The 144,179-nt window shown below is 46.0% G+C and overlaps 1 protein-coding gene and 1 pseudogene across 1 annotated transcript; both read left to right on the top strand.

The window, feature by feature from the left end:
- The first annotated feature begins 58,092 nt into the window (after positions 1-58,092).
- On the top strand, positions 58,093-136,959 carry LOC144141238 (nose resistant to fluoxetine protein 6-like). The gene is made up of 15 exons (XM_077672796.1): positions 58,093-58,408; positions 61,638-61,843; positions 69,928-70,036; positions 76,815-76,911; positions 88,956-89,104; positions 97,522-97,713; positions 101,674-101,767; positions 104,479-104,571; positions 108,176-108,344; positions 110,831-110,910; positions 124,177-124,266; positions 125,776-125,911; positions 129,293-129,473; positions 130,522-130,664; positions 136,814-136,959. Exons 1-15 carry the CDS (start codon positions 58,207-58,209, stop codon positions 136,925-136,927), a joined length of 2,055 nt encoding a protein of 684 aa, XP_077528922.1. The 5' UTR covers positions 58,093-58,206; the 3' UTR covers positions 136,928-136,959.
- LOC144141691 (uncharacterized) lies at positions 121,327-123,585 on the top strand (annotated as a pseudogene).
- Positions 136,960-144,179: the final 7,220 nt, after the last annotated feature.

Genomic DNA, 144,179 nt, shown 5'->3' with positions numbered 1-144,179 from the left:
CAGAATTTCCAAACTTACTCGAACTGCTGGCTGAAAAACGACACCCTAAACGCTTCAATAGTATTTCTATGCACAATGGAAAGAGGGGAATTGCATATATACTCCAATATGCTAGGGCAGATGTGGACAACCTTGTCAGGTACAGGACCGACTTGCACAAAATCGGGTTGAAGTGAGCTGCATGGTAGATCGGGGGGGAAAGGGGGCATGGCAGGTAAAACATTCGGAAATTTGATAGTCGGTACAAAACTAGAATACACAAAATATAATTATTTCGAAGACGAATGTCACAATTTTTTCCACATTGGAAGTAATAACTACGAAGACAACATTCGCATGGGAAATTCCCCGCACGGGGCACCTTGAGCAATCTTGGTGACGGTACTGGCGATACCGCGGACCCCGAGCCCCCAAACATAAGCTGGATCCAACCGTGGCGATGTGTTTATAGGTGGAGGGTTAGAAACTACGAACGGTGGCCGTCGGAGCCCAGGTAGAGCTCCGGCGGATGGGCTCCCTGTCTGTTTACCAGGCAGGGAGCTCCGGGACCTCTCAGGCTATCAGGGTAAGGTTTGAGAAGAAAGAACCCCCGCCCCCTGCTTCTATACTATGATGTATGGCATTCTCTAAACCCCTCCCCAAACGTGATCGGTCCCTGAAAAGGGGCCGCACCGAAGTATCTTTTCCTTTATTGCCATCTTTGACATTTCCTGAACCAGATAATTTTTCTCGATTTGTTGTCATGGAATCCATCAATCCAACCCACTCTCTTGCATCTCAGTCAGTCTTCTTGATTGCCAAGTATCTTGAAGCCATAGTAGGAAAATCGTATAAGTGCAAAAAACAAAAGTCTGGTGAACTCCTAATTGAAATAAATGACAAGCAGCAGTCTGCAAACCTTCTTGCTCAGACTAGACTTGCTGATCTCGACATCCGGGTCACACCCCATCGGAGCCTCAACAGCTCGCAGGGTGTGATATCCGAGACAGACCTCCTGAACGAAACGGATGCGGATCTCCTTGCCGGCTTGAAGGATCAGGGCGTCACTGCCGTGAGACGCATCACTATCTGCAGAGACGACAGGGAGATTCCCGACCAAACACATTATCTTGACTTTCGACCGCGCAGTTCTTCCACAATACATAAACGCAGGTTTCATCCGTTGCTCCATCCGTCCCTACATCCCGAACCCGCGGCGCTGTTTTAAGTGCCAGAGGTTCGGGCACGGTACGAACTCTTGCCGTGGCCGAACGACGTGTGCAAAATGCGCGGCGCACGATCATCCGAGCGAGAACTGCCCATCCGAAACTCTCACTTGTGTAAACTGCGGGGGGCCGCATGCAGCGTACTCCCGCAAGTGTGAAAAATTCCAAATGGAAAAAAAGATAATTAACATCAAGGTCACGGAGAACATCACCTTCCCAGAGGCGCGAAAGAGGTTCGCCTCTTTCCCTCTGGGGAGGTACGCAGACGCGGCTCGCCGGGGGGCGGAGCGGCGTCTGGTTTCCACAGGGACCCAGTTCAGCGAGTCTGACCTGGTCCCGCCCCCGCCCCCCGCTGGGTTGCCTCACGCAGCCCAACCCGGCACCACGCCGCTTGCTGAGGCAGCAGCGGTTGTGGTGCAAACCACTTCTGTCGGGACCGGTGCCGCTCCCGCCTCTGTCTCCCCGACCTCCAGTCCGTTGGAGGGTACCGAGGTGATGGACACCACGGGCCCCGCACCGGCTCCCACCGTCACCGCACCGCCCGTGCCACCTCTGGTGCCCCGGACGCCCTCGGCGGTGGCGGCTCAAACGAAGGGCTCCCGAGGGGGGGCCAAGTCTGGGGGGCCCGGTCCGTCGGGCACCCCTCGGACATCCGACGACGAGATGGATGTGGGGCCGTTCCTGCCTGCAACGCAGCGCAAGGAGCGGCCACCGACTTCCAAGCCTACAGACAGGCCTAAAAAGCCTAACCCCAGAGTAACAGGGCCAAAAAAACGACACATGAACACATACACACACTCCATTTATTCTTAAACCTAAAAAATGGGAACAGAAAACATCATTCAATGGAACTGCAGAGGCCTCCTTAAAAATCCTGATGATGTGTATGATATCCTGCATGCCAATCAGCCAAGTCTCATGTGCCTCCAAGAGACTCACCTCAATTCCAAACAGACAAATTTCTTAAATAGGTACATGGTATTCAGAAAGGACAGGGTTGGCTGCACACACTCTTCAGGAGGTGTGGCAATTGTCGCCCGGAAATCCTTAGCCTGCCACCCTGTCACTCTGAACACTGTCCTCGAGGCTGTAGCAATTCGAACAATAATATTTAATAGGTTGGTAACGGTGTGCTCCATTTACATTCCTCCTGATCATGCACTTTCGAGCTCTGATTTCGAGGCGCTGGTTGACCAGCTGCCCGAACCATACATCCTAACAGGCGACCTTAATGCGCACAACTCTCTTTGGGGCTCCTCCAGAACGGATGCCCGAGGTCGCCTGATAGAGAAATTCCATACATCTTCTGGAGCATGCCTTTTCAACAAAAAGCAGCCTACATACCATAACTTAGGACATAATACGTACTCACATCTCGACTTGGCTATTGGTTCTGCAATTCTCTTTCCATGTCTTGAGTGGGGCGTGGGCACGGACCCATATGGTAGTGACCACTTCCCCACATCCCTAACATACAGAGGTAAAGGCCCATGCAGTCCATCTGCCCATAACAGGTTTAATGAATCAAAAGCAAACTGGAGTACATTCACAGAAACATCTAAACTACACCACACAACCATAAAACACCTACACGTGGAGGAAGCAGCCCAACTCGTCACGGCGCACATAGTCGACGCCGCCGAAAAGTCCATTCCCCAGGCCTCCAGTGGGTCCCGCACCCCAAGGAGGCCCTGGTGGAACGAGGACTGCAGGCGGGCGCGAGAGGCCCAGAACAAGGCGTGGGGTGTCCTTCGCCGGTTCCCCACGTCACATAACCTCATTTCTTTTAAACGGGCAAAGGCTTTTGGGAAGCGAGTGCGTCCTGAGGCGAAAAGGGAGAGTTGGCGCACCTTCCTCACTTCCATCAACTCATACACTGACACACACAAAGTCTGGACACGAATACGAAAACTAAAAGGACAACAGACACACAGCCTGCCCCTGGTTAGTACAACAGGGGACACACTGGAAGACCAGGCTAACACACTTGCGCAATACTTCGAACACGTGTCCAGTTCAGCACACTACACCAGCACTTTCATTAAACACAAAGCATCATGTGAGAAGAAGTCCTTGCGAGACACTAATAAGTCGAACTCATCCTATAACACCCCCTTTTCACTTCATGAGCTGAAGGTCGCACTCGGTACTTGTAAACCTTCAGCTCCAGGTGCAGACAGGATTTCATACACAATGATACAACACTTACATGCAGACACGCTTGAAACACTTCTTCGCCTCTACAATAAAATATTTCTTTCGGGGCACTTCCCACGCTCTTGGAGGGAGGCCATAGTAGTGGCTTTCCTAAAGGAAGGGAAGGACCCTTCCTCTCCCGCAAGTTATCGCCCCATTGCCCTGACAAGCTGCCTGTGTAAGCTCTTCGAGAAGATGATAAACAGGAGACTCGTGTACTTCTTCTCGTGTACAAAAGTCTTCTCGAGAGCTGCCAGGCAGGCTTTAGGGCGGGGCGATCTACGAACGATCAACTCGTTGCGTTAGAGTCGTATAATAAAGATGCCTACCTCCATAAGCAGTACTGTATGACAGTATTCTTTGATCTCGAAAAGGCGTACGACACTGCTTGGCGGTACGGCATCCTCAGCGATTTGAAGTCCTTTGGTATGTCGGGTAACATGTGGAACACGCTTGCCAGTTACCTCTCTAAAAGAACGTTTCGCGTGCGAGTTGGAACTGCACTCTCTAGAGTTCATGTGCAGGAAAACGTTGTTCCGCAAGGTGGAGTTTTGAGTTGCACTTTGTTTATTGTAAAAATGAACTCTCTTCGGAAGGCTCTGCCACCAACCATTTCCTGCTCAATCTATGTAGACGACGTGCAGTTATCCTTTAAGTCTTGTAACCTGTCTATCTGCGAGCGCCAAGTCCAGCTTGGTGTTAACAAGCTAGCTGGCTGGGCAATAGCAACGGGTTTAAATTTAATCCAGTGAAGTGTACTTGTGTTTTGTTTTCGAAAAGGCGCGGCATTCGGCCGGATCCAGACATCAAACTCAATGGTGTCTCAATTCCAGTCAGAAATGAACACAAGTTTTTAGGTGTAGTCCTTGACGAAAAGCTCTGGTTCATTGTACACATAAAACAACTTAAACATAAATGCTTAAAGGCCATTAATATACTCAAGGTTCTCTCCCACTCTTCATATGGGGCTGACAAACAACTTCTTTTACGTGTTTTTACCAGCCTGATAGGTTCACGATTAGACTATGGAAGCGTTGTTTATGGGTCAGCAAGTAAGACATCCCTCAAAATGCTAGACCCAGTGCTTCATCTGGGGCTGCGGTTGGCATGTGGCGCCTTCCGGACTAGCCCGGTCGAAAGCCTCTATGTGGAGTGTAATAAGTGGAACCTACAACGTCAGCGAGCATACACAGATCTCCTTTTTGCTTTTAAAATTTCATCTATGCCACACCATCCTTTTAAATCGGCTTTTTATGATACGTCTATGACTGCACTACTCCTAAACCGACCATCGTTCTCTGCGCCCTTCTCTTACAGAGTTAGAGAGGAAGCGTCAGAGCTTTCTGTCTCCTTTTTAGACACCATACAAAGTTCTCAAACAGATTTTATAGCACCATGGCATCTCTGCCCTGTATCATGCGACACATCCTTCACACATGTAGATAAAAACCGAGCTCCCACATGTGCAATTCTGCAGCACTTCTTGTATTTGCAGCAGAAGTATCAATTTTCTGAATTTTATACGGACGCCTCTAAAACTGCCACCTCTGTGTCCTGCGCGGCGCAATGGCCCGGCCTCAATGTCACTAAAACTCTTACACAGTAATACGAGTATCTTTACGGCAGAGGCTTATGGTGTACTTCTTGTTGTTAATCATATCCTTCAAAGTCACATCCCACAATCCATTATATATACAGACTCCCTCAGTGTCGTGCGGGCGTTGTCGTCAACAAAGTCTTCAAAAAATCAAGTTGTAAATCTAATAGTCAAGGGTATTATGTCTGTGTATGTCCACAAATTTGAACTAGTCCTTTGCTGGGTCCCTGGCCACTGGTATAGCCGGGAACGAAGCAGCGGATCGAATGGCCGCTGCTGCTACACTCTCGAATACAGTAGACATAACCACATTACCCTACACCGACGTGAAACCACACATCAGACAACAACTTCGCAAAACATGGCAGACACACTGGAGTGAACAAACCGACAACAAGTTACACGTAATAAAACCACACTTGGGACCATACACCACCGACACACGCAATAGATACACTGAAGTCGCCTTGGCTAGATTACGGATAGGGCACACTCACGCAACGCACTCACACCTGCTCACTGGATCTCCAAGACCTCTGTGCAGCAGGTGCGGAGAGGCCCTATCCGTGATCCACATCCTCATAAAATGTAAGGCACTCGACACTACACGACGCAAACACTTTCCTCAACTACACACACGACATATTCCACCACACCCATCATACTTCTTAGGAGATGATGCCATGTTTTCTGTTCAGCGCACGTTTAAGTTCCTATCAGAAGTAAACTTTTTACAACTCATCTCATACCACCCATAGCTTTACCCCTGGTCCTATACACCAGCCACCTTATTTATTTTTTAACCACTCTTGTCCTTCACCCTGGCCCTTTACACCAGCCGTACTCATAGTTTTTAACTGATTTTATTTCGTGTTGTTTCCTCATCAAATAACTTTCTGTTTGGCGCTCTTTGCCCGCGTCGGCCTTGCGCCAATAAAATCAAACTATCATCATCGCATGGGAAATTACTGGGGGAGGGGACGGTCGAACGTCGTTCTGGGTGCCGCATAAAAGTGTACCGCAGGTTTCTGAACCCTACCCTAGGGTGTAGAAGGCATCGAGACACCCGATAAACCAGGTGACAAACTCAAATGCCGAGTTTTGTACGTCTACACTTAGTAAAACCAATGTGTTTTAATTGTACGGCTAGAAGCGGGATTGTTCACCATCCAACACATGGATTTCAGAGCCAAAGATGCGACTTCTGTGGACAGGATACAAATTAACACACAGAACCACTAATCAAGAAGGGCCAAAGTGTTTGGTTAGAAATGTTTTATAGTGATATAAAACAATGTCAAAAGGGTATAAAAAATCTTCCACCTCTTCAAGGCAATCTACATATTGCAGCCCATGCTGAAAAAACAGCAACATAAGCGTTACGTATTGCACGTATATCAAGCTATGGTTAGTAGCCACGACCAGCTGGTCAATTCAAGATAAGCTTCGGCTTGGATTATAGTCATGATATCCTCGTGAGACCCGACGAACAACTTGCCGCGTGTAGTAGAAGAAAACGTGTACTTAAAGCCATTGGACACAGGAAATTACAATAAAAAAAGTTGTATTGATGTAAAATGTGACGTTGGCCTACCATGGTATGTGCAATATATTGCACACCGGGATTCAGTGCACGAAAAAAAAAAACAATATCACATATTGCGCTTAATAAACGAAAAGAGTTCTCCAGCTGGAAATTCTAGCTACGAAACTGCTTCAAGCAGTTCCTTGAGGAAGTTAAACAAAAAAATGCGTCGCAGCGAGTGCACCGAAACTTCGAGCGTTGTGATCGTCCGGGGTTACGGCACCGTGATGGCGCCTTTGGTTCAGAAAGCTCAGGCATGTGTCTGGCGCCCGCTGTCCTGAAAGAGACAGGAGGCAATACTGCTATCGTGGTCAAAGAGGAAGCATCAGGGAGGGGTGTTTGTTGTTATTGTTGTTCCTTAACATTATTGGCGCATACCCGATCAGGGGATCGGCCAAACAACAGTCGTGAAACCCAAAGGGATCCACCAAAGGGTCAGGTGGATGATTCCAGGAAAATTAGAAAAATTTGGAAGCTTTTTTCTTCTTGTGTTTAAGGAATCGAGTTTGGAAATTCGTCAATATTAAAATAAACAACGAAAGGAATGAAATAAATAAATGAATAAAGAAGAAGAAGAAGAAGAAGAAGGAGGAGGAGGAGGAGGAGGAGAAAGAGGAGAAGATAGAGGAGGAGGACGAGGATGAGGACGAGCAGGAGGAGGAGGAGGGAGAAGAATAATAAAAAATATTCAGTAGAACAGTCGTGTCCTCTTCGTCTTCTGACATGTCGAGATCCGATGTGTCCTGAGAAGCAATGGCTTCAAAAATCGGCACGGCAGTTTTCCGCCGCAGCCCTAGCACAGTCCAGAAAAACCGAAATTGATAACGTTGTAATATAAACCAAAAAAAAGCTCATTTGGTAGCGATAAATATCAATTTACTGTCCGGTCATCGTAACAGTACATACAGCGCACACACTAGAAAATACCTAATTCAATGTACCTCGATCCCAGTGTGCAATAAATTGTACACAAAACATTTCAGCTTGACAACAAACAAAATACACGTTTGCGCGAAATAAAATTGAGTTCTAGATGATCCCTACACATTCAAGAATCCATTCAACAAAAATTTCAAACCATTTCGTAAAGCGGTAAGAAAATACGAGCATCTTACTTGGCCGGGCCGAATAGAACGACTCCATGGGAACGAAGGCCATCTTCAAAATGGCGCGCAAACAAAACCGCGCAATCGACTTCTCCCACTCTGCGCTAGGTGGCAGCACATGTCTGTGCAATTCTTTGTACAGGCGGTCTCAGCTTCTACGGCTGTTGGAAAACCGCTACGGCGCTGAGAACGAGTGTGCAATATATTGTACACTGGGTCTCACGAGGATATGCCAACAATGTGTTTAGCCAACATTTTCCAAATTCTGCTGTTTCCCAAGCAACAAAGATTTTCAATATAGGTCCCTAGATCTATCTTCATTATTATGAAAAACAAAACAAACAAGTCTCGTAACATTGTCGCAAATGCATACTTTGAAGCACTGACATTTTCGTGTGCCCTCATAAACATTGCAGCCCCCCCACCCACTAAATTTCACGACCAAATGTTAGGCCACACCAGCGTAGGTTGACTTTGTTGTTCCTGTGTCATTGCAAATAAAAACGGTTCCGGCTAGTGTTTTTGTCTTGCTCACCTGCCGTGCTTCCTAAAGAAAAGTAACAAATGCAGCAACACTCTTTCGAAATGATTCAGTGTATGAACCCCATGATCAATTTTATGAAAGAAACCCCAAAGGACCTTGAAATACATTTTATATACCACTGGACTTTATTAAACATATAGGTGTAGTTTTAATAAAATTTTGGTCATCAACACTTTTGAGCTTGTAGACGCAAAGAATATTTTTACGAAAAATCAAGAACACAAGCATGCTGCCCAACCGCCTTTTTACTTGTCTCTGTCGGGCTGCCCAATTAGCTTATAACAACGCACCATTTTAGTCCTTCGGGGATGTGGATAATCGAACTGGTACTACCAGCACAATTCACCTCTTATAATAAAAACAAAGTGTAAATAACAGACAGTTTTTTGTGTTTTCTACAGGAACCCTTTCTCTTTGAGATTTTTTTTGCGTTCACACTGATATACCTTAGCAAACCCGATTTTCCAATTAGCGTCAAGCCACTTAGCGTCAAGTCAAGCCACTGTATTACAAACACTCATATACAAACACTCGGGGCAGCATAGAAAGGCTACTACATTGGCTTACTTTTCCGGACGGGCAGCACGTCATAAAAACAAAATTTCGTATGCAAAGGGCCGCATCTTTCGGCAAGGACTTCCCTCGACTTGGGTGCGTCCGTGAAGCCAGGCGCCACGCAGTTGCAGCGTATTCTGTGGGGCACCACGACGACTGCCATACGGCGTGTGAGAGCTTCGTTTCCACCTTTGGCCGTTACGTAACCATGTAGTCCGCGCGGTGGTCTCTGCACAGCCTGGCTTCAAATGTTCACTATCGCATTGTCAGTAACGCTGGCGTTGATCTTCGGTGTCGGGCGGCTGCTCTGCCCACAAGACACATGCCCTGCATAAAAGAAAGTAACTGGCAAATATGTAATGCATGAGTAGCATGTAGCTCATAAAAATACGCACAATTGAGCAGAAGTATTCTTCTGAATGCTGGATTTTCCGGTTTATTAGGTGAGCAGCACCGCACCTTATAGCGAAATTCGGTTCGCAAGAGAGCATTATTATTAGTCTATCCTACTGCGTAGACATGTGGCAGTCAATTTCCTACTCAATGCTTGGTGGCTAAGGTGTCTTACGCCTAGAAGAAACTCATTGGTCCTTAATTTAGTTTATGGTTCTCCAAAAAAACTTTCAAAAGTAAAATATTCAATCTTTTGAATATATTATCTCCGATTATCGTTGCCTAACTGCACCCTAATTGTTTTTATTAAGGTAAAACGCGAATTCTTCCCCAGCAAGTATATAAACACAAATATAGATGCGTGGAAAGGAAACTCTATAGGAAAATGTTGTTAAACCCATCATTATTTCCGCAATGGTTTAAAGAAATATGCGATATGGATTGCCAAATTTGCAAATATTGCCAATAATGATGTGCATTTTTGTTTCCAATACTTCTATACCTTTGTTTTTTAAGGAAATATAACAAGACGCTATCATAAATTTCTTCAAACACGAACACTTAAATAGTTTCTCTCACATTGTATTCTGAAAGACGAGGAAGGCAATAAATTCAATACACTTGAAAAAAGTTCTCCGCAGCGGGGCCAATTCACGACAATACTCTCTCTATCTCTCTCTGCATTTGTAGTTAGTGCCGCCTGCTTTTTCTTTTTAGTAGCCCTCCGCAGTGTGCAATGGCTTCAAGTAAAAAAACCAAAACATTTTTTTTCTCTCCGATGAATAGGAGATGCAAAGTCACATTCATTGGTTTAGGACCAACATGGTCCGGAAAAAACTACCATCTCATATGTCAGAAGGCTACTCTAGGTGTGTACAAAATTAGTAGAATCTTCCTTGAGACATTAAACTCCACTTTTCAACCAGAAAGAATGTCACCAGCTTGCTGGAGAATTTCCCCAAAACCGGCTAAGTTCTCTTTACCCCAATGCATGGCCTTCAGTTGGTAGCAGGTGTAAAACATTTGTACATGTTCGAGGAGACAGTAACGAAACAGTCGAGGTTGGTAAGAATGCCTGTACCGAGACAGGGTGCCAGTGACGCCGAAATCCGGCAACATTTGTTGAAGAAATCTTTTTAGGTTTGACGCGTCTATTTCCATATTGCCGTAGTGATGGGATTCTTCGAGAATATTGTAGCGGGTGGATAAAAGAAGGGAGCACTTTTATTTACTGGGCACACGGAGAGTGAAAATGGTGACCCAGCTGGCGCAAGAGCACTGGCAAGAGACCTTCGTCCTTCTCTTCGTTCAGTCCAGTCTCGCGCTACCATGAGCGGGATTGACCGCGTCGCCACTGTAATAGACACCGCTACACTACCCCCCTCTTCTGCGAGCATCGTCCCGATGCCGTGGTATATAACGAGGAGAGGATGGCTTCGGATCCGGATGGCGACGATGCGGCGGCTCACTGTCCAAGTACATAGAGTCGTCAGCGGAGAGTTCGGCTGTCACACTGTCCTTGGCTTGGGGCGTGGACGGGGTGCCGTTATGAGCGGGAAAATCTCTGTCGTAATACGGCTTCATTCGTACGACGTGCACGACCTCGGTAGTTGACTTGCGCCGTGAGGAGTGCGCCTTACTATCCGGTTTGACTTCATAGTTGACGTCACTAATCCGACGCACCACCTTGTAGGGCCCGAAGTACCGGCGAAGCAATTTTTCGGATCGGCCCCGCTGACGTACTGGCATCCACACCCACACCGCGTCTCCGGGGTTGTAGAAAACAGTACGTCGGAGCTGATTGTATTGGCTTGCGTCGACACGCTGCTGGTGTTCTATTCGTTGTCGTGCCAGCTGTCGAGGTTCCTCCGCCTTCTGTACGAAGTCGTCGGCATGACCATTGTACTCGTCCTCTTGAGCGGGTAGCATAGAATCTAGGGTCGTGGTGACCGTGCGACCGTAAACCAATTGGAAGAGGGTCAGTCCTGTAGTTTTTTGAACTGCCGTGTTGTAGGCGAATGTTACGTAAGCTAGAATGTCATCCAATGTTTTGTGTTCGACGTCGACATACATGGAAAGCATGTCGGCGAGGGTTCCGTTCAACATCTCGGTCAAGCCGTTGGTCTGTGGGTGGTATGCTGTCGTTCGCCTATGGGTGGTCTGAGTTAACCTCATGATAGACTGCATGAGATTGGCTGTATAGGCTGTCCCTCTGTCTCTTATTACGACCTGCGGGGCCCCGTGCCGTAACACGACGCTGTTCATTAAGAAATCCGCAACCTCACCCGATGTTGCCCGCACTACAGACGCTGTCTCCGCATAGCGCGTAAGGTAGACTGTCACTGCCACTATCCATCTGTTTCCCTTTGTTGACGCCGGAAACGGGCCAAGAAGGTCCATACCGACTTGCTGGAATGGTTCTGTAGGCGGTTTTATCGGCTGCAGAAGCCCTTCCGGTTTCAAAGGTGGAGTCTTCCTTCTTTGGCACTCACGGCAGCGTCTCACGTGCTGCTGGACCGTTTGCCAAAGTTTCCGCCAGAAGTACTTTTGCCGAATCCTGGACACTGTACGGCTGACACCCAAATAGCCGGCTGAAGGTTCGTCGTGACAGGCATACAAGATTTCCGCACGCATGGCCAACGGCACAACAAGAAGAAACGCCTCCTTTGTGTTTCCAAAATTGCGTTTGTAAAGCATGCTATTCCGGAGCCTGAAGGAGGCGATGTTGCGGATAAAAGGTGGCGGTATGCGAACTTCGCGACCTTCCAGATGCTGGATAACGAGTAGCAGCTCTGGGTCAGCTCGTTGCAGTTGGGCCATTTCGGACGTGCTGACGCTTCCAAGAAACGGTATATCCTCCTCTATTTCTTGGCCTGGTGAGTCGACAGGCGCTCGGGACAAGAAGTCGGTATCGTTATGGATGCGTCCGGACTTGTACACGACCTTCATGTCGTACTCCTGAAGCCGAAGGCTCAATCTACATGGCGCCCAGATGGGTTCTTTAAGTTTGCCAGCCTGCACAACGAGTGGTGGTCGCTGACGAGCTTAAACGGCCTACCGTAGAGGTATGGCCTGAACTTGCTGATGGCCCAGACTGTGGCGAGGCACTCTTTCTCGGTTGTGGAGTAATTTGCCTCCGCTCTGGAGAGTGTGCGACTTGCGTACGCTAGGACTGTTTCAGCACCGTCCTGCCACTGCACGAGAACCGCGCCTAGACCGACATTACTGGCGTCTGTGTGTACTTCGGTATCCGCATGTTCGTCAAAATGAGCAAGAACCGGAGCTGTTTGTAGCCGGTTTCTCAGGTCGTTGAAAGCGACTTCTTTCTCTTCTTGCCACACAAATGGTTCGTCTTTTGTCTGGAGTGTCAAGGGTTCGGCGATGTCCGAAAAATTCTCAACAAAGAGCCTGTAATACGCCGACAGTCCCAGGAAACGCAGAACAGCTTTTTTGTCAGCTGGTTTCCGGAAGCCTGCTACAGCCGCCGTCTTCTCAGGGTTTGGGGCCACTGCTTCCGCGCTGATAATGTGGCCAAGAAAACGCAGCTGTTTGTACCCAAAGTGGCACTTTTCTGGCTTTATAGTTAAACCACCCGAATGAATAGCCTCCAGAACCAGCCACAGTCTATGTAGGTGTTCTTCGAAGGATGCGGAGAAAACAGCGACATCGTCGAGGTTCACCAGACATGACTGCCATTTTAACTCGTCTAAGACAGTATCCATCATTCGCTGGAATGTCGCGGGTGCTGAGCAAAGGCCGAACGGGAGCACTTTAAATTCATACAGTCCGTCAGGTGTGACGAACGCCGTTTTCTCCCGGTCTCGCTCATCGACCTCAATCGGCCAGTAACCGCTTTTGAGGTCTAATGACGAGAAAAACCTTGCGTTGCGCAGCCGATCCAGGGCGTCGTCTATGCGCGGAAGAGGGTACACTTCTCGTTTTGTCACGCTGTTTAGCTTCCTGTAATCCACACAGAAGCGCAGGGTCTTGTCCTTCTTTTCTACCAGCACCACAGGGGACCCCCACGGACTTTTCGACGGCTCAATTACGTCGACTTGAAGCATTTCCTTTACTTGGATCCGGATGGCTTCTCTTTCTTTGTAGGACACGCGATATGGGTGCTGGTGCACGGCCTTTGTGGTTTCTTCCACGATGATGCGATCTTTCGCAACGGGTGTTTGTAGGACCTTTGACGACGTGGAAAAACAATCGCAGAAGTTCGCCAGGAGGTCTGTTAGCTGCTGTTTGTGGGTCGGTGGCAAATCTGGACAGATGTGCAGCAACTCCAAAACGGCATTGGGATCCGAAGCTTCAGGTTCTCCTGTCCCCACGGTGCACAGATCTGTCAACTGATCGAATTCATGCAGGGAAGCAATAGCAGTTCCTTCTGCAACGTGGTGGACCTCGTTCCCCAAGTTTGTAAGAAGGACGTGGCCGCAACCATTCTGCAGGTGTACAATGCCTCTTGCTACGCAATTTTTTTTTCTAACAGCAAATTGATGTTCCCTTCGGCTAGGCGTTCACAGTTTTCAGATGCGTCTCCCCTTACGAAGACCACGACACTGCTTCGCGGCGGTACAGTGACATCGTCGTCAAACACCCGGAGGGCACAGACTTCTGCAGGGTCATTCGTGGTGATGGCGCCTCTCGTCGAGAGCGTTACTGTGGATGCCTGCAGGTCGATGACAGCTTCGTTCGCTCGCAGGAAGTCCATAACCAGTATGACATCTCTTGAACATTGTGGAAGTACGAGGAATTCGCTGACTTAACAGTAGCCCCGGATGCCAACCCTAGCTGTGCAGCGGCCTGTTGTAGCAATCAGATGCCCTCCCGCTGTGCGAATGTGAGGCCCTGTCCACTGCGTCAGTACTTTCTTGAGCTCCTGCGCCAGGTTGCTGCTAATGACTGAGTAGTCCGCGCCTGTATCAATAAGCGCAGTAACGTCGCAGTCGTCGATCGTCACAGCCATGTCGGAGGTGGCTGCTTGTTCAGAACTGGTCGGCGGTGTCTGTTCAGCAGAATGTTGTCGAGAGCAGGTTGGAGGATATTCGCTGGAAGCCCACTCAGCGACCACACCTCCAGAGGTCGCTGATCTTAGTTTTCCCGTCGCGGGCTGGGCGAGCGACGCCCAGGTGAGCGCTGGATAGGCGATGAGGGCTTGGAGACCGGTAGCGGAACGACGACGCTGATCCGACGTCCTGACGGTTGGAGACAGGGGAATGTTGCCGTCTGGAGAGGTACTCTCTGATTTCGGTGGGGCGCTCGCCGTTCCTGGGGCATGGAGCATCAGGATGAAAACAGCGAAGGCCGGCACGGCGATACGGGCACACCCTGTAGAGATGGCCGGCCTCTCCACAGTGGTAACACAGTGGAGTGCGATCCGATGCACGCCATACATTCATCTTGCGAAGTGTGCCCTGGTACGCAAGTTGAGGGCGCCGGAATCCAGGCTGACGGGGACCAACGGCGCCATTTACGTGGGCATAAGGCGGGGTGCACACGGGCGGCGCGACACTCGCAGCAGCACACGCGCTGGGTTGTTGCAGAGCTTGAGCGTATGTAGTGGAGGAGAGCGGAGGCGGCTGCAGATTCAGTTCCACGGGTTCTCGTACAGCTTGCCTTACTTCATCTCTAACAACTTGAGCGAAAGAGGCACACGCTGGCGAAGCCGTTGGCACTTGGGACATACAGAGTTCTTCCCGCACTACAGAACGAATTAGCTCCCGTAGGGCATCCTGGCTAGTGGCCAAGGCAGCAGACAGCACATCCGCTGGTGTGCAGCTGAAATTGCGGTCATACTGTCTGGCGCGCTGGTCAGTGTCCTCTCCACTGCTGTGGCTTCTGCCATAAATTCTGCGACGGTGTGCGGAGGGTGGCGTACAAGCCCGGCAAAGAGCTCCTGTTTCACACTCCGCATTAGGTGTCGCAGCTTCTTATCTTCAGCCATAGTAGGGTCGGCGCGTGTGAAAAGGTGGTAAATGTCCTCGCAGTACATTGCCACGCTCTCATTGGGACTCTGATTTCTGGTGTGTAGCGCAGCTTCGGCCTTTTCCCTGCGGTCGCCTCTTGCATAGGCAGCCAGAAACCTACTGCGAAATTCGTCGCAGGTTGGGAACTCCCTTTCGTGGTTCTCAAACCACGTCCTCGCGTGGTGGTCGAGCGAGAAATACACTTGTCGCTGTTTCATCAGTGCATCCCAGCCATTTAGGCTCGCGAAGCACTCATAGAGGTCAAGCCAGTCCTCAGCGTCCTCTAAAGACATCGCCGTTAAATATTGGTGGCGTTCGCGGCTGATGGATCACGAACTCACCTGGGGCGGCATAGTCGGTCTGCGTCGTAGTTGAGGTCATGATGCGTGTTCTCGCTGCCCTGGATGTCACTGGCAGCAGTCCGAACTCGGGTGAAGCACCTTGGAGACGAAGACTGGTGCGTTGGTAAACAGGAGTCAGCTCCGTGCGAGGCGCTTCGTCTCCAGCAACGCTATCTTCTTGACGCATACGGGGTCACAACCCGCACTCCCCACCAAAAATGTAGCATGTGGATAAAACAAGGGGGCTCTTTTAATTACTGGGCACACGGAGAGTGAAAATGGCGACCCAGCTGGAGCAAGCGCACCAGCAAGAGACCTTCGTCCTTCTCTTCGTTCAGTCCAGTCTCGCGCTACTATCAGCGGGATTGACCGCGTCGCCACTGTAATAGACACCGCTACAATATTATGGCATGGAACATGACGATTCCCTTGCTAATTCTCCTACTGGTATGCCCCCCGGTTCCGATGAGCTGTAAATCCATGAAGACATTGTCGAGGATAGAGGCATGTTCTCCCATGCAGGTAAATTCTTTTGCATGAAGGCTTCCAGTGTTCCTTCCCAGCACAAGCATGCTATAGCACTCAAATATTTTTTTTGTGAAGATAATATAGAGCTAAGTGAAATAAACTATCATGAATGGTTTATAATGTGGTATATATCGGTCATATTGTACGGTAGCGACGGCACCTCGGTCGTTTCATGGTGCAAAGCAGCATAGCAAACCTGGTTACGTTTTACAGAAATGTACTGCTATAAAAATTATTGCTTTAGAGATAGCGCCGACCGATGTAGCAATCTCAAATAAAATTGTGAGGTTTTACCTATTTCTTACAATAACGCCAAGTTAGCAACAATGATGCAAAAGCAAAGCGCCAATTTTTTTTGTAAGACTGCCTCAAAAGAAAAAAATAGGTAACGCAAGGATAGCAACAAGACTAAACTAAAAGATACACTGAATAAAATATGATGTTTTCTACAAACGGAAAAAAGCAACTGAACATAAAGAAGCCTAATCGGGAAGGTATCGGGAAAAATGAGTGCGATCGAAGTGGCGACATTTCTATTGTGCCGTGGGCTGACAGGGTGGAAACTGCCGAACTATTGAGAAGGGAATCGTAGCGATCACAATAAAGCTGGTTACGTTTCCACAGGCAAAGACACTAGGAAAAAAAATCAAACTTGAATTGAGTAACGGGTAGAACCTACCTTTACAATAAGAAAGAGTAAAAACGCAATCGCAATCGCTTCGCAATTAGAAAGAGTAAAAACGCAATCTATGGGGTGGAGAGAGTGGTGACCCACTGATTGACTTCCTATATGGGATAGTAACACAGCCTAACAAACAAGTTGGGGGATGAGAATACAAAAATTACTCAACTAAATGCAAAAGAAATATGTTTTTGTAGCCTAATATTAAACTCAGTAAAATTGTAAAAGCGAACAACTCAAATGGCAGCAGACGTCTAAAGAACCTAAAAGTGCTTCTTCTAAAGCGTTCATGAAAGTACTGGGGAAGAATTGAAACGCAAAAAACAAGGAATCATGATGGTAAGTTCCACTTTGGTGACGGTCACTTGGCAGAGCAGACAAAATGGCATGCTCGGCTTCCGAGTGTATGTCAGCTGTTAGAACACTTGCGTCTTTGTCAGCGAGCGCGCGGCAAATGGCAGCACAAATTCCTACCCCACCGCCGCTAACCAGAGCCAGATGGCCACACAGTTTTCCCTTATTGGCGTTCATTTCGGCCCTATTTGCAAAAAAAAAAAATGTATCCAATTCCTAACACATCAGCACTTTGCCACAGCCAGTTATGCCAATTTAGCGGATTTTCCGCTAAATCTGGCGGACTTTATTTTGTTCTCACGAGGAAAAAATTATACTAGCAGCTAGTGGATTTTCACTTTCACACAAAGCGGATTTCTGGCGCATACCTCACGCAGTGCACCGATTCAAAATCGACCTGCCAGAAACCATTTCCGTGTCCTCTACAAATGTAAAAATTGTTCAACTTCAGATGGTAGGAGGGCTCCCCTTCACTTACTCCGCCTATCCTCAGACCAACAAATTTGTGAGGTTTCAAAGCGACGATCGCTTTTTAAGTAACACATAACAGACGAGCTACGATGCACCAATCCGTGGAGTGTGCGCGTCCCCTGCCGCTTGCTGTGCAAATAGTGAGTCCGATGGATGAAGGGACCAGCCCAGGGTTATCACCCGAAGTCCTTTATGGCTTCAACAAAGACTATTGCTCATCCTCCTCCTATCGTGCAGGGAGGGGGCTCACTGTTTGCACCGCAAGAGGCAGGGGGCGCTTGTAGTCCCGGCGGGAAGCGAGGCGATAATCAAAGCAGCCACCCACTTTTTGTTTTTTGCGCTCGAAGTTGCAAAGAACAAAGGAAGAATCTCCGACTGATTTGTGTCGAAAAACCGTTCTCTTTATTCTCCGTGTAACTTAATCCCTTCGTCGTGAGTAATGCTGGAAGTGGTATATTCGCAGAAGTTCAGGACGGAGTGGTTGAAGGATCCTTTGATCAGCAAATGGCTGCAATGAAAAGCGTCTGATGAAAAAAAAACAAGTTGCGGCGTGCAAGCACTGCGGCTGCCAACTAGGCAGCACATATTCAGACCTGAAAGCTCATGCGAATATCAAGAAGCACAGGGAACTGGCTGGCCGTTCTTCAATTCAGAAGATTTCGCTGCAAAAAGGCAAGTCCAACCAGGAAATGCCGCTGAGGGCAGAACTGCTATGTTTATCGCCGAACATTCTTCAATTATGACTGCCGATCACTTGTGCCAACTTTATAAGAAGTCGTTTCCTGACAGCGAAGCTGCAAGAGCGTATCAAATGTACCACTACTAGTGCGCTTCCGTGATTAAGAACGTTCTTGGCCCACTCTTCAAGCCGGATGTGGCACAGGAGATTGGAGACAGCTATTAGAGCTTGATCACTGATGAGTCGGCCGACATCAGTGTCACAAAATATCTTTCCATTTCTATTATCTATAACAGGGTCACCAACTCAAGGATCGTGGCCACATTCCTTAACTTGTGCACCTTGGAAGTGTGCCCGGCAGATAGAATTGGGGCGGCCGTGAAATCTACTCTGATGGAGTACTGTCTTAAGCTGGTAATGATGAGAGGCGTATGGACAGACAACGCGAGCGTTATGACGGGGATCAATAATGGCGTTCATCGGAAGTTGAAAGCTGAGGCTCCCCACCTCGCACTAATCCGCTGCGTCTGACACTCCTTGCAGCTAGCCACGTCGGCTGCTACAACAGAAGCATTGCTGAGGAACTTGGAATACCTAATAAGCGAAACGTACAACTGGTTCCCACGATCTCCCGTTAGGAAAATTGCGTACAAGAAGCTCTACGGTCTGATGAATGACGGTGATGAACAACTGGAGACTGTGCAAGCGTGCAGGAAGTGGTGGCTATCCCTCAAAATAGCCGTATCAAGGATCGTAGACCAGTGGACCGAATGAAAGGCGCACTTCGAGATGGCAAGGCGGATTGAAAAGTGCTATGTGACAGAGGTGCTGTATGGTAAGTACGACAACCAGATCAATCTGGGGTACTTGATTTTTTTTAGACCGATTTTGGCAGATGTTCAGAAGGTTAACAAGGCATTCGAGGCGAAAGATGCGGATCTAACAAAGCTGCTGAAAGACCTCATGACTTTACTTTCGAAGTCGTAATTCCGACAGAGCAGATTGACGTTCTGACGTGCAGACTTGAGGAGCACTTGAACCCAAAGCCATATCTGGGCTACCTGTTTTAGACGTATTTTGACAACTTGAAAGCTGAAAGGACCGACGGTTCCTCTCTCGCAGATGAAACTGTGATGCGAGAAAGCTGCATAAGGTTGATTACCACGCTAGTAGATCAAATCAGACAGCGACTTCCCGACAAAATCACAGTTCTCCAGGAAACATCACTCTTATCGGTCGAAAATGCTTTGTGCGTCGTTAGGGACCCATTGATTTTTCTGTTGGAAGCAATGGCAGTACCCCATGAGACAATCAAAAAAATTCAAAACCAGTGGAGCAAAATCACCCTCCTTGACTGAAAGCAAATATCGTCCACGCCGTAGTTCGGGTGTGAAGTTCACTCCTATAAGGACGCCTGCGGTAAAACCCCGTTCGCCGAACTGGCCGGATTTCTATGTCTATGCTTGTGCTGCAGTAGTCAAATGCCGAAGGAGAGAGGACGTTTAATCAGCTTAACATAGTGAAATCCAAGCTGATGAACAAGCTGAAGCCTGAAGCAACAAACGCCATCCTCGTAGTAAGACCGGGGCTGAAGCGACACTAGTAAAGGTGTTTTGATTACGAACTTCCCGTGGCAGTTAGTGCAATCAGGACATCTGCAACGTATGTGCAACCACGTCACCTTTCTGATCCCTCAACAAGTACCAGCGGTCATGTGGCGATGGTGTCAGACGACGAAAGCGGCAACAACGGCCTCGATGCGTTTTTAGTTGACCTGTGAATTCTTTTTTTTATCAGTGTGAACATATATAACTTTTAGCCTCATCTGTGCTGAGGTTGACCAATGACGACCACCGCAGCACTGAAGCCTCAAGTGTGCTAGTTAGCCTCTTTGGAAAAACTCTTTTATATGTTATTTGAGCTCTCGTATGTTTTGGGGAGCTTTTAGAATTATAAAGGTATTTATCAAACAAAATTGCAGTGTTTTTAAAATAACATAGGCCCTAGCGATAAATGTAGCGGATATGTTTTAGAATCTAGCGGGATCTGGCGGATTTCTCATTGCTTTTTAGCGGATGTCTGACGCCCAGCGATGGCAACACTGGCTACAGCGGGAAGTTGGGCCAGTTCGTAGTGGCGTTACTTTTGCTGAGTTCTTAGAGTTAAAAGAAGACAAGAAGATAAGAAAGTAATGCACACAGGACATGGGTTATCGTCCACTGGATATAAGATACCAAGAAATTCAACCTAGAAATTGCCGAAACCAAAAACCACATCACTCTGTGCCCACAGATTACCCTGACCAATTCTTCAGAACATTAGAACTTGCGGCTGCGTGAGTTGGTATGAACTTCGCTGGATGGTTGAAGCGATAAAATATGGACAGACCCAAGACATATGACTTGGCAAGCGCAAAAAATCTGAGAGGATAGCGCCTGTCTTTCACATTTTCTTGTGTGCGTCCAATTTTTAGGCATTCAACCTTGTCACGAAGTTGTTCAAGTTCAGCTATTTCAAATATTAAACTTAAATCACCCAAGTCTCTTCAAAATTCTGCTGCCGCCGAAAAAAAATAACTGCAGAAAATTTCGCCAAGTAACGGTGTACGGCACGAACAAAGCGCGCGTGTTTCGCGGTTACAAAATTTTTGCGGTTCTTATATTTGAAATATCTCATCCGCCATCTTCTACGTTCTTCTCCTCTCTTAATAGTTTTCTAGGAAACATAAATACGGATGGTTAGCATCCCCATCCCTGACAAAAAATTAATATTCTACATTTTCAGTTTCTGATTTACCGTGCAGTGTTCTAAAATTTTATGTTTGAATAATAAACAATGTGGAGAGTTTAATACGGTAAAATGTGTTTTGGCAGTGTGGGCCTGTAGGACTCCTAGCTGTAAATGTCGGTGCACGTCCGCGGTGTATAAGCACCTACTAGGTTCATAGCAGCGGAGTCGTTGTAGATCGAACCATTTTGTTGGTTTGCTGTAGGTGAGCCGTCACCTACGGCAACGCAGCAAGACTTTAAACGTTATCCTTCTTTTTCAAAAAACAATAAAGAAGCGCTAAAGCTTTCTCACCATAAAACGCTGTCTGAAGAACGTAAAAATATTAGTTATAAGCATGTCCCACCTTCGTTTGTTTGCGTCAATACCGGATCATACCTTCAATTGAAAAAATGGTGCACGAGGAACAAACTAAGGAAAATATTTTACCCGCGCTAAGTGAACGCCTCTACGACCGATGTAAATGTATACCGATAAGTGGTTTTTAAAACGAAGGTTTACAATTAAACTCCTTCTTCACGATCGATAAGTGTATGGTCTTATCTGTACATATATATTTAACATCGTGATTAGAACGAAACAAACGATTTGAAACACATGAAACACAGACGATCGCTGAATGTTGTTTTTTTAGTGTGCGTGCAAGTTATGTCAATAGCAACACAACCATTTTTTTAAGATATGAAGATACGGACGGAAAAAAAGATTATCTATTCAAGGAGGTTCATGAATGGGAACCTGTATAAGATTTTGACATCTGTAATAAAGAGTTAAGAGGATGACGTGCATATGCATATTTAAGTGGCTTTATTTGCATCACAAGCTTCTCTAGTCTCTTATTCAGTTTTAGCTGAAACCCACTTCAGGAATAGTGGCTTACACCAGAACATTTTAAAGTGGTCACTGATTTGACAACGTAAAAGATTGCGTACTCCAAGTCTCTTCTCTTGCCAACTAATTCAAGCATCTTCCCGTCTTTCGGGTATTGAAACGGCCGCAATTTTGTGTTCTCTAATAAACTCCGTTCTTTAACGTGGACGAAACGTGTTGCGGATTTCTTTGAGCACCTTACCCAGGTTTATTTCTTTTTCAACATAACGCAATGATGATGATGCTATGGATTTTTTTGGCGCAAGGCCAGCTGGGGCAAAGAGCGCCAAACAAAAAAGAAACAGTCGTCTTAAAGAAACAGTGGCTACTAAAATTGTAAGCGCGAAATACAGTAAAATTATTTAAAAGCAAAGGTGATGGCTGGTGTATAGGGCCAGGTTTTATTAGGCATGATAGGAAATGAGGTTTAAAAAGTTAACATCAGACAAATATTTAAAAACTCGCTGCACAGAAAACATGGCATTGTAACCCAAAAACAAGGAAAGGTATAGCGGATTGTGTTTTCTGTATAGTTCCTTGAAGTGTCTCCGTCTTGTTGTGTCGAGTGCCTTGAATGTGATTGAGATGTGGACTACGGATAGGCCCTCCCCACATTTGCTACACACGGTTATTGGAGAGACAGTGAGCAGGTGTGAATGTGTTACAAGAGCGTGGCCTATACCCCACCTATCTAGGAAAAACTTCAATGTGTCTGTTGTGTGATTCAGTGTATCGTCCCAAGTGTGGCTTTATTACGTGTAACTGGCTATCTGTCCGTTCATTCCATTCTGCTCGCTATTCGTTACGAAGGTGTTGAGGAATTTGTGGCTTAAGATTACTGTGTGGTAGTGTTTAGACATAGACAATATTTAGACATATTTTGCTGACGTTGTTCAGATGTTGCTGGAATGTCCGCTTTTTACTTCGTACATGTCTATCGCAGTTACATTTATTTTAGCTGTATCTGGTATACTTTGTTTTCAAACTCTCAGCAGGCGTACTGTTCCGTAGTTACCGTGGGTTTTCTTATGTGTGTTGTATGTGTGTTGTACCGAGGGATTTTGTGCAAGTTTTGTAATCCACCAATATTGCTTTAACGGAAATATAAATGTGGAGGACATAATAAATAAATTACGCTCAACACATGCCTGAACAAAATTTAATGCTCATAGGAGTTTTTATTCAGTGAAATCACTATTTCACTTGGTCGTTCTACCTACGTAGCGAAAATACAAATGCTGACCTGACAAATCGCTGGCGACACAGTTCAGCCACGTATGTTAACAAAAACATTTCTCCACCTTGTACCGATGGTGAAAGGCTGGGGGGACAGGAGAACTGGCGGGCTCTCCCCCGGTCACTTTAATCATCGTATGGACATCTTATCCCGCAATGGCGGAAGAGGCGGCAATAGCCCTAGCCCGCATCACAAGTCTGTCACAACACATTAAAATCACTTATTCAAAGACGGCCATTCCAAACTTCATTCAAACTTCACTCTCCAAAATCCCCATACTCAACCACACGATATCGTCTGGACCCCGGCCCCCACTGGGGTGGGAGGCAACGAGGCGGCCCTCAAAGCAGCACGAGAACAAAACAGCCGTGCTGAGCTCGCTCCTGCTCTCTAACACAGTGCTCTGTCGGCACGCGATCGTCTGCTCTCGTATCCAGAAGCCACGGAGCATTATCGCCTCTCCCGCAGCCGTTTTCCCACTGTCCACCTATCCCTCACCAACACTCAGAAGCGCCTATGGCGACTCCTTCAGACCAACTCCCTCGCCCGTCGATCCATCCGACACACGACCTACTACTCTGAGTTCCCTGCCCACAACTGTCCCCTAAATAGCAGCAGCCGTTGGTGTTTTACCAAAATCGGATAGCTTTTGTTCTTTTGCGCTATAATAGTCAGTAGAAAAAAAGTGCATTCTTAAGCATTACCCACGTGTGTTTCACAAACTCTAAGACTAACAGGAGCCGATAGTGAAGCTAGCGCACTTTCCTGAAAAAAAACAACCGTGTGGTGCAGTCGGGATAGTTCGCGAGGCTTATTAAGCTGCTGGGATAGGAAATGGACGTTCCTAGTATTCGTTTATGAAGTAAGACGTGAGCTATATGCGTTATAATTTCAAAAAACCAATACAAACGTAGTGTCTTGACATACAAAACATACAACTGCGCGCTTTTGATTCTGTTGTTTGTATTTCGCGCCATTTGCGTATGTTGGGCTACTCGAATTAGCAATGCAATATTTAGGCAGATAAATCATCTTCATTTTACTTTAGTCAGCAAAATGTTTTATAAAGAACGTATTTTACGAAAGTCTTGAGGTTCGCGGCCAACAATGTTCTTTTACTTGTATCCGAGCCATGAGCGCCGTCTTCTTCATTATGCCCGCAATGCCCAAAGTTGGGCATGAATTCTCCCCGTTAAGATAAAAACTACATAAAACACACAAAATATGTACTAACGCTACACTTTAAACCGTTGAAAAGTTCATTGTTTGATTTGTTGTCTTGAGACCGCAATATAACGACGGCTCTATAAAGCCAGATCACACGAGCAAATCCAATCCACTGGTCATGTACTTCGGCTAGCGTAGAGTGTACTAGAAAAATTTGAGTGGGACGAACGGAGCGCTCCACCTGAAGAGGCACTTGTAGATTGAATAGAGGGCACAGCGGGTGAAGTGGACTCTTGTGAGTTGCGCTCGCCCAAGCTCGCGGTATCACCCGGGTCGCGCTTTTTCCCGTTTCGCCCAATTTTCATGTTAGCAGGAATGCTAAAGCGACAGCGGGGAAGAAAACAACATGTCAGAATAAATAAAAGGCATTTTAGGGGCTTTTTGGCGAAAGCGTTCTCTCTTCTTTTTATTCTATAGTTTCAACGAAGTGCTTACCACGCGGGAAAAAGAAAAACGAATGAAAGGATGTGACAGGTACAAGCGTTGCAATGTCACCATCTACTATTTTTTTTTGTGTTCTTGCCTCTCTCCCGGCGTAATATGCAAGGAATAGAAGAAACATGGGCAGTGCTGCCTTAAATTTCGCTTCGTCTCTTTAATAGGTCCGGGGCACTTCACTGCAGCGTCAATGAAGCCAAACGAGTAATTTGGCTTTATTTTCATCTTACACTAACTTTCTAGAATGTTCTCTACGAAATAATGATTTTTAAAATGTTGCGATCGCAACCCTTCGATTGACGCCTATATTACTGAAGTGTGTGTGCCACTTAATCAGATGTAAATGCCGCATCAGTCAACTTTCTCCAAACATATTCCTAGCTGCGGCCTTCGATTTTACTGTACGCCTGTGAGCTATGCGCACCTTTTCGCTAACTCTCCGAAACTTGAGTAAGGTTTATGATTGATTCAATTAATTCATTATGGGGTTTCCGCGCCAAAACTGCATGATGCACGCCTTAGTGGAGTGCTCCCGATTTATTCTGGCAATAGAGATCTTTTACATGCGCCGAAATCTCGAATACACCCGAGTTTTGGCTTTTCGCCTGCAGAAAAACGGCCGCCGCAGCCAAGAATCGAACCCACGTCCTTGTGCTCAGCAGCAGAATATCTTAGCCCTAAGCCACCGCGGCGGGTTAGTCATATTTTTGCGTCTTATTTGCTCTTCGCAGAACACCGCAAAAAGACGCGCTACTTTGTAGATAGTATTCTGAGAATATGCCATGCAGACCAGTGCTGATATTTCTTTAGAGCAATTAGGAGTCTTATTCGGGCTTTGAACAAGCAAGCTTCTGTCTAGCGTATTTATAGTTGGGAGTGCAGACACAATAATGATTGAGAAGACGGCTTCGGTGGGAATAAAGGACCAAGGCACGAGATTGCTAGCAAATGTATCCGTCCAGACTCGAAAAACACAAGCACCTTTGCCCAAACATTTGCACTGGACCGAGCCTACAAACTTTTTGATCAGTAACAGGGGCATACCCCGTGATAAGGAAGAACCATCGCTCAGCAGGACAAGCGGCTGCTGGTCAACATTTTTGTTCATGGAAATAAAATGTTACGCCACTTAGAAAACAATGCGACTTGTAATGACTCCTGCGAGTGGTGCATCCTTGCTCAAATAATTCTATACGTTGGGCGTCACAGCGGGCACAATTCGTGCGGGCAATTCTCACTTCTTTACAACCAATAACGTGCGTGCAGTCACGCTGTATGTAGCAGTACTCGAAGTGCAGCTCGCACACCACGCAGTTTTGTTTCTTAGGTTAATTCTCGAGCTTCATCTCTCGGAACGCTAAGGTGTGATAAGACAGTTTTGTAGGCGAAGGCTATAGGCATACCGAGGACGGTGAAAATAACCACTAAAGGCTCATCGCATTTACAACACTTAGCAGAGAGGGATGAACAGCAGCGGTGGTTTCGCACTGTTCTAAAACAAATGCCTGAAAACGACTGCGGGACCTCCGATCTGCGGCCGTCCCATGCCGCCGCTTTCAGTTCGCACCGGCACAACCACTGCGACCGCAGCGCTCCCCGGCCAACTTTCCACAAATTGCGCTTCGCGACGAAGCAGGCGAGGAGCCGGCGGCTCGTCCCACTCAACTATTCCAGTACACTCTAGCGTGCAACAAGTGCAACCATCAGACGAGTGCTACGCCGAAACATATGATAGGATAAGAGCCTTGATTTTTACTCAAATGCCTGCTGTTACTGCTGTGAATGAATGAAGACGGTGTGCAGCCATGTGCGTTGTGCTGTGAACTCAATTCGTCTGCAAGAGCTAAGCGAGTCGAAATCGCGACGACAGTTGCCAGCGATGCAACGCTATTTAGACCGCTGTCGTTGCGACCTTGTTCATCGCCTTTCCCTCGTGAGTATTGTGCATCTAAAAGTCATTATTAATGAAATATCAAGCTTTATTAGTTTTTCCAGCATATCTGTTAAAAGGCATATAGGTTATACTTCATTGCTGGCGTCGTGTGAAACGTGCCTTCGAAATAAAGCGGTGGCGTTACATACGAGACGGAGTGATAAGTAGATAAACACTTGCGCTGTGTTTAATTATTTTTACCGCCGTCCGCTCCGTTGACTTCCACCTTCTCTCGAACCACCCAGCTAAAGTTCAAACTCTTGTGAAGCTCTGAAGCTCTCAACAAAAACGGTTGTTGGTGACGCTATCTTCAATGAATTAACAGCGCACGCAGACGAGGATATAACAAGAAGAGAAGATAGGACAAAGCGCTGAACTGTAACTGAGTTTTATTCAGGCATAAAAGACATAACCCAGGACACATCCGATAGGAATGGCAAGACGACCTGACGTAAACATTATCTCGCGCAGTGCCACCTACACCCGTTGCTCCTACTGGCTCCGCAATGCTGATTTGCCACAGTGGCCAAGCTGTGTCGATGTTTTCTACATATTCTTTAGCACAGCCTCGTTTCCCACTCGTGCGTAAAGGCACAACGTCTTAGAAGTGCCTGCGGGATGTGTTTGTGTTCGCAGCATAAAAGGCGCCTTTTGTACAGTCAGTAAAAAAAACAGGAGAGATTGTTCACCAGAACGGTGAAGCCCTGATGTGCGGAAGTGATTTAATGAACACGAGTGCCAGGTATTTTCATTTTTACATCCCGTGTGTATATTTTTCTGCGATTTGGGCGGAGAAACTGTAGAATGACAAAATTTGTGCGATGGTACTTAGCCCGCAATAGAACGGAAGCGCCGAACCCCTAAGCGCGCAATGAAACGGAAGACGATAGGTATAACATAGGTATAACATAGGACAAGAGAGCGGGGTGGATTTCTTAATTTATACTAAAATGTCCTGAACGCGTGTTCAGGACATATTAGTAGAAATAAAGAAGAAATCAACGTGGGCAGGGCATGTATTGTGAAGGCAAGATAACCGTGGGTCCGGTCGTCGGAGCGAGCGGACGTGCTTCGCATCGGCTCCGCCGGTGATGACTATTTTCGCAGAGCAAATTAATTTATCCGACGGATTATCATTACTATTCGACGCCGATTCACCAGGAGCATCGACTGATACCATTTTTGGCGAAGTGCGTCGATGTTTCGCCGATTTATCGAACTTCAACGGATTCCCGCGTGGCCGCATCGCTAAGCCTAGGCGAGGCCTGGCTCGAGTATGGCCCCGGGCGTGCCGGCGGTGCCTGCCGAGCGCGCAGTACGACCACTACCCCCGGCGAGATGTCAGCCATGGACATCAGCAGTGCCCCGACCAGCGGGGAAGATCTTCAGGCGACCGATATGCAGGTGAACTACGACGCCGGACGTGCGACCGTGGTAGTACAGGGCACCGATCTTCAACCAACGGGCACGGAGGGATGGCAGGAGGCCGGCAAGCGACTCGTCCCGCGGCAAAAGTGGTGAGTCGGTTCCCCCTCTTGCAACCTCCAGAGCTAGTAGTGCCCAGTACGCGAAGAGTATCAGCACGAATAAGCCGGGCAGCCCGCATGCCGCGGACGCTGCCGAGCGAGGAGGTTAAGGTTGTGCTTAGACCGCGTAGAGAACTTAACGTCACTCGCACCGTTGCGTCTAAGCTAATGGCCGCAATTTTCGCGGCGGCGGGGTCTACGCTTCAGGAGTCTATGTAGGATACCAAGTGTACAAACGCAGCAGATAACATTATTGTAGTCAGTACCCCGCACGAGAGCAGGACATGCAGGTATGCGGGGATCCGGCGCCTGTGCGTTGGAGACAGAGAGCATGAGGTCAATGCCTACCTATCGGCGCCCAATGGCACGGCTAAGGGCGTTATCCGGGTTATCGCGCTCAAGGAAACGTATCAGGACTTGCAGGACAACATAGTGAACGACGCCCATCCCCGGGCGCTAGATGCGCATAGAATCGGTAATACGACTACGGTCAGAGTGGCGTTTGAGGGGACCAAAGTGCCCAACTTTGTAAAGTATGGAGCGATGCTAGTGAATGTAGCATATACAGGCAAAAGTTTGAGGTATGCCGCTGCTGCGGCAAAGTAGGTCATCGAACTAAATTGTGCCCCTTTCCGGACAGGAGGGTGTGATTTGCATGCGGTGCGCTGAACCCCGGCCCCGAGCATGAGAAAGATTGTAAACCACGCTGCAAACTGTGTAACGGGCCGCACCCCACTGGGGCGGCGGGATGCGGAAATCGCTACAAGATCCCGTACGTGGTCACGCGCCGCCGGTGAGAGCGCGAATACTTTGTGGAGCAGGAGCATCGATTAGGCTTAGCGGACTTTCCGCAGTTGCAGCCGCGCAACTACGTGGTAGCGCAAGAGCAGACGCCAGCTGCGGGCGAGCGCGCGCGCTTACGTCAGCGCAGCAGCATCCGCAGGGGCTCCGCTAGCCAACGCCGCAGCGCCAGCTGCACTGCGAGCCGGAAAGGCAGGGAAGCCAGATCGAATGAACTTGTGGCGTGGGCCGACGTAGTTAAGCCACAGGCACCAGAACCAAAGGCCATACCGAAGCAAACGGCAAGTCAACCTCAACCCGATCCCGAGATGCTTAAGCTCGGAAACTAGAACGAGCGCCTAAAGAAGAGAATTGCCGAACAGGGCGCACGGATGTTGGAGATGAATAGGAAGCTCGACATGCTCCTCGCTAACCAGCGGCAGGCACAAGCAACGGTGGTGGCAACACAAAATGAGACGCCATCCGTGGAGATGGCCGAGAAGGAGACCCCGGTGGAGGAGCCCGAACCCCGAGCCAAGCGACGGGCGACGGACGTACGATCGCTAGAGAGAAGAATCTAGATGGTGGAGGAGCGCCTCGGCAGTCTCCAGTAGCGATTTGATAGATTCGAGGAGTCTACGAACCGATAGCTGGCGACGCTGGAAGCCACGACGGCCGACATCATCATCCGCCTCACGAAACCAGAGCAGATGTTCCAGGCAATGAAAGAGACGCTGGTGGAGATGGAGGCGGCCATTGCAAGACTAAGCGCGGCTGCACAACTTCAACAACCTAACCAACGACCAGTATGGCGAGAACAGCAATAGGCCCCAAGCAAGAGCTGGTGTTATGGCCGTGGAACGCGAACGGACTACAGGGCAAGATGGCATCGTTACAGCAGTACGTCGAGCAACTCGCTCGGCGGCCGGATGTGATATTACTGCAGGAAACTCACAGCGAAGCACCCCCGACGCTGGCGGGGTTCCGCTTGTATGCCAGCTCCCCCAGCGCGAGAGCAGTTTTGAAAGGTGCTGGGCAGGGAGTGTGTACCCTGGTGAAGAAGGGGATCACCTACATCGAGCACGGGCTGCTGGGCAACAGCGGCATCGAGCACCGGGCGGTCGAGATCGTCACGGGCAGAAGACGCAAAGAGAGCACGTTTGTGATTAACGTCTACAGGAACCCGAAGCACAATCAGCAATAGTTCAGGACACTCGTACACAAGGTGGATTAATTGGCAAGGGACAATGTCGTGTTGGTGTGTGGGGACTTTAACGCCCCGCATATGGCGTGGGGATACCCGAAGACGACGGCGAAGGGGCGAAACCTGTTCAAGGAGACCGCGAACGTGTGGTAGCAGTTGCTTAACGAGCCGACGGTGCCCACAAGGCAAGGCACGTCGGTGCAGCGGGACACCAACCCCGACCTGGCGTTTTGCAAGACGACCAATGGAGGAGCGATTGTACGGTGGCGAAATACGGTCGAAACGCTCGGAAGCGACCATCTATATTGGAGATTGTCGTGCCGCTGAGATCCAAGGCCACGACGCCTAGGGCGCAGTGTATCACGGACTTGAACACGTACCGCGAGGCAATCAGTGCCTTCCCGGCGCGTATCGACGACATCGACGAGAGGACCCGTTCCCTCACTGAGGCGGCGCGAACGGCAACCACGGCAGTCGAGCTGGAAGACACGACTCCCCAGGCCGATAGCCGCCTTGCACGATGGAAGAGGCAACGACACAACCGCAAGCTCCGAAAGTAGGTCGCCTTGCTCAACAGGGAGATTGAAACGCATTGCGCCGTACTCTGCAGACAGCAGTGGCACGCGGTTTTCCAGGAGGCCGACGGTCAGATACACAAGAGTCGCACCTAGCAGCTGCTACGCCAATTGCTCGACGAGTTCAAGACGAAGGGAACGCAACACCACGCTCTCGCCCGCACGCTACACAAGGCGAAGCAAGAGCTCGGCGAGCCGGAAGTCCGCCGGCGCCGAAACAACAAGTACCTTCCGTCCACACCGCCGGACCCCCTACCTGGATACGTGGGGGCGGACAACCCCCGACTTGATGAAGACTTCGAGGAGTGGGAAGTCCGCGCGGTGGTCCAGTCGATCAACTGTAGGTCGGCGGCCGGTCCCGACAAGGCGATGAACAAGGCCCTCCGGAACTTTAACGACGCGGGGGCCACAGCGTTTACGCGGTATTACAACGAGTGCTGCCGTGCCGGAAAGTTACCTAAGTGGAAAGACGCGAGGACGGTGCTCATACCGAAACCGGGCAAGCCTCCGCACATCGAAAACATGCGGCCGATCTCGCTCACGTCGTGCATGGGGAAGGTGCGGGAGCACGTACTGTTGAATCACTGGCAATCGTACCTCGAGGACGAAGGGCTGTATCCTGGCACGATGCCTGGCTTCCGGGCCAAGTTGAGTACGCAAGACGCCATGTTCCTTATCAAGCACGAGGTGATCGACCAACGGACGCGCTCCATGGACAACCGTGCGGTGCTAGGTCTGGACTTACAAAGTGCGTTTGACCGGGTCCGTCACTCGGCGATACTCGAGCAAGTGTCCCGCCTGAAGATGGGACGACGAACGTTCGCCTACACCAAGAACTTTCTCACGGACCGCAGGACGACGATCGTGGCCGCTGATATGGAGCTCCCTGGGAAGACGCTGGGTAGCGTCGGCACGCCGCAGGGGTCGGTGATCTCAACCATACTCTTCAACATGGTGATGATCGGTGTTGCCGTACGGCTAGCCGATCTCCCGCACGTCAAGTACACCATTTACGCGGACGACATAACGCTCCAGACAACGGGTGGCAACGACGGCCACATCCAGGCGGCGCTGCAGCAAGCGATTGACGAAATCGAGAGTCAGCTACGGAATACGGTGCTGGTGTGCTCGCCGGCGAAGTCGGAGCTCCTGATCATCCCGCCGCACGAGCGGAGCAGGAGCGACGCGACCGAACCGAACATCAACTTGAGGACGAGGGATGGGACCGCAATCCCGTACGTCAAGACGTTGCGAGTTCTGGGCTGGCACATCGATGCGCTCAGGCATAACAGATTTACCATCAAGGAACTGGACGCGAAGGTGGCGATGGCCATCCGGCTCATCAGGAAGGTGTCCACCAGACAGCCACGTGGCGTACGTTGCGGCGTTCCACGGGTGGAAGGCGGCGGAACGTCAAAACCTGGACGCCATCATACGCAAATCATACAAGGCGGCGCTAGGGCTCTATACGTACACCAGTACGGATAAGCTTTTGGAGCTAGGGGTGGACAACAAGCTCGATAAGATAGCCGAGGTGCAGCTTACGGCACAGATGGAGAGGCTAGTGCAGACGAGGACAGGGCGCGCGATTTTGCAGAGGTTAGGATACCGCGAAAGGGGGCTGCACGGCGACGGGGTCTGGGCGTCGCTGCCGCGTAGGCTGCTCTGCCAGTTGCAGGTGCCGGCGATCCCGAAGCACATGCATCCCGAAGTCAACCAGGAGCGGAAGATCGCTAGGGCGAAGGCTCTCGCGGCAACACACGCATCGGACAACGGTGCTTACTACTGTCGATGTGGCCAAGTACCCGTACAGGCCGGGCACGTATGCGGCGGCCGTGGTTGCGGCTACCTCCGGGGAGCTCTACACGGCCGCAGCGCCCGGGCGAGGAGTTGGGAAAACAGGCCGAGGAGCTAGCCATAGCGTTGGCGCTCACGAAAAAGAGGTGTTCAACGGTCATCAGCGACTCGCGGTCGGCTATCATGAAGTACGCTACGGACGGAGTGTCCCCGTTCGCAGTAAGGGTGTTCGGGGCCCTACAACCACGACAGACGCCGGCGACGCTGAAATGGTTCCCGGCACGCGTCGGCCCATTTAGCAAGGGCGAGAACCGCAACGAAGGGCCAGACCGAGCATCGCGCACGCTCACCAGTCGTGGCGCGAGCCCACACCCCACGCCGATGAAAACGGAAGACGACGAGGCGACGCCGCTCACCTCGTATAAGGACACTCTGGAATGGTACAGGGGCAACAGGCAGGTATTCCCGCCGCCCCACCACAAGCTTACGGGGAGGGAAGTGGTGACGCTGCGACAACTACAAACGTGCGCGAGGTGGACTCCGGGGATAGCCAAGCACGTGTGGCGGACGTGCATCCGAGCGATGCGTGCGCGGTGTGTAGGAAGGACAGGGCCATGATGGCTCATATCCTGTGGAACTGCAAAGTGAACGACGGTGCTACAAAGACGTTGCCGCGGCACCTAGCGGATGCGGTGGCAAGCAAGCACTAAAACGTGCAATACAGGGCCGTCCAGAAAGTGTTGGAGGTTCTCTATCGTCAGCGGCCGAAAGCACTGTCCCCTGGGGCTGGGTGCGTGTAGGTAGCCGATGCCAAGGCACCGACTGACACGACGTTAGGCAGCGTCAATTTTGCCGGACAATAAAGATCTTTTATCTCTCTCTCTGGTCATTAAGGGTAACAGAGTGAATTCATAGACATGGCAAGCGTGGCAGGAGGCTGCAGAAATTACGTTAGATGGGCAGATGGGATCAAGAAATTTGGGGGGGTAAATGTATCACAGTTACCGCAGGACCGGGGTAATTGTTGATCTATGGGAGAGGCTTTTTTCCTGCAGTGGGCGTAGATTGGATGGTGATGATGATGACTCACTTTCAGTCCTTCAGCGTTTTGAGCATAAGCAGCTTCAAAAAAAGGGGCCCTGAAAGGCGTTTTGAGCACAATAAATGAACTAGCGTAATCGTTAAACTGTGTCGTCAACGTCATCTGTGCCAGGTATTACTCTATTACGCGCAGCGGAAAGTTCACACTTTTGTTGCAAAGTTTGTCGATTTTTTCTCACCCTTGCCTTCATGTTTTCAGACGCCGCGATCTTCACATGTCTACGTCCTCGATTCCCAGATGTTCGTCATGAGCTAGACATCCTGCTATTGGGCGGCTTTTTCCCGCACTTCCGGCAAAGAGATGAGCCGTCTGCTCAACGTCGGCTCGCCGGCTGATCTGCCAGCGGAGTGCCGGAGTGCTTGGACATTTTACGACGAACGAAACAAGTGTAAACAAACGCTTATACGTTTGTATTGGATGCAAAATGGCCATAAGACGACATGGGTATTGTCTTATCTGAGTCCGTTCCAAAAAGAAAGCGTTGAAGCCCCGTGGCACTTCTTATTGTAATCGCAGAGAACGCCCTCAGCCCAATGCCCAGGTTTGACGCACACATTTTATTCAACTCCAAAACAATCCAGAGATGCGTTTCGAACGAACACAACGTCGCAAAATGCGTTGCAAGTCTGAACCGCGATTGACAGACAATGGGTTCCTCCTGCCCGTCGTAAACTCGGCACTCACCTCGCCCGTGGTTTGCGGAGACGAACAGCAAGTCATTTAACTCTGGCGCACAAGCCGAGATGGCTTTTAGCCACGGGCCCTGCACATACCGGATGCGAGGGTAGTCGTACGTCGCCCTAGAAAGATATTCCAGAGTATGGGAAGCACTATCCACCCGGAGAACCACAGCGTCACATATCATCACGAAACAAAGGCTTCCACAACACACACACCATCGCCTACTGTAATGCCAAACGCATCTCCCACTTCGCCATGGGAGTGAGTGCTACGCCTGCAGTGCCCACATGTCGCGATGCGGGGCCCCAAGCTGAACCGGGATCGCGCAACCGTAACTGACTTCTAGAGCAGTTTTTGCCTTGTTGCCAAGGCAACCGATATTTGAGATTGTCGTAGAAATGGCGCTCGCTCCAGGTTTAGAAAGCTCAGCGCCTCGGCGGAGAATGTTTTGCCAACGTTGCTGCTCTCCACCACGCGTCGCCCCAAGCTGAACTGGTCACTTGAAGCGTTTTCTGCACGGGTAGTGCATCGGTTTAAAATGTCTTTTTCACATGCCGCGGGCAGGAAATACCACCGCCGCAAAATAAGACCCGGCACCAGCGGGGCCACATCTGATACTGCTCTTTTTGGATAAACAGTACTCGGTGCATCAAAGGTGTTTCTAGCGAACGATCCTCCCCGTGCGGCTGCGAGTTCGCCACCGATTAAAAGTCACGTACCGCCGATAGCAACTGCAGCAACGTACACCCTAATAGGGCAAAGCCAGTCCGCGCACACATGCCGCAGGATTTTTCGTTCGCTTTTCCAGCCTTGAGCGGAGTGCAGGATTCATGGTGTCAACAAAGCTTGCCCGTAGCAGACGGCAGTCCGAGCAGCGCAATAGCGGAAGTACGTCACCGCTGAGGAGCGCAGCATCATGGTAGGCAAGGCTCACGCGTTGTCAACAGCTAAGACTAAGTTGAAAGGAGGAGGAAACGCGGCGCGACGATACTGCGCGGTTTTTGATTTACGATTTCTGAGCTAGTGCTCATCGCTTTACCAAAACTGTTGCGGGACGAGATTGCTTTTACATTGCTTTATTTGGTTGCATGTACATCCATGCATCGGCGGAAGGTATTTCAGGACCCCTTGTAAAGAATGCAATTGTGACATTTCTTTTTTTAGCATACCGTTCTGATGAATATAGCAACCTTGTTTTCGCACAAGTTGGTGTCTCTTTTATGTCTAGCGCTGAACTGCAAATGCAACAGCAAACTGGTTACAAGACTGACTGCCAACTTTTTACTTGGGGAAGACATACCCCGAATAGAGTGCTATACAGTTAAGTCATTCCACCTTAGCAACAAACAAACCTTCCTGTATGCCGTAAAGGTGAGCCAGTATCAAATGCAGATTGCGTGTATCATGTTTTACTTGAATCTTTTTTGCGTCCTGATTATTCTGTTTGCCAGTCATGTTTGTTGCCTAAATGTCACACGAGGTTTTTTAATTTTGCATGCGCTTCATTTCTGAGACAAAGATTTCTCAACTTGTTTTCCCCATGTATCTCCTGGTGCAAGCCAATGCCGTCTCATGCCCCACCATGCACTGCATTGTAGGAATTGTGCGGTAGGTGTTCATGTGGCCTCATTAGCTTTGCATTGATGCGAAGTTGAATTGCAAAAATATTCAGCTTGCTTGGGATCAGGGTATAGTAGGTGCAGTAGTAGCCAAAGTGAGTTGGGTATCTAATATTTTGGTTTCATTCCCACCCGGCTTTTCATGAGCCAAGTAGGTTAGCAGGGTGGCGTCAACCGGTTTGCCGAATTTTAATATGGTTTGCAATATGGTTTACATCGTTGTTGGGCAATATAGTGGTAAAATACACATTGGCATTGCGTGATCTGACATTCCTTCCATTTCTTCAACCTGCATTTGTTCTATTAGAAAGTTATTACTCAGAAAGAATAAATGGAGTGCACAGCAAAACTCCCCTTGCACGTTGTTGCGCATTCTCCAATTTGGCCGCAGGTTAAAACTTAACATCAAATTCAGAAGTCTTCCTGAAAACTTCGTTGTCTACTGCACGGTAGCCCAGTTAAAGTCGGCAATGTTAAAGTCACCCATAAGGATAACCCGGCACGTTCCAGCATGTTGCTGCAAATATTATTGTATGGCAGCTATGCATTCGTGCCCTCATCCGGGGCTTCGATAGAAGCAACCAACAACTATACTTGTCCTTTAGGTATTCTTTCACCAAAAACTGCGTCAGTATCTGCAACTTCTTTAATATTGACCAGTGAGATTGATTTTATTATTGCTTCGCCACGCCTCTACCACGTGACTGGCAGTCACTCGTAACGAGTACATAACTGTTGGGAGCAAATTTATGACTCAAGACTGGCGCCAGTAACCCTGTTTCGCTAACTTTCACTATATAGGGTTGCCGAGAGAGTAGTTGAAATGGCTGTACCTTATTCAACCTACTGCGGGCGTTTATGTTCAATATTGGTTTTTCGTTCCCTGGCTTTATTGCGTTGCGGGGCGATTTACTTTGTTTTTTATTTGTTCTTTTGTCATACTGCTTTATTTCTACCCTTTCGTTCTTTTCATCATCCCAGATGAACACCCGGCTGATAATGAACAGCTTGTTATACGTAACGACAATTTGTCTTTATTTTCGCAGTTTTACGGTTTTTTCTAGTTTTTTTAGTTTTTGAGAAAAAAGCTTTCCTATGTAGAACTCTGTGCCCTTGTGTTTGAAGCCGTTTTTTAGTACAGCGTATTTTCTATTGAACCAATAACTTAGGTGTGACTGGCTTTGTCTTGTTTTATCCAACTCTTCATAGGCGATGCATGCGCTCAATGGCCACAGGTTCAAGATCAAGGATATTTTTAATTATTTTCTTATTTACTGCCTCTTCAAGGGTTTCACTTGTTTTTCCCTCTGCTTCTCTTACACCATAAACTATTAGATTTGTCCTGCTACTGCGGATTTTTACGTCGTCTATTCATCCGTGAAGGCCCCTGATAACCCCATTTATATAAGCCATTACGTTATTGAACACTGCCACTTGAGCTTCAAGTTTTGTAATGACATCAAGCCCGTTATCAATATCATGGAGTCGCTTTTCTTTGATATTCTACCAACCAACAAAACAAGGTGTCTGATCGTGAATGGTATCTCTAGGTTGTTGATTAAAAACCTATCGAGAACCTAAATTAACCTAATACCAAATCGCTCTATCATCGCCATTGAGGTCTCGACTAACAAGGACGATGTTTCTGCCATTTTTTTCTGCGATGAGGGAGCCATCTACTAAGGATTCAGGTGCCCTTCAGTTCGTTATTAAAAAAGTCTGCAATATCAGGGTTATTACCACAGGCACATAAAGGATGGCTCGAAAAATATTTGATCGTTCACGGGAGGGCAAATCATCCTTTAGAGTTTGATCAGTCCTCTTGCTCCAATGATTTTTTCACAAGGCCCAACTTGCAAATTTCTTGCATTTATATAGCCTTCTTAAAAAGACGCAACAATAGAGGGAATTGCGGCCAAAGTGTTGCATTGGCTACATTTCGGCAGTTTCTTTAGCGGGACAGTGCTGCTTTGATACGCCCTAACTTCTGTGGTGGTGTCAAGGTTCGCAACGTTTCTGCTCCCAATGCAATTTAAAAGGTAAACCAGCAAACATCGCAGCAGTCTCCCTCTCTCAGGGATACAACCAGCTTGGTGCGACAACACCAGAAAACACGATATCAAACTGCATGTTCGCTGATCACTAAGAGTGTATTTCACAAAACCACTATGTTGATCAAAATGTCAAGCGTCATGTAAGTCGGCCAGACAGCTGTCGGCCATTCTCACCATTCGTGACTCGAACTTTGCTGATTTTCGCTTCGTAGCCAAGACATCCGGGTGTACACGCTGATACGGAGCAGGTTTGGGCTTTTTCTAATCAAATGATTTAGAGGTTGTCTTACGGTTCATCACAATCAAGGCCGCCCTGGACAAGCAATTGCAAAGAGCCTAGGGTGACTTGTTTAAGCAATATTCTTCATTCGTGCCCGTAAGTATGCTAATAGAGTCCTCACAGACTCGCCCACATATTGCGGACAGAAGTCCGGCTGGGATCCCGAACCAGAATTTCATCACCGTGCGCACCGTGGCACCATTTTTAATTGTGCACAAAAAGACTACACCAGAAGGCACCACTGAACGAAACGCAAAACACGCATTGCCCAAACAACAGGCAAGAAATAGCAGTTTGTCAAGATAAATACTAAAGAAAATATCTGCTTTACATCTAACCGCACCAGTGAACGCTGTTTTTGTTGATGGCCATTCGCTGGTGTCGCTGTCACCGGTCGTGGGGAGAGGTTCCGCAAGATGATCAAACGAAGTGGTGTTGCAACGTGTCAATGCCGCTTACCAGAACGTAGTTTTTGTGCAGCAAAATGATCGTTGCACAACGGCCTCTTTGCTTAATTCCCTAAGCCATACGCAGCGATAATTCCAAATACCGGGGCTAGGCTCGGCTGCTTCCTCTGGAACATCCTCTGGAACAGGAATTAGGCAGGACAGAAAAGCTTTGTGGCTGTAATATGCCGGACTGTTCACGACACCACCTTGATCTGCCGTCCTCAAACCTCTTTTTCAAGGAACATATTTCCGAACTCCGTCGCTGTCATACCCTTGCCCGTCGATCACACTCTGCCCAGTTTTGAATCGTTTTGATCTCAACGGACAGCTTAGGGTGTCTATATAAACAAGTTGGCTTCCAAAGTAACGCATCACTTGGGGATTTACGACACAGTCACAATACGGTTTTTGTTTTTACCCAACCGAGGCACTTGTATTCACGTCACTTATTACCGCTGCACCATTTATAGTTCACTGTTCCTTCCTGCTATTATCTGCCGCAGTGTCACAGTGGAAAAGCGTTTTGCTGCTCAGCACGAGTACGCGGGTTGAATATATGCCGCGGCAGCTCCCTTTTCTGGAGGAGGTAAAAAGCAAATACTTCATAGTGCCCAAGATTTTGATGCACGTTATGAAACCCCAGGTTGTCAAAATTCTTTCGGAGCCCTCCACTACAGCGCGCCTCGTCGCAAGGGTTGCGTCGGTGCTTTAAACCCTACAATCAATTTCAGAAGGGTTTATTCCCATTCAAAATAAGGTCGGTTTCTGTGTACACATTGCAGAGGCGAAGATTGTCTTTAAAAAGAATTAACGAAGGATAGGTGTTTTTTTCTAAAAAATGGATGCGATAGATTTTCGCAGAGTCGGGCGCCCGGAAGTTCCTTCCCGAAACAAAGCTAGGTGGTAAACAATTTTTCACTATTCTTCTATAGTGTCTTAGCTCAAGCACATGTTTTATAAATGAATACTAAGCAAGGTCCTACGGCCTGTCTAGAAAGCAGGGGGCAAGTTTGGTTTTTCAAAAAGTATGTAAGCGTGATCGTTATGCCGAGGCGTCAAGAACAACAAACAGGATGCTTTGCTAACATTTTAAACCACTGCAAAAATATTTGGCCTAACTTGAGAAAATAAATACACTCAGTGATAAACATCAATGAATTTACAGAGGGGTGAATGTGCTGGGCCGTTTTAATTATGGTAATAGAATGAATCCGTGATAACACACCTGTCCCATAGCATGGTTTTCCACTATACTGTTGGTAAACTCACCTGCTTTAATTTTTTATTTTCATGTACTCAATATGAAATGTTCGCGTACAAAGAGAGCTTGTACCATTAAAAGTAAAGTTGTGCCATCAGCCTAGTAGTTTCAGGCAGTCGCACACGAGGGAACATCATCCGGTCGCATTCCTTTCCATTCCCCGTAAACGCTCCGCAACACACGTTCCGCAGAAACCGCTGCCTATCTGAATCTACGTAAGGTTGTCCACCCTAACAAGTTCATCTATAGTCATGTAGACTAGAAGGACACGCCACCGTAAATCAGCATTAAATCTGACCCCACGTTCCTTGGTCGTTGCAAGTGACTCCGCTTCTGCTCTGACAAGCAGGTGTCGCAAGGCGGGGTTTTTAAAACTAATTGAGACTACATTCCTTATCAGTGCTGATGCTGCACATGCGTTCGACATCAGGTTTAGTCAAGTAACTCATAGGAATATTACAAATGTTCATTATGTCTGCTGCCGCACCACCGTGCTTGAAATCTGAGGTATTTGTTTGTAGTAACGCGGCCAGTTGGTAGGGAGAGCACTCTGTCTGGAAGCACAACACGGAATAAGCTCGTTGCAGGGACACCACTTGGTCTGAGCACACGCTGGCAGGGCAATGTCATGTCTCTTAATTGATTGTTTCAAAATAAGTGCCTTAGGGGGCGCCTTTTCTTTTCTTGTAAAGCCTGGCAAAAGGCGATAGAGCTAGTTAACGGATACCCTGTTGTAATATTCAGGACAGAATTTGCTTGGAGATGCTTCTGGTTAAATATTTCTACTGCGAAACAGATAATTTGTAGGATGCCTAGGTTCTTTGTCTTCCGGCAAAAAACGTGTAGCAGTGAGTTGCCTTGCGACAAACCACACCTTATGGTGACTCGTCTGCAAAAAATGGCTGTCACGCTCGCTTTATCAAAACGATCCCAAAAGAAATAAAACAGTGGGGGGCCTTCTAACTGAACGGGCTTTTTCTTAGCTGGTAGTGAAGTTGGAAACTTCACATATATTTTGTGTACTGTCGATACATGAGCACGCAAGACTATTTTATATAAAAAAATTGGTAACTCCTAAATGGTACTGTAGCGTTTTAAACACTACCAACGCCAGTGCAATGGACAGCCTCATGCTCGTTGCTTGAGCTACAGCTCCATTCTTTGAAGGTTGGCCAAAGTTTTCACAAAGCCATTGTAGGAGTTCCAAACGACGGTAAAAAATGCGTTTATGTTTCTACTTGTGTTTGTTACGGACATTTTGCACAGGTTGGCATGTCATCCTTTTTTCAATTGGGAAAGTAAGTGCACTCCTGGTATGTTGTAAGTAAATCCTAGTATTATGTTCGGTTCCCGCGTACCACAGTGAAACGGGTCCTTTTCGGTTATTATATTTCAGTGTCCGTTAATGTGTTTAACTAAAATAGTCAAATGTAGCTTTTCAACGATTCATCGTTGCCACATAAATATTAACATGGAAATGCCAAAGAAACGAAAAGTTATATGTTGACCAAACTAAAGAGTCCACCTTTCAAATGACAAAAAATGCTGTGTTTTAAATTGTAACGGTGTTTTTTTTTGTTATAGAGCATTGATGCAAAACCGCGAACCTTCAAAGCATTTTTGGCCATGTGCAAAGTGGAAATAAAATGCAGTGTTTATTTTTATAGCTCGTAGAACTGTTTTCCGGAAGTTACTTAGCTACTAGAAATTTCTTCAAGACGTTTCTAATGGCACCATACTCACGCCACTGTTAGATGTCACCCTTTATATTATTGTCTAGGTTGTTTTTCAACTTTCATTCACTTTCCTGCTTGCGGTTACTGCTTTCACGGCTGCCTGAAACTAACAGTGGCTACAAGTTTTTAAAACATCTTGAAAGAAAGTATTGTAAATTGAGTTTGCAGAAAATTCTAACAGTATAAAGTTTTTATAAATCCTGTAGGTATGAAAGGTTCAAAAAACTTCTACTGAAACGCCATTAGTTCTACAACCCTATACTACGTTCGGTAAGGCCGCCTTAAAAAACAAAATATTATAAAAAGTGTCACATAGTAATATAACGTATTAACCGTTTAAAAATTCAAACCATCCCGTCAGAAAGTTGAGTTCCTACATATTGTCACGAAGCCAAGGACGACGCAGTTGTCTTGCAGGAGAAACAAGTTTATTGGAGCGAACTTGTGCTCCCCTAACAACTCAAAAGAATACAGAGGCGGCGAAGCAGCGGTCAACAAAGTGACTTGCGTCAGCGAGCGTCGCAGAATCGAATGCTCCGGCGTCCGCACTGCAGGCTTTTTATCTTTCGGCGCGCGTGGTTCTCGAAACGTCGATTCACATCGAGAACATAGTAGATCCAAGAAGATTATTCTGGGCTGTTCACGTTAGATCGGAATGCTCTCCCTATCACAACAGATAACACATGCGGCACAGAAAGAAAGAATGGAACACGCGCTTCCCTTGGCGCAGAGATAACACAGACCGGCGCAGCCGGGCGGTAAAAGCAAAACACAAATAAACAAACCCAATGTATGGTTCGCGGCATTACCCCCCCTCTAAGAGTGCATCGACCCGATGCTAACATAAGCGACAGTCCGAACAAATGAAAATAAAAGTTCGTCATCGTCCGTAGAAAGGTTTTAAGCGAACCACGTGGACGACTTCAGGCCGCGTGCGTCGTCGTGATGTGCCGGAGTCACCATCGGGGATCACTTCGTAGGTAAGTTGGCCAACACGTCGTAGAATCTTGTAGGGTCCAAAATACCGTCGCAGGAGCTTCTCACTGAGTCCGCGTCGTCGGATGGGAGTCCAAACCCACACACGATCCCCTGGTTGGTACTCGGCGTCTCGGCGTCGGAGGTTGTAGCGGCCCGCATCCACCAGCTGCTGGTCCGTTATACGAACTCGAGCGAGCTGGCGGGCCTCCTCCGCACGTTGAAGATATCCGTGGACGTCGGCGTTGAGGTCGTCGTCTTCTACGTGCGGAAGCATGGCGTCGAGCATCGTAGTTGGCCTTCTACCGTAGACAAGCTCGAACGGCGTCAGCTGCGTCGTCTCCTGGATAGCCGTGTTGTACGCAAACGTGACATACGGGAGCACTTCGTCCCAAGTCTTATGTTCAACGTCAACGTACATTGACAGCATATCTGCGATTGTCTTGTTCAGACGTTCTGTTAGTCCGTTCGTTTGGGGGTGGTACGCCGTCGTTCTTCGGTGATCCGTGTTGCTGTAGCGTAATACTCCTTGCATCAGCTCCGCAGTAAATGCCGTTCCGCGGTCGGTGATTAGGACTTCCGGGGCTCCATGTCGCAGCACAGCTTGGCTTATAAAGAACTTTGCCACTTCTTGTGCAGTCCCCCTCGGAAGAGCGGCGGTCTCTGCGTAGCGCGTCATGTAGTCTGTCGCTACGACAATCCACTTGTTCTGTGATCGTGACGTAGGGAACGGGCCTAAAAGGTCCATTCCAATCTGTTGAAATGGTCTCGATGGGACGGCGATCGGTTGCAGAAGTCCGGCGGGTCTTGTCGGCGGCGTTTTTCGTCGTTGGCAGTCACGGCAGCTCCGGACGTAGTGGGTGACGTCAGAGGTAAGGCCGGGCCAGTAGTACCTCGCCTTGATTTTTCCAATAGTGCGCGCTGTGCCGAGATGTCCGGAAGACGGGTCGTCGTGGCACGCTTCCAAAATTTCGTCACGAAGGTCCGCGGGGATGACGAGAAGGTAATTCGCTCTTGTTGCGGTGCTGAAATTCTTCTTCACGAGGACGGAGTTTCTCAGGCTGAATGCTGGTAAGCTGCGTTTGAAGGTCCTAGGAACGGCAACGTTGCATCCCTCGAGGTACTCGATTATGACGCGTAAGTCGGGGTCGGCACGCTGCTGGGCGGCTAGGTCGCTCTCCGTCACGATCCCGAAGAACGCGCTGTCTTCGTCAGCGTCTTGTGGTGGTGGGTCGACGGGGGCGCGGGACAGGCAGTCGGCGTCGGAGTGTTTCCTGCCGGATTTATAAACGACTGTAACGTCGAACTCCTGCAGGCGCAAGCTCCACCGCCCAAGACGGCCAGAGGGGTCCTTCAAATTGGCGAGCCAACACAGCGCATGGTGGTCTGTTACAACCTTGAATGGCCTTCCATACACGTATGGGCGAAATTTTGAAATCGCCCATATAATAGCCAGGCACTCTTTCTCAGAGGCAGAATAGTTTTTCTCCTCCTTCGACAGACCACGGCTGGCATAGGCGATTACCCTTTCGCAGCCGCTTTGCTTTTGGACAAGGACGGCACCCAAGCCTATATCACTGGCGTCCGTGTGCATTTCCGTTTCGGCATTTTCGTCGAAATGAGCGAGCACGGGCGGTCTTTGCAGGCGTTTTTGCAGCTCGCAGAATGCTTTTTCTTGGTCGTTTTCCCAGCTAAAAGGGGTGCTATCTTTCGTCAAGCGCGTGAGTGGCTCTGCAATGCGTGCGAAGTTTGCGACGAAGCGCCGGTAGTATGCGCACAGCCCGAGAAATCTTCGCACGCCCTTCTTGTCTTTCGGCCTTGGGAAGTTCGCAATGGCTGAAGTTTTTGCCGGGTCAGGTAGGACTCCCGCGGCGTTGACGACGTGGCCCAAGAACTTGAGTTCCCCGTATGCGAAACGGCACTTTTCAGGCTTCAGTGTCAACCCCGACGTACGAATGGCCTCGAGTACAGACTCCAACCTTTAGGTGTTCGTCGAAAGTCCGGGCGAATACCACTACGTCGTCGAGGTATACGAGGCAGGTGTGCCACTTAAGGCCAGCTAGCACAGTGTCCATGACTCTTTGAAACGTCGCTGGTGCTGTGCACAGCCCAAACGGCATCACCTTGAACTCGTATAGGCCGTCTGGGGTTATAAATGCAGTCTTCTCTCGGTCTCTCTCGTCCACTTCAATTTGCCAGTAGCCGGTCTTCAGGTCCATCGATGAGAAGTACTTCGCGTGGCAGAGGTGGTCGAGGGCGTCGTCGATTCGGGGGAGGGGGTACACGTCCTTTTTCGTGATTTTGTTCAGTCGCCGGTAGTCAACACAAAACCTTAATGTGCCGTCTTTTTTCTTTACGAGTACGACGGGCGCAGCCCAGGGGCTTTTCGATGGCTGTATAATGTCGTCGCTGAGCATGTCGTCGACTTGAGTCCGGATGGCTTCCCGTTCGTGTGAAGAGACGCGGTACGGTGACTGTCGGGTAGGTCGGGCTCCATCTTCGGTTATTATTCGGTGCTTCGCTAGAGGGGTCTGACGTAGTTTTGCGCTCGACGAAAAACATTCGCTATAGCGACGCAACAAAGCCAATAACTTGTTCCGTTGTTCTTGCGGTAGCGCCGGATTCACGTCGAAAGGCTGCGGGAGCTTGAAGGTTTCAACAGGTGTGCGCTCAAAGTCGGCGACCGCGATCACGTCACTTGCTTCTTGCGCTTCTTCGAGGAATGCAATTGCCGCGCCCTTGTTTAAATGCTTGTACTCCTCGGTGAAATTCGTAACCAAAATGTGGGATTGGTGTTCCTTGAAGCGCGCAATGCCTCTTGCGACCGACACACCGCGGTTGAGAAGCACCCTTTGATCGGTGTCTACGATAGCGTCGACGTCAGGAGCAGCATCTTCACAGTAGACTGCGACCATCAAGCTTGCGCGGGGTGGCAGGGTGACGTGATCATCGGCGATCCTTACAGCTGCACGGATTTCGGGGTTCGGTTCCGGCGTCATGGAGTGGTCGGAGGAAAAAGTTATCGACTTCGTCTGCCGATCGATTATTGCGCCGTTGTCCGTCAAAAAGTCCATTCCGAGAATTACGTCGCGGGAGCAGTTGGGCAAAACGACGAACACCGCAGGGTACGTCGTGCCGTCTATGGTGACGCGCGATGTGCACGTTCCACTTGGCGTCACGAGGTGGCCTCCTGCTGTACGTACGTGCGGACCGTCCCATCTGGTCATAACTTTCTTCAGTTTAGACGCAAATGGTCCGCTCAACACGGAGTAGTCGGCTCCCGTGTCTACGAGGGCGACTACATCAAAGCCGTCGATGGACACCTTGACGTCGGATGCCGCCTTCCTCGAGTTCCGGGTGCGTCGGGGCGTCGCATCTCGGCTTGTGCGTGTTGACGGTCGGGCACTGTGCGTCGTCGTTGTCATCGTCTTCTCAGCGGACGTCTCGGTCCGGTCGGGTGCGCGTCGCGGCGTATAGCTGTCGTCGTGTACGGGAGTCTCGTCAGGTCTGGGTCGGGTCGTCGGGATGAGGGCATGTTGTGAGTCACTGTCTTCCGCGAGTCGTTGCGTCGTTGGAGGGTTTTCATTTTTCCGCGATCGTGCAACTTTACCTCCAGAAGTTGCATCTTTTAGTTTCCCCCGCGTGGGCTGGGGGACCTTCCACGTGAGAACTCAGCATTGCTACGGCGGTTCGGCGACTGGTATGGGTAGGGTGACGGCGAACGGTTGAAACGGGCTGGTCGACGGTTGGTGTTGGACAGGTACTCTTCGATCTCCGATGGGCGCTGGCCAGTTCGGGGGCGGGGTGCGTCGACGGAGAACCCTCGCAAACCGAGCCTCCTGTAGGGGCAGCGACGGTAGACGTGGTCGGCCTCTCCGCAGTGGTAGCACAGCGGACGATTGTCGGACGTTCGCCACACGTCGGTCTTCCTTGGGGCAGGGGGTTGCGCCGCAGGTGGTCGGGCCGGCGAGAGGGGACGACGGTACGGAGCCTCGTGACGATAGGGTGCAGGTGGGCGAGGGCGATGTACAGCAGCCGCGTAGGTCATGGCTTGCGGCTCGCGAGGTGCTACTGGCGTCGTTGAAGTTCCCAGCGCTTGCTGCACTTCTTCTCTAATGACGTCGGTAAGAGAAGCGACTTGTGGTTGCGGCGGCGTCGGGAGCAGTTTCCGCAGCTCCTCCCTCACTATTTCGCGGATAGTGTCGCGTAGTGAGTCGGAGTTGATAGCGCTGGCACCAAGCGTCTCCGAAACCAGCGCATTGATTGGGCGGTCGTACTGCCTCGTTCGGATTTCGAGCGTCTTCTCCATCGCGGCGGCCTCAGACGCGAATTCGGACACGGTCTTGGGGGGGTTGCGAACAAGGCACGCGAAGAGCTCTTGCTTCACACCTCGCATCAGAAACCGTAGTTTCTTTTCTTCCGTCATTCCTGGGTCCGCACGGCGGAAAAGTCGCTTCATTTCCTCGACGAAGATTACGACTCCTTCGTTCGGGTGTTGCGTTCGAGTTTCCAGTAAAATCGCAGCTCGTTCTTTTCTCACCACGGTCGTGAAGGTCTTAAGGAACTCGCTTTTGAATTGCGTCCAGTCGGTCAAGGCGCTCTCGTGGTTTTCAAACCAAGTTCGGGCTGCATCCTCCAAGTAAAAGAAAACATGCCGGAAGGTTTCTTCATCGTCCCACCTGTTGAAAATCCGCACGCGCTCCAGCTTCTCCAACCATTCCTCTGGATCTTCAGCGGGGGCTCCCCGGAACGATGGCGGTTCCCGGGGCTGCTGCAGCATGATTGGCGACGTTGTTTCTTGTACCATGGTGTTGGTTGCAGCGTTCCTTTTCTTGGGCCCTTCTGGCATCAAACCGAACTCGGGCGGTAAATCTTGCAGGCGGGGGCTGGCTCTCGTTGGACTGGCTTGGCGGCTTTTCGAGGTTGTAGTGGGCATGAAGGGTGCGTACCCCGCACCTCCACCAGATGTCAAGAAGCCAAGGACGACGCAGTTGTCTTGCAGGAGAAACAAGTTTATTGGAGCGAACTTGTGCTCCCCTAACAACTCAAAAGAATACAGAGGCGGCGAAGCAGCGGTCAACAAAGTGACTTGCGTCAGCGAGCGTCGCAGAATCGAATGCTCCGGCGTCCGCACTGCAGGCTTTTTATCTTTCGGCGCGCGTGGTTCTCGAAACGTCGATTCACATCGAGAACATAGTAGATCCAAGAAGATTATTCTGGGCTGTTCACGTTAGATCGGAATGCTCTCCCTATCACAACAGATAACACATGCGGCACAGAAAGAAAGAATGGAACACGCGCTTCCCTTGGCGCAGAGATAACACAGACCGGCGCAGCCGGGCGGTAAAAGCAAAACACAAATAAACAAACCCAATGTATGGTTCGCGGCAATATTCACGCAATTGTTTATTCGTCGCCATCAACAAACAAGAAAACTTTGTTTCGTTTTTACAAGATGAAATACACTAAGCCTAGCCTTTCTTGTGCGCCACTTCATACATAAGGAGCAAATCGCTTGATCGCACTTACATTTGATAAGGGGCTATGAATACAAAATAGCAATTTGTTCAAGCTAAAATGTACAGTTATGCTAAACTTACTGTGTATTGCGAATACAGAAGACATTTTTAACAAAGAGGTTTAATAAATATTCCACAACCATAACCCCTTGGCTGAAAACACGCATTGGGACAGATGTCAGGCGATCAGAGTGAGCACTAAAACCGAAGCATCGGTGTGGTGACTGCATGTATTCATTAAGGTCATACAACGGAAGAGGGTGCCCTACTCCAATTGCCAAGCCGTGTTTTTTGTCACCTCCATAGGTTGAAAACTGACTTTCTGTGACGTTATCAAGATTTTCCGCCATCTGTTTGGAATGTTTCTCCTGGTGCATGTTTTCCAAACTACTTTGAAACCTTTCCTTTTTATATCTGCTTCCTTCAATACAAACGTCAAATACATTGCGGTCATTGCTACTGGGACAGATAAAACCTCTCATTTCCCAAAAAACCTCCGTTTGAGAAGTTCTTTTTCAAAATAACTGAAGTCCACTTATATGAAACTTGTGAAGAAAGGAAAGTTTGTTGCAGGACATAAGTGCAACACTTTCAAAATTATCAGGTGATGATTTGAATGAACGCTTATGAACGCTAATGAATGCCTATGGCCACAAATAATGGACATTACACAATGATTTCGACCTATTTAACATGAACATACCGGATTTGTTTCGGTTTGAAATAAAACTCCCAATCTGTCACGGCATTCTCCAGCCGCATTCTTACCACACCATTATTGACTGTAACCTTCATTTATGGTACTATGACATTTTGGCGGAACGGAGCTAAACCTGTGCAACAAGACTTCGAGAAAACTACAAGGAATAATACCGAGCAGGTTAGTCTACTTAGCAGCATAAAGAGCCCTCTGAGTTTTCCCTAAAGATCCTTTTCTTCGTCAGGCCTGAAGATACTCACTCAGTTGGCACGGTCCTCATTGTCTGGCCATAAAATGATTCAAAACACGTCTGCTCAGATCTTCTCCTTCGCCGTAATGAAATGTCTTGTGCCTACACAGAGGGTGTTATTTGCTAGAGGATGTAAGCACCGGCCATTTGGCGAAGTTATTTAATGATGCAAAAAGGAGGAAAAAAGATAAAAAAATGATTAGCTCCATAGCAGCGAAGGAGATGGGAATAAAATATTGTTACACATGTCTCAGTTTTATTTCGTTCACTTGTGTTCACGATGTCCTCGACGTCTGGGGGCAGATCTTTCGCCAATCTCTTATACGCTTTTTAAATGTACTTGAGCCAGCTAAGAAAAGCAAAAACAAATATGGCGGAAAAAGCATAAAACAGTTCAAAGAATCACACAAGGAACACACTAGCGTTGAGCCAATAGATTTGCCATATTCTTCTCCGTGGAATCCCAGGAACTGCCTACTTCACATACAAATTACAATCTGCATAGATGTTTGCCCAGTGTTGCGTTAGCTAGTTTGTTGCAATGTAGTTTAGAGTAAACTTGCCTAGTTTTTTGTAGCTGCAGTTAGTCAGTTTCGTTACGATAGGTGGATTTGACTCATGTCGAAAGCAAATCCCCATGTGGTCTTTGGGCCACCTTTAAAAACCATCAATTACCACTAACGTCCTTTATTTGGATCCCATAAAAATAAATGGCATTTCACTTGCCCTTAACTCAATAATAAGCATTCTATAGTGGCAGTATATTTTAACGTTGTTTAAAGCCAAATTATTAAACTGGAAACAACGCCTTACACAAGACGCGACACACAAAAAATTGTGCCATCGGTGAAGTAATAGTGTATGCACAAAAAACGGGCTTTTTCTCTGGCTATTTTTTATGATGTGTAAACGTTTTATGTTTTGTGGTCACACGTTTTCGTATTTATGTCCATACGAGTGAATAACGCAATCGTTTGTTGTTAAAAACGTGGCGCGATTTCAAATTTCTTCAGGTAATTTTTTAATATGTTAATTGGTACCTAACGAAAACAAGAAGAACATTGTGGACACTAATCTGGAGCGCGAATTCTTTGTTAAAAGTATCTCTTTATGAAGCTTCAGACGATATATTTGAGGAAGAATATCAGTCACAGAACGGTAGCCTCATTTCAAGTACAGAGCACTTTAGGCGCTCGCCTTGTCCTTGTAGCTCACTCGCAGGACACAATTTGAGCAACAGGGCGTTCTTATTAATCACTTGCGCTTGCGTAGAGCTGTTCACGCAGCGTACATCATAAGCTTGAAACCCAAGGGGGCTATGTAGCCATAAGCTTTCCAAACTCGTTAACCGCTTGCGCTTGTTGTATATCTCCCCATTGTTTAGCGCAGAGGAAACTATAGGTAAATTTTAGGCAAATATACGCAAACAACCGGCGTTACCTGCATTTATTTAGTTAGGAACGATCGTTGGATTGATTTTACGGCTGCATAAGCAAACATGGTGCATTCAAACGGACGCAGAAAGGCTCCACACGCAAAACTAAAATAGCGTGTAAACCCGCACGGGGCACCTTGAGTAATCTTGGTGACAGTATTGGCGACACCGCGGACCGGAAGCCCCTAAACGTAAGCTGTATTCAACCACGGCGATGTGTTTCTAGCTGGAGTGTGAGGAACCACGAATGGTGGCCGTCGGACTCGTGGTCGAGCTCCGGCGGATGGGCTCCCCGTCTGTGGTCGAGCTCCGGCGGATGGGCTCCCTTCTCAAGCTATTCAGGGTATTATGATTTTTAAATTTTCTAAATCCAATGATCGGTCCCTGAAAGGGGTCGCACCGAAATACGTTTTCCTGCATTTTCAAGCACGCGTTTTTCAAGGCAAAACAACTATCCTAACTTTTTGATAATAGAATCCGTTGGCATGTCGAACCCCCTTGCGACGAAGTCTGTCGTTCTTATCTCCAATTGTTGTGAGGGCATCGTTGTGAAATCCTACAAACTTAAAATCTTAGAACTGTAGAAGTACCTATAGAAATCAAAAACAAGGAACAAGATACAAATCTCTTGACTCAAACTCGCATCGCATTTCTGGACATCAGGATCACACCCCACCACGGCCTTAACCGCTCTCAGGGTGTAATCGCTGAGCCAGCTCTGATGAATGAAATTAAACCGATCGGCTGGAGGGTCTTAAAGACCAAGGTATGACAGCGGTAACACGCATCACGATTCTTCAAGATAATAAAGAAATTTCAACAAAACATGCAATATTTATCTTCGACCATTGCCCTGTTCCTGATTCAGTAAAGGCAGGCTTCATAATTTGCCCCATCAGACCATACATCATCAAACCTCGCGGCTGTTTCAAATGCCAGCGGGTTGGGCACCGCACTACGCCTGCCTTGGTCGACTAACATGCGCGAAATCAGCAAAACATGATCATCCATCACACAACTGTCCTTTACAAAATCTCATCTGTACAAACTTCCAGGGACCACACGCTGCATACTGCCGAAAGTGAGAAAGATTTAAGCTTGACAAAAAGATAATCAACATCAATGTCACGGAGAACATCACCTTCCCAGAGGCGCGGAAGAGGTTTACCTCTTTCCCTCTGGGGAGGTACGCCGACGCAGCTCGCTGGGGGGCGGAGCGGCGTCTGGCTTCGGCAGGGACCCAGTACTTCGAGTCCGACTTTGTCCCTCCCATCCGCCTCCATGCCCTCCCCGGGCGGCATCTGGCAGCCCATCCCGTCCCCGCACCGCTTGCTGAGCCAGTAGCGGTTGTGAAGACAACATGTCTGCTGGGATTGGTGCTCCATCCACCACTTCTCCTTCAGCGTCTCAAACCACACGTGAGGACACGGGGAGATTGAGACGGAGAAACAAGCGGCCACTCCTACCCACGCCGCACCACCTGTGCCATCCCAGGCAATCCTGAAACACTTGGCGGTTGCGGGTCAGTCAAAGCACGCCCAAAAGGGTGTGTGGTTCATGGAGACCCATCAATCAGGCACTCCGAGGACATCAGAGGGCGAAACGGACGTCAGACCGCTCTTGTCTGCAGCACACCGCAAGAAACGTGTCCCGACGCCAAAGCGTCGCGATAAGCCAAAAAAGTCGTGAGTGACAGCCCCGACAGACGAAATATAAACATTCACACTCCAGTAGCTCTCACAATAAATAATGGGAACAGAAAACATATTTCAATGAAACTGTAGAGGGCTTCTTAAAAATCTGGACGATGTGTACGAGATACTGCACTCCAAGCAGTCGAGTGTCATGTGTCTGCAAGAAACACAGGGTAATTCCAAACATGCAAACTTTTCGAATACTTACCAGGTATTTAGGAGGACAGTCATGGTGGTGGTACATCTTCCGGGGATGTAGCCATCATTGCGTGAAAGTCCCTGGCATGTCACACTATACAATGTCACACACCATCTGTGAGGCTGCTGCTATTCGTACCATAATTTTCAATAGGATAATAACACTATACTGCGTTTACATAACCCCTGATTTCCAGCTCTCGTGCTCTTATATTCAGGGCCTTGTGGATCAGCTAGCTGCACCGGTTATTCTTTTAGGCGACCTCAAAGCACATAAGCCACTCAGGGGCTCTTCTTGCGCGGATGCCCGAGGTCGCTTTAAAGAAAAATGTTTAACATCTTTGGAAGCATGCCTATTCAATAAATAAAGCCTACATACAATAATATTGTACACAACACATATTCCCACCTCGACTTGGCTGTTGGATTCGCAATTCTCTTTCCAGCTCCTGAGTGGGATGTTGGCACTGACCCATATGGTAGTGACCACTTCCCAACCATATTAACACACAAAAGTAAAGTCCCAAACAGTTCACGTACCCATAACAGAATCAAGGAAGCTAGAGCGAACTGGAGTACAATTACAGAAACATCCAAACTACAACATACATACATATTACACCTACACGTTGAAGAAGCTTCCCAACTCCTGACGGCGCACAAGCTCTCCGCCGCCGAAAAGTCCATTCCCCAGGCCTCCGGTGTAAATTGCAACCCAAGGAGGCCCTGGTGGAATGAGGACTGTAGGCGCGCGTGAGAGGCCCACAACAAGGCGTGGGGTATCCTTCGCCGGTACCTCATGTCAGATACTCTCATTTCTTTCAAACGGGCCGAGGCTCTTCGGAAGCGAGGCTATTGTGAGGCGAAAAGGGAGAGTTGGGGCACCTTCATCACTTCAGAAAATTTATCCACAGACATACACAAATTCTGGACAGGAATACGCATACTGAAAGGACAACCGACGGACAGCCTGCCCCTTGTAAGTGCTATGGGGGACACACTGGAAGACCACGCTAACCCACTGGCAAAACACTTCCAACACGTATCCAGTTCAGTGCACTACACATACACTTTCCTAAAATACAAAACATGCTGTGAGAAGAAGTCCTTGCGAGACAGAAACAAGTCGACCTCGTCTAAGAACACCCCCTTTTCACTTCATGAGCTGAAGGTCGCGCTCGGTACTTGTAAACGTTAAGCTCCAGTGCAGACAAGATTTCATACAGAATCATAGAACAATTACATGCAGACAAACTTGAAACACTGCTTCACCTCTACGATAAAATATTTCTTTCAGGGCGGCTTCTATGTTCTTGGAGGGAGGCAATCATAGTGGCCTTTTTAAAGGAGGGGAAGACCCTTCCTCTAACGCAAATTATCGTCCGATAGGCCTGGCAAGCTGCCTGTGTAAGGTCTTCGAGAAGATTATCAAGACGAAACTCATATACTTCTTAGAGTACAACCATCTCCTCGAGAGCTACCAGGGAGGCTTTAGAGGGGGACGATCTACACAACGATACACTTTTTGAATTAGAGTCGTATATCAAAGATGCTTTCCTCCACAAGCTATATCGTATGACCATATTCCTAATTCCGGAAGAGGCATACGATACCGCGTGGCGGTACGGCATTCTAAGCGCCCTGAAGTCTTTTGGCACTTCGGGCAAAATGCTAAACATGCTTGTCAGCTACATGTCTGAAAGAACCTTTCCGGTTAGAGGTGGAAGTGCAGTCTGCAGTCTCAAGGGTTTATGTGCAGGAAAATGGCGTGCCGCAAAGCAGAGTTTTGAGTTGCACTCGGTCTATTGTAAAAAAAATTTACTCAAAAGCACTGCCACCATCCATTTTCGGCTTAATCTATGTAGATGACGGGCAATAATCCTTCCATTCTTGTTATCTGTCTATCTGGGAGCGCCAAGTCTAGCATGGTGTTAACAAGATAGCTGTCTTTGCAGATAGCAACGGTTATAAATTTATTCAAGGAAAGTGAACTTGTGTGTTGTTTTTGAAAAGGCCTTGCATTCGGCCGGATCCAGATATCAAACTCAATGGTGTCTCAATCTTAATCAGAAGTTGAGACAAGTTTCGAGATGTAGTCCTTGACGAAAAGCTCACATGCATCCCACATATCAAGCAAGTTAGACATAAATGCTTAACGGCTATGATTATGGAAAAGGTTCTCTCCCACAATTTATATGGTGCTGACAAACAACTTCTTTTACATGTTTTAACTATCTTGATGGGTTCAAAAGCGGACCAGGAATGTGTTATTTATAGATCAGCCAGAAAAACAACCCTCCAAATGTTGGACCCAGTGCTTCATCTGGGGCTTCGCCTTGCATGTGGAGCCTTCCGCACTAGCCCGGTGAAAAGCCTCAATGTGGAGTGTATTAATTAGAACCTACCACGTTAGCGAACGTACACAAATCTTCTTTATGCTTTTAAAATTTTATGCATGCCTCACCATTCTCATAAATCAGTTTTTATGATACATTCATGACTGAACATCTGCAAAATCGACCATCGGTCTCTGCGCCATTCTCTTACAGTGTTAGCGATTAGGCGTCAGAGCTTGCACTCTGACGCCTTTTCAAATCTCCTTTTCAGATATCATCCATATTTCTGTAACAGATTTTATAGCACCATGGCATCTCCACCCTGTATCCTTCGACACATCTTTCACACATTCACATAAAAATCGAGCTCCAGATGTGCAATTCTTAGGCACTTCTTGTATTTGCAGCAGAAGTATCTCTGTTCTGAATTTCATACGGACGTCTCTATAACTGTTACCTTTCTGTCCTGCACTGCGCATGGACCCGGGCTTAATGTCACTAAAACCCTGAATAGTATTACTAGTAGTTTTACGGCAAAGAACTATGGTGTACTTCTTGTTGTTAATGACATGCTTCAAAGCCACATTTCATAATTCATCATCTATACAGATTCCCTCAGTGTTGTGCGGGTATTTTCGTCTACTAACTCTTTCAAAAACCATGTTGCCAATCTAACCACCACGGGAATTGTCTGTATATGCCCACAAATTTGAACTGGTTCTTTGCTGTGTCCCTCGCCGCTGTGGTATAACCATGAACGAAGCCGCGGATCGAATCGCTGCTGCTACACTCTTGAATACAGTTGACATAACCACATTACCCTACACGACGTGATGCCACACATCATACAACTTTGCAAAACATCGCAAACACACTGGTCTGAATCGAAAACGAGTTACACGTAATAAAACCACACTTGGAACCACACACCACCCACACACGCAAAAGATACACAAAAGAAGCCTTGGCTTGATTACCGATAGGGCACACACATGCAACGCGCTCGCACCTTCTAACTAGATCTCCAAGACCTCTGCGCAACAGGGGTGGAGTGACACTATCCGTGATACACCTCCTCATACAATGCAAGGCACTAGGAACAACATGATACAGACACTTCTCACAACTGTACAGACAAGTCATTCCACTACACCCATCGTAATTGTTAGGAGAAGACTCCATAACCACCCACAAGCGTACTTTTAGGTTTCTTAGCGATGTGAAGTTTTTACATGTCATTATTTACTATGCATAATAACATGCTGGCCGTTTACACCGGTCATTTTAAATGACCGGTGTAAACGGCCAGCATGTTATTATGGCATTTCATGTCTTTTATGTCATTTCACGTATATTTTTAGTTGAAAATTTTACACCTTCCATCACCTCGTCCGCATAAAACCGCTTTTCCTTGGCGGTCTTTCCCGTAGTCGGCCTCGCACGAACAAAAACCAATCATCATCTTTAAAATGGCGCGTTTGCAATGCCGCAGAAGGGCTCCGGCCACGCAAAAAAATTACGTGTTTGAAATGACGCAAAACAGCTCCCTTATACAAAAGTAAAGCAAAAACAAAAGAGAACCGAACTCCCGCTGGCACAGTTTCAGGAACGTGGCGCGGGAGCACTACGACGGAGGAAATTTGAATTGCATTGTGCGGTATCATTGAGCGGATAACGGCGGTACAGCCCACTATGGCAAATCACTGCTCCCACATTGAGTGGAACGGCTTTCACAGTGAGTGGGATGGCTTCATTTGTTTTCGGGGGGGGGGGGACGGAGGATGTGTGTATATTTTCTCTCTAACTTGGTTTCTGCATAGTTTGTCAGAGAAAATGCTGCTGACAAACTCAACGACCTAGCAACTTCTAGCAGAGTGTTAGCAAAGGAAGATTTAGTTATAAAAATGGGCTTTTGCATTTAACTTTGAGATTACGCAGCCGAACCGTTTCTAATTGTTATTTGAAAAAATGTACAAAGGGTGCACAAAGCTTTTTTATCGCATCCGTGTGACCAGAGGCCCGGTGCTCTGTAAGTGGGAACTTGAATTATTCGGAAATATAAACAAATCATTGTTTTGAACAGCATCACATTTGTTTACAAGGTTAATCCTAATCGGTTGCAACTATTATACCTTTTCCACCATGCACAAGGAAAGTAGAGCGAAGCTAGCTTTCTGGTTGCCTTTGTTATGCGCGTATTAGCTTTAAAAGAGATTTTCAATAAGGAATATAAGGAAAGAGAAAGATCTGGACGGTGGCGACGGAGAGGGTGGCGTTTTATTTTCGCATGGCTACGCCAATCCAAGCATAGTTCCTAGGGTGCTGCAAAAGTGGCCGTCGACGAGCCCCAGGCGTTGCGTATTATGAGAGGAGATAGACGCCCCGAGTATCGCACAGTATGCACGACTTGGGAAGCATGGGGAGGTGGTAAGAGGGAGTACAAAGTTGGGCTTTAACGGTACTGACTCATTATATGAACATGCGTCCCTGCGCTGTAAACGATGCGTGAAAACCACTTAGAAAGATCAAAATTACGCCAACTACCCATAGTATGCCTCACTTTTCAATGCAAGTTCATGGGTAAAAGATATATTCTTAGCGTAAATGTATAACATAAAAAGAAGGCAGTGCCTCGACATTTATATTTTGTGAATTTTTTTCTTGCGCAGAACAAACTCTGATCAGTAAACTGGCGGGAACTCCACAAAGTAGCAGAATAGGTTGCCACCAATAGTTGTAATGAATAGCAGATGGCGAAAAGGGTCCCCGAGATTTTCTTTCGCACGGGCGCAAGAAATAGGTCGTTGATATATACAGCTTTTATGTAAAAACATACTGAAGGATCTTCTAAATTACATTCCATCGTTGCTTACGCCAATATGGTCAGTACCTTAAGGTTTGTAGGTTTCGGTCACGATGATGACCGATGGCCTCCAGGTAAAAAGGTTAATGGCAATATCAGAAGTCAGGTAGGCTTGATAGACATAGAGGTCAGACATACCGGTACGCGTCGCGCAGATGTGTAAATGCCGCTATCAGACGCCGTACACGCAGGGTTTTCGCTTGTATATTGCATGTCAGAAGTGGCCATGTTGCAATACGTTCCTACATAATCAACGACAGGGTAATAACCTTTTGTTACAACGCTCACTTGTTTTTACACTTGATCCCAGATATATGATTGTCTGTGCGGGACTTTGTCTAGTCTATTAGGTTTCAGAAGATAGAAGCACATAGCATATTACAAGGTTTCTGTGAGCCTCCTTTATTTAAATCCTTAAGAGAACAGTTTTCAAAGAACGTAGCTTTCAACAATAAAAACGACTTCCATCGTGAAGATGTTTCTTAACAACGCCGTGGTCATTATCAGCCTATACTTACTTTCCGCAACAAGTGCACAAGAAAGCAACGTCGCAAAACTTGAGCGCACGATTAATGATCACCTTGCATCATCAAATATTAATTTGAGCATCCCCTGCATTGATGACTTCACCTTGTATCTTCAGCAACTGGAGGAGGGAGCAACATGGGCATTGAATAGTAAGATACCGTGTTTTATTTATTTTATTTGGATTGAATAATAATGACGTTATTTCTTGTCTTCTCTTAATCCTTGACACGTTTGAGTGGGCAGTCTTCCCTGCAGCGTTAAAGCGCTCTGCATCTATAGCCATGCATGCTGGTTGATGCGATTTGTAGCTAGTATTACATTCCAAACCACACGAAAAAATACTACACATCTAAGACCTTTAGGAAATAAGGAATAAAGTTGGCAATACAACACTTTAAGAAAACGTTTTTATAAGAAAGCTCAGCGCGACATAAATTAACCTAACAGAACACGTAGATACTCCGCCAATGACAACCGACGGTGTTTAATCTTTGCACAATAATTACTGCAATAATTCTAAGAGCTTACATTTAAAAACCAATGAGGCATGGTTTAAAAACGGTTCTTTGAAATAAATTGTAATATTGTCTATAATAATACTTTGCAATGGTAACGCAAAAAGCTTTGAAGAAATATCGTTTGAATTCAAGGTGGCTCATACCCAGGCAATGAGCTTCTGGTAAGGAACATTTAGTAGCGCCCTATAGCACGAGGTTGAGCTTGAGATTGCTGTTCGAACGAACGGCTTTCTATGGCGTCAACACCTCTTGTGTAATTTTTATTGTAAGCGTAAATACAATTCCTGCACAGCAAACGGTGAGATGAATGTCACATGTGACTGTTCTACTCCGTGGTTGGCACCCTGCACTTTTAAACTTAAAAAAATTCCCGCCAATGCTCGTTACTAAAGCCTAATTGCCATTTTTATTCTGTGAAAAATGTATAAGCAACACAATGGGGAGCCTGACTAACGCGCATCTCGCTTTAATATAACGATATCCCCTCCCTTTCAAAGAGCTCACCAAGTGGAGGATACCCAACTGAATCCGCAGACCATCGCCGTACAGTTTAATGAACATCTGTTCCTCACAGGCTTCATATTAAGGTGGCAGGCGGGTAATTTATTAAGTGTTTGTCAGCTCCTCCTGCCACCATCTTTCCTTCTTGTGGTTTCAATCACATCAAAGTATTTATCTTTCTCCCCATTTCTTCTTCTTGCAAATGGCAGCTTCTTATCGATTGGCCGTGTCCACTAAGTCGGCGTCTGATGTTGCGTGCGTTTGTAGACTGAATTACCTTGAACCGTTTGTTTAAAATTTAACACAATAATGTTTTTGTTTCGGGCTTGTAGGCGCTTTCAAATTAGGTGAAGTTGCGGGAGACGGGAGTGTGGTGAGTGAGTGACTGAAAAAGACTTTATTAAATGCCGGCAGCAGACGTAGTGTTGCCACTACGCCCGGACGGAGCCACTCGTCTGTCCTTTGGCCACTGTACTAGACGGGCACCGTCGCTACTCACTGCAGTGGTGGTCGCCCCCTTCCCCGGAGGGAGGATGGCGCACCGCAGCTTTCACTCCGGTGCTGCCGTTCGAGAGCCGACAGGATCTGCTGGACAGCTGAAAGTTGGTCCTCCTTGCTGTACCTTCGCGTTACGTCTTGATACCACGGCGGGAGGTCGGTCCTGGTTGAAGCCTCTACTGGTCTAACCTCACAGTACCACAATAAATGGGCAGCAGTGTGGTTAAAAAATTGCGCAAGAAAAAGCACTGCAGCCTCGTTGCATCGGAGCAAGATCGTATCCCAGCAAATGAAAACAGGAATGTGGAAACATGCTACAAAGGGTCTTGAGGTAGACGACACAGCAATCGCAATGAGGAAAAAGCAGCGGTTTCAAAGTAGGGTAGGTAGAATATATCCTTTGGTTGGCGTGGTTAGGGATCAAACTGTGGGGATCAAAGCGTCAAACTGTGGACACGGAACTGATCGCTGCGTCCTTCGTTCTAAGGATTGGGCACAATGCTTCAGTGATCTGTCCAGATCTTTGTAGATAAAATATTTTACTATTTAAACATGTTATTTATGTGATAAAAGATGACGAAGCTTGTGGGCATGTACTACAAAGGGCGCACACAGAGCCAACCTATGGCAAACCCGGTGTGATGAAATCCCGGCTGTTCACGGAAAATTTCTTCATATCCGGTAAACACTTTTTCGTATAAATGCTAATACGCATATAACGAATGAATTTCAGTTCCCCTTCTACTCGTAATAAGTGGAATTACTGCATTATTCTGTTGGTCTTTCTGAAGAAATTTTGGTGAGCCTGTGCTCCTCCGGTAACTTCTATTTTTCTGTCCAGTCAGCATGCACAGTTTGAAGGTTTGAGGTTCTAACCAGCTGCTGCGCATATCGTACGACAGCTGTCTGAGCGAAACAAGGCGGTGGGGACGGATAGTATGCTCCAGCAATGGCTAGTGAACGAAATGATCTTAGGATGATCTTGTCATTGGTCAGGGACTGTAACTAGCTATAAAATAACGGCCAGGGGTAAACTGTCAATCTTGGATTACCTAGAGGGAGGAAGGTGTGAAAGTGCCAAAAATATGTGCGTTAAATTTCCCTGGCCTTTTCCGAAGTTATTATGAGTTTAGGATGACCTGCCTGGAAAAATAGGGTTTCTACCCTGACTGAAGCGCCCAAACATTCCCCCCGGACAGTTGTATATACTTCTACAGACCAGCAGGGAATCCCGAAAAAGAAACTGTCCCCAAATAACACTGGAACACCGTTCAACGCAGCGCTTCCCTAAATGTGCGCCCACGCATCTGTCTACACGGTGACAAATCTTTACTGCAAAGAGTACGTGGTATTGTTTAACCCGTAAATGCCGTAATTTTACCTTGAACTTAGTGAAGAAGTCAAGGTCAACGAAGATACAAATTTAAACGCGAGTAATCAATACACCATTTGTAGGGTATACAGACGTCCATGCTGTACGTGATATGAAAAAAGGAAGGGTGATGTTTACCCACTAAATGCCTAATTTTCTAACTTTCAGACTTGTACACTCGCTTTTTTGAATGCAGGATAAAATTTCCTGGTTGTAGAATATTGATAAATGGCGGGAATGTGTAACAATTCATCAGGAGTGTTTATTCGTGTAGTCTGATAACCTAATACCTTCATCACTTTCCGAGAGGCTTAGCTCTTGAACTGTCACAAAAGTTACAACTAAACGTTTCCTGCTACTTTTGTTTCGAAACTTCAGTTTCAAAAGGACTGCTCTGGCCTATTTTAGGCCATCCACAGGGTTTCTTTCTTGTTATTTAGAGCTATAGTATATAGCTTGTTTCAACTACTGCGTCTCTTGTATTTGCAGTGTTCGACAGCTCCGGCAAGCCCGAAAGCGGTGTACTGAAAGGAGGCCATACCTTCCTCGGTTTTTACTCGCAATGCATAGACGCACTTAAAGGAAATGTGACTCCTTCGGACATTGGCGAAAACTCGACGATAAATCCAGACTTCTCAAGCAAATACTGCTTGTCTACAATGCGCGTGACACCGAAGAACAAATTAATAAAACAGGTAAGTTTTCTTTTTTTTCGGATTTCACAAAACTTGGCCTTAAGGCTGAATGGACTAAGAGATATTTGGAATACTTCTACTCCCCGCACGGGGCACCTTGAGCAATCTTGGTGACGGTACTGGCGATACAGCGGACCCCGAGCCCCCAAACATACGCTGGATCCAACCGTGGCAATGTGTTTATAGGTGGAGGGTTAGAAGCCGTGAACGGTGGCCGTCGGAGCCCAGGTCAAGCTCCGGCGGATGGGCTCCCTGTCTGTTCACCAGGCAGGGAGCTCCGGGAACTCTTTGGCTACCAGGGTAAGGTCAATGGAGAAAGTACCCCCGTCTCCCTGCTTTCCAATGTGTCATATGGCATTTTCCAAACCCCCCCCCAAACGTGATCGGCCCCCGAAAAGGGGCCGCACCGAAGTTTCGTACCCACCTCTTTCAACAACTGTCTTGTCAACAACCGCGAATAACTATGCTCGTTTTCTTGTGATTGAGTCTGCTGACTCAGCACGACCTGTCGCTTCCATGTCCGTATTCTTGATCTCTAAATTTCTGCAAAGCACCATAGGTGGCAAATATCAAGCTAAAAAGCTCAGGACCGGAGAAATCCTGGTAGAAGTCAATGCTGAACAACAAGCCCGCACTCTTCTTGCACAAACCCGCATCCATGATCTGGACATCAGGGTCACGCCCCACAGGAGCCTAAACAGCTCCCAGGGTGTGATTTCTGAGACAGATCTCTTGACGGAAACAGATGCCGACCTTCTCGAAGGTTTAAAGGACCAGGGCGTCACAGCTGTGCGCCGCATCACGATGCGCAGGGACGATAAGATAATCCCCACCAGACACATTATCCTGACCTTCGACCGTTCGACACTTCCGCAATACATAAATGCAGGCTACATCCGATGCTCTATTCGTCCTTACATACCGAACCCGCGCCGCTGCTTTAAGTGCCAGCGGTTCGGGCACAGCACAACCTCTTGCCGTGGCAAAACAACCTGTGCGAAATGTGCAGCGCAGGACCACCCCACTGACAACTGCAATTCTGACAACCTCACATGTGCAAACTGCAGGGGCCCTCATGCGGCCTACTCCAGGAAGTGTGAGAAATTCCAAGTGGAAAAGAAAATAATCCATCTAAAAGTGACAGAAAACATCACCTTCCCAGAGGCGCGGAAGAGGTTCGCCTCTTTCCCCCTGGGGAGGTACGCCGACGCGGCTCGCCGGGGGGCGGAGCGGCGTCTGGTTTCGGCGGGGACCCAGTACCGCGGGTCGGACTTGGTCCCGCCCCCGCCCCCCCCAGGGTTGCCTCAGGCAGCCCAGCCCGCCTCCACACCACTCGCTGAGACAGCAGCGGTTGTGGTGGCAACCTCTTCCGTCGGGACCGGTACCGCTCCCGTCCGTGCCTCCCCATCGTCCAGTGCGGTGGAGGGTGCCATGGACACCACGGGCCCCGGACCGGCTCCCACCGCCACCGCACCGCCCGTGCCACTTCTGGTGCCCCCGACACCAGCGGCGGTGGCGGGTCAAACGAAGGGCCCCCGAAGGGGGGCCAAGTCCGGGGGGCCCGGTTCGACGGGCACACCCAGGACATCGGACGACGAGATGGACGTAGTGCCGTTCTTGCCTGCAACGCAGTGCAAGGAGCGGCCTCCGTCGTCCAAGCCTACAGATAGGCCGCCCAAAAAGCCCAATCCAAAAGTCACAGCCCCGAAAGACGACACATAAACATACACACTCCAGTTGCTCTCACACCAAATAATGGGAAGAGAAAATATTGTTCAATGGAACTGCAGAGGCCTTATGAATAATCTTGACGACGTGTATGAGATTCTGCATACCAATCAGCCAAGTGTAATGTGTGTTCAGGAAACACATTTGAATTCTAAACACACAAATTTCTTGAATAGTTACCTGGTATACAGGAAAGACAGGGATGGCTGCACACACTGTTCTGGCGGTGTGGCCATAATCGTCCGGAAATCCTTAGCATGCCACCCTGTCACTCTGAACACTATCCTTGAGGCTGTAGCAATACGCTTGATAATATTTAATAGGTTGATAACGGTATGCTCCATATACATTCCTCCTGATGTTTCACTTTTAAGCTCTGACTTCGAGGCGCTGGTTGACCAGCTGCCCGAACCATACATCCTGACAGGCGACCTTAATGCTCACAACACTCTTTGGGGCTCTTCTCGCACAGATGCCCGAGGTCGCCTTATAGAGAAATTCCTTACATCTTCAGGAGCATGCCTTTTCAACAATAAACAGCCTACATATCATAACATAGCACACAACACATACTCATGTCTTGACTTGGCTATTGGCTCTGCAGTTCTCTTTCCTCTTGTCGAGTGGGGTGTGGGAACTGATCCATATGGCAGTGACCACTTTCCCACCTCACTTACATACATAGGTAAAGGCCCATGCAGTCCATCTTCCCATAATAGGTTCAATGAAGCACGAGCTAACTGGAATACATTTACAGAGACATCCAAACTACACCACACATCCATAGGACACCTACACGTAGATGAAGCCGCACAACTCCTCACGGCGCACATCCTCGACGCCGCCGAAAGGTCCATTCCCCACGCCTCTGGTGCCCCGCGCAACCAGCGGAGGCCGTGGTGGAATGAGGACTGTAGGCGGGCGCGAGAGGCCCAGAACAAGGCGTGGGGTATCCTCCGTCGGTACCCCACGTCGGGAAACCTCCTCTTGTTCAAACGGGCCAAGGCGTTAGGAAAACGTGTGCGCCGTGAGGCAAAAAGAGATAGTTGGCGCTCATTCATAACATCTATAAACTCGTACACAGACACACGCAAGGTATGGACACGTATACGCAAACTCAAGGGACAACAAACACACAGCCTGCCCCTGGTCAGTACAACAGGGGACACACTGGAAGACCAGGCTGACACACTCGCACAACACTTCCAACACGTGTCCAGTTCAGCGCACTACACGAACACTTTCCTGAAACATAAAGCCTCTTGTGAAAAGAAGTCCCTACACGACAACAACAAATCACAGACTTCTTACAACTCCCTGTTTTCACTACATGAGCTGAGGGCTGCTCTGAGCACGTGTAAACCCTCAGCTCCAGGCCCAGACAACATCACATATACAATGATACAACATCTACACGCAGACACACTTGAAGCACTTCTACATCTATACAATAAAATATGGCTTCCGGGGCACATTCCACACTCTTGGAGGGAGGCCATTGTAGTGGCTTTCTTGAAGGAGGGAAAGGACCCGTCGTCCCCTTCAAATTACCGCCCAATAGCCCTGACGAGCTGCCTGTGCAAGCTCTTCGAGAAGATGATAAATCGCAGGCTCGTGTACTTCCTCGAGTACAACGGTCTTCTCGAGAGCTGCCAGGCAGGCTTCAGGGTGGGGCGATCCACGAATGATCAACTGGTTGCACTTGACTCATACATCAAGGATGCCTTCGTACATAAGCAGTACTGTTTAACTGTCTTTTTCGACCTCGAGAAGGCCTACGACACCGCTTGGCGTTATGGGATCCTTAGTGACCTCAGGTCATTCGGCGTTTCGGGTAATATGTTGAACACCCTTGTTAGTTATTTGTCAGAGAGAACGTTCAGAGTAAGAGTTGGTTGTGCACTTTCAAAGGTTCACGTCCAAGAAAATGGCGTACCACAAGGTGGCGTGTTGAGTTGCACTCTCTTCATAGTAAAGATGAACTCTCTTTGAAAGGCACTGCCACCAACAATCTCTTATTCTATGTATGTAGATGACGTGCAAATATCTTTCAAATCATGTAATATGTCAATATGCGAACGTCAAGTCCAGCTTTGTGTCAAGAAGCTTGCCGGCTGGGCAGACAAGAATGGGTTTAAATTGAATCCTGCAAAAAGCTCCTGCGTTGTGTTCTCCAGGAAGCGCGGGGTCCATCCGGACCCAGACATTACTCTTAATGGTGTGTCGCTTCCTGTGAATAAGGAGCACAAGTTCTTAGGTGTGGTGTTTGATCACAAACTCACATTCATTCCCCACATCAAGGAACTTAAAAATAAATGTCTCAAAACAATGAATATACTTAAGGTTCTTTCCCACCAATCCTATGGTTCCGACAAAGAACTCTTACTTCGCTTGTATACTGCTTTGGTTGGGTCTCGTTTGGACTATGGCAGTGTGGTGTATGGGTCGGCGACTAAAACAGCGTTGTGAATGCTTGACCCAGTGCTACACTTGGGGCTACGGCTGGCGTCGGGTGCTTTTCGCACTAGCCCTGTTGAGAGTCTGTATGCCGAGTGTAATAAGTGGAGCCTTGATAACCAACGGACGTACATGGACTTACTTTATGCTTTTAAAATTTCATCGCTGAATAACCATCCTTTTTATCCTGTCTTTAACGACACATCCACATCTCTGCTTTTTGTAAATCGCCCATCCGTTCCTCTGCCCTTTTCACTTCGAGTGAGAGAGCGAGCCTCGGATCTGAGCGCTTCGTTTTTAGACGTGTACAGATCATCCTTTTCAGACATTTTACCTCCTTGTAAAGTTCGTCCTGTTTCCTCTGACCTTTCTTTTATAAAACTTGACAAAAATCGGGTACCACGAGCTGCTATACTGCAGCACTTTCTGTCTCTGCAGTTTAAATACCCACTTGCAGAATTTTACAGTGACGCGTCTAAAACCTCCACTATGGTCTCCTGCGCTGCTCATGGTCCGAATTTCAGTGCAGCCAGAACCATGAGCGTCCACACAACAATTTTCTCAGCAGAAGCATATGGAATTTTATTGATTGTACGACACGTACTTGAAAATCAAATTCCAAAGTCTATCATCTACACAGATTCCTTGAGTGTTGTTCGCGCACTGTCATCGCATACACCCCCCAAAAACCCCATAGTTAATCTTGTATTTAAATCTATCATGTCTGTGTATGCGCAGAAGCATCAGCTGCTCCTCTGCTGGGTCCCAGGACACGCTGGGATCGCTGGAAACGAGTTGGCAGACGAGAGGGCAGCTGCTGCTGCACTCAGGAACACTGTCGACATAACAAGCGTACCATATACAGACCTCAAGCCTCACATAAAACAACACCTGCGCAGAACATGGCAAACACACTGGGACGAACAGACAGACAACAAACTACACGTAATAAAGCCACACTTGGGACGGTACACAACTGACTCACACAACAGACACACAGAAGTCGCCTTGGCAAGGCTGCGGATAGGGCACACCCATGCGACGCACTCGCATCTGCTGTCGGGATCTTCTAGACCCCAGTGCAGCAGGTGCGGAGAGGCCCTATCCGTAGTGCACATACTAATCACATGCAAGGCGCTTCACACAACACGACACAAACACTTCAGAGAACTCTACAGACAACATATTCCCCTACATCCATCATTTTTTCTAGGTGACGATGCCATTGTTTCTGTGAAACGTGTGTTTGAGTATTTGTTAGACGTCAAGTTTTTAAACCTCATTTCCTATCACGCATAATCAAATCTGGCCCTATACACCAGCCATCACCATTTTCTTTAATTGATTTTACTATGTTCGGTTTACACTTTTTTTTTTCTTTTTTATACCTACCTTTGTATGGTAATCACTTCTCCATTAAATAACGTCTTCTCTGGCGCTTTTTGCCCTCGTTGGCCTTGCGCCATTAAACACTAACCATCATCATCATCAATACTTCTACTCCGAAAAGCTGTCATTAGCAACGTCGATGCACTACTTTTGACCATGTCAGTGAGCAGTTTGTGCATCTTCGAAAATATTGCAATTAACGCGCTCTTTTTGCGCAATATATTAAAAAGCAAATTCTTTTTTTCTGGTTTTCGGTATAAGCAAAATACAGAAGAGTAGCTTGGGTGAACTCGTGGGCTCAAATCCAAACATCTTCATTGCTACATATCGCAAACATTCAAATTCACAAGAGGTGGTGATTTGAATTTTGTTGTAGCCCCAAGGTATTTGGTGATTGCGTCGCTATCATGTAGAGTAGCATAGGATAATGTCAGTGGCCACTTTTTGGACCCGTGCCGGGGAATAAATTCAGAAGCCAAGAACTCAGAGAGAAGGAACACCCATTCTACAGCGGAGGTCAATAGGAAGTACTTCTTTCAATCACTCAGGGTGGACGTGCTTGGGAGAGTATAACGAGGCCAAACGAATTAAGCAAAATAAAATTTACGGGGGCGTGCTCTCTTCAAAGAAGCGCAGCGTTAGCCACTGCTGACCGTAGTCGCGTCACTTCAACACCAACAGCGCGCCAGTTTTGACGGCCCGTTGGTGAGGACATATGTAATCATTCGAACATTATTGTTTCCGGACAATTGAGAGGTATATAATCGCATACAAAGCGAAGACAGGGGTATTGAGTTTTAGAACAATTTTAAGCATTTGGTGCCATAATTGTGTGGTAGCAGAAACATACGTAAATTGCTCTGGTATACCATTATGTTATAATGCTATGGATCTCCCTACTATAATGCAACCTGTCTAGAAAAAGCGCAAGCTGACTTTAACCGCAAAAATACACAAATTTAAAAATATAAAAAATTCTTTATGACTGAATCAAATAAATGTGGACATATGTTAGTAAGAATTAGGTCTTTATTTCTATTTTTATATTTATTACTCACTCTAAGTTAGCCTTGAAGAAACACTGACAACGTTCCTGCCTCTCCCTATGTTGCAAACCTTGCCTTGTATATTTACCTTTCTCCATTTATACGACTGCATACTACTGTTTTTCTATCTAAAAACTAACGCAGTACCTTTCCCGCGTACTAGCAAAGCCCGTTAGGAATTGTTGTGCGTCCTATGTAGAGCAAAAGCTTGATGTGCCCTAATATACGAAAAGCGCCGTTGTATTAGTCAGGCAAATACAATGCCCGCCGTTGAGAAGAGAAAATTAATAAATCACTCAGACGTGATCCGGTGGGATGCAAACCAGGGGCTCCACACACCCGCAGAATGATTCTCCGCAATTTGTATTGATAAAAAAAACTTCTATACGAGCAGTTTGTGGGCGGCGCTGTGGGCGGTGGCTGATAACATGGTACAAACGTTGTCGTTCTTCATTGCAATATAACACGTGTCTTCTGAATGCCTGCCATTGGGACTTTTCGGGGCCAAGACAACCCTCTCACAAAAGACACCACATTCTGTATAGGAAACCTAAAGTTTGTAAAATATCTGACAAAAGCTTGATGTAAGGTAGTTGGCAAAATACATGCAAGTTGGTTCATTATTATCAGTCCTGCTTTGTTGCACTTGTTTCTTCTTCCGTCCATGTTTCTACAGACTGTAGTAACCTTTACGCAGAAAAGTGTTTGTGCGTGAGTAAAGGGGACCACAACCACTGCGGAGAATCGTGATTGCATGAAGGCCGTATGTAGTGCGAATCTGCTTACTGACGTAATCTCTCCTGTCAGACGAAGAAGTCAACGCGAAGAAACTGACGCATATATGGTCAAGCAAATAAGAACCTGAGCGATGTCACCTGTGCCAAAAGTCAAAGAAACAAAGCAAAGAAAGAGACGAAAAAACGGTGCACAAAGAGACGTTGCCTAAAGTACCGCCAGGCTTTCGTCTCTACCGCAAGAAAAGGGACCTAAGGGAGTCCATATGTTTGCTTGGTAAATTTGTACCAAGCCCGCGAAATGTCATTCTCCTACCTTTATCGATCATTGCCGATGAACTTTCGGAAGGCCACGTACAACTATACATCTGCACATCTGGAAGGCCACGTACGTACATCTGCGTTCAGCCCGTGAAATTATTTTCCAAACCAATTTCAGGAACATATATTCTATATTTACATGTTCTCACAAAACTACCCGTGCACGTATACATTTCAATTGCCACAGACAAGTAAAATTTTTCATTAAGATGACGAAGTAACTTGCAAGCGAACATAATTTTGTTAACTATTACTGAATATTCCCACTATATTGAAGTGTGCGGCTATGCCACATCAATTAAAGTTCCCCAGATAAAACCAGCAGACATTTCTTCTGCGCTAAGTTTAGAATGCGTTTTTGTGCCTCGTTAAGGTGTTTCTTGTGTTTATATGAATTGTACCTTTGCAGGTTCGACCCAGCGAAATATGTCACCTCCTTGAGCGTTTTGACCTTACCTTTGCGGTTTGTGCGCCGTCTACATGCAACGAACAAGACGTCGCAAAAATAGCTGCTCTGTGTAAGAATATTTTAAATGTTGTATGGTCTCTTATGAACAGCTACCTTTCTCAACCACCGGAATTGGATCACGAATAAAATGTGTAACAGTGCTCAGGCGAACAAGAAGAGTTTAATGTGCTGACGCAAAGAAGGTGATGAGGCGTGACCTAGTAAGGTCTCCAGATTCGCTTTGACCACCACGTAGGCTTTAACGCGACTCGACCCCTCGTACACACGTGCCCCCATAAGAATATCGGCAGCTGCACACTCGCGAAACACGAATTAAAACCAATACTTCTAAGCTTTGGGATATTCAGTTCAGCAGAAACGGAGTACGCCCTAATAGGAATATTGTGGAAAACAATAGGTGTCCTAGAATACCTGACTGTATCGTCAATGCTTGTAAATATATTGCTGCTCGACATTGCACTGCTATGTATTGGTAATAAAAAAGAACATTTTGCAGACTACTAAATGAGGAGGCGAACGGTGTATGTATTTAGGGCATCCTAATGCTAAGACGTTTTGTTGAGTGTAGAACGACTGCGAGATATCTTTCTTGGTGAGCACGCATTTAAATTAGAGTGACAAGTGCAATGAACTGCCTTGAAATGCTCACGCAAATGCATCGTTACAAAGTTTCCTATAAAACTATATTTATACTAGGATATCGAATTTTACTTTGCTCCCGACAACAGGTGTGCTTATCTCAAGCAGCTTCATTTCAGACATGTCGCTCGCACATCCTGCAAGCTTCCCCAAAGTTTTTTGAAGACCCTTGAGTGGGAAATATACCGAACACCGCCTGAAGAAACATGAAGAGACTGCCTGTATATAAAAGAATCTGACTAAATAACTGCTTCTATGCGGGTTGCCAGTGCTTTGAAGCGTGTCTTCTCACAACAAACGTTAAATTAGCGAGGGTCGCCTGTAGTTTTATTAAGTTTAGCGATCGCAGATGCTTACATAAATTATTGTTTTAAAACACGCCCCTTTTACGGAACCTCGAGTAAAAACCTTTCGTGTCTTAAACCATGGCCTATATTTCAATAGCCGGCTGCATTAGCCGCATACTCCTGTGCCACCCATCTTGCGGGGAATACTTTTAATAAAACCCCAAATAGAGGCGATTAGAAGATAGTAAAAAATACAGCCTTGTTCTACAAAACTATTCGTTACACAAACAGGTTAAGAAAAAAAACCGCATTTTAAAACCAATAAATGGTATTCCTTCAAAAGTAATGAGACACGCGCCCTGATCTCAATACAATGGTCCGTAACCGAAAATAATGTCAAACCCTCCACAGAAATAATAGAGGCAATACATACATAAATAAAGATTAGATGTATGCATTAGAGGCACTGATGTATGCATTATTGGCACGCTCATGATTAAGGCTTGGTAGATGGATATTTGGTGGTGTATCATATGCAGAACTGCGGTTGGGAAAAACCGGGAAGCAGGCTTGAACGAAGAAAACCTCTGTCATCTTGGAGGGAGTCAAATCACAAATGCTTTGTATACATCAGCCCAGGACACCTACAAACGAAAAAAGGAAGAAAGAAAGTTGCAAAAGGCGAAAATGAACGGAAGAAACTGATAATTTGACACACACAAAAAGTGAAGCAGATGCCAATGGGTGCATTTCTGCAAACTTTCCAGAAATGACCACTCGCCAATGATGAGGGTTAAATAGGCCACAAACAGACTCCTTTCATCCGATGCCAACATACCAAATGCTTGAAAAATCAATGAAAAAATTATCTGTACACCATAACAAAAAGATTGTCTTCTCAAACATGCCTTTATGGATTGATTGTAGGGTGCAACACGCCGAACGTGCCCTTCTGGTTTTAGGCGCGCAAAAGTGAATGGGTCCTGAGTAATTCTGCCGGAATGGCGATCTATACCTCACCCCTACATCTTATCACATTCTTCGCCTTTATCAAAAAAGCAGTTACAGCGGCCGGGATTCATCCCGTGTTGTTGGGTTACGCCAAACGCAATTTCACAGACACAACTCTCATGGCGAGTTTTCTGCAATATTTCGAGATGCCTTCATTTGCCTGCAAAAAAATACCTTTATTCTGTGAGCCTGCATTGAGTCATTATCTTGATAGGTAGGGGGTAACACAAGGCCCAGTCGAATATAATTTTACAAATGTATTCGTCAGCGCAATGCAGATGTCCTCTCTCGTGCCCAACCTTGTACGGTAACTTGTCTCCACCATTTATTTTGCTTCATGAGTCGTAATGGTATTTATAAGTGGTAATTTGACCGTTTGACCCACATTCACAGGCGCCAAACCTAATCCTCACTAGACATTTTAAATACCTCAAGACAGTTTCTTGCAGTTTCTAGGTGTTTCACTCAAATATCCTATAAACGCACGGGCTGGAGTTATGGTACGAGGTGTCAGAGAGATTGATTTGGCTATGACTCAAAACATCTTAATTTCATTAGGCTCAGATTTGTGTACCTATACCAGCCGTTACAAAATGTTGCTCCCATGGTATGGATAAAAGCATTCGCATCTGATTACATGTGAAGAAAGCGTGTATTACGATTGTTTCTTTTGTGTGTTTGGCCAAACACATGCCGCGTTTCAATGGTCTTAAACCAATATGTGCAGTGATAACCTGGTCCTACCGAAATGATTGCCTGAAAGCAATTTTTGAGCAGTACCTGCTGAAGCTACTGTTTCATTGCACACAACAAGCAAGTGCTGGCCCAGCTGTGGTTGCAAACGCAGAGTAAACTACGCAGAAAATGCTTAGGGTGCCGAGTATTTTCGAAGGTTTGCGAACAACAACTATTGTTTTCCACAGGAAACCGGCCATGAAGTCGGCATTTTTGAATGGCATGCACAATTTAATTTCGCATTATCCGCACTTTTCCCGTATGCAGAAAGAATGAGTGATCACACGCTTTTGCCTAAAAACCACGTCAAGTGATGTAAAAACAACGGCTAATCCAGAAGCCAAGATTGACGAAACAGAGCCTTTTTTGTATTTGTGCGTTGAGTAGTACAGTTTGCTCTCTAAAATATTGCCCCGTTTTACCATGATTGAACCATCTTCGTCAGGACTGAGGTATAATTTCACCCAGGAGCGCCGAGAGAATGGGCGTACAATTGCATGACAAACTAACAAAGTGGTTGACAAACAAAGACGTTATCAAAGACGTTCATGACAAACAAAGACGTTGCTCGGCACAGAAAATTCTACACTCGCGAATGGACCATGCTTTTGGATGCGAGTAATATTTTGTTGTAAGATGTGTTGATCGCGGAAGACATTGCCTTTTTGACGTATTTCCTTTTGCGCTTCACCATCCGTCCACAAATGATCGAAGCATGCCTTCATTCCTTGACTGCAATATGAACTAGCTTAGGGATTGGGGATCTTGGTGGTAATATGGCTACTTCGGAGAACAATGCTTTCCTGCGTATATAGAAGGAGTAATGAAGCTTTCGCACTAGCCGTGTGAAACCAATTGTGAAACTACAGGAAGTCGGAAAAGAACGATTAGAATATGAGCGGTGTCATGATTCATTGCAATATATTTATGGCGCATCACAACAGTTGTAAAAGGTAGAAAAACCAACGTCCTTCTAGTTTACGCGGCTCGACTAGATGTTGTTAGGCTCTGCAATGGTCTGTGGGTAAAGAGTATATTTTAGTTAAGAAACTTACAAAGTCCGGCACATGCCTGTGTTTGTTTCCGCCCAGGAAGCCGTTTTATAGCATTCCACTTTTTGCGTTGGCTGGCATATCAGCCTGATACGGTGACATTTGAGGGACAGGTTGATGGAAGAGAAAAAGGATGGCAAGGTAATATTACAGCCTGGGATCTTGAGCGCCAATCTGCAGGGGTGAAAGGTGAAGTTGATAAGAAGGAGAGAAAATAAACATTTATTAGTACAAACGGTGGGGGTTGGGGCGTCACTCGGAGGAGTGGGTTTGCCTCAGTCCAGGTACCCTTGTGCCTTGGCTGAAGCCCTGGCACGGTGACCAGAAAGATCGAGTTTGCGTGACGGGAGCTTGTCAGTAGAGGCTCCCACTGCTCTGGGGAAGACATGCGATTGGCGTTAAGAAATCGGGTGTTTTCACGCCCCACATCGTATGGTAGGCATTATAAGAGAGAGAAACAAGTGACACGTGAGGTTTTATTGTGTAGGGGAGACTCCGCGGACGATGGGTGTGGTGTACTATGTTTGTATAAAACCACTACTTTTAGGGTAACCACATGAGCTTATTCCATCAATTTTGAAGGATGTTTGTCTTGTTAGGGAGCGAAGAAGAACGTTAGCTTACCCTACAAAGTCCTTATCTGCTTTGAGATAGTGTTTTTTAAGAAATCGGATTGTTGTTACTGGAGCACCTTTTAAGGCATTGACGGATCAAATATTTCTACTTCTTCCTCCTTTTCACAATTTTTTTCTCGCATTCTGTTGTATATATCTTGTCCCTTCAGTTATTTTAACAAATCGTTCAGTTTTTTGACAATCCTTTGTCTTCGGCTTTCAATGACCTGCCGGGGGTTTATTAGTTGAAAATATTCAAACTATTTAATATGTGTTGCGTTTGAAAATGCATATGAACTGATGCAGCTTGACGAAAATTTTTGTAGATATTTATTTGTGAATGTGTATCTTTCCAAAGTTAGGAATTTATTCAGGAAAATTGTCCCTGTCACGGTTCATTACAATGTAAAATTGTGTAATTTATATCACGTGCGCTTGCCACTGTAATCTTATGTACACGAGAACCACGGTAACTCAAGCTGGTAGATGCAGCTCAATAAATTTCAAAACGCAACACAAATATTTCAAGTAAGTTATCGAGGTCTACTTTAAACCGTGCAAGCAGTTTTAAGTAATACTTTATACACTTCCTAAGGCGTTTGTTATGACACTTTCTGGCAGACGTTTCTAACCCGATGTAAGTGCAAGGGCTCACACTCATTATAGGGTGAAAGGACGTCGGTCTTAACTGTACATTGCGCTCTCTGTACGGATTTTAATTGACAATATTCGCTAAGACTGCTACATCATAACAGCTCTGTAACGAATGGTGTGGCCTGTAGCTTTATAAGCATCGAATGATGCCGCAAACGTTAGGAATGTGGGGCGCTGCCTCTTGAAATCAATCGTAGTTATGTTTGATAGATAAGGCTAACCAGCGCTTTAGGAAAGTTCCTATTTAGGCTTGAGCTTCGTCTGTTGGCGTTAGCTAAAATACCAAGGAATAAACTGCGTCTGGCACAATCTTCACACCTTACCTTCATCAGACAAAATACGCTGCACACGTTAGCGCACACCTCCTGAGGAACCCCCAGTGTCGTTCAGGCTTGCCGGCGTCGTCCGGCGTCGTCTACGCGCCGATTGTCGTCTAGGCTTGCGTGTCTAATTGCGCATGTGGGTACCTCACGCCTTTGTCGCGTAGTCTTCGGTGCGGCGGACCCTTGGGCCGCTGGTTGCTGCCTTACACACGACGTAGAGCCTGAAGAGGTTGTATTGCCTGCGCCACGATTTTGGTCCGGAGCTTTGGAATTCGAGGACAATGTATCCAAAAAAGGGAGACCTGGGTGCTTCGGATGGAGTGGGCTTGACTTGGTCAGCCGTGACGACGTCTTGGCGGCCGTTAATGCCAAAGATGAGTCATTGCTTGCACCTCGCCGGATTGGGAACGGGCATGGCGTCGCTTTCTGTGCTCCCTCTGTCCTGGTAACAGCTGTCACTTTACGGAAAAGCTAGGTGGGACCTCAGGTCGCCTCTTTCTCCAGCGTTGCTCCGATAGGCCACGCTGTAGGAATTTGCGTTGTGCTGCAAGGATCCCCGGACTTTTCCTGGGGCTTTGTTTTTTATTTTAATAACAGCAATGCAAAGGCATGCTATGCCTCTGCTACAGGGGAGATCTTCGGCTATTTTAAATCGATGTCGTAATACGGCTTAAACGCTGGAAAGTGTTCACAATCTACCTGCCTAAGCCAAAGGTATTCGAGTTGCTTGTTTAAATATGTCCTATTTTTTATTACAAGATATTTGCCAAAAATGAGCACGGGGAAAAATTATAGCAATTAAAAGTAACCTGTTGTTACAAATGGTCTCAAGAAAACCGCGTAGGAGCGCAGCTCGTCACAATTTTCTTTTGTATGTCAATCAATGCATTTTACACATTTGAAAGGTCTTTGACTCGACCTTAGTGCTGGTGCGAATGTTTGCAAACTTGTGTGGAACTCTTCAAGCCTATTCTCAACAAAAGAGCAGTGGCGGGCAATTGTGGCCTAAAGCCATATTGCATGACGCCATGCCTAATCGAGGGGTGGAGGTTGCGCTTGGTGGTGGGACTAGGCAGATTTCACATAACAGTAAATTAGCCTAAACACGAAGTGGGGCGAAAATGTTATAAATGCGCCGTGGTCTCCTCTTCCAACCTCGTTAATTTGGAGCGTGGTTGTGTTCTGCTGTATACATAGCTGTGCGGCAAACTTAGCAACTCCAAGTGGTTTTAAGCTACAGCCAAGAACAATCGCGTTGTGTCTTTGTCAATGTAAATTTGATTCTAGCAAATACAAATATATCTTTAAGGCGTTTCAAACCTGGATTTAAACTAGGTTTTTTGGAAGCTGTCCTGGTACCAATTAAGCATACATACAATCCAAATGTGTTTATGTAAGCACTCTACAATTCAGTCTGCTCTTATTTTATTTATTTAGAGATATTCCTAACATTTGTTTTACCATAACCATATCATTATGTTTGAAGTTCCAAAATGTCGGTTTTTTTTTCAGCCCTAAGTCAGTATGGTTGCACTGCCAATGTCACCTCTACAGTATGCAAGCAGCCTACAGTACCTTTTGCAGAGGATGGGCCCGCCGTGGCAGTTGCGTAAGTGCAGAAATTTTTGTATTTTTGGTGGGTCATCACACACAATTAAGGAATGCACGTTACGGAAATCATTAAACCATAAAGAGAATCTAAAAAAAACCTACGATAGCTTTTTTTCTCCTCAGTGTTTCATCCGAAAGCGTGTGTTTATATATTGGCATCATTATTTAATGCAAATTTTTCTACTTTTCTGGGTTTTTGTTATTTGAAGAAAATCCTAATTTACTTTGCAAAGCAAAGATATCACTTACTGGACCGAAATTGCGCACTGATCATTGCTACCTTTCTCATAAATGCGGAAGAGCAATGTGAAGTGAACGGCAACAATGCCTTCATGGGGTGCAGTTTACTGCTCCTTTCGGGTATATATTTTTCTGCTATGAAGAGCCACGCATTACGTAAGCGATCACAAAGAAAACAAGATATAAAACTGGAACCAGCATTGGTACTCGGGATTTATTAGTTTTAATTAAACTATTCTACGCACTAATCTAGTCCTAGCACATGCGTAGAAGCGCGTTCTTATTGATGAAGTAAAAAGGAATATTGAGGTGTGTATTTAATCAGTTGGAGTAGCCGAACTGCGGAGGTGAACATTCGCTTGCAACTTTTTCATTATTCTTATCTCAGCTTCAAGTCCTCATCAAGCCCAAATGTACAAAACTATTTTTTTAATCTCAATCACACTATTTGATCCATCAACATAACTGTAAAATGGTTAATAAGATTGAACTGAAAGTACCTTCCCTAACTACATTTTGTTACCCGTGTATTCATTATTACAGAAATTTTTTATTGACTTTCTATTGCAAATTTTCCGCTGTGGTTTAGAAGAACAAATCTATTGCGTTCTAGATAACAAGTTCTTGACTATCAATTCACATTTTTTTTAGTTTTCGTTGAGTCATATCAAGTATATGTATTGAAGAAGCTCGGCCGCGGCAGCCCAGGGAGCTCGCACCGCCGGAGCAGTGCACCTCGTGACGGCAAATCGTCACGAGCCGTGAGCGACGAAGCACGAGTGACGCGGCCGGCAGTTGGAACACAGACACTGAGCCGACAGCACCGCGCTCGCATTCGACCATGGAGTACCACCACCGGCGCAATGGCTCGCCCCTCTCCGCCGCTGTTCCGCTTCGGTTCTTCGCTCGGCACTTCTCAATAAATGAAGGCGGAACGTCTCCTTACGTCCCCTTCATAATTGGTGACCGGGAAAGCGAGCTCGCACCACAGTTCGGGGCGTTCACGACAATCATCTCAGCGGCGTCACCAACGCTACGTCAGCGTTGCAATCGCGCTTTGGACTCGTCAGTCATGGCCTTACCACGCCGCTCTGGATTCCCAAAATCATCGGTCCAGCCACCTAATCTCACGCTTCCAGGACTGCCGGTGTTCTACGAGAAATACAATTCTTTTTGGTTCGCGCTGCTCGAGAGCCATTTTTTCATCCGCGGCAATAATAACCAGGGTCATCGCTACAATATCGCCAGCAAGGATGTCTCAGACCGCATTGAGGCACTACTTCGGCTGCCGCGTCAAAGCCACGATGTGTACAACGACTTCAAAAAGGCAGTCGTTCCTCATTTCAGCTGGATCAGCCCCTTTCATTGTCAGCAAACTTCTCCTGCTGCAACAACCACCGGTACATAGGCTGCGACTGTGAAGACGCCTAATTCAGTTCCGTCCTTTGTGTCACATGAACACTCTGCGGCCTCACCGGACGCGGTTACGCAAGCTACCGTCATCCACGCCCACGGAACTGTTGATATCACCATTAGGCTCAACCGTTTCGAGTTTCGGTGAGCTTTCTCGTGATATGGATAAGACTGACTTTTTCAGGCCAATTTCTACCTTCAAGTACAGACAATTTACGCAAAAGATGTGTAGGTATGGATGGCTCAGGCCGAAGCATTTTTCACCATAAACGGCATTGCCAGTGACGTTCTAAAATGCAAACTCGTGATTCTCCAACCGACCTCCGGTCGTTCATTCGCTACAAGCTGCTGGCTGCTCCATCAGTTCAATACTCCCTGCTGAGGCAAGCAATACTCTCGCCCACCAGCAGTCATCGGCACGACTCAGCACCTTGCCCGGCGACCTCATCCTCACCTATCAGCCCAGCAGCCCTGCCTACCCCTCAAGGCGTACCTGCATTATCTGGTTCCCCCTCACGTCTCGATTCCGCCACTGAAGTAAGTCAGACGCGCAATCCACATTCTTCCCCTGCCACATCCCCGGCTACACCCACAGCCGTGTTTTCTCAATCTGCACTGTCACCACACGGATACGCAACCAAGCCAGGTTCCATACCCGCTTCACAAGTGGAGCCCCACAACAAGCCGAATGCGTCCTTCCAATTTGACAGCGTATCATCACCGACACCGGAGGCATCGCCATCAGTTTTGTGCTGTACATCGCCTGGTAATTCAATCACCATAGCACCAGCTGGAACTCGAGCCCTGAACACTGACCACGGCACCACCACTGAGGCACCAGAGCGCGCGACGTCCGCCACCGAGGAGAGTGACGTTTTGCCATCTCGAATCCAACTCGTCGCAATTAATCGCAACGAGCAAGCAGCCAGTCGTCAGTTTTACCTCAGCAGTCAGAGGCAGCTGCAGGGCCGACATTGCTGGGGGCGAGCCCTACACCCCAAAATAAGACCCCACCTATTTAAGGATCTAAAACTCCACTGGCAGAGCAGAAATCTCAGCTGAAATTCAAGACACTTCCCCACGCAAGCCTTTAGCCCCAGCTAGCGCGTCTCCAGGAACGATAAACAGGAGTACGCACCACCCTCCAATCGGTCACCACCGAAAACGACCGCCGGCACGAGGATAGAATCACCAGGGTCAACACGAATGCCGCACCAATTGCTACGACGTAAGGTACGACAGCCAAATGAAGCCCCTCCGCTGTGGACGTCTTGAACTGAAAGCTTGTGTGAATGTGTTCCGATGTCCGCTACGGCATGCATCATGTGTCAAAGCAAGAGCCTCATGCTATTTTTGGTGCGAGCGCTCGCCGCCCGAGCAGCCAAATTTGGTCAACGTGGTCCCCTCCATTCCTGGGTGCAACATGCCGCTTAGCCAGAAGCAGCCGATGTTTCTACTTCCTCGAATATTTCTGCATCGAGTGACTCGCCCAGCACTGAGAACCCTTGGATGACCGCCCGAAATAATAGCGAATAACCGGACAGCTTCAACGGCCTGACCAGGACAGGACAAAATTTGTAAATATTGTACAGCAAGCCATTCCCCACCCTTTGGGAGGGTGGCTCGAATGAACTGGTACTTATTGTACAGTGCGCATAGGACATTTTTTGTTATCAATATTTTGTTCCTTTTTTGTTATTCGTACTCTCGCGTCTCACCACGAGACCACTGGAGGGGGAGTAGATGTTGCTGCTCAGCCGGGGCAGCCGAGGGAGCTCACGCCATGGGAGCATTTCACTTCGTGACTGCAAATCGACATGAGCCGCGGGCCACGAGGGACGAGTCACGCGGCCGATAGTTGGAATATAAACACCGAGCCGACAGCACCGTGCTCGCACTCGGCCAGGCAGTACCACCACCGCGCCATGGCTCGACCGTCTTCCCCGCTGTTCGCCTTCTGATCTTCGCTCGCCACTCCTCAGTAAATGAAGGAGCAGCGTCTCCTAACGCCCCATTCAGTATTTTTATTAGAGTCTGTTAATTTCCAGTCGACTCTATTGAATTTTGTTGGATTTCTTGTTGTGTTCCACTTGAGAATCATTAAACGAGAACCTATCAAACATACCTAACAGAGCATTTTTAACTTCGTAACAGTTCGTTTATAAATATTTCAACAATTCTTTGTAAAATTCAGTGCACTGTGTTAAACAGTCATTAATGAGTCAGTTTTATTAAAAAATATTTCGAAAATAGCTTTTATCAGAAATATTGTATGGTATCTATTGAGCAGTTTAGATAGTGAGAGGTGCCTTTTTTGGAAAGTTCCCTTCAGTTCTCCGGAAAACATAAAAAAAATCTCGAGGCTCGCAGGGTTCACTTAGCTACCTCCCTGCGTAGCCTGCGAAATGCAACAAGGATAACGTTTTTTTACACCTGTACAGTAAAAAATGATCAAATCATTTCTTCATGAAGCACGTTGGTCATTGTAGCAGGCTACTTTAGAAGTTTGATAGTGTGTGCTGAAGGCAGTGCAAGAAGGCTGCAGTTCAGCGAATATATAAAAGTCTGTGAGGTGTTAGTGTCCTAAAAAATTTATCCACTTCACTCATTCCTAAAATGGCTCGAGAGTGAAATGCATCAACTTCTTTGGCTTCTGCACTAAACGCCTCAATCCTGGGGGAAGGAATATTTGTGAGCAGACAGGGAGCCGGAAAATTACGGACACGAAAAGTTATGATGTCCAATTTATTTTTCTGGCCATAAAAAACTCCACACAGACCTACCACGACTGTTTGAGCCACCACATGAAAGGAGAAACCCAAAACCTTTACAAAAACGTACCCGTCAGCCGTTGGATTTGAAAATTTGTGAAATTTCAGTGCTTCGAATAAAAAAAACAGAATTCCGCAGGCATCAACTTGAATGAACTGAATTTGCAAACTGTAGCCCTGACTAAAAAACTAAAGGTAACATCATTGGAATCACTGCACACTGCTTTATGAATGAATGAACATGTGGTGCTTTGTGCGAAAACACAAGTGCAAAAAAAGAAATGAAGAGTCCAGGAAGATGTGCGAGAAAAAATAATTTGAAACTTTCTGTTCGCAAATTCTTTCACACTCTTTAATGATGAATCGGGCGTATGCGTTGCAGTCTGCTCTAAAAAGCAAGCTGCACTAACCAGCAACTTGAAGAGACTGTAAATGACATCGTTATATGCACATGTCTGGCTTAATCGTAACAATATCAGGGGACGGTCTCAGAATAGGAACGTCTCTTGAAGTAAATTAACACACAAGGAAAAGATAAATGAGCCTTGTTTGGGTAAAGAACACAATAGTGCAGTAGCTGAAATGGAGAAATATTTCAAGAGCTTTTTTGCTTGGCACCTGCCGTGGTAGATCAGTAGCTCAGGCGTTGTGCTGCTGAGCTCTAGGACGTGGTTTCGATTCCGGGCCGCGGTGGCCGTTTTTCTGATGGAGGCGAAAAGCAAAAACACCCGTGTGTACGAGATGTCGGCGCAAGTTAACAATTCCCAGGTGATCAAAATTAATCCTGACCCCTCCACTACGGCGTGCCTCATCACCGGCGTTGCGTCGGTGCATAAAACCGTACAATCAATCAATCAATCAATCAATCAATCAATCAATCAATCAATCAATCAATCAATCAATCAATCAATCAATCAATCAATTAATCAATCAATCAATCAATCAATCAATCAATCAATAAATGAATCAATCAATCAATCAATTTTTTGCTTTTTGAGGTTTTCTCTACAGTAGCAGATATAAAGAAATTTATTGATACAGTTCTGACCAAACATTTTGGTCATTCCTATGGGCAGAAAATTTACGACAAGTCGGTAGCTAAACCCTCGCTCAATGACAGCTAGCGTCGATCAGAGGCGCGTCTGGTCGCATGCTCACCCAACATGTTATTCAGTGGCTTCGAAATACTGATCTCATGGTGTACATTGTCATCAAAATTGTCCCGAGAGAGACAGTGAGTAGGTTGGGATTACACGGGATAGCAGATTTCAATATATGGTAGCAAGTCGAGCAAGCGCCTAAGTCCAAACTGCCAGAATTATTTCCAATGTCCTACACATGTCTGTGCTATAGCGCATGCTGTCTATAACATGAGACAATAACTGGCTGCTAAGGAATTCACGAAAGGGTACATGAAGGGAGATAGCCCTTCGCGGTAAACTACTTATATATGATCAATATTCTGTTGTCTGCTTGCGAGTACTACACGCACAATTGCACATGTTGTTCTGCATATGTTTTAAAGGCGAAGTGCTTCGTTGCCTTCTGAATAGGCCACGGTTGGTACAAGGATCCAGAACAAATGCCCAACACTGCGCAAAATCTTTTTCAAGGCAATAATTCAAAGTAGGAAGCGGATGCAATGTAGACCTCAACTTTAGCTTTAATAATAATTTGTTCATGTTATCTAATTTGTTGAACACACTTGCCTCCATATGACTTGTGGTTCTGCCTCTCAGTTTAGCTCTGTCAGGCGTGGTTGCAGGCCACATTTCTTGTGCCTGTCATTGATCTGATTTTACCGCCGTCTGCTTGGGTTTTGCAACTTTGTTAACTACGTTCGTCGAATACTTGCCTAAAATACTAATGCTGGTCTTTTTATTCAGAGACTTGGAACTAGGTAATTAACTTCTCCTTCTCCGCTCGGTTACTGCACCGGGGCTCCATTCCCTTACAGCACTATACCTGCAGTTTTATTCATTCAACGCTTGCCTCCACAGGTGGCGTTAGATCTGGAGCTTAAGATACATACAAATGAGGCATGCACGAAAACACTATGCAGGCACAGAAGACCTTAAAACACTGATTGCTGGCAAAACGTAATTGGTAGTACAAAAGCCTTACCATTGAAATTGTTTTATTACATACGGTATTTCAGACAGGGTGAGAAAAAAGGATAATTTAGGTTGCTCTCGAGCCTCAATACATAAAACAACTATTTATGCCTCGCAAAATAACCGACGTGTGTAAAGCCATGTAGGTAGTACTGCATGGCAACAGTCATGGTGAAATGGGCATGAGCGCTCGCACAGAATATTGTTACCTTTTATAACATCGTCACTCCTATTGTGGTGATGTTAGGATGAATCCCAAAGCTTTGCTGACACCTTTTGTGAAGGTATCGTCACACATCACTTTGCAAGCATGTTTACCATGCGATCACAGTGCACGCGCACAAAACGGCAGCACAAAATATGTTCGCAAACAGTAGAAAATTATGTAAATGGCTACGTCTTGATTATGTTCACTGTATCGCATCCAGAACTCCAATTACTGATCTTTGATGCTTGTCGACAAGCAGGGCACAAAGCAGAGAAATCGTAAACCGGACGCAATAAACCATATATTTGCACAAAAATCTGACAACGCCCGCACAAACTTCGCCCCCGCCCATCTGGAATTGTTGAGAATAAGCGACTTTGGTTTGGTCTCGGGTCCGTTTGCAAAGGTAATGCCACAGCGATGCAATTTTATAAACATTTAGCGCGAAAAGTGCACACCAGACACACAAAAAACCGACTGGTGTCTGTGAGTCATGTGTAAATATTTACAAGAACTTATTTTATCAAATATTTACCAACTATTCCACCAGCAGCATACTTATGCTGCAAGTAGTAAGACACCAGGCCTGGTCGATAGCTTGGCCATGAGCGAGTTGTGACTGCGTGGGAACATTATTCTCGGAAGGTGCCCGAGGCAACTCAAAACCGACTCATCGCCACGTGGGTGGGGTATGTCTTTTTTATCCGTGGCCCCACGCCCTCCCCCTCGTCGGCGAACGGCAGCACAACACTTGGGAAAAATCAAAACATTTCAATATTTTCGAACAGTTCAGTAGTTTCCGAGACGCTTCCGGTTTCGGGCTTCTGGTGAATCGTTCGAGTCCGCGAACACGTTATTATCTTCAAAAAAACATGGTCCGCGAACACGTTAATATCTTCAAAAGAACTACTTTTCTTGGCGAGAGAGTGCTTAGGACAGCGACAAGTTGCACGCCAGCTCACTTACGTTCGTCACCGTTGTTTTTATTTTTCCGTTTCTATTCTTCTTTTGTAGTGACATGAGGTAGTGCCAGGCTCCTTCCCTTTTTTTGGTAGCTGTGCAATGAAGATTACTTGTTATTCATCCCTTCACCACGCCTGCATCGAAGGTTGATGCGCGTTTGCTCCTTGTAGGATTCTCTGTATTGCACACTGCAGTTCTACAGTTGTTATCGCATACAGTTCAAGTTATTCTCAGAAAATTCTTGAGGTTTTGTATGCAAGGTATTTTCTGGAATTATGACTTCTTGAATAAAGTCCATGACCGAACAACGATGTGGCCGAGCTTGCGTTTGCTTGGCTTACATCTTTCTTTTCCAAGTCTTCTATACCAAAGAATTTCAGTAGTGTTCTCCTTTTTTACGGGCAGGGGTCGACTCTAAAGTTCTGCTTTTTGTTGCTCTGTGTAAATACGCGTATTTGCTTGAGGTGAATATTCTTGTAGCGTTTAGTTTCGTGCAATATTTTGATATCCCTGGACAGCATCGCTTTTAGTATAATGCCGCTACAGAGGCATGCGGAATTTCCGCAGTATTGGAAATTTGCGTTTGTAACTATAGGTGATGAAGTCACTCTAACACCTAGCCACCCTCCCTCCGGGGCACAACGTTTAATAGTATTATATATTTAATAAGAGGTTGCTAGAGCTATTTATAGAAACCCCGAAAACTAGAAACCAAGATATGTGCAGCACCTCTAACCTCCAGGCTCGCCGTTATTTCCCGGCCGCGATCTGCATGCTACTTTTCGAAAGACTGCCTTCAAATATCTAACTGCTCGTCAGTTGCAGTGAAGCTGCAACTTAGCGGTAGAGAAGATACCTGACCCATATTGTCAATGCGTGGTAAGGTATCACCCAGGGTAAGTTTTGAACATAACCTGAATGACCTTTTGGAATATGGAAGATAATTTTTTTGCTCCACTTACTAAAAAAACTAATTTGTTTACAAATATGCTGCTGATAAAGGTTTCTGCACAACCCTTACTAGTTTATTATTATAATCACTGCATTTTTGCGCAGTTTACTAATCCAGACCGTTCGATTTTCATTTCAGTTGTTTCTATGGATAGCTCAATGACTTTTTAATGAAATCACTGATTGAAAATATAAAGCTAGAAAAGAATACCATAACAGTAACCTGCTAACCTTATTATTACCGACTGAAGTAGATACAGCGAGCAGTGCTGAAACAGCTCTTCACTGGTGTATGTTTTACCCTGATGGGCGTTGTCATTTTGTGGTCCAAAGTGTTTGGCTAGACAGGTGTCAGTAAATTTTCTTTTGCGTTTTCCCAATAAAATTTCGACTTTGTGATGGCTAATATCAAGTGCCGTTAAGTTTGAATTGTGATTCTATTAGGCCTCTAAAAACTCAACAGGAATTGCGTTGAAACGAACAATTCATTTTTGCAGTGTATGCCATAATTCTGTCTTGCGTTTATCGTTTAGTGACACCACTGTTTACACCTATCAAGATAAGTAAACCCATCTTACAAAAAAATATCACTCCGGCTGTTCTGTTTATGGTTTGGGCAATGTAGTATGATTTGGGAAGAGGAATATTATACCACTGTTTTCACATCTCTCATTTTATTGTTTGTGTTAATTTTATTGTAGCGCAAGTTCTGTTCTCGACATGGACTCGCGGCCGCAGTTGGTTATCTAATGCGTCGTGGTTCTGATCTACTATCTGATGCGAGCCTTTGCAGCGCAAGTTATGCCGAATTATTGGTGGAAACATACCCTCAGTATCTACAACGCTGGGTCTTACCAGCAGGTACAATACATGACCTAAATGACTTTGTTACAGAAGTTGCATAATACACTTTTCCCCACGTTTTGCGACATCAACCAGCACCTCTTGATATGCTGCAACCGAAGAAGTAATTTTCCCGCTAGTACTTAGAAATACAGTAGCGTGTCCGCAAGAGCGCATAGCCAACTGGCCCATAAAAACGTCCGAATTTCCGGTTTTTCATGGGATGTACGCGTCCTCGAATGGCTTTTCTGCCGGTTCATGTTTGCAGGTGGCCGAGAACACACAAAATTTCATAAAACACTGCATAACTGATCTTTATAATTACATCCCGGAGAAAACTTTGGCACGTTTTATCAGTGTAAATATATATATATAAAATAATTTTAACACAGGCTGAAAGAAATTCCACCCGAATTGTGCGCCTCTTTGGGGGTTACTCTTGCGAAGCTCCTTGTCAATTCAAAGTCCACAAGCAGAGTGCTCACTAGCGTACAAAATTCTACTTCAGTTTATGATGTGCACAGAGTTTATCACGGAAAAGTGGTGTGGACTGCGATTCACATGATAATGCTGCTACCGTATTTATACCATGGGACGCCGGAGCATGCTCCATCAACTGATCATAGGCCTATATGTTGGTGTCGAAAAAGTCAGGCAGTAAATGGGTAGCTGCTGGCGAACCACGGCTCTGCCGATACTATTAGGTTAGGGATATTCCCAAATGTGCAAAGCACTCGTGAAAAGAAAGCTGCGTTTTACTATGAATACCATAATATAACTACGTTACGCAAAGTAATCCCATTTTATGGTATTTTCTGAGTGTCTATTTTTAGACAATACAGCAATGCAGCTCATCATTGGGTGCTTTTCGAAAGCATTGCGCATTTGAAGCCAAACCTATTCTTCCAGAATGTGCACTTCGCGGGGACATTACTCAAGAAATCGCCGAATGAAAACATCAAGGTGTCCAGTAATGGTCGCACCCTGAAACCCACCACAAAAAAAACAATAAATGAAGCAATACTCGTCTTAGAGGCTGCACTTTATTTGCCTTCGCATAAATACGGCACCAGAAGAGGCATTTTACACTGTGAACGTTGATACCACTTAGAAAAAAGCATAGTCCTAGCACATAGTTGTCTGGAAAATAATAAGTTCTTGTAACAACAAAAAACACTGTAACAACATAAAACACTAACGAACCAATTCCCGCTAGGGGAACATGAGCCATTCTTTTGAAATAAAACGCGCAGTGGTAGTATATATTGGCTGTAACTTCCTTTATAGGTGCTCCATAGGCGCTCGTTAAGACATTGGGTAAATTATTTTGCTTTTGTAGAAGCATTTGATTGGATGATCGGTGTTCCTGATACCAAGCCAGCAGGAACTTTACGCATAATATTGCATCTGCGGCAGCGGTGCGTCCTTTTATCTTTCCGTGCCCTCTAAAAAAGCAATGGGGTGGAGTATTTTGTTTAGTACCCTTTGACCCCTGGTACTCATCAGCCATATCATTCTCACAAAAACATGCGAAACCGGCACAAATGTTACTTAGTTCAAATTCCGGAAGCACGACCGTTTCTTCCTGGTTGTGAAGAACAAAGGCACCGTATAAGTTACTCCTGCCTCGGTAGGGAAGCTTCAAGATGGTAATGCTCCGAACCCGGCGCGTCTATTTTTGCAAAAGCAGGCTTGCTTCACGCTGAGGAGCCATTGAGCTGCAACGCCTCACGTGGCTCCTTTGCAAAATCATTATCATCACCAAAAATTAACAGAACTGTTAAGCGCGCAGAAGGACAGCAAGACACCCGGATGGTACAGACAAACTAAACAGCAGACACGATCACCCTTTTGAGACTGAATAACGCTGTGCCTTATTATGCCTTTTTATGCCTTAAACTCCAAGCTAGTCAAAAAATAGGAAACTGCGTATAAAAACATGGCCACGTATACAAAAAACGCACAACAACGTTAGTATTTTGGGTAGTCATGTGTTTTGCGTACGTAGGTGCCCTATTATTTTAAATGTAATGCTCAGTACATAGACAATGTAGTTGCCACCAAACCAGCGTGATTCATACAATCGAACAAAAGTACTGCCACTCCCGTTATACCATAAATTTCCGAACACACTGACAACTCAATAGATTGCTTTGTTGGGCAAGTTGGTTCATGGCTTCAAAAAAAGTATACAGAGCGCAATGGACGAGGATAGAGAAACACAGTAGACTGACGAGCCCTAATTTTTTTCAAGACAGTGACAACTCTTTTATGTTAACTAAAGCATCTCTGAACCCTTAGGTTTGTTGTTCGATCAGTTAACGTATTTTAGCTCAAGCTAAGTATGAAAATAAAATGCTCCCAATGCGAACCTGCTCAGAGACGCGCAAATGCTTACTAAAGTGTGTGTTGTCTGATCTCTAAACATGCCTTGTAGAAGGAATTCAAAAAGATTCTCTCAACTACAGTACCGTTATTCATGTATTAGGCGTGGGATTTTCCGTTTCACCTTGTGACATCGATGTTTTCTTGCCGGCAGGGTGGTGCTTGCTATCATGGCAGCCGTCGTTCTTGGAGCAACGCTGTTTGATTCCCACCAACGTAAGAACGCGTGGAACTGCGAAAATCGCCTGAAATCATATGGTGCCACAAACAGTGAAAACCCCGATCCTTGCGTTGGACTTCCTGGTTGGTTGGCGTTCTCAAACGTCGCTTTTCTCAGCTTACCGTTCCAATCTTACAGAGCTAAAGAGATTGATGAAAATTAACACACAATACTACCACGTGTGAACGCTGACTGTTAACAAAAAATTGCAAAAGTACATAAATATTCACACACTATAAAAGGCAATATATTCAAACTGAGCAGTTTTAATATTCCCAAGTGAAGAATGATACTTTTAAACGACTATCGCTATGTTATGATCCCTGAACGTAAGTAGCGCCATGCCTAATATTAGCATGAAATCAACAAAAGCGAATTTTCAAAAAAAAGTAGTCACTGCACACTAACTTCTCGCGTTGCGTATGGTTATGCTGAAGAAAACGAATCGACGTTCTTGAATAAATGGACGCTTAGAGTAGCCAACTTGTGCAAAGAACTAAGAATAACGAATAAACAAGCTTCGAAGGAGCCCTGAATAAAGGACGTAACACGCGGTCGTCTGCGATAGAAGTATGTTGGCATCTCCTCTGCGCGCATTTATCTGCAGTGTTCCCGTTGCAGGCAATAAATATTAATCAAGAATTTTATTGATAAAACACAGAACGCCAGGGCAATCAACGGGTATGCAACATTTTTTTTCTTTCGTCTCAAAACAACCTCGACGGCACGAAGGGCAGTACCAGTGCTTCGCTTATCCAGAAGATAGCCATACGCCGCATAATGTTCGAAACAGAAAACATACACTTGTGAAAGGCATGGTTTGCAAAATATACAAAATGTTTTGTTGTTGTCAGAAATGCGATTCCAACTTCAATTCAAATAGCTAAAGCAGCTTTATCTGGCTGGGACAGTTATGTGAAGCCTTAAGTTGATGCATCAGAAATCTTCTGAAATTCTCTCCAAACACGTTCTGCGTTTGGTGCACAGACATCCTAGTCCGGCAACACTAACAGACATGCCGTATTGCCCCGTTTTCATGCCACCCGCGATCGCAACGTGCGGGTAAGTTTCCGCAGGCCAATAAAAAACGTTATGATGCCGAGTTTAGCATGAAGATGTAAAAAAACAAAACCACGTACCTGGCGGAATACGTTTTAGGGAACTCATAGAACGGCGGCAGCGAAAATATCCTAATATTCTGAAGTTAGCACGACCATCGCCCGCGGGAAATAAAACAGGAGATTGCAAAACATTGGATGTTCTTCTGATTTTACGAGACTTGATGTAAATATTTTACACGTGCTGGGAGGTTAGCTTTCTTGCTGCCAATTGGAGAATTCCACGCATAAAATTTTTTTTCTTGAAAACGAACATGCTAGGGCTTGGGAACTCGTTTAGAAATATGTGGCAACTGTTTGAATACGTGAAGTGCAAACTGAAGTCTGGGGGGTACTCACTGGGCATGATGCCGCTAGGTTTCTTATTCTATCCGCAACTAAACATACCTGGTTCACGAGAGACGCTGCTTAGGAGTGCATTTTTGCAGCAATGACTACTAAAAGAAGTGCTCTTTGCAGCAGCAGGAGAAACATGTGCAGTATCTGGCTAATAAATGAAATAAAAATGCGGGTGACAAAGTTTGCTCCGGCGATACTGACATTCTTTTAAATTGCATTGAGCACGATTTCCACAGGCGTTTCTCTACAAATCGCCGTTCCTGGCCTCGTTGAAGCTGATCTTGTGCTTAAGCCCGATTGTAACAAGCAGCGAATGTTTAAAGGTACTTTTACCAAAACTCTGTGCGCGTTCAAATAGTACAAAAACGGAGAGGACACCGTGGTCTTAATTCGGTTGCAGAACATAGTTTCTGTGAACCGTTTGGCGTTTTAAGGATCAAAATAACATTCGCGATGCGGTATTTTTTTGATCACATAAAATTATAAGACATAAAAATTAAGCAAACTCTAAAGTACACGTAATAAGAACCAAAAAAATGCAGTAGCACCAACGTGCAAAATAAGTTGTTTCACCAGAGCTTCAGTTTTTTTTACATACTTAGGAAAAAGAACGAAGCATATGACGTCCTTGCTTACATGTAGTGAAATACAATACTCAGTTTCAGTCTGCCTAATTGCAACAATTTTGGTGCGTCTGTATGTTTGTCTTTTCGTCTTTCTCTTTTTTCGCCAATTCAAGCTCCTGGCAAAAATAAAGAGAATTCTGTAACGATAACTATATTTTCACCCAAAACATTTTGAAATACTAAATACGGAAGCATGCTTTGTTCTACTGGCCACTTTTTCTTAAAAAAACAAATGTATTTGAGGCAGAATTTAGGTACATGTAACATTGGCAGTGTTCCTGTGATGAAGATGAAGATGATGATTTGTGTTTAATGGCGCAAGGCCAACGAGTGCAAAAAGCGCCAGAGAAGAAGTTATTTAATGAAGAGAAGTGATTGCCACAAAAAGGTAGCTATGGAAAGGTGTAAATCGGACATAGTAAAATCAATAAGAGATAATGCTGATGGCTGGTGTATATGGCCAGATTTGATTATGCATGATAGGAAATGAGGTTTGAAACTTGACATCTGACAAATAGTGTATGAGCCTGACCAAGGCCTACAGTATTGGTAAATAAATACCTAAACATGAGCGTCACAGAAACAATGGCGTCGTCACCCAGTAACAACGATGGGTGAACGGACAAATGCTCTCTGTAGACTTCTCTGAAGATTTTGTGTCGTGTTGTGTCGAGTGCCTTGCATTGAATGAGAATGTGAACTAGGGATAGGGCCTCCCCACACGTGCTACACAAGTGTCAAGGAGATCCCGTGAGCAGGTGTGAGTGCGTTGCATGTGTATGGCCTACCCGTAATTTGACTAAGGTAAGACCAATGTGCCTGTTGTGTGAGTCAGTAGTGTATTGTCCCAAGTGTGGTTTTGTTACGTGCAGTTTGTTTCTGTCTGTTCGCTCCAGTCTGCTTGCCTAGTTTTATAGAGTTCATTCTGATGTGTGACTTGAGATCTGTGAAAAGTAGAGTTTTGTATGTTTACTGTGCTTCGGAGTGCAGCAATTGCGGCCATTTAATCCGCCAGTCTATTTCCGCCAATGCCAGAGTGGCCTGGCACCAAACACACAATCACCGCAAGGTTTGACGAATAAGATATTGTAATGATTTCAAGAAAAGAGTAATGACATGGTTTTTCGATGATTTTCCGAATGGTGATACGCGGACGACCCTCAGTGAATCTGTGCAGATGATGGAATTACGAATATGATGTTCAACTATGTGACCTAAAACTGGAAAAATGTCTTATGCTTCCGCCGTAAAAGTACTACTCTTTACAATAATGGTCCTACTTGCATCAAAGTTGGGTCCATGTGCAGCACAAGGCAATGCAGTGAACATTTTAGACGCATCAGTGAAAAAATTTGCAGCCCTGTATTTGTACTGCAGATACATAAAATTCTGCAAAATCCCACTTCTTGGTGCCTGTTCCTATTGTATTGCATGAAAGACAACTCACACGACGCAGGACGCCGTGGTGCTACAAGATCAGTGTGAGATGATTTGAATGTATCAAAGATGGAGACCTCATAAATAGTCATGCCGTGCCTCACTCTCCGCGAGAAGGAAACAGAAATTGGCAGACGGTTTAAAAAGAGTTGAGTTGTGGATAAATCATTAAAAACTGGTCTAAAGTGATGGTTATTCAATGATGAGACTTTGGAGGCATATGGAAGGTCAACATTAGTTTTCTGGTACTCTAAGCACCACTTTTCGCACTTTGCATAAAGACTGTGAACAGGATTTGTACGGAATCTGCCACAAGAGAGGCGAAGTCCCAAGTGAAGCACAGGGTCGAGCATTTTAAGTGCTGCTTTTGTGGCTGACCCATACACAACACTTCCGTAGTCCAACCGTGACCCTACAAATGAGGCATAAAGGCGAGGCAGAAGTTGTTTGTCTACTTCATATGAATGGTAAGATAGGACCTTCAGAATATTCATTGTTTCGGGCATTTTTCTTTGAGTCGTTTTATGTGAGGGAAGAAAGTGACTTTTTCGTCAAACATGACACCCAAAAACTTGTGTTCTTTTTTATCGGGATTCGGGCTTGAATCACCATTTCGAATAATGTCAGGATGGAGCTGGATGCCGCTTTTCGTCTTACCGACGAGACCATTTTCGTCTTACCGACGAGAAAGTTTGTTTATGCTAAGCTGGACCTGCCATTCACATATGGACACGTTACATAATTTAAAGATATTTGAACATCATCGACATAAACGACGCAAGAAATAGAGGGTGGCAGTGCCTTTCGGAGAGAGCTCATCTTAACGATAAACAAAGTGCAGCTCAAAATACCACCTCGAGGCACACCATTCTCCTGCACGCGAACATTTCGTAGTGCCAACCCAACTCTAACACAGAATGTTCGACGAGACATGTAACTAGAAAGAGTGTTCAGCATGGCACCTTAAATACCAAAAGATTTTAAGTCTATAAGAATGCCGTAGCGCCACGCCGTTCAATAATGAAGGCCTTTGCAATATCGAGAAATACCGTCATGCACTATTGCAGGTGAATGCATGCATCCGTAATGTAAGCCTCTAAAGAAACAAGTTGATCAGTTGTAGGCCACAACACCCGGAAGCCTGCTTGGCAGCTCTGGAGAAGACCACGGTACTCTAGAAAGTAAAGAAGTCTCCTATTGATCATCTTCTTGAACAGCTTACACTGGCAGCTTGTCAGGGCAATGGGTCTATAGCTGGCGGGAGAAAAAAGGTCTTCCCCCTCCTTCAGAAACGCCACAACTATGGCTTCCCCCTACACTTTGGAAGCTGCCGCGAAAGCCATATCTCGTTGTATAGGTGTAGGAGTGTCTTAAGAGTGTCTGCGTGTAGGTGTTGTAAAATGGTTTATGTAATGCTGTCTGCCCCTGGAGCTGATTGCTTACAAGTGGCAAGAGCAACCTTCCGCTCATGAAGCGTGAATTCAGAGTTGTAAGCAGAATTTCGACATGTTCTTGTCTCGTAAAGGCTTCTTTTCTGCAGATGTTTTGTGTTGAATGAAAGTGTTAGTGTAGTGTGCTGAGCTGGACGCATGTTGGAAATGTTGAGCGAGTGTGTTAGCCTGGTCTTCCAGTATGTCCCATGTTGTACTAACCAAGGGCAGGCTGCGTTTCTGTTGTCTTTAAGTTTACGTATTCTTGTCCCTACCTTGAGCGTCTGGGTGCTAGCTGTGTCAACACGGGATCACTTATTTGATGTCAGCCAATTTCATTTGCGTACTAATCAACTCATACACTGAGTTCATGAAAGTGAGGGAAGCGCGCCCTTTCCGAAGGCCTTTTCCCATTAAAACGAGATGAAATTATCGGACCATGGGTACCGTGGAAGGACACCCCACGCTTTGTTCAGGGCGTCTCCCACCCGCCTGCAGTTTTCATACCACCAGGGCCTCCTTCGGTTGCGGGACGCACTGGAGGCCTTTGGAATGGACTTTTCGGCGGAGTCGAAGATGTGCGCCGTAAAGAGTTTGGCGGCTTTCATAACGTGTAAGTGTCCTAGGAATGCGAGGTGTAGTTTAGATGTTTCTGTGACTGTGCTCGAGTTTTCTTTTGATTCATAAGACTACTTATGGGAAGATGGAGTTCTCGCGCCTGTACCTATATACGTCAGTGAAGTGGGGAATTGGTCACTACAATATGGGTCCGTGCCAACACCCCACTCAAGACATGGAGAGAACGGCAGAACCAATTGCGAAGTCGAGATGCGAGTATGTATTGTGTCTTAAGGTATCGTATGTAAGCCGTGTTTTGTTGAATTGGCATGCTCCAGAGGATGTTAGAAACTTCTTTATCAGGCGAACTCGGGCATGCGTTCCGGATGAGCCCCAAAGAGAGTTGTGCGCATTAAGGTCGCCTGTGAGGATGTATCGCTCGGGCAGCTGGTCAACCAGTGCCTCGAAATGGGAGCTCAGAAGTGCAAAATCAGGAGAGATGTTAATGGAGTACACCGTTATTAACCTACTATATATTATCGTACGGATTGCTACATCCTGCAGGACAGTGTTTAAAGAGAGAGTGGCATGCCTATGATTTCCAGGCGACAATGGCCACACCGCCAGAAGAGTGGGTGCAGCCAACCTTGTTCTTTCTGAATACCATATACCCATTTAAAAAATGTGTTTCTTTGGAATTGAGGTGAGTTTCTTGAAGACACATGACACTTGCCTGATTGGCATGCAAGATCTCATACACATCGTGAAAATTTTTTAAGAGGCCTCTGCAGACTCATTGGATTGTGTTTTCTGTTCCCATTATTTATATTTTAGGATACTGGTGTGTGTGTGTGTGTGCGTGTGTGTGTGCGCGCGCGCGCGCGCGCGTGTGTGTGTGTGTGTGTGTGTGTGTGTGTGTGTGTGTGTGTGTGTGTGTGTGTGTGGTGTGTGTGTGTGTGTGTGTGTGTGTGTGTTCATGTGTCGTCGTTCGGGGCTTGCACTCTCGGGAGGGGATTTTTGGCCGTTTCTGTTGGCTTGGACGTCGGGGTCCACTCCTTGCGCTGTGTTGCAGGCAGGAACGGCCCGACATCCATCTCCTCATCAGATGCCAGAGGGATGCCCAATTGGCCGGGCCCCCCGGACTTGGTATCTTTTCGTGGGCCCTTCGTTTGAGCCACCACCGCCGCGGGCGTAGGGGGCGCCATAGGTGGCATGGGCGGTGCGGTGGCGGTGGGAGCCGATGCGGGGCCCCCGGTGCCCATCCCCTCGGCACCCTTCAACATACTGGAGGACGGCGGGGTGGAGGCGGCAGGGCATCGGTCCCAACAGAGACAGTTGGCACTACAACCGCTGCTGCCTCAGCGAGCGGCGTGGCCACGGGTTAGGGTGCCTGAGGCAACCCAGAGGGGGGCGGGAGAGGGACCAGGTCACACTCACTGAACTGGGTCCCTGTGGAGACCAGACGCCGCTCCGCACCCCGTCGACCTTCGTTGGTGTACCTCCCCAGGGGGAAAGAGGCAAACAACTTCCTCGCCTCTGTGAAGGTGATGTTCTCAGTGACCTTGATGTTATTACCTTATTCTCCCGTTGAAATTTTTCACGTTTTCGGGAGTACGCTGCATGCGGCGCCCCGCATTTCACACAAGTGAGGGTGTCGGTAGGGCAGTTGTCGCTCGGATGATCGTGCGCCGCGCATTTTGCACAGGTCCTTCGGCCACGGCAAGAGTTGTACTGTGCCCGAACCGGGGGCACTTCAAACAGCGCCTTGGGTTCGGGATGTAGGGACGGATGCAGCACCGGATATAGCCTGCACCTATATTTTGTGGGAGATCTGTGCGGTGAAAAGTCAAGATGATATGCTTCGTGGGAATCTCCTTATCATCTCTGCGAATGGTGATGCGTCCCACGGCAGTCATGCCCCGATCCTTCAAGACCGCAAAGAGATCCGCTTCCGTTTCGTTCAGAAGATCTGTCTCTGATATCACACCCTGCGAGCTCTTCAGGCGCCGAGGGGGTGTGAGCCTGAATTCTAGATCGGGCACTGTAGTCTGGGCTAGAAGCTTTGTCAACTGCTGCTCGTCAGTTACCTCGATGAGGAGTTCACCAGTTCTTTGTTTTTTGGCATTACAGGAATTTGTTATTATGGCTTCAAGATATTTTGCGATCGAGAAGACTAACTGTGATGCAAGGGGGTGGTTTGAATTGAGGGAATAAATAACAAGAAATCGATAAAAATGATCCGGCTCAAGGAAGGCTACCGATGGCAAAGTGGAAAAGATACTTAGGTGCGGCCCCGTCTCAGGAACCGATCACAATTGCGCTTAAGAGGGGGGGTTTGAAAATACCATATGGCATAGTGTGGCATAGCAAATGACCTCCCTGCTTGGTAAACAGGCAGGAAACCCATCCACCGGAGCTTGACATGGGCTCCGACAGCCACCGTTTTTGATTTTGGCCCTTCACCTTAAAACTCGTAGCCACGGTCGCTTACAGCAGCAGTATGGGGCTCGGGGTCCAATGTGTCGCCAACACCAACACCAAGACTAATCTAGGTGCCCCACGCGGGGAGCAGTGTTCCTGTATATAAACTACACGTTGGCGCACTTTTTGGTGCAGCAAATAAAGAATGCCTTAAAACAAAGCATTGACCGAAAATTAGAAAAAGAGTACCAGGATGAGCCTGGATATCATGGGTCAAGTTCCAGGTTCAGCATTATAAAGTTTACAATAGATAGTGCTACCCGTGTGAACACGGGAACATTTATTTGATGTCAGCAAATCTCTATTGCGTACCAATACGAGAGAACACTCGAGAACCAATACGAGAAAAGAGTAGTAGTGTTTGAACGACATATGCAGCAAAGTTAGCGCATGTGCGGTCAGTTATTTTGGGTGCCCTTTACAGAAATTGATTAAGTGATAATTAACCTCACGAGACCTGTGGGCTACAAACGAAAGCGATAAATATTTTCAGTTTCTTCTTTCATTTCAGAACCGAATACCAAGTGCTTCTTGAAGAAGGCATTCCTCTGCTTTTCTCTCCTCTCCAATGGAAGGACGGTTTTCGGAAGTGAAGGCCCGGAAAGCAGTTCCATCCGGGTTCTCCATGGACTAAGGTTCTTTTCAATGGCATGGGTCATATTGATACACAGCTGGACTTTCTCCTACGAGAGTGGCGTCTTCCGTACGTTTCTACAAGTTTAATGTGTTTGTATTTTTAAAAGTGCAGTTTGTTTGAAATGCGCAATACGTTTGAAAGAAATGGAGTGCTGCCGTAAATCCCCGAATAATATATAAGGAAAACGTTCAGAACACACCCGAATCTTTTCTACGGAAAAAAAGATAACGGCCGGGAGGTTCAAAATCATGTCACCCGGGCATCCTAATCCCGTTCGCATGTCGGTGCTACCAAGGATACGTAATAGCAACCAGCCGCGCAGTCTTATTGTAGGGAATACCGGGATGGTGATGAAAAAAAAATTAGCTTAATCAGTCGCGTAACAAAGGACTTCTTACGTTTCAACATTCACTTACAGATGTCAGCCACTTTCTCTTAGTAATTTCTGGCATCGTAACGTCCCCAATATGTTTCCTACTCATGTTCCGGGTGGGCTAATTTTACACAAATATTACACACTTGAAAGACACCGTCCTTTTTTATTAGAATTTCAGTCCTCAGCCGCTCAATACATACAGCGCAAAATTATAATAACCCTTTGTACCCTCGTAAAAATTATTACCACTTCGGTTTTGACCAACAACAACATACTTCAGATCCGTTGCACTGCGATTGGAACGAATACGGGTCCAAATTAGAGAAATATTTTTATGGCATCGTTTTATATTACATTCAATAAAACCAACAAAACAATTCACTATTTTCTGCCTTATTCTACATTGCACCGTATTGGAATAAAATCACGACAAAGCCAACCTTCTCAACTTTATTGCGGAACTTGAACTGTCCTCCCCAGTATATCAAGTTTACGAACAAAATATCCCAGGATAACATTAATTTTGTTGTTGAAGCCTTCAGGTACACAGAAAAATCCTCTTGATGACTGTCTAGAAACCCCTGTATATCGGTGACACTGCTTACATTTTTCACTGCAGCAACGCCAAACATTCTAAATTTGGTATGCCGTACTCCAAGCCATACACGTGCCGCCCAATCTCTTGTGTTTTTCAAGAATTTCAGACCAACTGGAAAACTCAGATTCGAACTTGTTATGAGTCACAGCTACTGTTAGACGACAATTGATCAGCAATCAATCGGGGCCGTCGTGCACACCCACAGTCAGCACTATCGAAAACGAAATCACAAACAGAGGCCACAAACGACTAATATACTAATACATAGGGCGCGGATATGTAACGAGAAAGCAACATAGTGAGCAAGCATTTCAACAACATCAGACAAAGTCCACACCTGTCAGCTATCTTCCCTGACCCAGGTCGTTTGGTGAACCGTAGAGAGAAAAACTTGAAAGATACTGTTTAGGGCAAAGCTAATTGCAGCAAAGGAAGAGCAGGTTACCACCCATGCGGAAAACCGAGTTATAAAAATTAATTCCACATCCGCCTACCCGACCTGGTAAAATGTACTTCTACTGAGTTCTCCTTCTGAATAAAGGGAAACATCGACTGCGATTCAAGTGACGTAGTGTTAAGAATACTGGTTTCGCTTAACTAACAATCAGCCGTATCTATGATTTTGGGAACACATGCTCTTCCAAAACTATTAAATGAGCACAATAGGATTACTCGCATCAAGTGAAGATTCCGCACCTCGCCCGAACGGGAGCAGATCTAGTGCTACTTTATACAAAAATAGCACTTTCGCGAGAGAAATTTTATTTATTTATTTACATATTTCAAACTATTGAAGCCCTGATAAGGGTTGTAGCAGAAGTGGGTACAAGATATCTCTAATGCAGATGTAGGAACACACGAAATCAACCTAGTGTATCAACGCGGGGAGAAAATAACAACAAAACAAAAACGCAAATAAACAAAACAATAAAAAGAAGTCACATACAAGCAGCTGGTTCATACTACAGAAATTTCAGGTTTTGGTTGTTTTAGGGGGTATTTCTCACTATAGCAAAAGGTGAAGGCAAAGGGGAATCGTATGAGTAGTGTGGCACTAGTACGTCTGTACGGCTATCAAAAATGTCCCTGTGGTAGCGCACGAACACAGCCAGGAAGACCATTCGACGACCTAATTGTCGTAGAAAGGAACGATATTTGAAGTCATTCGTTTGGACAAAGGTTGGGGTTAGGTTAAGACTGGGCGGCTGAGCGTTGACAATGACCTCGAACAGGTGACATAGATATTATTGCGCGAGTGATCACGCGAACGTACTGCAGAATATAAATTTTAACGACTCTATGCGCCTACGTGAGTTTAGGAGGGTAAATCTATAAAAACAGAGCTTTGGTTGGCGAAAAATAGCTTCCATAATTACGGCAGATGAACTGAAAGGCTCTTCGTTGAACCCCATCTATTTTTAAATTTCGAACTGCTTGTGCGGCTCCCAGGCGCGTAAGTCGTTACCTATGATTAGATAAATTTTTGATTTATACATGAGCAATTTGGTATCTTCCGGTTCTTTAGGTAACGTAAGTCTAAAATATTCCATATTTCTTATGGCTTTAGCGGTAATGCAGTTTATGGCCTTCGTCCATGAGTGTTTCCTCTCAAAGGTAACGCCAAGATAATGATGATCTAGACCGGCGTTCATTCTTGCGGCAAAAAAGCGGCGTAGTAGTTGGAAATATTAGGTCCTTGCTAGTGGAAGGGTGTGTACGGAACCAGAAAAGTGTTTGCATAAAAACACAAAAAAGGCTTTCATGTAATTCGCGAGCCAATGAAATTCCCACAGCACCGTCTTCCTGCTCTTCAGTTTGGCAACCATTCGATCATCACATGGCTAGCCTCGGGCTACTCGAGCAGTTTCGAAGCTTGAAGCTGCTTTCTCTGGATGTGTTTCCGTCGTTCGCAATTATCTTGATACACAACGTAGTTGTATTAGATATATTTGTCTATCGAATCACAAATTTAAAAAGAGGGTCGCAGAAAGAACACAGCAATAACGCCCAGAAGTCAAGAAAACCAAACAATAATATTGAATGACAAAACCGTTTATACGAGTGCTGTGCTGATGAAAAGAATGTGGTCTGTTTGGGACGGCAGGTTTCATACGTATCCTGCACCTTGCTTTGCGTTCTTCACTGCTGGAACCATTTGTTGTGCTTATTGAACAACTCCTCACTTAAAATTTCGATTTGCGACAGGCAATGCGAGGGCCGCTGTTTTCGCAGTCTTGGTGCCTTATGCTTTAATGCTGGCTGATGTCCACTGTCGTGTGACGGCACGGCTTAAGTTGAATTCCACCACCGTCAAAGTGTTTCGATTCACGCGTTGCTTTTCTAGCTACCTGTGGGGAACACAGTGACACTTCGCCGCACTATATGGTCGAAGCAACGTAAGAAACAATTCATAGCGCCAGATAAACAGCACTAAGAAACACAAGATGTGGTTTTTCAGGGTTAACTGCCAAAAATACGAACATTTCAAACGCTAGTGATGCAACATACAGGATTTAAATATCAAATAAGCGTGGGCAGGTCTATGTAATAGAACACAGGAAGAAGTTCTGATTCACTCCTCCTTCGATGACAAGTAAAAAGTGGATGCCTTATGTAGTATGACTATAACGCATAAAACACCACAAAATTGACCTTATTGAGCAAAAGAAGGTGTTTTTTTTTAATCCTACCGGCCCCATCTGCACAACGCATCTGGAAACCTCTGAAGTTTTAAATTCCCGAAGAGCATAACTAGGAGACATTTGTGTGTTGGAAGTAACAAAAGTAGCCAACATTCATAAATTGTCTGTCTCCGATGACAGAACACGCCACACGGTGATTTGTTACCGATGTATGAGGGTCATGGGGTACTTGCCCAAGAAAAAGTCACCCTCACCTTGGCTGCTCAGCGTGTTCAGTTTGCATTGCTTCTACGGCTGCTTTTGCGACCACGGAGGACATTTGTGCAGCTATTGTAGTTGGTGAGAAATATTTAGTAATGGTAGCAGTAGGCTTGTTTTTCAACAGCTGAGATTTTTGTGTATTTCACTAGGAGACCTGGACCTGAATGATTTAGGCATAATAAACTTCCTCACAGAAGTTGTCTTTCAAGGTACACTGGCGATAGACACGTTTTTCTTTATGGGGTAAGTTTCAAATTTTCTGATTTCCTAACAACATAGAAAATTGCTCCCGAACCAGAAATATATTTCCTTTTTGAAAAACGCATTGTAGACAAATTGTAGTAAAGTAAAAAGCAAACCAATATATAAAATATTTATTTTTCATTCAAATTACAATGCTTTAAAACAAGAAGAAAGAATTAGCACGAATTGATAAACGCTCGGTACTTTCAGAGTTTGGTTACTGAGTTTATATGCCTAAACATATTCTTTGTGGTGTCAGCCACTTACCGCTGATTCATTACCGGACCCCAATTGATGGAGTTTGTGGGACATCCCGCATGGCCTTCTATGGTTGCTCGGGCTCCTGTTGCAAGCGTTCATTCTTACGCCGACACGAGCTACGGGGCCGATACGCTTGTTCTTTCTAAATAAGCCCCCGGGTGCCCGGCGACCCAGGATTTGAACCTGGTACTTTCGGCTTACCGGATGAGTATTATACCACTCGACAATCGCCGTCGGTTGTTCATAGCATTTATTCTTTGTGACAACAGTCATGGCTGCTCGGTTTCGCATGGAGAGAGCTTACATATTCCGTTTTTCTTATACATGCGCACCCGGGTTTGTGGAGTTGGTGTATCTTGATGTTTTCTCAACACTTCTGATAATGCAGAAATCATTGATGTAAGCCGCGTCTGAGTCTTTAACCGTTGTATTTGGGTATTCATTTAACCATCTATTGTCAACCTCTAATTTCGAAATAGACAGAAGAGCTGATATTGGCCTCAAAATCTTTCAATGAAATAGAAAACGCGAGGTTGCGTAAGTTTTCCAAATTTGCTACACGTGTTCGTTAAAGTGCAAGTTCATTTTAAGAAGAGAGTTACGTAATCTTTTAGTCCTGCCGTCCATATATATGACAAAGCTAAGCCCGAATGCAAGTAAGGCTTCGCCTTGTGAGCAGCCCCTGCATTGTCGAGGAATGCGCATGGGCGTGCGCGATGTGTGCATTTCGTAAAAAAATATCATGAAAAACCAATGGTTCCACATAATCGCGGCCTCGTGAAAAAGCGAGCGGCGTCGGCTAGCTCAACCTTCGAGAACACTCTGCCTAGCGTTGATAGGCTTGCCTCTCGCATGCTGATCTTCACGCCAGTTATGGCGGTTTCGCGCCTGAAGTCGGCAGCCAGACGCCGATTTCGCACATAGGACGCCGAACTTGTGAATCCCGTTGCCGCGGGTTGGAGCGCGTGCAAATGCCTTCCAACTTGCAAGAGATGTGAAAGCCCACGGGGAAACAAACGATCCGGGCCTGCCAGCTATGATCTGAAAGCGGAAAGTCCATAAAATACTACGATGTGCAAGAGCCGGGTCTCCAATTAGGGAAAGGGGCCGCCAGCTCTGCGGCTTCTTCTGCCTTGCACCAATAGTGAAATATGGTCCGAGTTCTTGGCAGTGTCTTCATTATCCTGATACGCAGTGCGTGCTACATTTGTGCATTTTTAAATGTCCATGCATCTGTCTGGCGTAATAGTTTACGAGTGCATAAGATGTAACCGAAATATTTCTGATTTCATGTGTCCTCTGATCTTTAAAATGGGCACAAAACCATACGTTGTACATTTTATTATTGCTTCATTGGTTTTGTCAATTTAAATGGCTCACAAACCAAACGGGTTAATACAAATCAAATATTGTGCAAGCGCCGATAGTGAACAATATTGCTATTTTTGTGCTTCATTAGGCATCCAGCGTATCTTGACACAAGCTATTTGTGTACGAAGACTTTAAAACAAGATTCTCCCAGTTCTCCCAGACATAAAATGCCGCGGTTGAGCTTGTGGCTTCTGTTTGTTGTCGTAAATCATGGCTGCAGTCTGACTGCAATTCCTGCATAACCACACGAGTCGCCTTGTGTACAACTCAGTCGTGTATTGTACCTACAAAATGTTGCTAGCAAGGCTCTGGCAACAAAAAACCGGTTCCACCGGATAAAAGCAAAACTGTTGTTGGCTTGCAGCCATTTTGTCCTTCATGTTTCTATGTTGGAAGACTAACTGCAATGCCTATGCCAACCTTTCCTAGCGATCTTTGTGGTAGGGAAAAAAATTGGAACCAAAACCAGCTCTGTTACCAATGCGGAGATGTCATAATTATTTACACGTTACGTAACACCTTAAGGTTCAAATTTACATACATAACATGCTAAATACCCTCCTTATGAGCTATTTAAAGACGTTTTGTAGGAGTCTCCTTCCGTTTGATAACTTTCTCTGCAGCAGCGAACAACGTCATCCGCGTCGAAATGGCGGCAAATAAAAAAGCGCACATTTGGTAGCAGTATTTCTAGATCCTAATATTCGACAACATCGAAATTCAAGGCTTGGCTCGAAATACCAAACATTGGTCCCACTCACCTGTTCAAAAAGTATAACCCTAACGGCTCACTGTTTACCGCCCGTGATGATTACGTGGGTTTCCATTTTTATTTAGTGCTATACAAATTTGTTGGTAGACTTTCCCTGCATTTTTCTTTTGTTATAGGGCTAAAATATAGAAATGAAAGTAATTTTCTGAAGAATATGAGACATTGTGCTCTAAAATGACCGATCAAAAAAGCTGGGTACAATGCAGAACGCAGTGCAGTTTCAAGCAAAGTGACAAATATTTAACTTGGCACGATTTTGAAAGTTTCAATCAAAACACTCTCTTCCTGCATTTTGTTTCCTCATCAGGGGACTGGTTCTGGCTTATTCCACTTTAAGACAGCTCAAAAAAACTGGCGGCAGAAAGAACTGGCTTCTCTTCTATGCTCATCGGTACTTCAGGTAAGAAAAGTGTTCAGTAGAGCTGCTGTAGCTCCAGATTCGTCCGACTTCTGCAGTTCCTCCTCCGTCACGGAGAGGCAGGCAACACAAATATACATAGCAGAAGAAACGGCCTTTTGCGCAAGTACGGTCGAGCAACCATATATTTTCATAATGAAAACAAACGCGAACTACCAAGCTTCGTAGCTGCGATGGCAGAGGAGAGTGTAGCGACACCTTATGGATGAACTGATAGCCGCAACCGGTAACTTCGGGTCTGGGCAGTGAACTGCCGATGGCGCCAGCCGCGTAGTTTCTTTTGAGGCAAAAGACACCACGAGCCTCACCTAGAGCAAGCGATTGTTTCGTTACCCGACTGCCCTAGGAAATGCCGTTTCTCCTCCTGTCTTGCTATTTCTACATGCGCAATGGTCGGGGCACATTTCCAAGACCACCCATGGCCTCTCAGAAACTAACTCCTTACCTGATCCACCTATACGAAGCGCAGGAATATCACAGGGGCATATTTCCCGGCCTCCGCTTGGGGAGAAAAAGAGGAGAGAGCCTGACGCTTATGACCGTAAGCAGGTGATGCTTTTGTCGAAGCGAGGTAATTGTGGGGCGACTGCGCTGCCAATATTAAGCGAGCACACTGTGACACTGTGCGCCACCCCAAGAGAGCCCCCTCTCTTCCGGTAAAGGGGACTTTCAACGGGTGCAACCGTTTTTGTAGCAGGAAGCTATTTAGCTTGAACTTCGTCCGTCGCTATTAGCAACAAAAATTACACCATCTCTTTGAAGGGAACTATGTGGTGATGCAACGCATGGGCGTTCCGTGTAGGTTCCGCACCGGAGCAGAAGCGGCGCAGGCGGTGTCTCGGAGCAGACTGAACGACGCGCAGCGAGCGCACCTGCTTTTATACAGCTGGAGGAGACTAGAATGGAGGAGAGACGCGCATGTGCGTTTATGTGCGCATGTGTGCGGTTGTTTACGCCGCAACACGGAAGGGACACAGCCCCGACCATGAAATGACTCCTGGAGCGACAGTGTCGCCGGGGTCTTCCTTGACCGGCACGAGACGAGCACGTTTACCCTTTAAGGGCTCCTGGAGCGACCGCGTTGCCGGTGTCTTCCTGAGCCGGAACGAGACGAGCAGAGAGCGAGGAGGACAGCGGCGTTATCACAGCTGGTTAGGGCTCGTCTTCCTGAGCCGGCACGAGACGAGCCGAGCGGAGAGGAGGAGAGTGGCGTTATCACAGCTGGCGTAGAGAGGGGAACGCCGAGGACACGTGCGGACGCGGGACGCCGACGGACGATGGACGGTCGACTAAGAGATGTTTGCATCTAAAAATAGCATAAAAATACTCGACTAAGATCTATGGACACTGGGCGTGTTCCTGAAACCGGGGTTCATTGTGTCAAATGGGTTACTAAAAATTGCAAAAAAGGCATGCCTCAGCAAAAGTAAATACAGGCGTCGTTCATGATAAACGATTGTAATGATATGCCGTGTGAAAACGGGTTCGCGCACCTCACTGTGGCTACCAGGATGAACCCCCCGCCACCTCAGGAACGATGCTGCCCGGCGTTGACGCATTAGAGTCCCGACTAGCAGACTGACTGCCCCGTACCACTGTCGCAATCTCTGTCACATATTGCTAATGTCTTTTTAGGGTGCTCCGTGGGGTACGTAGCCACCGTGTAAATTGTCGGGGTTGCATAGGGCTATCGCGGCCGTCGGGGGCAACAACCTGTATCTTATAAACCACGTATCGGTACAAATTCAGATCGTGCGTCGATGCGTGTACTTAGTTCGGAAAAAATTGTCTTATGCGTTCGCTCTTCGCTTTAGGATATGGGCCTTGACAATCAATTGGAGCCATCTGGGCTTTGGTTCCAGGTACTTTCTGCTTTCTGGATTCTTCGAACTTTCTGTGGGAATTGATGGTTCGCGTTTGCGTTGTTCGTTAGGCCATACTCCCTTCCATTTGCGTACGTTTTGCCTACGTGTCCTCCGGGATGTGAGCATCGGGTGAAGTGTCCCACGTTATCAAGATAAGGTTTCAGCACACTCAAAATACGCCAGACTTCTTTATAAAAACTGCTGGTAGTGATTAGCAAATACTTGCCTAAATGTCTGTGGCGTACATTCGGGATTTAGGAGTACCATGTACTCCGATTGAGGGTCGAAATCCTCGAAACAGTAAAATAACGTTTTTGGCGGTTTTTCTGGTGTAATAAAATTCTTATTGGGTTTACACTGTCGTACCACGCAGTGCTAGTATCTGTAATTACTGGTAGGTATTTCAATTTTGTGGACTCATCAAGTAGGAATTAGTTTACATTATAGTGATTTGAGCAATGATTAGCACCACTCTGATTGCCATTTTGAATAAAGCTCTGTTGCGAAAATTGGTTGTGGAGACTTCTATTTCGGTACGGCATTTTGCGGATGCAATAGGTATGTGTACGTTTCCCAACCCTGATTTATAGGTGGATCACTTGTACTACGTTGGCCACAAAATTTTGTTAAGCTTCGTTCTCAGTTAGCCATTGTTAGGCATCACTGCAGTTTGTGTTGCCTATTTGCAACTATTTTGTCTTCTTGTGAGGCGGTTCTGTGGAAAAAAGTCAGCAATCAACTCGAACACACAAGAAACTTTTTCAAAAAAACGGCCGGGGTCTGTACGGGTGATTGTCTTAATTTATTTACCTGCGCCGTTCTTTTCAAAAGCTGGCTTGTTCATGTCATTCCCCAGGCGCCTGTACTGCACAGCCTCAGTGGGTAGATCTCGTAAGAATAATGTTGTTATTAGTAATGAACTGAACTTGCTGTGGTAAACACTGCTATTCAACACCACCAAGTGGGATCCAAAGGTTGCGCCTATTAGGTGCACCCTCAATCGCCTCTAAAAAGTACGCTACACATGCACCTTATCTGTTGCATGTGTATAGCTATAAATGCACAAAGGCTTTGTTAAATTGTTACTAGACATTTTATAAGTCTTTATTTGCAGGTGCAAAAACGGTGACAAGACATGTAAAATAACTAAACTTTTTACAGGGTTAAAATTTTAGTTCATAACATTAAAAGGGAAACCTTTCTTGTGTGACTAGGCCCATCGTGTCGAAAAACAAATGCATTATGGCATATCGCGGGACGTCGACCACACAAAACTGATGCGATCCCTGGACACAACACGTGTCGAAAACCGGGCTTCCATCGGGTATAAACGGCTACAGAAAATTTTGGAAAAAGAACGGTTCTAGATAATACCATACAGGCCGGGATAATGATAGACGTTTGCAACAATATACCATTATCTTATAACCCCCCTATCGTTATGCATTGAGATTGTTCGTGGATGCGTTTAGATTATGGGCAAAAAGTCCTCGCATTGATTGATTCTTCATTTACGATTCCCGTCTTTGAAGGTTTATGACCGATTGGTTGCACTTTCAGCGAAGGTTGGCCGCACTTTTGGCGAAGGGTTTGAAGCATTTTTCAAACAGTTTTTATATTAGACAGCTTTTATGATCCTCTCCTTTTTTTGGAAGGGATGGTACAGATGTTTACAGAAGTGACGCCCGACAATAATATTGACTTTTACACGTCGCCCACAGAACTATGCCAATGCTGATGATTGTGGTAGCCATATGCGCCTTCTTAATGCGCCACTTTGGCAATGGACCTCGTTGGAATGATTTTATTGCAACATACGAGACCAACTGTCGCATCAGCTGGTGGACATATCTCTTATATATTCAGAACTTTGTTCTACTTGACCACCAGGTGAGATATATGAAAGCATTCAAGACATGCTGTTCCCCAGCCACCGTTTTCTATGCTAGGTAAAAATTATTTAAAAGTTCTATTATCTCAGCCAGCACGTCACGATCTTCATGAGCACGAAACCAATTTATGCGCACAAGGTTACACAAATTAGCATGGGGTTCAGAATTCATATCTGGCGGAAACAAAATATGTGAATTGGTGTGTACGTGTCACTGACGCAGACTATGAGCCGTGTGCCTTGGGGGAGTATGAGCGCACGTTTTAAAGAAGAAACAAATCACTTCCACGGAATAAATGTGCAATGACAGTTACGAGCACTTTGTATGTTTGCTTACGTTAACCGTCCGCACCAAATAGCACAAATGGCCAGCTTTAAGGAAGGAACAGAAACCAGTAAGATTTTTCTCTCGAAGTTTGATTAAAAACCTTCTAGACGTCACTGGTAATGATGCTAAAGTGCTCCGAATTGTTTCGTTGCATTGCTAATTTTTAATTGTTTTAACGCTTTTACCTTCTGAGTGCCTGGAGAAGGTGGCTGAAGACATTTTAACACATTTAAGACGTGCTCAGGTTCTCTCAATTTCATCGTTGAACTGGGTGAGCGCAAAACCCTCACTTTTTTAGATTTAACCCTAACATTAAAAGATGACGGCCACGTTTGCTGGATTTACTCTCCTAGAACAAAAAAGGCGTTGCTCCCGTTCAAGTCAAGCCACTCAAAATTAGTAAAAAGAGGCATAGCCACACTATGTTTCCTCAGCGCGCTAGAAAAAATCTCCCTCCACGCAATGCAGGAAAGCCTTGAGCATCAGGCTCAAAGGCTAACTGCAGCGGATTTACCGCCTAGAGTTATCACGTCTGTCACTGAGTCCCTTTACGTCACGCTTAAAAGGCAAATTCTAAGGTCACAGGGGCCAGATGAAAAGAAGGAAAAAGAAAAGGTTGAGCTAATGCTGTGTTATAAATAAGGTGTCGCACAGCATAAAGAAAATTGCTTCACGTCACAGGCTTCAAGTGGTCTTTTCCGCGCTGTGTATACTCTCCAGACTGTGCGCGCGAATGAAAATATAGGAAAAGAGAAACGCGCGTGTAAGATATATCATGCCAAGAAATTTGTTAATTGTGAGCACAGCGTCATCAAGAAATTCCGCTGAGGTTTAGGATGGATTACATCGGCAAAACCGGCTGATGTGTCCATGAGCGGCTGAAGGAGCATTGCAGGTTAGTTATCTCTCAAGAACCTGGACATCTTTTCTTTCGCTGTCGTAAGTGCAAGTTCTAACCAATATTTGACAGTGTAACGATCCTTCAAAAAGGCCGGACTAAGAATGAGAGGGAAATATTGGAGGCGTTCTTCAGAAGACAACAACAGGAAGGCTGTTGTCTGTAGCACACCGTCTGTCACGCTCAGCAAAAAAGAAATCGGCTTCCTTCAAACTTAGTGGTGTTGATACGAAAGTAGAGGAAGTTAGTAACAATAGCATCTTCCTTCGTTTCACGCGTAGGTGTTGGCGCATGCGTTGACTTCGTTGTTCACAGAGTGTGTCGGTTTCTTCTACTCAATGTCATTTCCTAGCCCAGCGTTGTGTTCTTTCTTCTCTCTTCGTGTTTTGCATCTTTTTTTGCTGGTTTCCGTTGCTTCGTTATACACTAACTGGCCCAGCAAGCTGCACTTGTATGGTCAGCTTTACTCGGTCAGAAGCACAAGGTCTGGAAACAACTGGCAGGGGCAGCCTGAGAACATTTTTTCACTGTTATTCTTTTCATCAGTGGAACCTGAATGCTACGTCAAATTGCAGACGGCGATACGCATGTTAAAACGCACATGTCTTTATCAACATTTTCTCAATATCTTCACAGCGTGTACAATAACACAATACGTCCTCAGTGTTCTGAGGTTACTCCATGCCAATTAGGAAAACCCAGCAGAAATTACACTTTTTTTATCATCACAAAAAGCTGATTCGATCGAGGCCTACATTAGGAATTTCAGACAGAAAGAATTTAAACTACACATTAAAAAGTCACCTAATGGTGTATTTATTGAAGTTATAAAAGCTTGTTAAGCAATGTCCCAGGATACTAAACCTTGAGGGAACAAAAATGATTCCAAATGTCTAAGTGAATGAAGAAAAAAGTGACTGTAACGGGAGCAGGAAATGGTGACACAGATGGTTCTAGCCACCCGAAGCGGTTGGATATATTTCACATTTACGGTGTTTTCACGCGCGTATCCAATTATTAGGGTTTTGTTGCATGTCACTTGTTACAAAACCAATGCCCGTACGAGCATTATATATGCATGTCATGAATTAGCTGCTCGATTTGCTATATCATTGCGCAGATTTTCGCTTGACGGTAAACGAGAGAGACAGCTTGATATCAAAGTTGCAAACACCTCACTTCTGACATACACCATCATTTTACCATGTTGATAGAAACTAGGGCTTTAAGTACATTTCTTTCACGCACTCCTATGACAGTGCCTTGGACACACGTGGTACTCAGCTGCCGACTTCCAGATGTACCTGATATCGCCACCGATCCTATATGTCCTCTACAAGTAAGTATTCAAACGTCCCCTAAAATGTTGTTTATCTCTTTGCTGATATAAATTGACATTTCAATATATATACTACAGCATTCAACAGTGGTCTGCGTTTGAGGTACAGCATGATAGACTGCTTCAAAAAACTCTACTGTGTAATCGTTGTGCAACAGATAATAGGTTGTTCTAGAAATGCAAGAACTGCTCCTTGAATATTGTCAGTAATCTTTAGAAGAGACACAACTTTACCAACGTCGACACTAATGATACGCTCTCTAGTAAATTCAACCGCTTGGTGTCTAAACTCACCATTCCATGAAATATTTCTTTCAAGCTACGTAATCTATTGTGCTTCGGAAGTTTCAAATCCTGCTTTATAAATATGATTTCTGAAGCCTAATTCCTAAACGTCCCTGGTGGCTCAGTGGCAAGAGCGTTGTGCTGCCGAGCAGAAAAACGCAGTTTCAAATCCTAGTCGCAGTGGCCGCTTTTCAGGTGGAGGCGAAAAGCGAGCCGCCCGTGTGTACACGATTTCAGCGCACGTAAAGACCTCCATGTGGTCAAAATTAGTCCAGATCCCTCCACTACGGCGTCCATAATCGCATGCGTTGCGTCGGCGCGTTAAACGCTACAATAAATCTAATCAATTAATCAATGGCTCTTTCTTTCCGTAACTTTCTGCATATGGCAAGATCGGCAACGGTTTGTGGCAGAAAAAAAATTTCCGGTACATTTACTTATTAGAACGAAAACAAGGCCTTTTAATGTAAATGGTCAACAAAAATACCAAGTGCAGACTGAACTCGCCACAACAATCAAACCACCACGCCGGAACGCACGCCAATCAACGAACGCCCGCGCAGCCTCCCTGCCATGGTTTGAACCGTGGCGACACCGACCGGAGCGGGCGGAAACTATAATGGCAAACTGTTCGCACGGCAACGCAGTCAAACATCCCCCTCGCGAGGGGCACGATCAAATGCAGAGCATTTCCGGGGGCGCACGACGTTAAGTAGTTTGCGTTACGTTAATGTTGTTGCACTTGTGGCAACTGCTGACGAGTGAGCGCTCGTAAGCAGTAATTTGAATGAGTCAAGGATATAACGCGCGTTCGTAGCCCCCCATTCTGTGTCGGCTTTCTGGCGTAGTGGGTAGAGAACCATGTACATTGCGTTCCGCCCGCAGGGTCGAAGGATCGAAACCAGGCGCCGGATGGTATTTTTTTTTAATATAGTGTAGGGGGAGGGGTGCGGACTACGACTACGGACGACTACGGACGTCAACGCGGGTGACATCGTGAGTTACTTAAATGCTCTGCATTTAAAAGAGCTCAGACGGTATGGAATGAGCGAACTGTGGGCTAACCGTTGTTATTTTATAGTCAAACATTGTGAATACTACTTGAAGCAGAATGAAGAATAATCGCACCGCTTCTTCTCTTGGGATAGTCGCAAAGCTAAGATTTTCTTAAGCAGTAACAATTTTGCAATTAATCCTATATCTGCGAGTAGAGGTCTGTTGCTCGGCAAGTTGTAAGCCAGAACCCGAAAAGCCGGAATTGGGACTTGTTTTTGGGCTTTTTGGGAGAAGTTGCCTTCCCCTTCTCAGTGCATAAAGAACTCCTTATACTGCAAGCTACTTGTATAAGTTGCTTTCTTCTAAAGAAAACGTAAATATAGTTAAAACCGCCCCCTCTGTTCCATACACAGCAACTGTTCTTTGCATTTTGACGAAATGCTGCACATTGCAAATTAGCATCTACTCACTATGCGTACAAGCAAAAAGTTATTTTTAAATCGGCGACAGTAGTCTTCATCCTCTGTCGGCATTGGCAAGGTAAGCAATGTGATTTGCAAAGCTGACTAGCCCATAGCCGTAACCAAGATCAGCGCTTCTGCGACAGCAAGGTCTGCAGCTCTCGCACCATATTTCGTGGCTGGCTTAGCCAAACTCGATCACTAATTTTGCTTCATATATAAAAAAGAAAACGGTCCTTCTACTCTTTATTTTTGACTGATCAAGAACCCGTGCCTTGAGTAAAACAAGCATGAACAGTAGCTTTTCCCTGTACCCCTGAAAAACTGTGAAACGAAAAAGTTTTCTAAGTACCACAGTAGGGCCACTGACGTAAGGACTGCATAACACGACCTGGTCCAGCTGTTATCATGCGTCTCTGGCTTAGATTTTTTCACAGTCGACAACCGTATTTCTCTTCAAAAGCACATTAAAAATCTATGTGGTTTCCTTGGTTGAGATTGTCCGTTTCAATTGTCGTCCGGGAACTTCTTTGGTGGCGCTTTCAAGTACACATACTGAATATTTGCGTCCATCAGTCTTGGCGTTGTGCACTCAAAAGTAGAAAGTATTCCAATGTCTGAATTGTAAAGTACGCAGGTTGTCATGAAGAGCACCACAGGCCCAATGTGTGTTTAAAATATGTGAAATGCTCTACGATTTGTTGAGTAATCGATGGAGGTCAGATAGGTTATACTTCACTATTTTTATGTATCATAAAATGTAACGCATCAGTGCGCTTATAAAGACTGCGTAATGACTTCGGGGAGATTGGGCAAACCTTTGCTTGCGTTAACATACGATCAATGTGTTGTAAATGTTCAGTAGGCGTACATATTTGTACCTGAAGGCTTTTGATATGGGAGAACGAAAATTATTTTTAAAATGGTGCCCACAGTGTTGTCGCTCAGGACAGCATAGCGTCACAAATCAAACATTTTTGATTTTATTAACACATCTATTGGACGCTATTATTTGGTTATCAAATACTAAAAATAGTTGTAAGCACTTGTACAGAAGAAGTAAAATTTTATGAGAAAAGTTGATAAAGCTCTGGCTGCCCCTGGCATTGAGATTGCTAGAATCGCAGAAGCGACATGGTCGCTGTTAACGGACAAACCAATATGTCAATCATGGGAGTTTTGTTTTCGATGGGAAAGGTTCTAACTCTATAGCCCGCTGCCGGCTCGCACGGAGAAAGATTTTTTGTCTGAGTGTACGGGGCTTTATAACCACCTAGGTTTAGTGTGATTGTTTTATGCCGGAGATGTTGCTTCTGTACAAGAAAACACAAAATCAGTACTTAAACTAACCCTCGTGAAGGCCTTAAAAAGGATAACGAATATAAATACCCTACATACCTTCAAAACCAAGAACGAAGTGGGAATGCTAATAGCGGTTTGTTCGCTACGTTTGTGCAAGAAATCTCGAACTACTCGGGTAAAAGGGAGCCTTCTTCTTTTAGAAAAAATTGTCCCCTCTTCCCCGCACAATTGCAGAAGCGCTTGCTACCACACCGACGCGTAGGAAACACTTACCTTAACATAAACACACCCGAGAAAGTGGAGCGGAGCATAGTCCCGCCGGTAGCGTTGTGGTTATCGCACTAGACGCGTATTCTGGAGGTCGCTGGTTTGGATCCCACCTAGCAGGCATGCCTTACTCCACTTTGTTTTGTTCTCTCAAAATGTGTACCTGTCTCAGGAATCATAAAGGAGCTACCGCACTTCCCCTTCGCTTTGTTTTGCTTTCTTTACTATGTCCCCATATTTCTATTCCTTTTCAATGAGTCCGTCATTTCTCACTGTGGTTCACTATATATACATAGATCAGTGTGTCGAACGGGAAAAAGTACCGGTTGGGTGACGGCTCCGGTTCGAGAGTATTCAGTTCTTTGGGGTTCAGTTTCGGTTCTAGAAAATCACAGGCTGAACATGTTCGCCAACCAGTTAGAAAGCTTGAAGCGGTACGCGAACCGGTTCCGTGAGTACGAATAGTAGAGAACTGCGGAAAACTGTTTGTAGTTTAAAGCGGCCACAAAAACTGAATAAAAATATGGTGTACTCAAAATCTTGCTTTTTCTTGATAAAAGTTACAAAACTCTAAAGAGAATAGTTAGCAATTACGCCAGATAATAATGAAAACAGATGAAGTTTCGAAGACTTACCAGCTACTTTCCCACCAAGCCCTTATGTTCTCCCATAGAGACACCTAAAGCGTCCACCTAGAATCAGGGATTCCGGGGAATACACATTTTGCTTTTTGATTTCTGTTTTTGTTGAAATCGCAATCTTCTGTCTGTAATCGCCCATCACCGTGAACGTTAAACGCCAACAGTTAGGCCTGCATACCTGCTAGTCCCATCCGTACACTAGCAGGGACGTGTTTAAATACCAGCGGTTTAATTTGTCTCATCATTTGTAGCATAAGAAAAAAATCCTACAGCGGTCAAGTAAATGCTGTATATGAAATTTTGAATTGAACTATGTGGTGACCTAGGGCAATTTGTTAGCAAACACTTTCCCAAGGGTGTGATGTAAAATGTGGTTAAAAGTGACGTTTAGTTAACGCTCAGTCGCTTTATATTCCTCTGATCATTCGAATGCATTTTGACGTAGCGATTGCTGATGTGAGAGTCACCAAGAATACATCTTCGTTCGGCCTGACCAGCACCCTCGTTCGGTCTGCCCTCGCTGCGCCCTCGATAAATTTGCGAAATTATATATCAAAATATGCCATTCGCTACTGAAAAGATGACGCAACAATCTATTTTGAAAATAACCTCTCTAATTTGCCAGCAACAGCACCGCTCCTCCCCACCTACTTTGGAACACGTAGCAGGAGCAGCAGAGTAGCTTGCTACACTAGTAGGTGACAGTACATATAAAAAAACAATGCAGCATGAAAGAGACAAAACAGCAGAGCAAGCTGAAAGGATGCGCGTTTGGCAAATGAGACAGAACCGGACGGGCATCTACTTCAGTGCTGTATTTTCTTCCACGACAAAATACGTAGTGGCAATAAGGTGGCGGGATACAGTTGTTGCAAAAGTACCTACGACAGACTACCAGATTTCTTTGCTTCATTTATTATCCTTATTTGGATATGCTGAAAATGCGTGAACTTGTGCCGCTACGGGCCATGAAACATTTACGATTATACTAGGCGCAAAGTGCTCGGTGATGACATGGTTGGTTGTGAATAGTGTAGAGCAAAATCTACCGTTATGTTTTGCTTATTCGATGGCTCAATGCTGCAAAAAAGAAAAGAAGTTATTCGTGCGAACTCGGCAAGGTGTAATTTAAAACCAGGTTGTTTCGCCTGTATTTTTTATTTTCCCGCGGAAATACACTTCTCAAATATATTGGTGCGTTTAGTGGCCTAATGCTGCTCCTGTGCAAGGAAGCACAACGTATAATGAAGGGCGACTTTTAGAATGTCTGAGGGTCTTTACCGGGCGTGGAAATCTGTAATTTTTATTGTCCGCCTTCATCACCTTCATCACAAAACAGGCTGAGAGTCGGGGTGCTGATCTAACGCGCATTCTTATGGTCACCACTAATGCCTCAGCCACCAAGCCGCTCTTGGTGGACTCTTTTGCAAATATTAACACTTTGCAGGTAGGCGACCTTGTTAAATGTAATTATGAAATGCAACAACTGGGCACATTACGGGTGTAGGCCTTCGCTGTTGCGCAGTACGGCTATTTTGCAGCCCTATAGCCCTTACTCAGTCGTAGAGAAGGCAAAAAAGGCGATGTTTCTTGTAGCCTGAAGTATTGAGTTACTTACTATATACACTTGAGACGAATCGGGGGCTAGCATTTATGCGGCTCATATCAAGGCCGTCGGTGCTATGGGCAGCCAATACACCAGGCGCTCTCCTAATTTAGTCATTGGCTTAGATTGAAACGTTATAGTGGCCGTGTATTCGAACACAGTGCCCCAAAAGCACACATAACGGTGTGTTATTATAGAAGTCACAAATATAAAAAAAAGTTGTTTCAAAGCTAAGGGAAAAGAAAGTAAACCGGAATTTTGATTGAAGGGTAGTGCTTAATATTCTGCACGCCAAGCTGGTAGTAACAATAATGGTGATATTTCAGGAGAATGACGTTAGAGGCTCTTATTTTAATATTTTATCATTACTTGAAATATTAGGTTGTTTGAAGAGCTTGTAAATGATTTTGAGTGTACCCATAAAAACGTCCCCTTCGTGGTGAACCGGCACACCTACCGTCAGCTACAATTTAACAAAAGTTGTTGCTGAGCGAGTTAGTTCATACATAAAACAAAAGAATCCGTGGCGTTAAACAGTCGTGGACGAAGACAAGACAGGACGGATGCAGGTGTCCGTATCTGTGCTATCTTGTCTTAGCCGAAGTAAATTTGATTTCTTTGTTTTTCGCCAGCTTCAGCTTTCGCCACAACCTATTGGCCGCACAGCCTTACGAACTTTGACTCCGGCAATGACTAAAGTCAGATGCAATCACGCGCTGCTTGCTCTTTCACCGAACACGCAGTTGCCAGCACTCATGGCTACCACAGCAGCTCTTAGCCGTGTAATGCATAGCGAAGAAAGCAAACCCAAAAAACTGCCTAATATCTAATTGCTATGCCAAGCCCAAGCCAGAAGCAGGGGTCTTCTGATAACCCCCTACGATGATGTACATTTCAAGGTGCATTGTCCTCTGTAGAATCACAGAGTTCGACATTTCGTTTGCTCATCTCTGAATACTGGCCACACTATCAGCGGTAGCATGCCATTGCAACATTGGTCGAAATGCCTTTACTTCAGTTGAAACGACAAACAAAGCATTAATATTGTTTACCGATTTGAAGGGGAAAGCGCATCAGGAGCTCCTCAACCGATGGTGAGCAAACAAAAATGCCGTATAGCGTTGACCGTGCGTTATGAACAGATAATAATCGAACCGTTTCGTCGTTCCCCTGTAGCCGGTTTGTCTTTTTTCGGTTCAATTCCTGTTCGACAGCCTTTTATATTTATTTATTAACCAATAATTTTTAAATTAAATACTGCAGGCCATGGAGGGCCAAGCAGGGGGAACAAAATGTAGCAATATCCAACATACGATAATGCAAACAATAAACAGCAAAAACCACAGACAAGAAAAGAGGTATATAGATGTTATATATTTTAGGAGGTATATAAACAAAAGGTATCCGATAAGCAACGGTACGGTGGAAAGGTTCCATCCGCAGCCGAAGACGAGCCTGACGTCTACTGCTAGTCACAAAGGGAGGAGGCGCTGCCTTTTGCTCTGTTGTCAGTTACGACGGCTCTGAAAGCAGATATTGGATGCTGCTCTGCTGAACAGGCGCACGGAACAACGCTTAGACTCCCAGAGCAGTTTAAAGCAAAGCTTTCTACTTCTACCAGTTAACGGTTCTTTCGTAGCGTGCGGTAAAAGGAACTCCAAACGTGGCTGGTAATGCGGAGGTAGCTTTTCGCTCACGGAGCACGGTGCAGGTGGAGCGGCTATATGGCGCTATTACCCAATGTTCACCGGGCTCAACACGGAAGCCGCGTTGGCGGTTCCTTTCCGTCAGCTTTCGTCGTCTGCTTTACCGTTGGTTTCGGGCCTGTTTTGGGACAGCTTCACGTCCATTGCGCCCTTACTCCGCACGGCCTGATTAGCTGGTTCGACAGCACCTTCTGAGTAACCCGGACTTGATACGGAAAAACAAAATGTACGGAAAAAGACTAGGGAGAACAAAATGTAGAGACCACTTACAGACATCTGGCCACTATAAAAGCGCCATCCTTTGCGCACTGCTTTTCAAGAATGGGTTTGCGTTTTCTATATTGCCGAATACTAATTCGGCTGTGTTTTATTAGGTATTACAAAAAACGAATGGAGCAACTGGTTCTGATAACAAGCGATTATAAAAAGTTCTGTCAGGTTTTTCGCAACCCTCAAACTTACGAAACTTTTTAGTTTAAATCTGTATAAACGGGAATCACTAAGTTGGCATTCCGCATTGTTTTGGTGTCTTACCTTGTGTCATGCAGTGGTGTAGCCCCGAGCTACACATTAGGATGGCTGGGTTCCGCTCGCTCCTCCTTCGAACGCCGCTCCGGTCTGTTTTCTTCCTTCCTAGGCACGGCTTGCCTACAGCAGCGGCGTCCGCCGCTCGAACCCAGCCGTGGCCGACGATGCTGCGTTCAGGATTGCGCTTCCCCGTATCCAAGCTAACCACCTGGCAGAATCTCTGGTTTCCCTCTTTCTATACCAACACGTGTGAATTCAAGTGACGTCGCATGTGGAATTGTTGTGGGGGTCGTTCACCGCTTCGCTTTCCAACCACCTTCCCAGCGTGGATGGCCGCCAATTTTTTCGCTGCTAGTAAGGACGAGAACGTGTACGCAAACGCGGACTACGTCGCCCCACTGTGAGATATTTTGAGAAAGCTTCGCGGTGTCCCTCCGCGTCCACCAGCAGCCCGGCCAGACCGCGTGCACGGTGAACTCTACTTGTGCTCTCATGTGTTTGTGAGGCAGGACACCATACAACGTGTACTCCGGCCCACGTTTCACGGGCCTTTGAAGGTGCTGCAACGGGGAGACATGCACAGTACGATCGACTGAGGTTGTCATCACGACATGGTTTCATTGGACCGCGTAAAACCAGCACACGTGGACTCTGACAGCGAATTATCTACACCAACTCGAACTCCATCTTCACAAGGGCCTCCACCAGACCACATAGCGCAGCCCAAACATGTCCTCAAACGGTTCACGTGGAGTCGACGGTGAACGAGACCCCGGGAGCGCATAAAATTATCAACCGCAGTGGGTCGTCCGAGTGCGGCTGTTGTGCGCGTACTGTGACGACGTAAGGCACCGCTTCTGTGGGTGGTGGAAAGAGCACAAGCGCATGCAAAAGAAAGTTATCTTCGAAAGCCAGGCTGATAATAAATAAAAAAGTGCGCATTTCCCCGCCAGGGGGACCCGAGTAAATGCGTCGCGTAGGGGGTGGGTGTATTGTGTTAACGTTTAGTGTTTGGGGAGTTGGTGGTAGTGAATGCGTTGTATCAGCAGCTTCTTGACGTAGTTTGAATGAGTCAAGGATATAAGGCGTTTTCGTAGCCTTTCATTCTGTGTCGGTTTTGTGGCGCAGTGGGAAGAGCACCATGTACCTCGCGTTCTGCCCAAATGTAGTGAATGCGTTGTATCAGCAGCTTCTTGACGTAGTTTGAATTAGTCAAGGATATAAGGCGCGTTCGTAGCCTTCCATTCTGTGTCGGCTTTGTGGCGCAGTGGGTAGAGCACCATGTACCTTGCGTTCCGCCCGCAGGGTCGTGGGATCGAAACCAGGCGCCGGTAAGAATTATTTTTTTATATAGTGTAAGGGGAAGGGTGCGGACCTGTTGTTGAGAGTGAGGAGGGTAGCGTGATGCGGGAGAGGGCGCACCTGGAACGGCTGTTGCGGACGCCGAGGCACGCCAACGCCGGGTGAGATCGTGAGTTAAAGAAATGCTCTGCATTTGAAAAAGTCAGTGGCTGATTGGGACGCGGGTTGTTCACTTGCGCAGCACTGCCCATCAGCGCGTCCCAACACCTCTTTTTCGAGTGTTGCTGCTGGGTGCATCGGGTGGCGACTCATCCGTCTTAGAGCACGTTTGTTTTCGCCATCAACGCCGGAAAGTACTGTGCGGAGACTGTCAAGAAGAAGGCGGCGATTTTGTGAGAGGTAGACGAAGGGAAGCTGAGGAAATATCAAATTGCAAGGAAGCACGGCATAGCTCCGAGCACATTTGCAACGTACATACGGAACATAATTGCCATTGAAGACGCCTATGGAGCCGAGGAGTTTGGCTTCAGTCGGAAAAGGCTAAGGACAACAAAATTCCCGAAACTGGAATCAGCTGTGATTATCTGGGTCAAAGAAATGTGAGCCCACAGTATCGCAATGAGCGGCCCTGTTATCATGGCCAAGGCAGCCCATTTCTCTCAGCGCTGGGACATTGAAGGCTTTCTCGTCTCAGAAGAATGCTTTCATCACTTCAGGTAGCGGCACAACCTCCTGTTCAGCACGTTATCCGGTGAGCCGAGGATAGTGGACGCCAAAACTTGGTCTTCGTGGAGAAGCAAACCCCTCCAGCAGTACTTGGAGAGCTACTCGTGAGAGGATGTATTTAGTGCTGACGAGACAGGGTTACTTTTTAAGCTGCAGCCACACAATACCATCACCTACAAGGGAGACAGCCGGGCTGGCGGTAGGCGCCGCGAAGAGCGTGTCACTGTTCGGGTCACCGCAAATATTACCCATGGCCGGTACGGGAAAGGCCACTTTTTGTGATTCGCAAAGCGCGCAAGCCGCGGTTGTTCAAAAACATTCCTTCATTCCCGATAGAGTTCGCTGCAAACAAGAAAGCCTGGATGACAGGTGACCTATCCAGGAAGAGGATACTGCAATTGCACTGGATAATAAAACTAGGAGGCAGACTTGTTCTTCTTGTAATCGACAACTGTTCGGCGCACAAAGTCGACGTCGAGCTCAGAGCAATAAGGTTAGACTGCAATCCAGCATACACGGCCGTGGCCCTGCAGCCATTCCACCAGGGCGTGATAACGAATATCAAGTGTTTTTATTGGCGTCACATGCTAGAGAGAATGATTTTGTGTGCTGGCGAAAGGAAAATCCATGGCATTACGCTGCTCACTACCATGCATATGTTGGTTCGCGCACGAGAACAGGTGACGTTGACCTCTATTGCAAACTGTTTCCGCCAGTGTGGATTTGCAGCTGTTTGTGCGCAGGACAGGCTGAGGAGTGGACGGAGCTGAGGAACTCATGCCAGTGGCGTTGCGCGGCACTCTTCAGGGCGTCAGTTTTGCCGAATATGATGTTGTTGACACCTGTGCATCGGCGTGTGGGGGGAATGACTGATGAGGACATTATCGCTCAAGTAGCCGGCGCGCACCCTATTGCTGTAGAGGCAGAAGGCGAGGACGACGAAACGACGAGGTTCCTGAGCGCCCGTCAGCTTCTGAGGGAATGAATGCACTTAATGATACGCGTCTCTGCTTCAGCTTTTAAGAGGGCGAAGAGGGTAGTTCCCTGGGCCGCGTCTGTGCGCTGGAGCTGAAAGTCATAGCTGTGGCATTCAGAGAAAAGAAGCAGATGATTATTACCTATTCTTGGGCCAATAAATATTGTTTCACCCCCCCACTGAAATTCACACATTTTTTGCTCACTTTCACAATTTCGAATTTCGTTTAATTCGAAACTGGTCAGCGGCCCCGTGGAATTCGCATTAACGAGTGTTTAATGTACACACAATGGTGCAACTGGAACATGAAGGTTTTGATTGATTTATTAAGAAGTGTAACATGCCGAAACTACACAGGTTATGAGGCGCGCCTTTATGAAGGAATTCGGATTAGTTTCGACCATTTGGGAGTAATTTCCGTGTGTGGAAATCTGTGACACAGAGGCGCTATTGGTTTTAGCCTCCATTAGAGAAACGGCCACCGCAGCCGAGAATAGAACTTGTGTCCTGAGGCTCTGCAGCAGAATGCCTTCTCAACTGATCCACTGCGGCGGGTGAAATGGAGGCGTATCCGACTGCTTGCACGAGAAGACGGCAACAATGAAAAACGTGCTGAAAAGTTCGCGATGTGTAGTGTGGGTGGGAGAAGGAAAGGGAGAGGGCAAGAGCCGGCCAAATGGATGTGTCAGTTTGGGGTGCGTCTCTCCTTCTGATTTATGTGATGTCTCCGGTTACACCTCCCGCTTGGTAAAGCCTGTTTGAGTATTTTTTTATTGTTGGATTCTCACACAGCTTTGATAGTTTTACTTAAAAGCCTTTTGTATTCCAGGAGGTATGGAGTCAGATGGGGAAGCCAGCTACAAACAAGGTGTTCTGTTAAATACTTCGTGAGGCAATATTTCACGATCTTGTTATGCAGCAGTAAACAATGTGGGGTATTGGCGACATGTTTAGAATTCTTGGCACTTTCTGGGACCGGAAAACACTACCAGAAATCCTGATGGTAAAGACAGAACGCGGTGAAGGGGTACAACATTGTGGTTTAGATCTGTAGAGCAAAACACTGCATCAATCTTGTGGTTGCCTGGAAGCTGCTTTTAGGCACTTGTAGCAAAACGATGACCGAAGATAAGTTTTAAAAGCTTGAAACAACGAAAGTAAATGATCGTATGCCAGATTACGCCTAATTGGCACGTACAGATTTTGCGTGTGGCCATGTTCTCTTTGAGCTTGCGGTTTTAGGACCAGCGCTTTCACCCGAGGGACACGCTCAAGAGCGTCCACCGAAAAATTATTGCTAGAGATACGAATAAACAAGTATAAGGAAAAGCGCCCTGTACCCCCTTTTCTGAGTTCTGCAACCAGCCCACTTTCCCTCTCCTTTTCATTATCTCTTGCTTGACTCCTGTATTCTACTCAACCTTCGTCGCAGCCTTGCGTCTTTGGAGTCCTTTTCTATTCGTTTTACCGCCTTTATTAGCGTAACCATCTTTCATTTCTCCTTTTTTATATTCCTGCACCTTCACATTTCTTATATATCCTCGCAATTTTTTAACGATGACTCTTTCACCATTCCATACCATTCTTCGTTCTCTCTTTCTACTCTTTCGCACTTTCGTTCATTGTTCGCGTTGCTCTCAGTCTTCCTTCTCTATTCTCCTCACTCTCTGTACCCCGTATATTTCCTCTTCTTTCCTGTTCTGCGTTAAAATTCTTCACCTAAGCTCTTTCACACAAAAAGATAACTGGTTCATGACTTGAACTGCGCACAAAAAACTGGACCAAGGGAAGAGAACACACACAATGCACGTGTGTTTTCTTCCCTTCCCTTTGTCCAGTTTTTTGTGCGCAGTTCCAGTCAAGAACCATTTTAGAATAGCCCGGCTTTTCACTTTGCTTAAGATAACTGGGATGGTAACCCTCTAGTGGCAAGGCAAGAAAACTACTTCGATGACGCTTCTTAGATGCATGGTAAGGGAGAAATAGAAACCGAACCCAAGTCTTGATTAGGAAAGAAAAGAAAGAGAAATATTGTTACGATATGTGGTTATGAAAATGGCGTGCTTTAGATGCACGAAAGCGACTCAGTGAAAACAAAGCAGCGACGGCGACAAAAGAAAGGGGAACTCTGCAACCGTATCAGTGCCCCTTCGTTCGTCCCCTTATGTGAGCTGCTTCCCTTATTTGTCTTGGAAGCTACTAGGCCATCTTAAACTCTGTTTACTGTACCAATTCCCAGGAGCGGCAATGCAAATAATTTTATTTTTGTTCATGCCTGGGATGCCTCACATTTAAAATATGATTACTAGCTTAAAGCTACAATAAGGGGTGCTCACCAAAAATTCATTTTAAGATTGAGAAAATTGCCACTGTTTGGAAATACGCAAAAACTTTCGTGCTATTTGCTCGTAAAAACGGCGTCCTAACAGCTTTTTAAAATACCAATTTCTGTTTTTTTCTTGTCTTGCAGAAAGCCTCGAGTAGGGGTGGCCATCATAGGCGTTCTTTGTCTCGCCTCTATTACGCTCTCAGCAGCGTACTCTAGCCTGATGGTGATGAGGTTCGTTTTTGTTGTGCTTATTGGCACCTACATCGCCATCAATTGCAAATACCGAAAATACGCTCGTGCCTTATGGTTATGGCCTTCGCTTAGATGGACATAAAGGCAGCAAACAAGATACGCTCTTCCAAATTGGCATACTTTTCAGCAGCCGTAATGCAGAAAACACTCTTTTATCAAAACAGAAGCACTGTAAACTAAAATATGCAGCCTATGTTACTTCCTATAGGTATCGCTATTCTTCACTGTTTGGAAACGTGAACTCTACTTACTTCTTAAATATTACGCACCATCAGATTATTTTTGATAAGTTGGGTAAGGCGCAACATACACACATTGTTTCAAAGAGTAAAACCAATTGTGTTCCCACAACAAATACCGTAATTTAGCATAAATTGTACAGAAAACAACTGTAAAGAAAAATACGTAGGGTAAGTTTCTTTCTTGGGGTATTGCTATTGTTCCTAGGGGTTTTAACGTGAACTATAATTTCCTTTTTATTATTACGGATAATTAGAATATTTTGTATGCTTGAAGGGGCAATGGAGACAAAAAACATGCATTTTGTTTGAAAGATTTTGTACTTTAAAGGGACCGCAGCACTTTTTAGTAGCAAACGGTCCTTTATTCACTGAGAAATCATTCAAGCACAAGTTTTAAATCTACCACTGAATTTTTAGTTTCCTCACTACTGCCATGACACCACACGTACGAGTCTTTAGGCGACCTTCAGTGAGCTGTTCAGTCTTCCACTGAATGTGGAGTCTTGTCAACCGACAGTTCCCCTAGATGGCGCCACCACGCGGCTTCACCCCGCCATTCGCCTTTGTTTTGGCTTTGACACTATGTCCACCTGGCTTTTTATTTTACAGTTGGTAGAAATCGCTTTGTGCTCATCGGGTACCATCTACAAATAGCGCCACCTAAGACAATGTCAATCACGCCAGTCGGCCAGTATCTTCTAAGCTAACCCCAAATATCTACCCTCCTGTGTAGCTATAAGAAGCATAGTTCCGCACTACCAAGAACACTAAGCAGTGGTGTTTAGATTCTTAGATGTGCTTTCGTTACTTCTGTTGTTTTGCCGCACTATTATTAATGCTATAATATGAATACCCGTTCTAAGTGAACGAAAATAGTCGTTCGGCAAGGTTAAAAGACCTGCCTACCTTGCGTTGGTTTTTGCCGCCTGAGTCAAGCGAACGGCAGTGCATATGACGCGACATGGTCTTGTCCAGGAAATCAGTTCTATTCAAGGAAATCAGGAAATCATGGTCTAGTCCAGCTAATTTCTATAGTAATCTAAAGAGCCTTACGGCAATGAAAACACTTAACCACAAATCCAAACTTCAGCAATTACTACAGCAGTAGGCATGATACACATCCGATGGTGAACGTCATGCAATGTGATCATCACTTCTCTGCATTTTGTGCTTTTTTGAATACCTTCTGCTTACATAAACATAAAAAAGAGTGTTGCAAATTAAAATTTCAATCGCAAAATCCCAGGTTCACAGACAAGGACTTCAACTATAATAGGGATGTGTACAACAAGCCCTACTTCCGCATTAGCCCGTACCTTCTAGGTATGCTCATGGGTCTCTTTCTCAGTGAAAAGCACGGCACGTTGGGCACCCTAAAAAAGGTATGTTCAATGGCCCTGATGTATACTTTTAGGGAATCGTTCCGTACTCTATTTTCTGTGTAATGTTTTTGGTAATATAAGTTAAGAGCCCTTCCGATGTGTCAAGATGAATGGCATCGAAGCTGTAGCTATGGTTTGTTTTGTTATGGTGGGTTTTGATAGATGAATTTAGGTGTTGTCCCCATTTGTTCACGGAGACACTCCAAGAAGGCGAGTTGTTCTTCTCAGTAAAAGGTTATCGGCTTGCTCAAAAAGACGAAACCCGGCTCTTTCGTCGTTCTAGAAGCGAATTACGTTTCTGTGTGCGTCAAGGCTCCATCAATTCCACCTCAGATCCCTCACGCCAAAAAAGACGCATCCGGTCGACATCTAGATAAAAGTGCAACTTCTGATAACGGCGTTAGTTAGCGCTGTTAACATCAGATTTCACAACCTCCGGATAAGGCATCGGTGGTGGCGAGGGGTACAATCCTTGTAAAAGAGGCGTCGGCTGCGGCGACGAGGAGCTGAGACGCGAACTGGAAGGAGAAATAATAATTTGAAAATAAAATCGTCCATTCCAGAAGAAAAGCGTGCAAGCCTAGCCAAATAATTTTTTTTGCTGGTATGAAGTCTTCCTGGAAGCAGAGGTGAAACGCCTCAGAACACTATCCGCAATACATAGGAAAACAATGCAGGTAAAAAAAAACTTGCAAGAGCAATGTATATATAGATCGGACACAATTTCTTGCAAAACTGCAGACGAATTAAAAAAAAACATACGCGTGCCCTATATTTACACGATACACACAGTGTCATTCTGGTGTTTTATGAGAAGTTGTCAAGGTAGTTCTTTTTATAGGTGGTTTTACGTTTGACGACTGGGATATCACTTCATTTACGCTGTTGGTTCCTAGTTGGTCGACAAGCCGGATATCCTGTCTGCGCACTATAGCGGGCAGGTTATCTTTCTTTAAATTTCTGGGACTGTTGTGTCATAATTCTATTTCATTTACCCCAGCTCAAAAAATGGCATAGTTTGTATAGTTTTTAGTTTGTGTCAGTCTTCGTAAATTGGTGTTGGGGGCAAAAGTAAGGGTGCTGTTGACGAGCTTGGCGTAGACGTTTTTTCCAAAGACTGGATGTGTGTATGCGAGCAAATTTTCCTGGCGATACAGTAAGGGCCCTCATTAGTCAAACAGAAACCAAGCGATCTCGCTGTGGGAATGATCAGACTTGCGTAATATTACTAAGAGCGCCACCGCAGAACACTTATTGTCATTGGTAGCCTTTTCCAGCATCATTTTAGGCCTCATTTTAAGTAGTCTGTTCAAAAAGATATGCCCACAGTGATTGTATATCGTAACTATTTTGATTCGAAAGATATTTACAAACAAGGGGAGGTAAATTTATAAAAGCTTTTGTTTTGTATTATCCAGTATTTCGAAATTATTTAGATTCCTTGCAATAGTTTGAAGTCATGCGGTACCTATGAATGTGTTTGCTTTGCTTGGAACTAAAAAAAAATATTTCACATAGCTTGCACTTGTCGTTCAAGGCTGTATAAACAGTGGATCTTGCCGTTGCACCTCAGATTTATTTCCGAAATTGCCGGTGAAAAATCTCTATGACAGCAGGCCCAGATTATTTCGCTATATGATTTACATCTCTCCCAAATTGAACTGCTTCAGCACGCGCTAAAACTAGCAGCCTAGTCAAAATTCAAACCCCACGCTACAAACACGAAGAAAATGCCGTGCTTACGTAATGTGGTTATTGGTCAATCGGACCGACGGCCATTTCCTAATGCGAGGTACCCAGGTTGTTTCCGATGACTGGAGGCTTTTTTTCTTTACAATCGGGTCCACATATTAGTGTTCACTGCCGATGCTAGCACCGTGTTCCTGGGGCATTATGGGGTGATGCAGCTGTAAGGTTGCTCGTTTCTTTTAGTGAAGGTGTCCAGTGCAATTCCCGGGACCTCCCTTACCGCATTTTTTTCTTGAGGGGCTTCCTTCCAACATTTGCTCGTGGGCTCCTTGCGTCCTAGACGCGTTCCCTACCACTTTGACATTTTTGGTACAACAGACAGATAGTGGTCCGCCTGAGCAGCTCCGCTGTTAGGTTTGGCCAGAAGCGCCAAATTTGTTATCCGTTACTACATTTGTGCACGCAAACTCTTTGGTATATTATATCAGCAGAACGACAGAGTACGCTGTCTTACCACGCCCCTGTCTGTTGAATTATATTAAGGAATACTTTATATAATGGCAAAACGTGCAATAAAAGAGTTACCACCTAAATATTTTTCTTCGGCGCAATGTCTCTTAGGCAAAAAATTTCACAATTACTTTTTCTTGTTCGCAACTGGTATAGGAAGGAGAATTTGTCCGTGTAAGGGGGAGAGTCTTATGTAAGTGGAGAGAGAGCCCAATTATTATGTTTGTGCATCGAAAATTTGTGGAATTATTTTACTTTTGGGTCTAGTTTCTAGGGTGAAGCCAAGGAATTGAAGCAATGCAGTGCATATCTTATGCAGTTTAAGAAGGCATGTAAACCACGCCAAAATTTCAGAAATATGTTTAAGAAATTGTGGAATCAGGTAGTATCGGTGTGGGACTGCAGTTAAAAATCAGATTTTTTATTCCTCAGAAATTTTGTTCTGAAGGGTGTTTTTTCTACTTTGCGAACAAATGACTTACTGGGCATTTAATTTATGGGAAATGTAAGCTGATAATATAGAAAAGATGTAAGTGTGCATTTCCTGTTCATTTATTGTATAAAAAAAAGATTGGAGCGATTTTATGTTCGAAATTATTTACACCGCCGTATATATTCACGCAAGGAACCACCGGGAATTTGGAGCAGTGTTGGGCTTTACTATGTACTAAGGTAGAAAATCGTTGCCACGCTTGAGTGCAGGCCCTGTTCCACCATTTGCATAACAATATTTTGAAACCATGATGCACATTGTGAAAAGGCGACTGTGGGTTTGCGTGCACTGGTAATTCGCGGATAACCACCAAGCTTCCGTTACTTTCTTCCTAGTAAACAGACAAGAAGTCCATCGGCCATGTCTAGACCAAAAAACCAGCATCTACCCGTGGCGTTTTTCTACCTCCTCCTATAACCACGTTGTAAGCATAGTTACCAAAGTCAATCTATATGTTCGGCAGTCGTGGGGTCGCCACTCACGATCATTAGGTGTACTCATTGGGCCCCTGCGCTGTTTTTCAAGCACTGCAGTAGCGGAAGAGTGAAAATGCGTGATGCTGAGGTTGTTTTGTTGGCGGGGCAATTTAGGAATATAACAAATACTAAACAACTCAAATAGCTTTATAACAAGGGCAAAGGTTTTATCTGGTACTTCACATGCCTTTTTTTGTTGTGGTTTCTTCGCAGCGCTACGTGTACCTTGGTTGGCTGTTGTGTGCCTTCTGCCTACTGTTTGCCATTTTTGGCCCCAGTATCAAAAGCCCGCCATCAGAAATGCCTTGGTACGGCACAATCACGGTAGTCTCGTCTTCAGTGTGGGCTGTAGGCATTGGGTGGATCGTCTATGCCTGCCTAGCCGGCTGCGGAGGTAAGCGCTAGGGAAGGCAACCCATATCGCCAGGGTGTGTACACCAGGAACGGTAAAAATGGCATTATTTGACCAGTGTTCTGCCTGCCGTCATAGGTGGTCCAGAAATTCCTTTGAGCTATGCCTCACATACGAGTCCGTGAAATGTAAGCACACACACACACACACACTTAGAAGGGAGGCCAGTACTATAGAACACGATGAAAGACAAAAGGGAGCTAGTTTACATATATTTTGGTGCACCTCAAGACCAGAATAACTAGCGAAATTTTTTTTGCGTGTGTCGGGCCTGAACCTACAGCGTTCGGAGTCTAGGCGCTGTACCATATCAAGTAGGCTAGTTGAGAGGCTGAGCTTCCTTTTCTTTCTGCCTTTTTTTCGAATAAAAGAGTTTCCTGCTCTTGGGGGGAGGCTCAATAGCCCCGCTCTAACAAACTAGATGTAAGGTGACCTTCTTTTTACCCCCGGCCTGTCACATGCCATCAAAGGACGAAGCCTCTGTTTATGCGTTTAGCGAATGAAAATGGAAATTGTTAGGTTCTTTGGATAAAAAACCGAAGGCTTGCTCTCAACCGCACCATGAAAAGGGAACGGAAACTTGGTTCACATTTATTGTTCTGCAAAATGCGATATATATTGACACGTTTTAAAACTGCAAAGAAGGTGAAAGAAACGTTCTGTTTGGGTGCGATACATGGCAACAAATATTGGAACGCTGGTCTGAAGCCATACCAAATAGAATGGGAAACACGCAGTGTTAGGCTTCACTTTCTAGGCCACCTATTGAAATAAGACGGCTTTTTTTACTTGGGGGTGGAAGGCATCTCTACTCCGACAGTTAGCGAATGGGTTCCGGCATCACCAATACTTCTTTTCTTCGTTAGAACACCTAGTTATGCAACTCACTCTCAGAAAAATTGGGATGCTTCCGGGCCAAATGATAGCCTTGAGGCTGGTTGGGAATGTATTGTAACAAATTGGTGTCCATCAAGGCACTGACGTTTTGGTACAAAAAAACCGCCTGCGGGCGAATTTGTTATTTTTTCAGGAATCTTTAACAGCGTCCTGAGCAGCCATGCGTTGGAGCCACTCAGCAAGCTTACCTTTTCCACGTACATCATTCAGTCCCCAATTGTGCGTATATTCTTTGCCAACATGGAGGACAGCTTTTATTACAGCTGTTTCCTGGAGGTGAGGTTCAATACTTAGTATAAAAGATTTTGTGTTGCTGTTTCTCTTGGTGGCACGTAAGGTTCAAGTACCACCTTTGGTAACACAAACGGCTTGATTGAAGTAGTTGCCCTGTAACAAAGTGTGAACGATCGGTTGCCATCAGCGTTTTATATATCTGGACGAACTCTAAAGCGAACGCTTCCATAGTACGATAACTGGTGTCTTGCAAAACACAAGGCATTTCTTGGTGGACTGATTGCTCGACCTACACCTTTATTAAGGTACAACGACACGCAGGCTACTATGGTCTGTGAAGAGGAAAGTGTATTATAGATGCATCTTACCGGTGCTCACCTACTGGGCAGAAACGTGGATGCTCACTTAAGAGTTGAACCTAAATTGAGGACGACTCAGCGAGCAAGGGAACGGAAAATTATAGGTGTAACGTTAATGAACAAGCAGAGAGAGGAGTGGGTTAGGGAACAAACGCGTGTTATAGGCATTCTAGTAAATGTTACGAAGAAGAAATGGGTGTAAGCAGGGCATGTAAGGCGATATCAAGATAACCCTTGGTCATTTAAGGTAACCGAGTGGATCTCTAGAATAGGCAGACGCGACGAGGGGCAGCAGAAAGTTAGATGGGCAGTTGAGAAAAAGAAATTTACGTGCATCAATTGGATCGGACAGTCCTTTGCCATGCAGTGGGAGTATTTAAGCTGATAATTATGATGATGACGATGATGATTATGATAATGATGATGGTGATAATGGACACTGCGCGGGCGTAAATTTGGGCTTCCATTGTGTCACAAGATTTAATTCCAAATCGAGAAAACGAAACCGTTCTAGGTAAAACAATACACGCATCAACCATGAATAACCTAGTGGTAGAGTATACCTTCATCTAATGAACGACGTATTGGTATACATTTGGATAATTCATAGATGCGCATATTTAGGCCGCGAAAAATCATCCCATGGGTTTGGTGTTGGTTTGTGATTTGGATCTTTGCGGGTTCACTATCGATTGCATGCACTTCAGGCTAACGTTGGACGCATTTTTTGCTGTTTGCTTCACTTCATTTTTGTATATACGAACGATAATTTTCAATTTGGTTGTTGAATGATTGATTTCTATACGAAGACCTTTATCGGCGTTGTATAAGCCCCTCCTTTCTAATGACGTTTAGCTGCAGAGAAGTCGAAATTTCCCCTTGCCAAAAATGCTAGTTGCACAGCCTTCCGCGGAAACACGAAAGAAAGCCGAACTATAGGTGCACATGCACAGCGCTAGACATTCCTAATGACGGCAGCCACAGCAAATAAGCAATAGATTAAAATAAAACAAAATGTAAGGTAAAAATTTGTGCTGCAGTGGTGCTGCATGTATTAAAAACGTATTACCAGAAGGTTATGTGCTACAAAATTTGAGAACCCATAACACGCTAACAAAAGCGTTTTAAGCCGGTTCCCGCGACGCCTTGTTGGAAGGTTGACCACTGCTTGGATATACACTTCAATAAGCTTCGAATGACTGTGTACGCTTTGTGACTGTAACTGAACAGAGACGCCTTCTCTCAATTTATCCGTACAAGTAAATAGAAGAATTTGTAGGTGCAATCTCCGAATAAAAATTCGGAAGAAGAAGCAGATTGAGCTTCGCAAACACGTGAGGCGCATGTTTAAAAAAAAAGGTGAGATGAAAAGAGTATTAGTATATTCATGGGTGACATTCCGGTAGACGTAAATGAAGCCTACCATATCTGCGTCGCGCATCATACTATCGAAGCAGCCTAGGCCACCCTGAAGGCTGAAATTTATGTGTAAAGTGCTATAAACGTTTTCAGAAAACGCAACTCTAAGCGAACCTTCAAACAAACAATACAAATACATGTTGAGGGAAAGATTGTTTTGTTGCTTTTGACCGCATACTCGAAGAGACTGAAAAATATCTACAACAAGATGGTTTTAGACTGGCACTAATAATATATGCCGCTGTTACAATTATTTTACCGATATCTTACTATACCCGGTGAATAACGCACATTTCGAACGAAGGCAATGTAAGCGGTTTAGCAAATTGTCCACGTTTTAATTTGAAGCTGCAGTTACACTTGCCCTTTTGCGCCAAGGTTAAGTCAGGGTTCAAGGATAACAATGCTTTCAAATACAGGGAAACAGAATTTAACCCATTTGCTGCATTTTGGGCTTATTATGTGCAGTATACTTGTACTCATTGACCGCATGGAAGACATTATTAAGGGAATCCTTTTACTGGCGAAGCACCTTAAGGCCGAGACCTGTCCGTCTTTCATCCGGCGTACGTGTTCACGGCATAGCACCCTGCAAAACGAGACATATGTGAACAAAAGGTTTTCTAAAGGCTTAAGAGAGAGCGAGAGAGAGAGCGAGCAAGAAAGAGAGAGAGATAGAGTGAGACGCAGCACCGTGTAAATCGAAACATCTGTGAACAAAAGGTTCCCAAAGGTTTGCAAGAACAATATAAAAGGTCCACAAAAGGGTAAAGGGAAAGCGAGAGAGAGAAGGGGAGATAGAGAGTACACCTGGAGAGCCATGCTGCGCATGCCCGGGGAGCAGTAGCTTAGATTGATTGGGTTCGATTGTACTCAAATTTGGATTGAATTGGAGAGGATTTGATTGAAATGGAGTGTTTTTTGGATTGGAATGGAATAAATTGAATTGTATTGGATTGGATTGGAAATCGTTTTAGCAGCAGTAATGAAACGTTCACGAGTAATTCACGGTAAGAACGGTCCCCAGTGGTTTGCCGAATCCTCATGATTCACTTCGTGGAGACACGTTATTTTTACCTTTGCTTACATCGACAATTTTTGGCTAATATTTATCGTGTCGATTCAAGGTTTTCAACGATGATCCGCGTTACCGTTTTCAATTAGTGTTACCCTCCTTTGGATATGCATTGTTGTTCAGAGAAGCCTCCCCGAGCCAATCGGAGCCTTGAGTTATAGAATGAATAACCATATGCATGTGCATATGCAAGATGTTTAAAAAATCTTGGTAGCTATAATAAAAGTGTTCGGTGCTTCCCATAAGAAAAGAAGTGCATTTCAGTGACAACATTTACCTCTATATTTCGGCATTCGCTTATTATGCGAGATTGAAACGTTCGTGCTTTTCTTTGTTGAAATAAAGAACGCCAAGAATCGTGTTCTATTCACTGTATCTACAGGTGAAGTAACCTATAAATTCTTTATTTACTTCACAATTTACGCAGCTAGGAGAGGACCCTCTTCGGCTATTTACGGTATAATAACTTCATGTGAATGATTCATTATGAAGTTCAACCCACGAACACAGCACGGGCGATCGGCGCGCAGTCGTGGATGGCTCCGGAATAATTATTACCACCTAATGATCTTTCCGCTATGCTCGAACGCACAACATTTTTCGCTTTTTTATCCATTAAAAAGCGGCCGCCGCGGCTGGGAAAAGAAACCCGCGTCCACTGCCTTTGCAGTGAAACCCCTTAGACACTATGAAATTAAACACCATTGCAGCCTATTAAAAAAATGTTGTGTAATTGGTGCCTATTCATTCCAGTTCAATAATTAGCGCCAAATAAAACTTTATTGATTAAAAGAATTGCGTGCGAAACCATACTTTTTGCACATACCTTGTAATGCTGTGCACCCTCAGTACATGCTGCTGATTCTTTTTAACCGTCACTGTAGAATACACCTTCAAACAAAATATCATCGCTTTCTATACTTCAATGCAATTAACTTCCAAAGACGCCAGCGTAACGACCACTACTATCCTCTTATATTGCACTCCGGTTCTCTACTAAGCTTTGCCATTCACCTGCCGAACCTGCTGCTATAATATAGTTGGCCTTACAATACTTCCCCCTCCACCCTACACTTTTACTACACCAGCCTCTGTCCCAACGTAACCTTCACCTTGTGGCGGGGATTCATTGGTAGTTTTGGACTGGAAATACGCAATATCTTGGATCCTGATGAGCGGGGACTACAAGGGAAGGTTGTAGTTCTGTTTGTAGTATTTCTGCACTAAGTGACAGTATGCGGTGGCCACCTTTTTGACGCTACGTTCATTAGGTTCCACTGCGGAAAAAATAGGACCCCAATGAACACCATTGGCGACAAAGCCGATCACCCACTGAAAAAAGCCCACTATTATTAGCTGGGCATGAACTGACCATGACGAGAGACACAGTTCATAGCCTCACTTTGTGTGAGCTGAATACACGCTCTTGTATGTGGTGTGAAAATTGCGAACATTGCAAAGCGACTTCCATTACAAATACTCTTTCCATTAGCGAAACATATCATTCGGTGTTCGGGAAGCAAGCGCATTCCGGCTGCAAAAAAGATAAAAAAATAAAAATGCACCTTCTGCAATTCATCAATTGCGACAAAGAGTGGGCCCACAGTTCTTAGACGTAAAAGACGCATTTCTACCAACGACGCGAGGGTTGTCGCTGCGACGGTTCCAAACGTCGAAATGCATGTATGTTCAGTGCGCAAGTTCAACGAAAAAATGGTGCATCTCAAGAGCTTGTAACTCGTGACAGAAGGACCAAAGAAAGTCTTGCCCTGGTAGCATTTTTTTTTCGAAGTTGAAGAGCTTCAGATGATAGTTACCACACCAAACCTTAGATCTCAATTCTATGTTTTGCCTTTCCAGTGGCTGACGTGTTGAACGCCCCCGGTGCAACTCGGCCAATTAAGCTTCCCAGTAACCCCGTTGCATTTAACTGGAAGAAAGCGTAGTGTGTAAACTGGTAAGCAGGTACACATTTCAGACCATGTTGCCTATACTCTACCATCCTCTGAGCAGGACGGCAACTATTGTGCTGCCTCTAACAACTGCGACCCCAAGTCTTTGGAACAGTGACAGCGATGGTTGGGCAACATAACGTATTCTGCACACTGTATACCACGTTGTTGGTGTGAGTGGACGTGGTTCTTTGGGATGCAACAGGATCAGGAAACTGGGCATTAATATTTCTGTCATTCACCAGAGAAATAATTAGGGCAGTTTGGCAGACGTTATACGAAAGAAAACTAATGGTTTTCGTGCCGACAAGGGGCATCACACTACACCGGCAGTAATCGCGAACTAAAAAACGAGGCAACCCAAAGTAAATTACCAAACTTTGTACTTTGCGGTACATGCATCTTGGGAGTCGCAAGCGGACAAGAAAATAGAAGATGGCGTTCGTGAGCTGGTCCAGCACTCTGGTAATCCCATTCAGTATAATTGCGTTAAAAACAGAAGCGTCCGAGCATCTGCTATACCAGCAGAACACTAGGCTGTAAATTACATAAGGCAACTTAAACGCTTCATCCCCATTGCCAATTAAAATGGAATGATTACCTCTTCGAATGGCACCGGGGTCGTTGACTCATTTACATAGTTCATGCGTAAACTCAGCTTAATAAGATTCCGTCGACAACAAATATTTTCACTCAAGCACCAACAACAAGAGCAGTTCCTCCAAACCGAGCAGTTGTCAAAAAGGTTTTTGTGCATCTGCAGCAATATCCCAGTGGTTTAGGCATACAGCCTTGAGCGGTTTTCTTCGTGTTGGCTGAACCCAACCTCGTTGGGAGTGTTGCAGCAGAAATAGAGCACAATGACCGTTTATTAAAAATCACCACAGACAAAGAATATTTGTGTGGCTATTCCTGAAATCAAGTTTTTTTGGTTATGAGGTTACACAGAAGAAATTAACATGGCAGATGACAAAGCGGACGAAATTTTGAAAGAAGTGGCACCCACAAATAACAGACCCTGCGGTCCAACGAAGTTTTGTAAATTTGTTATGAGCTTGTGGTGAAGACGGAACAAATGCAATCCATGCAGCAATAGCCCAAAATGGCACCAGTGGCCTAAAAGAGATATTTACGAGTTACAGGAGAGCCCATGGTCGACGTCTGTTATGTCGCAGTGTAATAAATATATTCCCCTCTTCATTTCATATGAGACAAATATTCCACATCAAGCTCATGTGGTGCGGTAGTTTTTTTTTATCATTCCGGTAATTTTCCAGTGTACTAATATTCGTGTTATCTGAATTTTATTGTTTTCAAAAAACACTGTCGGCCTGGTAAAAATGTTTTAACCTCTCATAATAGGTTGCGCTGTTCTTTTCATTTCAGAGCTACTTCTTTGCTGGAAATCTACTTCTTTGTTATGCTGCATCCGTGGTAGTTTGCCTCTTTATTGAACTGCCTCTAGTAGGACTCGAGAGGCTATTACTCGGTAGAAAATAGTTCGAACGCGTTGTTGGAAAATAAAGAATATTTTCGGAGCCGTTCCAAGTCTCCATGTTTTTGTTATTATTGTACGGGTTTCTATAGCTTCAATGTCTTGTATTTTCTGCATATTGCTTTTGTAGTTTAGAAGGTAAACAGTATTGTTTCCACTGCGCACCAACAACAAAAGGGTGTGTAAATACAGCACTTTAGATTTAGCAATTCCATAAACATTCCACCACCTGCGTCACTTCAGGCAGAATTGGTGGCAGCTCTTGAACCATTCTCTTCCCAATACATGGCACTGCTACTAGTGCCGTATTCGAACGAAGTTCAATGAGCTGCCACACCGCTGGGAAATGTGCATTTTTCACGCGCTCGAACCCGCGCCCCGCCTTCCTAGCAGCGGCCCGCTACAGCCCGCATGCGTCAGCGCCACCTGTCGCGGAAATGAGGAATGCGGGCGTAATTCGCTGCACCGACCATCTCCGCGGACTCACCTCTCCCTATTAACACCAATGGCAGTTTAAGCATAGAGTTTCATACTAATATATACGCCTCGAGATTCGCGATCGCTGCGCCGCCTGCCGCCGCTTGTCCGCGGCGTTTGCGGGATTAGCGCTGCGTGGCTGATAGGTGGTCATGCAGTGTTTTAGTTCTCTTTCGTTTCTCTTTGCCTTTCCGCGCACTAAACAACTTGTTATGGTGACGTCTGTAAGCTGAAGACTTGATTTAGGGCGCTTAAAAAAAACAGCTGCGTCTTGGTAGAGCGCTCGAACGCCAACAAGAGCTACCCGGGGAGGCGGTTCTGCGCTCTTCTTGGCCGCTCTTGCGGTCGTCGGTGACGGCAGCAGCATATCACCGCTGTCACCTTCGAACACATCAGCACAAGTGAATTCTATTTATTGTCACCTCGTTTAGACCTGATATTGGCACTGTAACAGGTTGGTTCGTTTTGCAGCGCGAACAACAAATGCGGCTTTGCTTCGAATATGTACGTCGAAGAAAAATATGTTTCGGGGATGTGATAACCCAATAGCTGACAAAAACTTGTGCTTTTTATGGAAATATAAGCCACGCGAAAATGTTAAGTACACTCAAAGGCTGTGAATTGTCACATATGTGTCCACTCATGCCTTATAGTAAGAACCAAGGTGATGAAACCACGGGAAAATGAATGGTCTGCAAGTCAGGAATAAATAGAATAGTCGTGCGGGAATGAAAAAAAAAACCCCGACATCAGCTTCTGAAATGCTAAAGACGTTTGTTTGAGCAAGGTAGTATTCACCAGACCAACTGGATGCGAAATGCACTGGTATTTCGCTAGACATGGGGGGGGGGTGAGGAGGAGGACGCTCAACTATCGTTGTTTACAAATGCGGAGCGAAATCAACGAATGAATGTTTTAGTAATCACACACACAAGCTGCGTGTTCACTTTTCGTTTGTTTTTCGCCTTCAACGAACGGCTGATCCCTCGGCGGACGCATTTTTTGAAGAATACAGGGTAGGCAGTTCACAAGAACTACGAAGTGTCGTTGAAAGAGTTGATTGAATGATTGCAGGGCTTAACGCGCCGACGCAACGGAGACGATGAGGCACGCCGTAGTGGAGGGCTCCGGATTAATTTTGACCACCTGGAGATCCTTAACGTGCGCCGAAATCTCGTATACACGGGCTCGTTGGATGAGTGTCGTATATCTGATAAGGGTCTCTGATTTCGGTTTATGCTAGATTCTGCAGTCTCCCTGTGTCATACGACGATGTTTCGAAGAAGAGTTTGGTCGCGGACGCGGATTACTCTATAAGCCCATCTTCGCGCTTCTCGTGGAGGATAAATGTAACAGATGAATCTTTGCGAGCGCTCACCTCGGGACAAGACGACCCAGCATTAAATTTGTCGTCGTGTGCTGACTCCGTACTGTAATTTTGCATAATCCATCGTACTTCTTTGGTACAATGTTTTCGAAATTTATGCCGCAATGGCTTGTTCAGGGTACTGATCAATATCTGATATGCGATAATGGCAGGCGTAACTTGCGTGATATCAGGTATGAGTGCTCCGCTGGATTTTGTAGTGCACAAAGTCGATTTACATCATAGTGTGTATGGCCGCAACATGACCATCGGAGGAAACACTGGTTACGGAGACACTGCCACCAAATTTCAGGGCAGCGGAATTGCAATCAGCTGCATGCAAATGCTCGCTTCGGGACGCCGGCCTGGGACACACGCCCGGCGCTCATATAGATCTTCCTAAGATCGCGTCATGAACGTTTATACTCTCGTGAACACACCAGGCTTCCAAACAGAGTGCCTGCTCCACGTTATTCGGTATTTCGAACGCGGACAAACGGTAAATCGCTGTCTTGAACGAGCCCCAAAAGCAACGGCGACAGGGGGGAGCGCGCCGGGGACTCCCGCGCCTGCTTCCGAAACGGGCCGCTAGGGGGATTTCAGTGGCGCCCCTACAGGCCGCGCTCGAGGCGTATACTAGAAAAAAATCTGGCGCTGCTTTCCCGGGCCGCCGTGGGCGGCGCCATTGCAGCTATCGACGTTCCTGGCCTACTTGGCTTGGTTAGGCGCTTGGATTTTTTTTTCTCTCGAAGCCAAATTCTATAAAAACTGGCAACGTTGTTTTCGGTTCATCTTGCACGAAGCATCTAAATTATTCCTGACAAATAAATCATTTTGGGGCTTTATATTTATATTAACAAAACAAATTTGATTATTCTTCTGCAGTAATATTGTTGCTTTTTTGCAGCCGGAGGCAACATTCCACCCTGTTCGTGAGAAATGCCAAGGTCAAGTGGAACGTGCCTGCCCGGTGGCGCCAGATTTCCCTCTGTGTATATTAATATGAAAATGTATGAGTTTAGGCGGGGGATTTGAACCACGGAGTAAGATAAGGGGGAGTGGCGACTTCGCTCTCTGCGACGGGCACCTAATGTACCTCACTCGCGGAGCACAGTGTAGATGGCGCGGTGAACGGGCGCTGGTAATCGGCGTTCCCCGCACGTCGGAGCCTGCTCAGCAATGCAGGCGCGATGGCGGAACCCAATCTAGCTTTGTCGTCTGCTTCAGCGACGCTTGTTTTGGGCTTGTTTTGAGAAGCTTCGCGTACGTTGCGCGCTTCCTTCGCACGGGTTTATGAGCATGCTCCACAGCCCCTCCTGGGTTACCACTGCCTCACGGAACGAAGTTTTTGTACGCTAAAAATATCGCAAGGATTGCTTTGCTGGGGGGGGGGTTATGTACAAATGATATATAGTCTTCTGCACACTAAAGAAACGCTATCGCTTGCGCATGGTGTGCCATAAATGGGAGCACGCCGTATGAGTTGGTCACTGCAGATTCGGTTGTAGTCTACCTTTATCACAAAAGCCGACAGAAGCCAACTAGTAGCCACAACCAGCGATTTTAAAAGTGCCCGCTACTTTTCGCCATTTGTAAACTATACTTACTGGCTCAAGCTCGGTATAAATTCTAACCAGTCAGCCGACATCCCGAATTCCTTCAGTCTCTCTGCTCGTTTTGCGCGGGGGAGTAGCGCCGGGCTTATTTTCTTCTCTTTTTGGAACTGCATGCGACAGCGCGCTTTGCATTTATGTGTTGTGCACACCAGACTACTGTATATCGCACTGCGCTCCTGAGAACTAAATTGAAATAGTCGAAAGCAGCTGGCTTTTTGCTGTATATCGCACGTAAAACGAGGTGTGCAGGTTAAACAATGATGAGGGGTGCTAGGTGCTTCATATGCCAACAATACGTCTAAATCACTTTAACAACTTGAACTGCATGAACAGCTTCTCCTTTCATAACTTCAGACAGACTAGTCGAGAGTATTTCTGAAACAACCACGGCTGGTCACGCTGGTGGACGCTTCAAGAAATATTCCGTGTGACGGCTGGCTCCACAGCCCTTGCACCCCCTTCCCTTTCCGACATGTCAACACTTGCGACCCCTTAACAGGCTGCACAACTGTCAATTATGATACGCACATGTGACATGCAGGTGGGAGACGTCCGTCGATGCAAACATTAATAAGATAGCCAGGGGTGTAGATTTAGGCACATGCTGCATATCTAATTTAGGCTTTTTTCAAATAAATTTGGGTTAAAACGCGAGCACTTCTCATAACGAAATATAGGTCCTTATGCAGCTTGGCTTTTTAGTCTAGAAAAAAGATTTTCACAAACCCGGTCGTCAAAAACACGTTTCTCAGCGATGCATCTGACGTTATCCGCTAGCGACATCGACCAGATTCCACAACCGCACAGTGGCAATGAACATTGGTCCCTAGTAACGACACCGGTTAAAACAAAGAGAGCGTTCGGAATTCTTTGTCGCCCAAGCACGCTGACAGCACCTTTCCGTAATCATTGCAAGGCGGCCGCCCTAAATGTTTTGTGGAGAAATGTATGCATGATTGGCGCACGCCTATAGATTGTGGACGACCTTCTGTGGTGTTTGCGAATTACGTAGGAAGCACCAACAGCGCCACCGTACGAAAGCCGTTTATTCAGCACAACACATCAAATATATACAGAAAGGACCGACGCACCCCCTGGGGGCGAAAGAACACAAATGAATACCGAAACGGAATATAACATACTCCCTCCCTTATATTTAGTGATTATTGTTAGTAAGTCTTAGTAAGAAACCACTATGCTTGCAATGTACATATTTACACGCTGTATACAAATACATATTTAGATGCTACATACACACTGTGCTATAGACACAGGCAACTAGTGGGTATGATAGCCCTGGAGCCAGGCCGGTGGCCGGCGCTATCAGGACGGCCGATTGGCACGCTGCATGGCCGAAGATGGTAGTGAGCCCGTAGAGCTCTGTAGTAGGCCAGCAGACCGCGGTAGCAGCCAGGAAAAGGCGGCTGCAGCATGGCAGGCTCCCGTACAGGCAGCTGCGGATCAGGAGCAGGCGACTGCGGTACGGCAGACTGCAGTATGCCAGGAGGCGGCGGCTGGGCACCGGGAGAAGGTGACGGCGGCGGCAGAGCAGGCTGAGGCCCTCGAACCGGAAGCTGTGGCACAGGTAGCTCCGAACGTTGGTATCGTGGAGTCGGGACCCCATCGGAAACCCTGGAAAGCTTGGAGGCATTCCATGGGCCGACGTGTGCAAGTTAGAAAGGGGCAGGTTCCCTCTTCTCCAACATTTCAGTGTGCGCGGAAAAGGAGTGATCTCCCTTGAGGTGAATGGACGGCTTCTGGAAACAAACGAAATCACCCACAGCTATTTTCGGCTCCTTAGCAGCTCTCCTCCGGTCCATGTACACTTTGCTGCTTTGCGGTTGAAGCCGGACTCTTTGGAGCAGCCGCGTCAGTTCTTTTGCTGGGTGTTTTGCAAACGCGGGTGCCGAAAACCCCACAACATCCAATCTGGTTCAGGGCATTCGTCAACCCAAGTGGTAGCCTGTGTACTACAGCGATAAATAGCGAGATTGTCCGTGACTGCTTGTCGGATTGGTCGCCTTTCGAGGATTGAAACTTGGATGAAGTTCTTCAAAGTTCGGTTGAACCTTTCAACTTGCCCATTCACCTGAGGGTAGTATTCAGACGAATGCGACAGCTTGATTGCTCGGTTTTTGAAAAAAGATTATAAATTTACGTGAAGTGAACTCCAGCCCATTGCACAAACAATCTCCTCCGGGTATCCTTTACGGGCAAAGACACTGGTTAAGAAATCTTTCACGGTGCTTGTGGCCACATCGCTGCAAAAATATATCTCGGGCCATTTGGAATGGTAATCGACCAACGTTATAGCGAATCGGGTATTGTTAGGTGCATGTTCCAACGGACCAACAATGCCTAGGCACAGATTCTGTCACGGCCTTTAAGTCCGGTCAACAGGCTGCAATGGCGCTGGCGATGTTTTGGCCGACTTATCTGCCTCCAGGCTGGGGGGACAGTTTTTCACGGCAGATTTCGCTTGCTTGGCCATTCGTGGCCAGCAGAATAGCTCACTATTTGCACCTTTGTGGGCGTGATGCTTGGATGTGTCTCGTGGGTGACGGCGATGAACTAAGCTGTGACATTTTTCGAAGATATTCTGTGAAACTTTTTGAGCACCACCGGAAGGGTGGTGACCTATCTCTGCGTTTCTACTCAAGTGGTCCACCAACAATTTGATGTTGACTAGGAACTCAACTTTGTTCCTTCAACAAAATTGAGCAATAACTAAATGGGACTGCTAACATAGACCAGAGAACATAGTCGTAGCATAAAACATAGTCCTAATGGCGGCCAACGATCGCAACGCATAAACGTTTTAACACGTGCTGCGGGTGCCTACATGGTGGCACGGTGCGGTAGCTTATCTGAATCAACAAATTTGTCATCAAGCGTACACTTCTTGATATCTCCGGTTGAAAGTGCAGTCTCTGTGCATCAGAATAAAAAAGAGCATCGTTGCACAACCATCTGACATATTGAGTACAATAGTTGTGTTGCCGTGGTCACTCGGAAGGGCCAACGGTGCTCCACGTAGGAAGGTGCTTTTGGAGAAAACGTAGTCAGAAACGTTTTGATCCCAGTCAGGTGGGTAGAGAGTGGTCTCTCGGTTTGTGTACCACCAATTTCATGTTGCCTGCGAAGTTATTTTGTTCCTTCGCACAAACTTGAGCGAAACCTGCATCGTACAGGTCAGATAGACTGACGACCATGATCCTAACGGTGGCCAGCTCTCGTGATGCATAAACTTGTACTTATGTGCTATGTGTTCGCAAACTGTGGTAACGTGTGGTTGTAGGTCTTATTAAATAATTGACCTCCAAATATACAGCTTTTAAATCATCCACTCTCCAGTGTCAGCTCTCTGCATAGAAATTGAGAGGATCAGAGTTGCGGAGTCGTCCGGCATATTGAGTAAAATAGTTGTCTTGCCAACGTCACTCAGGAGGGCCGATGGTGCTCCCCAGTGGGACAAAAAAACACCCTCATATTGTTTATATGTCACATACATACATATATATATATATATATATAAATATATATATAAATATATATATATATATATATTTATATATATACGTATTGCCACGGGGAAGGTATTGTATTAACCAAAGTATTTACAAGGGGGAGCCAGAGCAGGGTGTCCAGATTCACGCACGAACCAAGTCGAGAGCGATCGTCGTCGACTTCCTCTTCTAGCTGCCGAGCTTTCATCATTCCCTCTCTCCAGCACACACACTGATGCATACCCGCTGGCTCAGTACACAGCCGAACATCCCCGTCACATAGCCCCCCGGC

Source organism: Haemaphysalis longicornis, unplaced genomic scaffold (genome assembly GCF_048455015.1).
Source record: "Haemaphysalis longicornis isolate Haplotype H1 unplaced genomic scaffold, Haemaphysalis longicornis Haplotype H1 scaffold_6, whole genome shotgun sequence".
NCBI classification, from domain to species: Eukaryota; Metazoa; Arthropoda; class Arachnida; order Ixodida; family Ixodidae; genus Haemaphysalis; species Haemaphysalis longicornis.
The sequence above is the reverse complement of the archived record's forward strand: the minus strand, read 5'-3'. Positions and strand labels throughout refer to the sequence as shown.

What these genes read in the sequence shown, in the direction of transcription:
- LOC144141238 (XM_077672796.1), top strand. Translation starts at nt 58,207, where the DNA reads ATGTTTCTTAACAACGCCGTGGTCATTATCAGCCTATACTTACTTTCC. An exon ending in TCCTTGCGTTGGACTTCCTG is followed by an intron (nt 89,105 to 97,521) that starts GTTGGTTGGCGT and finishes CTTTCATTTCAG; the next exon opens with AACCGAATACCAAGTGCTTC. An exon ending in CGTTGGGCACCCTAAAAAAG is followed by an intron (nt 125,912 to 129,292) that starts GTATGTTCAATG and finishes GTTTCTTCGCAG; the next exon opens with CGCTACGTGTACCTTGGTTG.